At 62.4% G+C, this 128,305-nt stretch overlaps 2 protein-coding genes across 3 annotated transcripts in view; one reads left to right on the forward strand and one right to left on the reverse strand.

The window, feature by feature from the left end:
- The first annotated feature begins 53,519 nt into the window (after positions 1–53,519).
- Positions 53,520–103,808, forward strand: BAHCC1 (BAH domain and coiled-coil containing 1). 2 transcript variants are annotated; one of them, XM_087826407.1, is made up of 27 exons: positions 53,520–53,697; positions 72,331–72,510; positions 81,516–81,638; positions 83,273–85,024; positions 85,245–85,353; positions 85,687–85,895; positions 86,051–86,209; positions 86,454–86,677; positions 86,827–87,160; positions 88,114–88,935; positions 90,430–90,432; positions 91,336–91,529; positions 91,665–91,801; positions 92,149–92,277; positions 94,322–94,439; positions 95,134–95,411; positions 96,123–96,301; positions 96,392–96,693; positions 97,008–97,353; positions 97,448–97,562; positions 97,641–97,716; positions 97,802–97,910; positions 98,471–98,587; positions 98,732–98,911; positions 99,003–100,192; positions 100,991–101,227; positions 101,625–103,808. In XM_087826407.1, exons 1-27 carry the CDS (start codon positions 53,520–53,522, stop codon positions 101,829–101,831), a joined length of 8,007 nt encoding a protein of 2,668 aa, XP_087682533.1. In that variant the 3' UTR covers positions 101,832–103,808. The 2 variants fall into 2 exon arrangements, with proteins under 2 accessions (XP_087682533.1, XP_087682532.1); XM_087826406.1 differs by lacking the exon at positions 90,430–90,432 and having other exon boundaries at positions 97,005–97,353.
- Positions 103,809–127,637: 23,829 nt separating this feature from the next.
- Positions 127,638–128,305, reverse strand: part of ACTG1 (actin gamma 1) — a 2,740-nt gene continuing 2,072 nt past the window's right edge. The window contains exon 5 of the mRNA XM_087826410.1: positions 127,638–128,305. This exon is cut by the window's right edge and continues 193 nt beyond it. The gene's annotated coding sequence lies outside the window, so the exon portion shown is untranslated.

Below are 128,305 nucleotides of genomic sequence, written 5' to 3' on the forward strand. Positions count from 1 at the left end.
GGTACTTTCAGTCACTTATTCTCGCTGTTCTATGGAAATCTGCTGTTTAAAAAGCCCGGAATCGATGAGTCCATTCTCCTGCTGAGGGCACCTGAGCTGTTTCCAATTACATGCCATTATAAACAGTGATGCGGGGACATTACGATACTTGTCTCCTTGATATGTTAGAGTGTCTCCTGGGTAAATACCTAGGAGTGCAATTGCAGATTCAAGCCCGTGCATACCTTTGATCTCACTGGATATTACCAGACTGCTCTTCAAAGCAGTTCTAAGGGTTCTTGCTGGTTTACATCAGAGGCTGCAACACTTCTTCTGGAACGAGCCCGAGAGCCAGTATTTTCTGCTTTGCAAGACATACGGTACGCTGTAGCTCGAAAGCAGCCCTGGAGGACACGTAAACAAATGCGTGTGTGTGTTCCAATAAAACTTTATTCACAAAAGCGTCAGCTGGCCCAATCTGACCCGAGGGCCAAGGATTGTGGACCCCTGCTCTACGCCGACTGCAGCGTTTGGTATCATCAGTTCGGCCTCCTGGGGAATGAGACGGGGTGTCATCGTGACTTTAATTTCTGCTTCCTAGTTACGAGTGAGGTCAATCGTCTGCTCACACTTTTACTGTCCGTTCCCGTTTCTTGGGTGAAATGCGTGTTCACTATTGCCCATTGTGTTAATTCGCTGCTTGTCTCTGTTCTCATAAATTCTGAGTTCTTTCCATGCCGTGTCCCTCGGTCTGGGTTTGTCAGGTGTCTCCCCATGGGTCTAGTTCTCCACCCTGTCCTAACAAATCACTGCAAACTTCGCAGCCCCGCCAACACGCATCTATCTCCCACATGACCACCCCTAGCTGCAAGGGAGGCTGGGCAGTGTGTTCTTTGTTCTAGGTGGCCCACGTGCCAGCACAACTTGTTTTCTTGCCAGTTGTAACCCAACGGCCTTTCCCAGCTTCGAGAGGCTGCCGAGTTACCTGGCTCACAGCCCCCTTCCTGCAACTTCAAAGCCAGCAGCAGGGAGTGGAGGATGGGAGGTGGGGGGACGGGGGGCTCTCCCTGACCCAGCCGGGAAAAGATTTCCAATTTTAAGGATTTGTGTGATTAGACTGTGCTCATCCGGATAATCCAGGATCATCTCCCATCTCAAGGTCTGTAACCTTAATCACATCTGCAAAGTCCCTTTTGCCACGTGAGGTACCAGGTTCGCAGGTTCTGGGGATTAAGGGGGGGCACATCTTTGGGGTGCCCTTATTCTGCCTACCACACTCGTGATGAGATTCATATTATGTTTCTTTAGCAGAAGCATCCCAAAAATGATGCCACGTTCCCACCGTGTCCTGTCGGGTGCTGCTCGGTCTTAGATTGTCCCATGACCATGACGTGCCTCTTGTCACCTGATTAGACAGGCTCCCCCACGGGAAAGTTACGTCTTTGTGATGGATGAGTGGTTTGGGGGGATGTACTTTGAGGTGAAATATCCTAGTCCTTACCAAACTTGCAACTTATTAATTCATCTGAATCAGAACGGACTCATGGTTTCCTATTTCATTCAAGGGGTTATAACCCACCACTATCACTATTTATCCTGGTGCTGGAGTTGTCCCAGGTGTGGACCGTGAGAACCCCTTTGGCTGGCTCCTGCATCCTTTGATGTGTCCCTGGCATTCCCTGAGCACTTGCTTTCTTTCCTGATCCACGAATTGTTCCCGGCCCATCCTGTACTTTTCCTGGAATCACAGCAATGCCCCAAATGCCCGGGGAGGTCCAGGGCCGCAGTGTTCACCCTGGTGTCCACCCTTCCTATCTGTAACTCCAGGCCGACGCTCTCCCTCCTCCCTCGCTCCAGCCCCTACCCTGGGCTGCCCCACCTGGACTCCCTCCCACCCCCAACCCCCACTGCCACAGACACACCTTGCCCTGCCCCATCTTAAAGGTTTTGGTGTTTTTTCAAGTATGTTTTTATTGATTTCAGAGAGAGAAAGGGAGAGAGAGAGAGAGATAGAAACATCACTGATGAGAGAGAGCCATTGATCGGCTGCCTCCTGCACGCCCCCGACTGGGGATCGAGCCTGAAACCCAGGCCTGTGCCCTGACCAGGGATTGAACCGCGATCTCCTGGTTCATGGGTCAACATTCAACCACTGAGCCACACCGGCCAGGCCTACCTTAAGGTTTTAGTACTGAAGTGCCAGGCAGGAAAGGGAAGAAACAGAAGAAAGTGCCTCGGCCTTTCAGATCCTGAACCCCCTCCATACTCACTACCACACAGGAGTTCAATCACCAGAGCAGACAGGACGCCGCTGTCCCCCAGGGGGCTGTCTGTGTGACCCTAGCACCTTCATGAACGTCTCTGAGCCTCCTCTGAGGCACCCGCCACTGAAGGGGCAGCTCTCGGGACAGCAGCTTTTCACCAGGTCTCTGGAGACGACAGCCGTGGACACCGTCTGGGAAGGGAGGGGCCGGATCTCGGGCCCTGGCTCTGGGAGCCGGACATAATGACCACTATTAGTCCACTCCAGGGCAGCCTGCATTCAGGCGCTGGGGCCTCGTGTGGCCCCCTGCAGACCTGCCCCACCGGGGCATCCCCTGCCCCCGGTCTGAGTGGGGAGCCGGCAGCCAGGCCCTGTCCAGCAGCCATAATGGTCAGTCCTCCCAGACTGATCAGAGAGGAGGCAGGATGTGCTGGAGGGACAGGGTGACCTTTTTGATGTCCCCGAGCTGACAAAGCTGCAGATTATCATCTCGGCCGCCCGGAGGAAACTGCCCTCGTGTCTCATGATCCGCTTGTAATTAGAAGGGTGCCTGAGAACCCGACGAGATGAGAAACCTGCTTTCATCTACATTTTTTTCCCCTTTTTTGAAAATTCCAGACAGGAGGGGAGAGCTGCCCGGACACAGCCGCACGTCCAGACACAGGGCGCCGCGTGCACAGGCCGAGGCTCCCTCCCCACGGCCTCAGGGCCGTGGGGTCCCCACGGTGCGGCCCAGGACACTCGCAGGTGGATCGGGACACAGGGTCAGCACGGCCATCTCTTTGCACACGCTCTGTCAAGGTCAAGAGCTGGCATCGGGCCCCTGTGGCACTCAACCCCTGGCTATCAGGCCACATGGCTTCCCAGCCTCCTCCGGGCCTGTCCTCCCTCAGCCAGGACGCCAGGCAGTCCCAGGGCCTTCTGTCCAGCTCAGCCTGGCAGTTTGGGGTGAAGCCAGGGCTGAGACCCCAGCACGCACAGCCCGCCCTGCGCCCTGCCCCACGAACTGTCTGCAGGGCAGGCCAGCAAGGGGCACAGGGCCACGCTCCTGCTCCCAGGCCGGCCAGGGTGAGACGCCCCGAAGGCTTCGAGAGTAAGTGAACCGGCCACTTCACCTGCAGAGGGATGAGGGCGGCAACGGTGGCCCAGTGGGCAAACGTGGCCTGCAGGGGGGTTTCCTGGGGGTCTCCACCTGCCCTCCTCTCCAGCCCCCAAGCAGGCCCCAGTGGCAGGGAGACCTCCCTGGACAGGCTCTCCCACAGGGCAGCAGCCCAGGGCGCAGAGGTGGCACTTGTCTCCCCTAAGGGCTGTGCCCCAAACAGGGCTTGTCCAAGCACCACAATCCCCATGGGCCCTGCCCAGGCTCCACGAAACTCTGGGACCCACAGGGGATGGGGGCGACCCTGGCAAGTCAGATGGTCTCACCTCCCACGGGACAATCCCGGTCTTGGGAACCCTTTCCCTCACCCTCACTATCAGAAAACCGGAACTCCTCCAGGTGGCCTCAGCAGACCCCAGTGAGATGTTACTGACTTCTGTTTGCCAGGTTTGGGGACAGGGCTACGGGGGGGGGGGGGGCAGACACAGCTGGGAGTCCTGGGGCTCAGTTTGGCTGGATCAGGCTCCCCATCCAGCAGCTGCAGCCCTCAGGCTCCCGCACCCTGGCTGCCCTGCAGTGGGGCAGGAACGGTGGGCCTGGGGGAGGTATGCAGGAATGCGACATGCCCGGGCTGGGGCCCAGCTTCTGAGAGCTTCCCCAGCTGTGCAGAGGCCCCACGGATGGAGCCAGGGTAATTAGCGCCCGTGACAGGCCAGGCCGGGACGGAGACAGGGAGCACGGGTGGGAGTTAGGAACAGGCTCGCCCTGGGGACCCAGGGCCCTCTGCTCCCTGGGGAAGGGCTGCAGCTGGGCCTGCGGGAGGGCAACCTTCATGGAGGCCGGGGGTCCTCGACCCTGCTCGAGGCCACGGCAGTAAATTAAGTGAGGCCCCCCAAGGGCCCGGTACACGGCAGGAGCTTAACCCATGGGACCCCCTTCCTGCACCCAGAACCGCCCACCCCTTCCTTGGGAAGTGGCCACCTCGGTCCCTGCCCCTGCCTCTGCAGGCCATCACTGACCCTGGGGATGGAAGCGGGGTCACAGTGCCCGCTGAGAGGCACCACTGAAGGGAAGAGCGGGTGTTGTTATTGCTGTGGTTTGGGGCCCAGACACAGACGAAGTTTTCAGATAACTAGGGAACGGTCATGAAATTCCGGGCTGCTGAAAGCTGAGCCCCAGGCCCAGGCACCCATTGCACAGCCAAGGCCCGTCAGGGGCGGGGGCTAATGACAAGGGCCACCCAAACTTGGGTTCCCAGCCCAGGCTCCTCCAGCTGTCCCCACCCACTGTCTGTACCTGGCCTGGCTACAGACAGGGTGCCCGCCTCAGCGAGGAGCCCAGGATGGGCCTGAGGACAGGCTGAGCTTCCAGAGACCACAGTGCCCGACAGCAGGGTCACCAGGCAGGGAGGCTGGGCCACCCGACTCCTGGCTCAGGGTCCCGTCCAGCCTGCCACACAGCCTCAGGCCTGCCTGTGCCCAGATGCCTCCAGCTGGGGGACGTGGCCGGGAGAAAGAGGACCCCTTCCCCTCCCTCCATGCCAGCAGGAGTGGGGCAGCCACTGGCCAGGTACAGCAGGTAAAGGGTTCAAAGTGCACAGCAGCTGCTCCACACCCTCCTCAGGCCTCAGTCCAGTCTCAGGCCAACACCCAAAACACAGGCTTCCATGCCTCTCCCCTTCCCGCACGGCCTGTTCTGCAGCTCTGGGCCCCCCATTCTATGCTGCGGCCTCCTAGTGCCCGCTCCTTGAAGAAACCAGGCCTTTCCTGGCCCCCGGCCTGGCCCTGCCTCCCTACCCACACAGATCCTGTGGGGGATGCAGAGGAAGACCCCTCGGCCCCAGGTTCCCAGAATTCTCCCTGGGAGGGATGGGGGATCGCACCTGGCAGAGGTGGGACCATGCGACCTTGAGCGGTAGTCACGTGCAGCGTCCACTAAAAGTTTTCTAACTGGGCTCTAGACCACGTCCTAACAGATTGAGAGCGGGCCGATGGTGCACAGAGGTTTTTGTTATTTCAGGAGGCGCTGCTAAGGCCCCAGAGTCAGTGAGAGAGGCCCCCATCGCCCCTGTCCCCAGGTGCGCTAGGAGGGCTCAGCTAGAACATGGGGGGGAAACTGAAAACAAAAGCTGACTTAGCACATAAGGAAACAATTATTGTGGCTAAGGGACGCAGCCCTCCCCGCAGATGCCACTCCATGGTCCTCCCCGTGACCCCGGGAGGCCACTCCTCGCCTGTGCAGGTGGTAGGGAGGGTGTGGCCAGGGTGGCCTCTCCACCAGAAAATTCAAACTACCCCTAGACAAGCCCTTCCCAGGAAACACGGAGACATGACACGTCCTCATGGCCGGCCTCGTCCCCCATCAGAGGCGAGCGTGGCCCAGTGCCTGGAGGTGGCAGAGGGCGGGAATCCCTGGGGAGGAATGTCCTCCAGCAGGGTCTAGACACTGGGATGGATGGGGAACGGCCCTGCAGAGGCGGGCGGAGCGCAGGCTTGTGAACAAAGACCAGGTAAGGACATCAATCAGCCACCAGATCACATTTCCTGCTCTGAAAGGTCCTGTAAAACATGGAGAAAATTGACCTGTCAGGGGGATAGATGGGCAGTGATAGTGGCCGCCAGCCGAGGGCCAGGTTCCCATCTGCCCTCAGGGTCCCACCTGTGATGGAGCCCCCCGCCCATGCCTACCGGGGGCCGGGCTCTCACAGCCTGGGCAGCCCCAAGCGGAAGCCAGGCAGGGGGTGAGGTGGTGGGTGCACGAGGCTGCCCTGGGGGGCTGGTCCCTCACCCCCTCGCCCCCGCCGCCCCCAAGCCCCACAGGACGAGGCCCAGCTGCCTGAGCAGTCAGGCTATAAAACGGATGGAGACCAGAGATGGAGTCAGCAGACAGCTAGAGTACCTTTTAAAAATGTAATCTCTCTTTTATTTCCCTCCTCCCTCCACACCGTAACCTCCTGCTCACCCCTCTCCCTTCCTGCAGCAAGGGCTGGCGGTGACCTTGGGGCCTGGACTCAGTGTCAGGCGGCCGGAGCCTTCGAGGATGCCCTCCTGACCGCGAGGAGCTCCGTGCAGGGGTGGGCGAGGGTCGGAGCCCACGCCCGTCACAGCGACCCCACCACCTGCAAATCCCACAGCCCTGGGCTGAGATGGGACCAGCCCTGGGCGACCAGACACCGCACCCTGTGGCTGCTGCTGGAGGAAAAGGGCAGGGGACCATGTGGTCGCTCCTCAGGATGATGGGGGGCACCCACTACCCCACCTCTAGAAGAGCTTTATGGCTCCTGGGGACTTCAGTGCTCACCCAGCCTTGGGCTGCCCTGAGGGTCACCAGCTCCCCCGCTTTGGGGAGCAGGCCTCTGTTCTCTAAGGGGAAAAGCCAAGAGGAATGGAGGGAGGGACCTGGTCCTGAAGCCCGGCAGCCTCTCGCAGGACTCGATGGGAGAAGGCCCCGCAGAAGCACACGTCATCGTGAGACTGACCGGGAAAGGCGAGAGCAGCCCTGTCCCCTGGGAGCCAAGAGCCCACAGGGCCATAGGAGGGACAGGAGCCTGCGTAGTGCTCAGCCAGGGGCCTGGAGTCGGGAGGCCTAGGAGGTGAGGAAAAGCAGAGCACGGACACTGAGAAGCGGCCCACGGGTCACGGTGCTGCCCGGGGCCCGAGCATCGACGCCGCCACACGGGTGGAGAATCGGGCCTGGTAGCCCCGGGGCACTGTCAGCAGGCCATGGGCCTCTGGTCAGTCTCTCCCTCCAGCAGGCTGACCACCACGGAGGACAGGCTGTGGGGCAGGGTGAGAAGGGGTGCAGAGATGGGGGTACCCACAGACAGAGAGACAGGAGGGGGAGACCGAGAGACGAAGACCAGGCAGCAGAGGGCGGAGACCAAGCAGCTGTGCGCGGGTCAGGGCTGGGCAGCCGGGTCCCTGGACGGACAGTTCTCCGGGGCCTCAGCGCCTGCACACCAGCTGGTCACGTCCACCTCCCTGGGCGAAGAGATTGTGTCGCCCTGGCCCCTGGCCAGGTTCTCCCGGACCTGGGGGTGGGCAGAAACACGTTCTGGTTTCTGAGAGCAGGGCCCCAGGGAAGCCGGTCCCCAGGGCTCCTCCCCAAGGAGCCAAAGGAAGGCTACGGTCTGCCCTGGACCAGTACCTGGGCGGGGGCAATGCCACAGCAGCCAACTCTGGGGGCAGAGGCGGCTTCACCTCCTTCCTGCATCCCTCAGGCTGAGCCGGGGATGAAGGGCTGAGAACAGGGAGGTGGCCCTGAATTCAGGCCTTACTCCAGGCACTGCCTTGGGGCCGGCTGGCTGCCCCACACAGCTGGCCCTGGGGAGCCTGACCCTGACCTGTTGGCTGACTCGGTGATGGGTGTCCCTGCACTCTTCCTTCATGGAGCAATGGCTCTTTCAGCACACGGACTAGAGGCTACTCGCTGGCAGGGGCCGGCCGGCCAAGGAGCCGACAGTGAGCAGGAAGATGACCGATAAGGCTCCTGTCCCAAGGAGGTGGGTCCCCTACTCTTCCAGACCCCTTGGACGGTGGGCACCTAGGGATGCAGGGCAGCTAGGGAGGGCTGGGCTCAGCCCCATCCTCGGGGTCTGTGGGCTGGAGGGGATCCCTGGGGGTGGGGACAGGCGGGGAACGCAAGGGTCTGGTGCGGTTGGAAGGCCAGTCTGGGGAGCGTTGGGGCAGGTCTGGGCTGGCCTGGGCTGGGTGCTCTCACAACATCACAGAGTCCTCTTTGCACCGGGCAGTCTGTAACCCCCTTGCTCCCCTAGGCTGAGACTTCTGGACCCTGTACTGCCCAGATCTCCTCTGCCTGCCGGCCTCTGCCCCCCAGGTGCCTTTTCACACCTGGCCCATCCACCGAAGCCCTGTCTCCCTCTCCTGGGATCTCACAGGCCTTACTGGAGCCCTGGTCCTTGCACCCCCTCGCCTACCCTGGGGTCCTGTCTCCTTGTTTCCGAAGCCCCACGACCTCGCCCTAAATGGGGGAGGTAAGGCATTTCCAAACAGCCCCACCACTCACCTGCACGCACACACTTCTGCTCCGGGAGCACATGCTGTCCTGACTTTAGGCTCCGGAGGATCCAGCGCAGACACTGGGAGTTGGGGTGATCCTGTCCCTCATATGCACACACATGGTCCCCTCCCTCTCTCCCTTCAGGGTCACCCCACCCCCACTGCTCAGCCTGAGTCTCTGCCCATCCATGCGCCCACCGCTGGCTAGTTTTCTATCCTCTGGCCAGCGACCTGGCCCCGTGATCCTGCCATTCTGCCCAGCAACGCCCTGCCTGGCCGCCCCTCCGTGCCCAGCCCTGCCCCCTCCTCCTCTCCACCTGAAATCCTCAACATCCGAGAGGCTCTCGGGAGGCCCGCAGACTCCTTATATAGGGCAGGCCTCGGCTCCCGGTGCGCTGCCGAGGAAAGCAGGTTACAGCCACCGGGCCTCGGGGCCTCGGGGCCTGCGCGGTCTAAGAACGCGGCAGGAAACACAGGCCGGCAGGCACGAGCGTGCAAACCAGGAGGCCACCCACGGCCGAACAAATGCCCCGTGTCCTCTAGGACCCACCCATCCAGAACTCGGCCTGCACAGGGCACGTGATGAGCTGCATCCGTGCACCCCCATTGAGTCCCCAATCTTGGTGGTGGTATTTTTAATGCAACTTCATTTTCTCACTTCTCCAGAAAATTATTTTTTTCTAACTCCCAATGAGACAAAGAGGAAGCTCAGGAAGCCAGCAAGGTTAGGTGCCCACCTGTGGACTGGCACAGGCTCGGCCACCCACTGTGGGGTGTGCAGAGCAGTGAGTCATCTGGGAATAAAAGTGCAGGGGACCTGGGGACCACGGGACAACCGGGGCAAGAAGGGCTTGCACCCTGGCTGCTCTTGGTCCAGCCACATAGGGGAGGAGCTCTCCTTCCCCCGTCCCTCCCCTCACCCTAGGGTCCCCAGTGGGGCTGGACTGGCCCGAGGCTCCCTCTTCCCAAACACACCTCTCTCTCCCACAAAATAATTTAATGCAACTTAAAGGCTTGAAGTTGATGTAAAAATTACAGGCGTGTGGGGGTGGGGTGGAGTGGGGGCCACGTAAGAAATCCTTTTGAAAATATAATTGAGTTAATGGAGCCATAACTGTGTCTCATTTTGGGGGTAATTGGCCTGCTTTTTGTCACTCTGTCCATTTACATACTCCTGTTTTCTTTTCACTATTGATTTTTTCTTTATAAAGTGGGCCACTTTCCTGCAATTTTAAAAGCCCCCGTGATGAATAAAAACCTCATCTTCCCACTCATTAAGACGCAGGAATTAGCCGGCTAGGGCCCCACTAGTCAATTTGCGTAACAATCCCGGGCTGAGGTAGGAAAGGGGGGCTGCCCACTAATGGCGAGGGGTTCAGAAGCAGCCAGAGGGGTTCAGAGGCACCCAGAGGGGCCTGGGGCAGTTTCCAGAAGGCAGGTCCTGGGCGAGGGGCATCCTCAGACAGGTCCACCTCCAGGGAAGGAGGAAGAGGGCTGAAGGCCACCCAGAAGCCCACAGACGCACCTGTCCCAGGATCGACGGGGTCCCCTAGACCATGATCCTGAGATGCGCCTCCAGGTCCAGGTCCTCCTGCCCTGCGAGGGCCCCTCCACCCTGCACCTGCCTTCTTGTGGGTGTAACACACAGGCCCCACCCACCTGCCTTTGACTGCAGACCAAAATCACATTTCCTTTAGAAAAATATTTTTTTAATTGTAAAATCCAGGCACACACAAAGTAAAAGAATCCAATGGCACAAAGGAGTAGAAAGTCACAGTAGCGTCCCCTTACCATGCCCCATCCTCTAGAGGCAACATCTGCTCCCTGCCACTTGCACCTTGGCCTCGGGTCTCCCTCCCTCCAGGACGCCTTCCATGTTCACCACTTCTCATGACTTCCTAGCACTCCCTGGCATGTCTGTGCCATGTGTGTTTGGGACAACCGGTTATCCAGGTCTGTGGGGCTGGGGGAACCAGGACCCACCCAGATTTTCAGTGCTAGTTCCAGGACTGTCCCGGGCGAGCGGGGACAGTTTGTCAGTGGGCCTGTATCTAGCCAGCGTTCTACTGTTGGACATTTAGGCGGCTCCTAGTTTCTCAATCTCTGTGCCCTCTCACAAGTGTGTCTGAAAGATAAAGTTCCTAGAAGAGAAACTGCCAGGTAAGAAGGCACCGTATTTAAAATGTTGGTCGCTATTGCCACACTGCCTGGCAAGAGGTGTGCCCACACCTTCCCCCCACTGCCACGGGTAAGAGCGTCCGTTTCCCTGCGTCCTTGGCAAGGCTCGAGATTTGTCACTCATTTTGGCCTTTGTCATCTGATAACTGACCAACACTGTCGTGTAGGATTTTTATTTCAATCGGCTTTAAGACTTAGAGCCCTGGCCAAGTAGCTCAGTTGGTTAGAGTGTCGTCCTGTTGGGACAAGGTTGCGGGTTAGATCCCCTGTCCGGGCACCTACGAGAAACCACCAGCGAACGCACAGATAAGTGGGACAACAAATCGGTGTTTCTCTCTCTCTGAAATCAGTAAATATAAAATTAAATAAAAAATTTTTTAAAAGATATGACTTAGATGCGATAAAGCATCCACTTTGGGTGTGGAGTTCGATGAGTTTTGGCAAATGTATACAGCCCTGTAATCACCCCGCAATCAAGATACAGAACTCCCAGCACCCGGGAAAGTTCCCGCAGGCGCCTTCTGCGTCAGTCTCCCCCCTGATCTCAACCCCGGGCAACCACAGACCCGCTGACGGCAGACTAGCTTTGCCTTTTCTAGACGTTTACATACGTGGAGTCACACAGGACGTCCTGGCTTCTCTGCTCCGCACAGAGCTCTGAGACTCACCGGGGGCTGTGTATCGAGACTCCTTTCCCTTGGCAGCAGGGCGGCGCCCGCGGCCGGGCACCTGTGCGGGGCTGTTCCTGCCTGGGGCTGTTGTGAACATTCGAGTGTAGCCTGTACGTGAGCAGCGCCCAGGTGTGGCACAGCTGGGTCACGTGGCAGGTGCGTTTTCACGGCCTCTAGAGCCGCCAGGCCGCTTCCAGCCGGCCGCGCACTCCCCCCACCCGCGGGGTGTGCGCCAGCTGCTCACCCACACCTGGCACAGCTGGCCCTGCTCACTCAGTTGCACCGGAAGGTGTGTAGCGTAACTCTTTGTGGTTTTAACTTGCGTTTCCCTAATCAGTCTGCCGCCTGTTGACATTTGTTAATAACGACGTTTTTATCGTGAAGAAATTTCTGTTTATGGTTTTGGGGTTTCGTCACAGTTTCCTTTTATACGCTGATCGTGGAGTCTTTGGTCCCCAGAAATTGGCCCCTCGGGCTGATCACCACTTATTTTTTAGGTGTTTCTAAATTGACGGAGCCCACACAGGTCCTCCATGGCCCCTCCTCTCAGGCCACATATGAGAAAGCGATGCAGAGACCAACGTCTCTGCCCACCCGGGGCACCAGCACCCACATCAAGGGTCCTGTCCTGACATCTGGGCAACTTTGCCTGTTTCTGACCCTCATTGCTCTGACCACAGGGCTCACCCCCAGGCCCAGGAGCTTATAAGTTACAAAGGTAAGCTGCAGGTACCCCCGGGATGAGCCCAGAGAGAGGGTGCTGGAGTGAGGTCCCCGACCATGGGGACCAATGAGCCCCAAATCCACTCCCAGCACACGACTGTGCTTCCCAGCACCCCTTGTGGCCATGGTCGCCTTGTGCCAAACTATGGACAAGGGATGTAAGCGGAAGTGGAGGGGAAAGGAACAATGGGAGGCCACAGGGAGGTTCCCCGAGCCGCCAGCCTGGATACCCCGGGTGAGATGGGACCCACCCAGGCTGCTGGCTGAGGGGCTGGGCTGGGCTGCTGGACCCCACGCTGGGAGGGAAGGGGTGCTGGCCCAGAGGCCCTGCGGCCACTTCAGCTCAGAGGGCAGGTAGAGGGCCCTCGCTATCCAAGGAGAGGCCTCTAGGGCGACGCAGGGCAAGGACAGCACAAGGGGCGAAGGTTAGACGTGGGAAGTGAGCCCGTGTTAGCAAAGGAGGTTGGGGGGCTGTCTTACAGATCAGGAAACTGAGGCACGGAGAGGCTTCCTAACCTCACGCAGGGCACACCGGCAGTGGGGAGCCAGCACTCCACTACCCCAGGAGGCCGGGGGACCCCACTGTGGCCCCTCACACCCTGCCCTGGTTAGTCCTGCTGGTCACACCCCCACCTGCAACCCCAAGAACCAGGGTGGGGGGGCTCCGGCCGAGTCTTCAGCTGTTCTTTCTCTAACGCTTCAATTATGTTTCAGTGCCCCCAGCCCTGTGCTTCTGCTTTTACAAAAACAGATACTTTTCAGGGGTGGGGGGGCATCGGTAGGGGTCCCCAAGCGACTCTGGAGGGGACTTTCCCCGCCCGCTCCTTCCAGGGCTATCCCTCTGCTCTCACGCCTGAGCAAGGTGGGTCCCCCGCCCCACCCAGGCAGGCGGGGTTAGGCAGGCGGCGCGGCCCCACATTTGCATTTCTCACCCGCGTCGGCCTGGGGGCCACCCAGCTCCAGCAAGTCCTCCGGTGCTGTTCGCAGCCCTGCTCCCGCCCCCTGGGGGAAGGGGTCCCCTCTGGCGCACCCCCGTGCAGAAAGGGGACCCCTTGGCCTCGGGGCGGCCGGGGCTGGGGCGGGTCACGCCCGGGCCCGCGGGAGCGAGTCCCCCGCACGCGCGACCCACCCGCCGCGTCCTGCGCCCTCTGCTGGGGGCCCGGGGCCGCCTGCACGGCCCCGTCACGTGGCCAGACGTCGCCCGCTCTGATTGGCCAGCCTGGGCCCTGCGCCCGCCCCTGGCTGGAGCGGCGCCGTGATTGACAGCCGGCCGGGGGAGCGGCGCTTCTCGACCAGAAGGGGCCTCGCGCCTCCGCCGGTTCGCCCCGAGCCCGCGAGCTCCGCGCCTCCCGCGCCCCCTCCGTGCCCGCGATGGGCCCGGCCCCGGGAGGCCCTGCTGCGCGGCCGTGAGCAGGGCGCTGCCCCACCCAGGGCTGCCCAGGGTGCTCGGGCGGGGCTGTTGCCTGAAGTGTGACCCGAGCTCCTCTGCAGCGCCCCTAATGCTACCACCCCAGGGGGTGCTCCATCTGCACCCGCCCCGCCCCCCACAAGCCCCAGACTCAGCGAGGACTTGGGTCCCGCCTGGTTCGACAACCCCAATGCCTTCCCCGGGCTGCTGCTGGCCGTTGCTGGGGTGGGCGCAGGTCTTGGGTGCCATCCTGCACCCCCTTGTGCCCAGGCCTTGTCAGGGACCTCCTTCCTGACCTGGGTCTGCACCCAGGGACCCCTTTCAGCCCCCACCATTCGCAGGATGGGCCTTGAGCCCTCAGCATTTCCCGAGGGAGCAGGTAGGGAGCATGGACCCCACAGTGCAGGGAATGGCCTAGTACCCGGACCCCTCTGCCCACCACGCGGTGTGGGGGCTGAGGGGCAGGACAGAGGACCCTCTCCCCACCCAGCAGCCAGGAGGGACTGAACTTGGCTGTTTCCTCCCAGTCTGGGGTCACTGGGTTAGGCCCCTCTCCTAGGGCATGCAGTCTGGGGGTGCTGTGGGCTGGGGTGGGGTGGGGGTGCTTGGTGGACTCCTCTGCAGAGATGGGGGGAAGGGGTGGCCATCCAGCCTGACAGTCCCACTCTGGGCCCCCAGGAGCCCCTCCCCACCTGCCCCGGGATAGTCTCCCAGCAGCTGTTTTCTGGAACAGCTGGAGGCTGAGGTCAGCGGGAGGCCAGCGGGAGAGCCTGAGTGGGGGGTGAGGAGGGGAGGCACCCTCCAGAAGGAGGCCCCAACCCCTTGCCTTTCGGGCCCCAGGCCGAGGAGGGTGGGGGTGGCCGGCCAGCCTGGGAGCCGCAGAGGGCACTCAGAGTGCAGCTCTGCGGCGAGCCGCCAGCGGCCTCGAACAATGTGGTTTCAATCTAATTGTCCCAAAATATTGTTACAACACAAACCACGTGCCATCCACTCACCTGCAACTAATCAGCGGCAAAGCTACCGAATAAATCGGTTCCACACCCGTGGGGCCGGCAGGCCGGCAGCCCGGTGCTCGAACCCAGGCGCCCAGGCCAAGGCCACCACCGCCAGGCCTGTTTCCTGTTGGGGGTAAGACCCATCAGGACATGTAGGGGACATCGATGGCGGCTCCTCCTCTCTCTGCAACCCCACCCCACTCTGGGGCGCAGAGCTGGAAGGCGCCAGCTCCTCATGTCACAGTCCAGGCCCCAGAGGGTCAGCCAGGGCACTGGGACCACAGTGGGGCCAAAGCCAGGTCAGTAGAGGTCAGTAGAGGGAGTCCCCAGCATGCCCTCTCCTCCCCAACCATCCCGTCCCGAGACGGTGGCCCTGGGGGTCTTCTCTCCTTCAGGAAATATTTGCATGCCCACAATAGCCTTCGAAGCCACCAAGGCCTCGGGTGGTTCCTCCAACACTCAAGTGAGCTAAGGGTGTCCCCCATTTAGGCGACAGGGAGATGGATGCCCACAGAGTACCCCAGGTCTGCCAGGGCCCATTGCTAATGGGCTGGGACATCCGACACCTGGTTCATCCCGAGGTCACCTGGCTCATCCCGAGGCCCATGCTGCCTTGCTGGCACCTTGCACACTGCTGGCCGGTCAGACCAGACACGGGCCCTCTTGGAAGGGAGCCTGCAGCCCAAGCCCTGAGCTCCAGGGAGGGGACAAAACATTATGAGTGTGAGCTCGGGAGCAGTGGACAGCTCTGACCCCTTCCAGGTTCCAGGTGGACATATCTTTTTTCAGGGTTGAGGTACCATTCGACCTACTACATAGTGATAGCCTCGCCTGTAACCACCCTTTTTTTTTTTTTTAAAGATTTTTTTAAATTGATTTTTAGAGAGAGAGGAAGGGAGAGGGAGAGACAGAGAAACATCAATTTGAGAGCGAATCATTAATTAACTGCCTCCTGCACACACCCTACGGGGGATGGAGCCCGCAACCCGGGCATGTGCCCTGACCAGGAATCAAACTAGGAAACTTGGGGTGCACCGGATGACACCCAACCAACTGGGCCGCACTGGCCCGGGAACCAGGAACCGCCCTTGAGGGCATATTCTGCACCAGGCGCCAGCTAACGGGGCTTTCCCACCCTCCCGTTCACCTGTTTCTGGGATGCGAATGCTATGATCCTGCTCTGTACCTGAGGACAGTGAGACTCAGAGATGTTAAGCAGCCGCCCTGAGGCAGAACAGCTTGGAAACCGTGGGGAAGATTCAGACACGGGCTGTGCTCTTCCTCCAGGACTCAGCATTGTGCTCGGTGACAGAATAAGCCCGTCAGGTGACAGCAGAGGCCTCGGTACTGAGTGACAGGCATCGGAGAGCCCTGCGGGAGGAGCCCACGTTGACTCAGCAGCCCAGACGGGTTGTGGGTGTCCCCAGTGCCACCCAGCTGGCTGTGGGAAGATGAGGTTCTAACTCAGGCTCCCACACACTGCGGCAGCCCAAGGCCAAGGTGAGCCCCGGACAGGTTTTCCATGGGGGGGGGGAGAAGGTATCAGGCCCGAGAGAGGGGAGGGTGACATGGCCCCGGAAGTAGGCAGAGGGTGACACAGCCCCGGAACGAACCACCACCTGGCAGCTACTCATGTAAAACCCTGCAGGTGACCCCCAAACCTTATTTGTGCCGAGGGCCTCACCTCCTTTCCGCCCATCTTCAAACAAAAAGGGTGGACAGAATAGCTTTTTATCTCCTATTAAGCTGGGCCTGCCGGGCAGGGGAGCAGCCAAGGAGGTGGGCTGGGGTCTCACCCTCAGAGGGACTGGCGCTGAGGGGGCCATCCCAGGGGGCCCCTATGTGCCTCTCACAGGGCCCCTTCCATTTTTCAAGTCATTTATCACAGTAAAATATATATGACATAAAATTAGGTATTTTAACCATGTTTTAGTGTAAAATTCAGTAGCTTTACTACATTCACACTGTTGTGCAATCATCACCATCATCATTTCCAAAATTTTCATCACCCCGAACAGAAACTCTGTCCCCGTTACGCAATAACTCCCCACTGCCCTCCCGCCCCGGTGACCTCTAGTCTGCTTTCGGTCTCTATGAATTTGCCTGTTCTGGATATTTCATAAGAGTGAAAATAAATCATACACTAGTTGTCGTTGGTCTGGGTTTTTTCACTGAGCCTAGTGTCAGGATTTCCTTCCTTTTCATGGCTGAATAATATTCCACTGCGTGGACAGACCACAGTTTGTTTATCCGCCAACAACCTGGGTTGTTCCCACCTCTGGTGACTGTGAGCAATGCTGCTGTGAACACAGGTGTTTGAGTCCCGCTCTGGGTCCTTTTGGGTCTGTCTCCACAAGAGGATCACTTGGTCACGGGGTCATTCTGTGTTCGACTCTTTGAGGAACCGCCACGCTCCCCTTCGTCTTACAACCCACTTGAAATCTTTGCAGAGGAAGAGATTTTGTCTCCACTCACTCTCCTGAGCCAGAGCAGCTGCAGGTGGGTGAGGTGGCCTTGAAGGCCACAGGCCCAGGACTCCGGCCAGCAGCAGCGGGACCCCGAGCAGCCCGGGGCCCTGTAGGCAGTGGCATTCGGGCGTTTTGACCTGCTGGGCCACCTGGAGTCTGGGCCTGGCTGCAGCTCTGAGTCTCACCTCTGACCGTCCCCCCCACTCCGGAAGCTGTGGGGCCTGAGCAGGTGGCTCTGTCACCCTGTGCCTCGGTTTCCCCATTGGTCAAAGACAGACAGAACAGCAAATACCTCTCAGGAGGCTCTGGGTGTGCAGGCTGGCACGGCAGGGGGCCCAGCGGCACTGTCGAGAGCTGGGGCAGACAACATCACTCTGGGGCAGAGGGGCCAAGATGGGTCGGTCCCAGGCCACCCTGCACTAGCCCAGTTGGTGTCTCAGGGACTCTTGGTACTTTGTCAAGCTCATTTTCTCCCTCTAAACTGCTCCCAGGGCCCCCCAGGGGCAGGGCAGGGTGTGCCCGAGGACTGAGCTCACAGCCCCGTGAGAAGACGACGGGGGCAGGTGGAGCCGAGAAGGCCCAGGGCCTGTCCGCCCTCTCGGGCCTGAGCTTGCCTGCGGCTCACCTGTTTTGAGGACTGGGGGTTGGTCAGCATTCATGCTGGGCACCTGTGCAGGTAATGAGGGTTCTCTCCAGCAGGGGGCACCCTCTGTATTTCACCTCACCCTTGCTTTTCCTGAGGGGCTGCAATGGCCCTTTCTTGGTCCAGCCATGGTCAGAGGGCTTTGGCCAGGGGTCCACTGCCTTCACCTGCACCGAGAGGAGGAGCTGCTTGGAATGATGGGCTTGGAGATGGCGAGTGCAGCCGAGACGGGGTGAGTCCAGGGCAGGGGTGGGCAGGGGTGCTGGGGTGCCCTGGCCTGGCACCCTGTTCCCAGGCCAAGACCCCTGCGGAGGCTGCTTCTGGGAGTCCGGGCCTGTCACAGGTGGTCTGGGCTTTGGACTGGACTCAGGCTCTGGTCTCCTGCTCTGGGGCTGCCCTGGGGAGAGCCCCTCGGGGATGGTCCCAGCTGCAGCCGAGCTTCCTCAGGCCTCTGTGCCTGACACCATCCACAGACGGACTGAAGAACTTTTCAAAATGCACGATTTCTCTTAGCGTCTGTTAGAAAACTAAACCGACCCAGCAACCTGTGATTTCACAGGTGTTAACGCTTGGACAAGATCAGGGGAGAGGAGCCTGAGAACTGACAGAGCAGGGTTGCGTAAATGGTGGGACAGGGACTGGGGATGGTCAGGCCCCAACTGACTCCATTTTGGGCAGTGCCACCCCATCTGCTTCCCACCATGCAGGGCCTGGGGGGCCTGGGCCACTGACCCAGCTGGAGGAGGGAGGAGGGTGCTGAGTGGGTGGGAGCTGCAGCTGCCCCCAGGCCCAGCAGGGATGCTCCCAGCCTGGCCCCTTCCAGCCGGTTTTTCCTGTCTGTCTGGGAGCCTGGCAGGTCAGCTGGCAGGCCAGCAGTGATTCACACTGGCCGGGGCCCATTTGCCCTGCATCCTGCCCCGGGGTGAAGTGAGAAACCTGACCGGGCTCCAGCACAGATGGGAAACCCCACCCCAGGGCCCAGGGCGGGACAGGTGTGGCGGGCTGCGGGCTCCCTCTCACGCCCACACAGGCCTCGGGCCAGGGCGTCTGAGCCGCTTGGCTCTGTCCCCGCCTTGACACAGCAGCTGACTCTCCCCAGGCCTGGAACCCAGATCCGGGCATCCTCCATGGTGCTCAACCCGGGGGTTCTAAGCTGGGAGGGGAGCACTTGCTTTGAAGGCAAGGCTGAGAAACTGGGGTTCCCACCATGCTCCATCTCTCATTATCTATGGGGCCTCCAGCGAGTTGCTTCGGCCTCTCTGGGCTTCGGTGTCTGTCTCTGGAAGGGTGGTCTGTTCAACAGGCATTCACAGGCGACCTGTCGCTGCCCCTGGCCCCACACCTTGCTCTCACCTGGAGCAGAGGGGCTGGTATTCCAGGCCCCAGGGATAGAGATCAGGGTCATCACAGCTCTTCCAGGTCCTATCTGGTGGAAGGGCCAGGACCACTCAGGATAGGGAAGGGCTCCCTCCCAGGAGAGCCTCCCTGAGGGGGCTTCAGTCCCTGGGCAGGTGACCTGATTCAAATCCTGCTGTGTGACTTTGGGCAAGTTACTCAAGCTCTCTGTGCCTCTGTCTTCACCATGGGGACCCAGAGTGCTAACGCTGTGCATGTACCATGGACAAGGGTGACCAGAGCCAGCCCTCCCTTCCTTCTCTCCCTTCCTACCCTATGAACCTGTGGCCTTGGGGAAAAGTATTTTGCAGTCCCCGTTGGGTGCCCGGGGCTGGCAGTGTGGCCCAACACAAGCCCACCAAACCCAAGGAGGGGCCAGCACTGCTCCGGGTGCACAGAGGATGGCCAAGGTGCCAAGAGGGTGAACGGGCCGTGCCCAGCAGTGGCCATCACCCGGGAACCTATTCCCCCAGGACTCTTGGGCCTGCCGCCTCCTCTCACAGCCCCCCGTCTTCACCCACTCCCCTCGATCAGGTCCCAGCTCCCCAGCTTCATGTTGGTCACATTTCATCGCACAGAGAGGCAGGGGTGAGCTGGGTTGGGGGGTGAGCTGCGTCCCAGGACCCCCCTAGGTGCCCCTGCTCTGGTCAGGGGAGGGGTCTTTCTTACGTCCCTTGTGAGCTCAGCCACTGCAGGGAAGAGGCCAGGAAGCCCTCTCATCCCTCCCTTGTCTGTCTCCCTTGGAGTGGACCCTGATCTCTGGTTCTCCAAGGAAATTTCTGCGTGGAGCCAGCGAGATCAGCTGGGCCACCAGCAGGCAGCATGAGCCATCGAGGGGCCACGGAAACCATCTTTGCTCCTGGGAAAACCTCACCACTCATTCAACAAGCACGTCCTGTACGAAGGGCCCCCCTTTGCTTCTCCGGGCTGACCCTACAGCCCATCCAGGTCTCCTGGGTACTAGCTGGTCTGCCTGGGCCACAACCATCTAGGGGACCTGCTGGTCACCCCCACACCTCCCAGGCCACTCTCCAGGGTGGGTGTCGGGGTTTTCACCAGGCGCCCCGGAGAACCCTGCACAGCTGTGTCTTTCAGAAGGTGCTGAAGGCCCAGCTGAGGAGCCAGGAGCCGGCAGAGCAGCGGGCGGTGGTGAAATTCTGCCGGGACCCAGCTGCCGGGTGCTGTGCCTCCTCCTTGCTCAGGGAGCGCAGGGCTGAGCCCCAGGAGTGGGCCTCCACCAGCCCAATGGACCAGGCCTGTGACCCCAGACCCCAGAATGATGGGTGGGGCTGGGCCTCTACAGGACAGGAAAGCATGGGACAGGGTCCCTAAGTGCTAGGCACCCTCTGCCTGGGTGGACCACAAGACCATGGTCACTTGCCTCCTAAAGAAGAGCTCCAAAGGGAGCCAGGCCGCCCTGGTCCCCCACCTCGCGGCCCCCCCAGTCGTCCTCTCCGGCCTCCCCTTTCAAGCTCCCAAGGCCCCTTCCAGTACAGCCTGGAGGTCCCGGGGCATTCAGACAGGGCTCCCCCTCACCCCCCTTGTGAGGCGCTTTCCTGGTGGGAGACTGCAGCTGGAAGCACCCCATCGGGCCCAGGTCACACAGCAGGGGACCCAGGGCGGGGTGCAGGGGTGGCTGGAGCCCTTCCTGAGCACCCTCACCCCTGCCGCAGCTGCAGAGCTGCCCAGTTTCCGGAGGGACCAGCCCCTCCCCAAGACCTTGTTCATGCTAATGGCTTTGCAGGGGTCCTCCTGCCCCAGGCCCCCTCCTCCCAGCTGGTGTGATTAGTAAGGAGTGCAAGGCGGGGAAAATTATTAATTTCCATCCGTGGAGTTTACTTCTGGGAAAGTTTGCCAATTAACTCAGCAAGCAGAGGCACCCAGAATGGAAAGGAGAGGGAGGCGGAGGCTGGGAGGGGTGGGCGGTAGACCCCATGCTGCTCGGGAGCCTGGAGGGGGAGAACAGAGAAATGAGGAGCCCCCCCCCCCCGCGCCCCCCCCCCGCCGGGCGGCAGGTGAGTGGCAGGAGTGGGCAATGCTGCCCCAGCCCTGGCCTCCCTGGCCTGGCAGCATCTTCGTGTGTGCGTGTGTGTGTGCGTGTGTGTGCGTGCGTGTGCGTGTGCGTGTGTGTGCGTGCGTGTGCGCGTGTGTGTGCGTGTGTGTGCGTGTGCGTGTGTGTGCGCGTGTGTGCGCGTGTATGCGCGTGTGTGTGCGTGTGCGTGTGTGTGCGTGTGTGTGTGCGTGCGTGTGCGTGTGTGTGTGTGCGCGTGTGGAGGGTGACAGACTGGGAGCGTGGTTCTCAGGGTGTCCATGCGTGCACTTCGGAGCTGACTGTCTAGCACAGGCTCTGAACATCAGGAGCTGGTGGCGGAGGACCCAGAGGCCACCACGGAGAAGGGTTTTTTCCAGGTGTTCCGCCTCCCAGTCCCCAGCCCTGGTCCTTCGCCCACCTCTTCCCCCCTTTTGTGCAAAGCCAGGCCCCTCCCCGTCACGGCTGGGTTCACGGCTGGGTTCCCGGCTGTCCCCAGGCCGAGGGACTGACTGTCTCTGGGGGTGGACTGCTGCTGCCGTGACCCTCAGTTCAGCCCTCCCCCTGGCCTGTGGGGCTGGGGAGGGGGAGAGGGCAGAGGCCGCCTGGGCCCTGGGGCCCTGGGACTGCATTCGCTGTCCTGGTTAAGTGCAGGGCGTCCGGTTGGGACAGTGTGACTCTCCCGAGGCTGAAGCAGGAATCAGACCCACACGAGGCCAGGAGAAGGGGGCAGAGCCGCGGCAGGCCTCTTGACCCTGGGGATCCCCCAAAGGCAGCGGGCAGGCTGCTTATAGGCCTGAGGAACCGGCCCTGCCCCTGTGCAGTGGGCTGGGGGGAGCCATTGTGCCCAAGGTCCCGGAGTCCCGGGGGACAGTCCTGCCAAGCAGGCTTCCGGATGTCTGGCTCAGGGACGCTTCCCCAGGCCCCCTCTGCCGCAGCCAGGGACAGAGGGCGAGGCCTGGAATGACTTTTCACTGCTTGTTAAAAGGCAGCCCAGAATTTTCATCTGCTGCCAGCCCGGGGCCACGGCCTGCTCCTCCAGTTTCCTCCGCATTTCCTGCTGTCCAGGTCCGATTTCACGCCGGCCATTCCCCCGTCCCTCCAAACGGAGGGGCTGCCGCCTGGCCCCTTCCGACAATGCCCTAGCTGCCCCCCCATCAAGCCCCAGAAGTACTTAGAAACGTAAATTAAAATAAATTGCATTTTTAAATCGCAAATAGGGGCCATTTTATCGTTTTTATTGCATAACAACCATTAATGAAGTATAGTCCCAGCCGCCTTAATTGCCTGGAGACTAAAGTTCAATTCCTGTCGTCCATGCAGGCCGGGGACGCCGCGTGTCACATCCAAGTCACATCCCTGCACCTGGCATAACTTAGATGTAAATAAATTACAGGCAGGACGAGGGGCTTCGGGGAAGGTCCTCACGGCGGCATCATGGGGCCCCTGGCTCCTGAGTGAGGGATGGGTCAGGGTCCTTCTTCCTGCCTCCCTCCCCCCTGACCGAGGAGGGTGTAGTCAGGGAGGGCTGAGGCCCCTCCTGGGCACGGCCAGGGCCACTTTCCTGGGCTTCTGGGACCCCTGGGGGAAGGGGCCAGGAGGGACAGGGTGCCCTGGGCCTTCCAGGGTCTGCACCCAGAGTCTGCAGGAAGCCTGGTCAAGTCGCTGTTAGCAGCCCAACCTCCTCTCTGGCCAACAGGTGAGCCCACAGCTGCTGCCCCATTGAGCCCACTGTCCAGCCCTACGGGTGGGCCAGAAGGGACAACAGACCCAACCCAGAAAGTGCGCTGAGGCCATCAGAGGCCCTGGCCGCCGGGAAGGACCGAAAGCTGTCCGACACCACTTGTGCGGGGCTCCCTCCTGCTGGTCCTCCCAGCCCCGGGGGCCCAGGCCCCTGGCCCATTAATCTTTAACTGCCCCTGGGCTAGCGCTGACCCCAAAAGCAAACAGGGACAGAATTCCTAGGGAAGGGACGAGGTGGTGACGGGTCACCTGGAGTGGGCTTGGGGTGGAGGTGCTGCGGGAAGGCCTGATCCCCCCCTGATGCCCGAGGGGACTACTGACTTCTGTCCAGTCGGGAAAGCTGTGACCTCTCCCAGAGCTGACCGCGGGCAAGGCCCCCAAGGAGGAGGTAGACCTGCCGGGTGCGGGTGCTGCGGTCGGAGGTCCCCGCACATCCTGGGGGCAGAGGCTCCCTGGAGAAGCGGGGCGGGGGCAGTCCTGCAGGAATCCGCTGTGCTATTGTTACGCTTTCCCAGGCCAGGGAATTTTTCCAGGAGGTTGTGACAACCAAAAAAATAATAATAATTCCCCTCCCCCAGCAGCAGGAATTCTGGAAAAAACCGCTGCTGCGGCTTTCGGGCCGAGAAAGGAACAAGGTCGGGCGCTGGGGCGATGGAAGGCGCGCGCCCGCCGCGGCCCCGCACCCGCAGGCTCTGCACCCTCCCAGCGCCCGTCCCTTCGGGGGTGCGCGGCCCGCGGGCGCCCGGTCGCGGCCAAGGCCCTGCGCGGCGGGGCTGTCGCAGTGACTCGGGCTCCCTTCCTCCCCAGGGTCCTCTGGGAGGAGTTTGGGCTAAATCCGTCTTCGACAAACCACCAAATAATTGGGGGGTGGGGGTGGCGGGGGAAGGACGCCGCCGCCGTCCGAAGAATGGAGCGGGACCTTAATGAGAAGTGGCAGTGGAATGGGCCGCGGGCAGTGGCGGGCTAGGCCAGCGCTGGCCACCAAGACCTCCATCCCCACCTCTGCCCCCCAGGACGGGTCGGGCTGCGGGGGCTGCTCGGGGGCTGGGGCTGGAAAGCTCTGCGCCGGACGCCGGCTCCCCAGGAGCCGCGGGGCGCAGGAGACGGTGGTCCTGGGGCAGCTCCGGCCGCGCCCTGGGCGAGCCCCCGTCGTCCGGCCGCGCGCAGCAGGCCCTGCGGGGGCGCAAAGGTTTCGCACAAAGTAGTGCGGTCCAGCCGCTGGATGCCAGTGTCCCGCTGAGGCCTGCCCGGGCCCTGCGGCCGGGCGCCCTTCTCCAGACACGAGGGTGCCACGGGAGACTGCAGGGGCGACGGAGGCCGGCGGAGTCTTCTGCCCCTGTGGGTGTCTTGAGGGCCCTAAGACTCCAGAGCCTGTGTTGGGAGGACCTTCGACGTTTTAAGGATCCCAGGGAGCAGCCTCCCCGAGCCGTCGGGGGTAAGTGGCATCAGGGACAGGAGATGCGAGGCCCGCAGCTCCCTGGTGCCCAGCCCCAGCCACCAGCTGCGCTCCCCTGACCACCCCCCTCCTGGGTGTGAGTTCCTGTTTCTTGGACAGAAATCAACAAATAATTCTCTGTATTTCCCAAACCGAGGAACCAGGGGTGTGGAGGAGGGATGGAGAGAGGAGGGGAGGGGGGGGTGTCGAACCCGCTGGTTTTTTACTTTAAAAATTATATATTTTATGTCACAATCGCTTTTCGTTAAGACCACAAACATCCAATTTGGCTTGGCGTAATAAAATCAGCCGGAGCTCCCTTAAACGGAGCCATTCCGGTGAATTAAGTTGTGAAATCTAATCTATTATATCCATAAAGGAGAATGCTTTCATTGTAAATTCAGGTTATAAAGAAACTATACCTGGGCGCCAGCCTCCCTCCCGTTCGGATTTGCTACTTGGAGGGTTATCAAATCACTTCAAAATGTTGGGTACCCTCTCCGTAGCCAGAGCGCACGGCAACAACAGTTACATGTGGCAACATTTCGTTCACTGGAAGAAGAGGTCAGAAACAGTCGCAGCAACAAGGGGTATCATTAGAAAGGCTCCCCTCACCTCTTCTCTGCGTTCAAAAGCGCGGTTCTTATTTTCCCAATTAATTCGAGTTTTTGAAACAACCCGAACGGGCCAGGACTTCCTTCCCGTTCTCTCTGTCTCCACACGGGTCCCGGGTCGATCGCACGTGGGCCCCGGGTACCCCCAGCGCGCCGACCGCGGGTCGACAGTGCGGGGACCTCGTGGCCCAGGCCGGTCCGCATCCGAGGCCCGGGCGGCCGCACGCACACCTGGGCCGAGAAGGGCCCCGGACGCGCGGGGGCTCCGCGGGCAGGGCGGCCGGGCGCTCAGGCCCCAGCGCCCGCGCGCCTCGGCGGTGGCCCGGCCACAGACAAAGGAGTCGCCGGAGGAGGGGTTAACCCGCCCCCCACCCTCCTGGGTCCTCCCCGCCACACCCTCCTCGGGCAGCCTGGAGCGTGGGGTACGCAGCACCCCGATATTTATTTGGTTCGCAAGGGGGTAGGGGATATTTTTTGCCCTTCCTCGGACAGGGGTCTTGGGCCCTAGTCACTCACTGTCCTGACCCCCCCCCCCCCGACAATATCTATTTCTGAGAATTAGCTGATCCCAGGCTTGGACCCAGGGCATCGTGGTCTGGCCAGAAGTGGGGGCACCCCAAGACCGCTCTGCCTTCTCTCGGAAGAGGGTTGGTGGGGAGACGGGGCGGAGGTCAGAGAGTAGTTCCGAAATTCCCAGGTAACCCGAGGACGCGGCCTTTGTCAGGCCCCTAAGATTTACGAGGCGCTGGTGGAGTGTCGGCCAGGCCTCGCCGAGGCCGCCAGCGCACCCCGTTTTATCTTTGATTTCCATCTAATTATTTTTTTTTCCTGCCACTTTCAACTCCGTGTCCGGAGAGGCGAACAAAGGGAGGGCGGGTGGGGGGATGGGGCGGCCAGGCAGCCGCGAGGGGGCCGATGGGGGGGTTCCCCCAGTGCCGTGGGGGCCCCCTCGACGCTCCAGGCTCGTGACCAGCGCTGGCCCCCGGAGAGCGAGGGTTAGAAGGGTGATCAGACTAGGGCCGTGGGGGGCTCGCTCTCGGGCTCGGCACCCCACCGCTAGGCTAGGGTAGGGGCGTCGACCCCCGGGTGGGTTTTAGAGCCCCGCGTAGTACGCACGGCACCCAGCGCGCAGCACCGCAAGCCTTCCGTTAACGCCCTTGGGCGGCCTTAGAACAAAAAATTTATTTCCCCTAAATTGCAGTGAAGGGGGTCGAGGAGGGGGCTCCCCGGGCCGGAGGCGCCCGGGGGAGGCGGAGGGGGCCGGAGGGCTTTCTCGCCGCTGGGAAAAGGCCCTCCCAAGCGGGTCAGAGAGGAGCGAAGCCTGCCTTCCCCGTGTTTGTTTGTTTGTTTTAAAATCCAAAATGGAAAATTATTTTGGTGATCGCCACCCATAAGTCAACTAAAAACAAGCATGTAATTGGAGTGTAGGGAATTCGGGGGACCGTAAATCTTCGGCGCCGTTCGCACTGGAATCCAGAGCCTTTGTGGCTTGAGTTTATTTCGAGGGCAGTGCGCTCCCGGCCTTTGGTGGATGCGGGTCTGCGCCCGAGCGCCACGCGGGGTGAACGCGCGCGAGCCGCAAGGACGCCGCGCCCCCCTCGCCCAGTCCCCGGAAGGTGGAAACCGAAACTGCGCGCTTTGCCCCCGGGAGGGGCCCTGCGCTCCCCGCGGGTTAACGAAGACTTGGGCCGAGCGGGGCAGGGTCCCCGGGGCTGGGCACTGGGGCAGAACCCACGCTGGGCTCCTTCCTTTTGTAGCCCGAACTCCTCTGAGAACATCCGGGGGTGCGCGGGAACCCGGCGGTGAGGCACTTTTCTCGGGGCGCTGCGTTCGAGCCACCTCCCCCTTCTGCTCTTTCCGCCCGGCTCTTTGTTCCAACTTAAGGGGGGAGGGGAGAAAAGTACCCAAAATTACCCTCCCCACCTTCCCCAAACGGCAAGGGATATTCACTCCACGGGGGATTTCCCCCCCACCGCGTGGAGGCCGGATCTCCAACTTCCCACGTAAGGAAGACTTTTCTTTTTCTCAAAGTCTCCGAACGCACCCCCCCCCCCACGCCAAACGCTACCTAAGGCCCATTAATCAGGGGAGAAAGCGAGGGTGCATCCGCTTTCTTAAAGGGTCCCCAAATAAAAGCGCGCCCTTCCCTACCACCCTCTCCAGCGCTCCCCTTTGTTGTGAAGACTCAGTCCCAGCCTAAGAACGAGGGCGGGGGGCCTCCAGGTTCACACTCAGATTTCTCCCCCAAAATGATTCCCCAAGGACTTCTTTTGTTTGGAGTGGGCATGGGGGAGGGGAAGGAGCCCGCCTCAGGTCGACGGCCGGGCCTTCCCCTAACCCCCCCAAAAAACAAAGCCCGCGGGCCTCCCCTAAATCCTCAAGCCCCCTGCTCCTGGGGCTGGGAGGGACCACTCCAGGACAAGGGGAGCTGCAAGCCAGCATGGGGCCAAGGTGGGGGGGTCTCCCCATTCCGAGCTTCCTCCGACCCCCTTAAACTGAATCCGGTTTTCCAGGAGGGGAACAAAGCCCCATCGCCCCGGATCTGAGGCCGACGCAGGACGCGTGGTCTCTGCGGAGAATTAAAGGGAGCCGAGAGAAAAGGGACACGTTTTTCCAAGGGGCACTCCTTCCGAGCGTGACCCGAGGTGGAGTAGGACGGTTCCCCCGCCGGGGCTACCCCGCGCTTAGCGCTAAGCCTCCCCAGGACCCCGCAGAAAGACACGTTTGCAGCGAAAGGCTCTTACACACCAGCCGGGTTTTTATTCGTTCCCTACCCGCAGTGCGCTCTGGGCGCGCGTGAAACAAGGAAAACGCACGTACCTGGCGGCGCTCCGAGGGCGGCCTCGCGGGCCGGCCGCTGGCGTGGGGACCCCCAGAAGCCACTCCCCGCCCGGCCGGTCGCCCCACGCTCCGTCCCTCCCTCCCCGGCGATGCACCCCGCCGAGCCAGCTCTGCGGGAAGCTCGGGAAGCTCCCCGTCCCGGCGCCGCATCCCTCCTCCAGCGCCAAGGCCCTGGGGCCGCCTCCCCGAGCGAGGGAGCGCAGAGCGTCCCCGCGGTCGGCAGACCCGGAGGGGGGCTCCGACGCCCGGGAGCGGCGCGCCCCGACACCGGGCTGCTGCACGGCTGCAGGTCCGGGCCCGCAGCGCTCTTCTGGGCCCGCGTTCCCGCCTTCCCACGTCCCCGCCGAGCTGCGGAGACGGGCGCGGAGCCCTCGGCGAAAACAAGGCGGCGGAGGCGGCCGCGGTCCGGGCAGGAGCCCCGGGGCGGGAGGGGTGCTGGGCGTAGGGGCTGGCGGGCTCCCCGCGCCCCGCGGCCACCGCCCTCCAGGGGCGCCGGCCCCGCCCCCGCGGAGGCGCCCCGCCCCGGCTCCGCCCCGCGCCGGAGTCCCGCCGCAGCACACCCGGCGCCGCTCCCTCCCGGCCGTCACCCCGCGGCCTCTTCCCGCGCCCCGCGGTTCTTCCCCCGCCCGCGCCCCAGCCCCCGGTGCCGCTCTCGGTGCCCCGCGCTCCGCCCCGCCTCCCTCCGCCCCGCCCCGTCCCCGCCCGCGCCCCGCCCAATCACCGCCCGCCGCCGCCGCTCTCTTTGTCTGGACCGCTGGCGCGGGCCAATGGGGTTGCGCGGAGACGTGGGCGGTGCGCGTGTTGGCCAATGGGCGGGCGGGGCGGGCGGCGAGGGGCGGTGCCGTGCCCTGGGAGTCCGAGAGCCCGCCTCCTAGCGCCCCGGCCCGCAGACCCGACCGCGCACGTGGGTAATTGTGGTTTCAGCCGCGGGCCGTTGGGGTGTTTGTTAGGCGGCATCGCTAGGGCAACAGCTGACTAATACGCCCACCCCAACTGATACAGAAATGGGTGCCCAGGGCTGACAAAGCCCCGGAGTATGTGGCCTTGGCTTAGTGGAAACGGGGAAACGGATATGGTGAGCTAGAAATGAAAACATGCCTCCCCGGTTACGTCGTGGTGGAGCATTTGGGAAAAGTAGGGGTGACAGAGCCAGGATGTGAGCGCTTCCGGCCGATCCTCGCCGCTTCCCCGCAGCGTCCCCCAAGTGAGGGCCATGTACGGGCAGAGAAAGCCCAGGCATCTGGGATCGCAGGCTGGGGATCTGCCTTCTTTCTTTTGATTTTATGTATTATACAAAATTTTTGCAAGAATATATTATTTCTATATTGGGGGGAACAACAACAAAAATTAAATTTAAAAAGTCAAATTTTAAAATTCCAAAAGTCAACTAGATATCTTGGGACATAAAAAATTTGGACCCTGAAATAAAAACTACTCAGCAGGTGAGCTGAGGAGTAGCAGACACCGCTGAGCCCTGACTGAGAGAGCTGGATGGTCTTGCTGAAGAATTCTCTAAAACACAGAGCAAAAGACTTGAAAAGGCTATAATGCAGGCGGGAAAAGTAAAGAAACATGGAAGATAAGCCCGTAGTTTTCTGGATCCCGTTATTTAAAAGGAATTACCCAGGACCGAGACTGCACAGTAAAGGCGGGAGTAAAACCAGGGAAAACCACCACGGGTCTAACAAAGGCCCCTGGCAACATTTTATTTTATTATTTATTTTTTTAATGTTTTTTTTTTTCCAATTGATTTCAGAGAAAGAAATATCAATGATGAGAGTCACTGACCAGCCGCCTCCTACACGCCCTGTACTGGGGATTGAGCCCAAAACCAGGCATGTGCCCTGACCCGGAATCGAACCCTGACCTCCTGGTTCATAGGTTGATGCTAGATCCACGGCTCAACCAATGAACCAAGCTGGCCAGGCTTAATGATTTTTAATGTGTTTTGTTTTTTTAAAAAATTATTATTGATTTTAGAGAGAGGAAGGAAGAGAGAGAGAGAGAAACACCCTGACTGAACCCACTACCTGGGCTGGGGATGTAACCGGGGATCTTTTGGTGCATTGGATGTCACTCAGCCAAGTAGCCGCACCGGCCAGGGCTGGTGATGACACTTTAGAGCAGAACAGGAAAGGATCCAACGCAACCTAAGAACGGAGGAAAGGAGAGACAGAGTCAGACCGGCAGGACTGTGGATGCCCAGCAGCGGGGCGACCCACGGCTCCGAGGGAGGAGAGCTGGAACCAGTGACTCTCAGCCAGGCTCCAAGCCCTTCAGTTGGGAGGAAAACCAAACCCTTCTTTGGGTCATGCCAAGTGTTGGGAGAGTTTACTTCCAACAACTACTATCTGAAGTAATTACTAGATTATACACTGTAGCAAAGCGAGAAATGAATCCAGGAGGAGGCCTGGGTTCCAGGAGCCCTGAAACCCTTCCTCCCAGGGACGCGCCCTGGAAAATGCTCTCTGCCCGCGGCCTGCAGGAAAGGCCAGGTGACCTCATCCCGGGCCGGGCGGGCGGGGGACACCGACTGGGAAGCCCTGCGTCTCTGGGGTGGGAACCGTTTGGATACTGATTCCTTTTTGACCTGGGTAGAGAAAGATGAGTTCAGATGCTCACGTTAAAAGTGTAAAGTAACCACTAGGCGGATAGAAGGATGGTGTAAAAACCCCAAACCGTGAGCAGAAGGAAAATATTGGTACGAAGACCACTTGCTGCATCTCACAAAAGCAGGAAACAGGTGGGAGGGGCGCGGGGCCCCCCAGGACGAGGGCGACTGAGAACCAGAAGCTGGGTCACAGGGGCCAACTCGGTGCAGGGTCCTCAGGGCGGGTGCTGACCAACTAGAGCCTCGCATTAGCCGCCCGCACTCGGGATGCGTGAAAATTGCAACTCGGGACACCTGTGTCTCCCAGGCGGGGCCCCAGCAGGTGGCTGGTCCGGGCGGGAGGGAAGAGCCTGGGTCCAAGGGAAGAGCTCAGGGGGGACAGGCATGGGTAGCCGGGGGGCCCTGGAGCTTGGGTGGGACGTTACACCCCCTTTCATTGACCTCTGACTACAGTTCGGCGTTTCCTTCGGTTATGCATCTGCGACTTCGCTGAAAGGACAGTTATTTTCAAATCAGGCTGCAGTCCTTGCAGATCTCTCAAAAAATCATTTCTGGCCACTGATACTTTAAAAATGTAGGAGTTATGTAACGAAGCACAAATACCACAGTTTTTGTATATGTTTATATCTACACACGCACAACACATAAGTCATATATGACCTGGATGATTGCATTTCAATGTAATTGGTTTCCTTTCTAATGTGCTTTTTTTTTTTATGATTTTTTTTCCCCATTGCTTTTCCAAGAGAATGGAAGAGAGAGAGAGAGAGAAACATTGATTGGTTGCCTCCTGCACTCTCCCTGACCGTCCAGGGATGGAATCTGCCACCCAGGTACGCGTGCCCTTGACTGGGAATCGAACCCAAGACCTTTTGGTGTGCAGGCTGATGCTCTAACCACTGAACCACACCGGCCAGGGCATGAATATTCTTAATATCACTCAATTGTACACTTAAAAAAGGTCAACATGGTAAATGTTCTCATGTATATTTTGCCACAACAAATACAAAACAGAATTCATAGGGTTACATAAAACATGCTGTAGCAAATAAGTGCCAACAAAAAAGAGTAGATGTGGTAATATTAATGTAAGACAAAAAGAATTCAAGGCAAAAAGCATTTAAAGGAACACACCCCCCCCCCAAAGAAACACCCACTGTATTTCATCTATAGCCATCTGAGATATGCCCATTGTATCCGTTGTTTCTGTGACTGCTCAGCAGCAAATAACAGAAAACCGAACAGATCGTGGACGGGACAAGCAAAGGGTTGGTCTGTCTCGCGCAGCAGGAAGGGCGGAAGGTGCAGGATTGATACAGGGGCCTGAGGAACTCATCGGAAATACAGATTCTCTCGCATGGTGCCATCTGGCTTTTGTCCTCGTGGTGGCGAGATGGTTGCTGCACCTCCGGTCAGATCTGCCTTCCAAAAAAGCAGGGGTGGGGGGAGGCCCAAGGGGTAAAGCCTTATCTCCACAGAGCTTCCCCTTTATTTTTAGGAAGAGAAGTCCTTTGAGATTTCCGCTGACATCTCCTTGGCCAGGACTGGGTCACGTGGACACCCCTAGCTTCAAGGGAGACCAGAAATCTGGGCATTTTCTTTAGAGAAGAGAGGAGGCAAATGAGAAGGGGGTTGGGCGGGCGGTGAACCTCTTTCTACAGAGCCTGGCGCAGCAACTGTGATCTGCTGTGGACCAAGCAACTGCCTTCAAAACATATAGAGCAGCCCTGGCCCGTGTGGCTCTGTGGTTAGCGTGTTGGTCTGTGCACCAAAGGGTCTCAGATTTGATTCCCTGTGAAGGGCACATGCCCGGGTTGCGGGCTCGATCTCCAGTAGGGGCCGTGCAGGAGGCAGCGGATCCACGACACTCTCGTCATTGATGTTTCTCTCTCTCTCCCCCTCTCCCTTCCTCTCTCTGAAATCAATAAAGATATAGGTTTTTTAAAAAACATATAGAGCAAAAATTACAGAGTACATGTATTAACAAGTCCACAGTTTGTGGGGGAATCTTAACACACCAGTTGCAGAAACAGAGACTAGTGGGCAAAAAAATAGTCAAGGATAATGCGGGTTTGAGAAACTCAGTTATCAAACTTAATCGAACAGGTCTACGTAATAGAACTTGGTGATCAATGAGCAGAGACTGTGGTTTTCACAAATGTGGACCAGCCACAAAGAGTGGGCCCTTTATTGGGCCACCAAAGAAATCTAATAGATTCACAAAGCAGAAATCACACGGTCCCCGTTCCCTGACTGCAGTGAAGTCACTTGGAAGTTCAGAGGAAGGAGATAATATAAAAATCCGTCCCTTGGAGGTTTAGGGACAGCCTTCTAAATAACTCCTGGCTAAAGAAGGAAATCAAAACAGAAACTGCCAACTATTTATAAATGAAGAAACAATGAGAACACTATGTCTCAAAGCCCGTGGGATATCCCAAAGGAAAAGTTGAAACTGTATCCCCTTAAGAAAATTTATTGGCAAACAAGAGAGCTTGAAAAGAAACAAATTGAGGTTTTAACTGGAGACATTTAATGAAACAACAAGGAAGCCCCAACGCTTTAGTTAGTGTTTCCGGATCTGCGTCCACAAAGCCGGCTGAAGCATCACGTTGTTTGATTTTTCCCGCTTTGGGTTTGCGGGAGAGTCGGGAAGGGCCCTCTCTTCTGTGCTTTGGAGGCACAGATATATATGGTCATTATCTGTTCCTTGACATTTTGGTCAAAAAAAACCTGCCTTCAGACCACCTGGGCCTGGTGACATCTATTTGGATAGATTCCTGACCACCGTCCCACCTCCCGATGGTTATTTCTACTTTTTCTTAAGTAATTTTAGTGTTGTTGGTTTTTTTTATTTTCTAGAAAATCGCCTAATCTAGACTTTTTGTTTTGTTGGTGCAGAGGTGTACCTAGCATTCGCATAATTTAAAAACCCTCTGCACGGTCGGTCTTTTCCTACCCGGAGCGCGTGTTTCCACACTCTTGGTCTCTCTTCTTCCCGGCAGCCCAAGCGGTGACCTCACCCCTTGGACAACTATCTCCTCGGCCGTGTCCCGTCCTCTCTGTCTTTCTCTACCGGCTTCCTCTCCTCGGCATGTAAACACGCTCAAGTTACTCTCATCCTAAACATAAACAGCTTCATTCTCACCAACCACCAACCAACCTCCGGGGGCACAGGCCTCAGCCCGGCCGGCCCTCCAGCTCCGCTCCGTCCGTCCGTCCGTCTGCTCTCAGCTGCACCTATGGGAAGATTCGCCTCCGCCAGCGCTAATGTTTTGGGAGTTTTTCCTCCAACCCATTGTGGACTAATACTTTTGTAAATATGATAAAATATATTAGAAAAATGGAATTAAAACCCCAAATAGATCCTAAATGCAGGCCCTCATTGTGTATCATTGGATTCAACGACGCTGTCAGGTGGCCATAAAGGCACAAGTTCGCACTCCAGGCTTCTGGACTCGACTGGACGCAGGTGAGCAACAGCAGCTCTCCATGGCCTTGGCCTGTGGCCCCTGGGAGAGTGCACCCCACTGGGCACCAGCTCCTGCTGCCGTCTGGCTCCTTCCGCCATCGGTTGCCTGGGACTTCTCAGCCCTTACCCCCGGCACCTGGCGCCTCCCAGGACCATGCTGCTCCCTTCTTCAGGCCTGTGCCTCTCGCCTCCCTCCTGCGCCCCTCTTTCTCTTTCATCTCCTTCAGGGGCCCCTCTCTCTTCCCCCTGCAGCTCTTTCTGGTGCCCACTGTGGCTTGGATTGTCCACCACGTGCCCAGAGCTTCCAAGTGTGCACCCCGGCCACAGCTTCCGTCCACTTCCCCGTGCGCTGGTCAGCCCCGTCGCTACCCAAAGCTCCTCGGGTCAGCCCAGTGCATCGCTTGGATTCCTATCAGCTGGCTCCTCGCATGACTGCCCTCAGGAGGCCAGAGGCCAGGACACAGGGGAGTGTTTGGGGTCCAGGTGGTGGGAACCCTGGGCCCTCTGCCCGGGTGTCACCAGGGGTGCGTCCTCCGTGTTCCAGTGGCTGAGGCCACGTTTCATTGCACCCACACATGCTGAGGGTCCGGGGTCTGGACAAGGCGCAGGGGGCACAGCTTGTCTTTGCTCCACAAGGTCTGAGGCCAAGGTTGGAAGGGGAGCCAGCCGAGAGTTGAATGGTGAGGGGGCTGGAATCTTCTGGAAACACCTTCGCTGACATGTCTGGCTACGGAGACCGGCTGTTGGCTGGACCTCAGCTGGCTCGACCGTCACCCCCACCGTGGCGTCTCCTTGTGGCCTGGGCACCCTCCCCACGCGGTGGCCGCAGGGTGTCAGGCTTCTCACACTGCAGCTCGGGGTCCCCAGCTGGCGCCCCGGGAGACCCGGGAAGCTGAAGAGCCAGACCAGGCCCCGAGACCAGCTCTGGTTCCAGGGGGTGGGGTACATAGACCCCCCCCTTCTAATGGGCAGAGTACCAAAGAATCTGTGAACATGATTTTTTCCTCAAACCACCACATGAGGGAAATGTCCAAATTTCTGTCACTCTGCTCCCTAGAGAAACTCTAGGGAGGGGGCGTCTCGCTGCCGAGATTCCTGTCCACGTGCGCAGAACAGTCCCCGGGACGCTGGTTGAAGATTCGGATTCCTGGCCTGGAAATCAGGTCTCTTAACTGGGGGTGGGGGGGTCCCAGAAGCTTCCGTAATAATCTCCCTTAGTCATGCTGATGCGGGTTCCCCAGGGAACCCCACTTTGAGAGACATCGCAAATGTCTTACTGAAGATTTTTTTTTCCCGTTAAGTTTTTTATTTTGAAATAATTACAGATTCACATGCAGTTTCTGGAGGGAGGAGGGGGGAGAAACAACACAGAGAAATCCCACATACCCTTTACCCAGTTTCCTCCCTTGGTAACATCTTGCAAAATTAGGCTACAATGTCACAAGCAGGGCCTGGGCTCTCCGTGGCCGCAAGGACAGGGAACATTCGTCACCATGGGATCCCTCGTGCTGTGTTTTGACAGCCACACGCCGTCCCCCACCCCCGCCACCCTCATTCTGTGCCCCGCGTGTCTAATTCCGCCGTTTCAGGAGGCCTCAGACACAGGCCCCGCAGGCTGCGACCTCGGAAACGGGCTCCTTTCCTTCAGTGTGACTCGGGCGGGGCACCCAGGGTGTCGTGCGCAGCCACGGCGGCTTCTCTGTCCGGCTGACCGGTGTCCCTACGGCTTCTCTGTCCTGCTGACCGGTGTCCCTACGGCTTCTCTGTCCTGCTGGTCCCCCAGTGTCCCTACAACCTAGTACGGGCCGACCACAGTTTGCTTAACCACTCGCCCCCAGGGGTCTTGCTTCCCGATTTTCTCGGTGACGAATGACACGGCCGCGTACATTTGCGTTCAGGACTTGGGGTGAACACGAACCCTCACCTCCCTGGCGTGAATGCCCAGGGGCACAGGGCTCGGGGTAGTTCAGTTGCGTGTCCAGTTTTCAAAGAAACCGCCCTGCTGTTTCCCCGAGGGCCCAGTCCGTCGCCCCCTCCCACCGGCAACGCCCGCGTGGCTCGGTTTCCCCACACCCTCGCCGGCATTTGCTTTGGTGACGTTTTTTTATTTCGGCCACCCTGGGAGGCGTGTGCCAGTATCTCGCTGTGGTTTCCGTTGGCATTTCCCCGGCAAGCACTGGCGGGGACACCTCTCCGTGGGGTTGTCGGCACGGCCTGTCCCGTGTCTTTTGCCCATTTTCTGGTTCAAGGGTTTCCTTTCTCGCCGCCGGGCTGTCGGGGTTCTTCACCCATTTTAGACACGAGTCCTCGGTGGGGTCTGTGGAGTGCGGAGGCCTCCCCCGGTCTGCCACCGCCTTTCATCCTCTGAGCAGGGGGCGCTGGTCGCTTTCTGTGGTTGGACTTTTGGCTCTTGACTAATTCCCAGTCGCAGAACAGTCGTTAGAACAAAGGGTCCACCCGGATGCCCCAAGTGCTAACAATTTACCGTGTTTTCTTTTTTGTGAATCTTCACTTGAGGATATTGATTTCAGAGAGGGAGGGAGGGAGGGAGAGACATCGATTGGTTGCCTCCCGGACTCGCCCGGACCGGGCATCGAACCCACGACCTTTCGGTGTACAGTCGACACTCCGGCCAACGGAGCCGCCCAGCCAGGGCAGGACGGTGGTATTTCTGACCTGATATTTCTGATATTTGTAAATGTCCCTCCGTTTGGGTCTGCCTGACGTTTCCTCACGATGTGACTGCATCTCTGCATCTTGGCGGGAGTGTCTCCGAATCGATGTCTTTCTCGGGCATCGTACCAGGAGGCACAGGGAGGTGTCTGTGTGTCCCCATACCGGTGACATTAACACGTATCACCTGCTTAAGGCCACTGTCCACCGGCCTTGTCCGCTGTAAAGCTGATTCATGGGCATTTTGAACTCTCTAGTTCACGAGGAATGAATCGCAGCCACTTCGGGGGGAGATCAGCTGAATCTCTGTCAACACCCCGAGTCCACCGGCAGGTCTGAGCGTCCCTCGTCGGTTCTCCCCGAATCAAGGGCGGACGCGCCGTTTGCCAACTGGGAGTCTTCCAGCTCCATCATTCCTTCTACATTCAAGAGCCAGCTTTCTCTCCCATTTACGAACTCACTGGTGTACGTGTAGCATGAATTATTTACGTCGTAAATGCAGACGGCAGTCCATTACTATTGTTTGCTGCTCAGACTGTTCCCGATTTGGCCGGCGGGGGCCCCTGCGAGCCCTTTCCCCGGCCCCTCGATGTCTCCGTCGGCCTCTGAGGGCATCTTTAATTCCTGGTGCCTCCCGATGGACGGTCCAGGCTCCTCTGTGGCCCCGGCCCTGGGATCAGCCGCTTCTCCAAAAGCCCCTGCTCGTTGCCATGAGGAATGGGACTTAGAAGCCACAGTCCGGGCACTGAGTGTGGTCACCGCTGCAGGGGCTTCATGGTTTCCAGGCCCCTACGGCAGACAGAGCTAAGACTCGCACACGCACACCTGCATCTATTTCTACATAAAAAGCAGAAGTTCACACCAGTACCTCACTTGTAGGCCACTCCACAGACCATTCTAGCTGGTTTCCTTTTTTAAAAAAAAATAAATAAATTTATTCTTGTTAATTCTCACCAGAAGGTATTTTTTCCATTGATCTCTAGAGAGAGTGGAAGGGACAAGGGGGGTGGGAGAGAGGGAGAGACATCGATTGGTTGCCTCCTGCACCAGACCCGTTCGGGGCCGAGGATCCAACCTGCAACCCAGGTATGTGCCCTTGACCTGGAATCGAACCCGAGACCCTCGGGGGGGGCGACCCTCTAACCTCTGAGCCAGGCCGGCCAGGGCACCGTTTTCCTTTCCACATTGGAAACTCCCTTCTGCAGCCATGAGAAGCCTGGCTCTTATCCCAGGACACTTTCCAGCTGGGTGCCCTTGAGCAAGAGCCAGAACCTCTGCGGCTCAGGTTTCCACCTGTAAGAGAAGGTGGACCCGAGGCCCCCGGCCCGGACCTACCTGGATGGGTGCTGCAACCCCTCTGCCCACTGGTCAGTCTCTGCTGTGGCACCAGGGCCATTTCAAAACCCATCCTGGGCCTAAAACGTAAAAGCCAGCCCGGGCCCACTAAGCACAGGCCCTGAGCATCCAGGTGCCGGCGGCTCCGGCCTGCTCGGGACGAGGGGCCACGTGTCTGGGGGTCAGGCAGGTGGGGTGCTTCCCCGAGGCCCTGCGGAGCAGAGCTTGCTCTCACACGCAGGGGCGGGCGGGGATCCTGTTCAGGTGTTAGTGGCATCGGGCCAAGTCTGGCACCTGGAACTCAAGAGGGGGAGTCAGACGATGGGGAGCCTCTCACTAGAGAGACAGGGAAACTGAGGCCCAGAGACAGGTCACAGAACTGCAAGTATGGGCACTGGGACCAGGCTCTGCCCTGGCACGGTGTCTGGGGCCGGGCAGGAAGGATCGGAAAGGTCTGGGAAGCACCTCCGTCCCTCGAGTGGACCTCATCTCCCAGCTCGGGAGGCTGAGGAGACAGCACCACTCTCTGTGCTCACGGGGTCATTTGTTTGATGAATTTGTCATAATCTGAAAGGCCTGGTTTATGACGTTAGCTTCCTGCTACAGTCCAGTTGCCAACAGAACCACCTGCAGGTTAACTGCACGTCCATCACCTCCCTGGGGAGGCTGGAGCAGAGCCCCCTCCTGCCACATCCCAGCCTCGGTGTGGGGGCTGAGCAAGCAAGCACCCTCCTCAGCCCCTCCAACAGATCCCCTGCACTTCAAACAGCCCCCAAACTTTCCTGTGAAGTGGCCCAGACGGGGAGTGGAGGAGAGCCACCCTCAGTGTTTCCTAGAAAGAGTAACAATCAGGACAGACTCTTCTTAGAGTCATTTAGCAACATCCACCCCAACACGTAAATGCTCCCAACCCAGCAATTCTCCTGCTGGGGATTCTCCCCCAGTCCAGCCCATCGGGAGCCCCCATATGGGAAGCAAAGGGGTTCACTCAAAAAACGGAAGGCCCCAGGGGCACCCCATGGGGACAGGGTGTGGTCTGGCATCTCCTGGTGCCCTTGGCCTTGGCACGGCATGTGCAGGGCAGGGGTCTGACTGTGGGTGTTGAGAAAATAAGTGCTTGGTCACCAGCTACACCACAACTTTGGGGGTTAGGAAGGAGTTCTGGGGGCTGGCCTTCATTTCCCCTGAATCCTGTGGTGAGCCAGGCAGATAGCACCTCCCCGAATCCCCCTGGTGGCCTCCATTGGCCTGGGGGAAAGTGGTAGCAAACTGAGGCACCCCAGAGCCTATAAGCCCTCAAGGGGCCTGCAGGGTGGGACTGAGGGGCCCTGGAGAGCCAGGAGAACTGAGCCCGGCTGTGAACTCCCAGGGCTGCCAGGAAAGGGAAAAGTGTACCCCAGAGCCCCCCAACAGCATTGCTGGGGGACTGGGATCTCTAAGCCTGGAGATTTGTTTGGGGGTCATGTTTATTGTTATTTTTTTTTCTCTGATTACAAAATGAATACATTTCTAAAGGGAAATTTGAGAAATACAGAAAATTATAAAGAAAACTACCCAGGAGCATTTCCAGGCAGGCCTGGGCTCGGCCAGAGCCACTGCAGCCTGGGGGCTCCGGGGTCCCCATTGTCCTCACTGCTCCCTCTTCACCCTCACCTTTCTGAGAGGGAACACGGCTCACTCACAGGGAGGCCCCACTTCCTAGCCCAGACTCACTGCCCAGTTCCAGCCCTTGGGCCTGCAAATACACCTCACTGCCCCTCCCACCTCCATCCGCCCTTCCCGCCTCCAGGAAGCCCTCCCTGCCTGACCCCCACCCCAACCTGCTCTCGGTCCGCAGGCTCTGCTTCCTCTGCAGTTGGATGTCCTTGGCCTGCCCGTCGGGGCTGAGATCCGGGGCCCGCTGATGGGTGCCCAGTGTGGGGCCTCCTTCCCTGGATGACTAGGATCTCCCCAGAAGCCAGGTGCATGCAGGAGCCAGGCCAGGCCTGGGGCGCCTTCACGCTGGTCTTCTGTTCCCAGCTGGGCCTGGTGTGGGAAGGGGGCTCTGTGGGGAAGGCCCAGGATGTCTCAGAGTCACCTCCAACCGGACCACCTCCCCGGGGGCCACTCTCTCATTTCTCCCAATGGCTACAGCCATTTAAATCCAGAGAGACTGTGTTCTACAGCTGTTGCTTTGAACCGTGGGATTGACACTGATTTCCCCCCTTCCTCTGTATGTCCCCACCCCAGGCACAGAGCCCGGAAAAGACTGTGCATCCAACATCCACTCAAGGGTTAACTGGGGCCAAAAAGCAGCCGCTCTTGTTCTGAAGCCCCAGGCACTGATCCCTGGTCCCGTGGTCACCACGGGAGTGTGGGTGCAGACAAAGCTGTGTTCATCCGGCCCGGGTTTGATAGCGGCACAAGGACCCCATTCTCCGCTGTCCCCAGCTGCGTCCCCTCCCCCAGGAGCCTGACATCCCTCCCAGGAGGCCCCGGAGGGTGAGGGCGCAGGCTCAGCTGCTGGGGCGGGGGAGGCTCTCGAGGGGCCCCGCCGGGCGAGGTTCTGCCTGAACGGTGCAGACGGCTGCCTGTCAGCTTGTCACGTCTTCAGTGGGGAGCTGCCTGCATTTTTACAGCTGATTTTTGAACCCAGAAGTGGAGGTTCCCACCCAGCCCGTTAAGCGTAATCTTGTTGGTTTCAGTCCAATATGACCCTTTGGAATCTGGCTTCCAGATTCCTGCCGTATATTTGCAGTCCTCCCGAGCTGGAGAGAGGGCGACCTGCCTGGCGGGCGGCGCCTCCTTCAGACTCGGAGAAACAGGCCGGGCCGCCCAGCCAGGGGAGGCAGCCTCCCAGGGAGAGTGGGCCCTGCTGGGATCCTCTGTGGCTGTCGTGGCCCGAAGTGCCCGGCGGTGGTCAGGAGGCCCACGTCTCTGCTCTTGTGGAGGTTGGGACAGAGTCTGCCGCATCCACAAGAGTTGGGGCCGTCAAGGACTCAGAGGCCAGCCTACCCACGTCCTGGTTTTAGAGATGGATCCGGGGCCCAGGTACCTGGCCCCCAGGTTGAGAAGGCAGGCGAGTTATTGATCGTCTGGGTCTCAGTTTGCTCATCGCTAAAGTGGGCATGGCCATCATGGCCTCTGCGTCCCAGGCTGTCCAGGGGATTAAACGCGAGTCTAGGACATTGGCACCCCGATGCCCAAGTTGCCCTCCAGGCCAGAGAGGGGGACCCGTTGTCTCCCAAAGCCTTGCCTTTCGCACCCCAGGCTGGGTGGCCCTGTGGGGCTCCAGCGCGGCCAGGACGGTTGGTGAGGGTGTGTCCTCTTGTGAGCACCTGGGCCTTCCTTTTCCAAGCAGCTCCCTGGGGCTCCCACATAGGCTTTTCTCTCTGAGAAGCACCCCCCTCACCCCCACTTGTTGAAAGCGCGCTCCTAGGCCCCAGCTGTGTGTCCTGCACGACAGTGTATCTGCCCCAAGCCCGAGGTCTCAGGGAGCGCGTGGCCGGTGGCTGCTGGGCCAGGGCCTCCTCCAGACCGGCCGGCTGGGCAGGAGGAAGGCGCCCGGAATTTTGTCCCCGGGGTGAGGGGGGTGGAGGGGGGTGGAGGGGACAGAGCTCCCCGCGGCCGGGCCGCGGCCCTGGCGCCCCCGGGCGTGACCTTCCCCGGGCGCGGACAAAGGCCGGCAGGGCGGGCGGCGCCTTTTAGGACGCAGCGCGGCGGGGTCGGTGCCAGGAGGCGCCTCGCGCGCCCCGGGGATCCCCGCGCGGCCGGGCTCTGCGGGCAGCCTCGCCGGGCGCGGCCCGCGTGCTCGCTCGTTCCCTTTCCCACTCGCGCGTGGGGGCTGGGCGGCAGGGCCCTCCCTGCGTTCCGCGCGCGGCTCCACGCGGTGGGGGCGGGGAGCTCCGCGCTGCTGGGGACCCCGCGGCCGGGGAGCCGAGCGAGGGCCCGGGGCACGTCGGAGCCCCCAGGCGGGCGCTCGGAGCGCGCGGGGCCGGGGCGCTCGCCTCCTCGCTCCGCAGGGCCAGCGGGGAGTGAGTGCGTAAAGGAGCCCAGAGTCTGCCCGATTCTGCCCGAAATGCCGCAGAGGGCGGGACCCGGGGCGAGGGTCGCGGGCCCTCCCCCAGCCCGCGGGCCGGGGTCCCGAATTCGGGGGGAAGCGGGGGGCGCGGGGGCGGGAGCGCACCGGCTCGCGGCCGCCGCTCCGCGCGGGTCCCCCGGCCTCTCCCCGCAGACCGCGCGGAGCCCGCGTGGAGGAGAGACTCTCGAGTTCGCGCCTCTCTCATCAATTTTCTGTTTAATGTCACCGGGCCCCATTGTGGCAGAGGGAAGCGCGTCACCCGGGCCATAAATTTGCGACGATGGCGCCTCCGGCCGCCTCCCGGGTGTAGGGCGCGGGTGGGACGGCGGCTCCCGGACACGCGCCGCGGGGACCCGAGCGGAGCCGCGGGCGGTAGGTGCTGCGCGGCTTCTCCCGACGCGGGTCCCGGGGCGCGCCCGGCGGCTCCGTTTCCAAAAGGCTTTTGTTTCTGGCTCGGAGGTGGGGGCTTCGACCCCCCACCCTCCTCGGGAGGCTGTTTGCGAGGCAAATGCCCACCGTTGAAAACACGACTGCAAACCGAACAAAATCAGTTCTGGCGAAAGCGAAGCCCCCCGATGGCGTCCGCGCTGCCCGGGCGGGGGCGGGAGGGCAGCGGCCGGCTGGCCCGGCGTTTGGTGTGGAAACGCCCCGGCCCCGCGCGGTCGGCGACCTGGCCCAGTGCAACGTGCTCCAGGAGCCCCGGGGGGATGTCCGCGGGAGCCCGCCCCGGGTAGGTTCCTCCGCGTGGGCCTTTGGAAGAGGGAGTTTTCTGGGGAGCCTCCCTTTGGGACACTTTCCTGGAACCCCCACCGCTGGGGGATCACCGCCTGCAGCTGATTCTAATGCGTCGTGGGTGGAGGTGGGATATGTATTTGTGCAGGTCAGGAAAAAAATGGATCTATTGAATGATTTTTAATTAAACCATCGACTGTCCTATTAACAAAGGAAGTGGTGGCCTGGCCCAAGCGGTGGCCCCGGGCGGCGCCCGGCCATCCCCGCCGCCCGCCTCCCCAGGAGGGAAGGGCTTTGCCGCAGGCCCCGCCGCTCTGTGGGAATTTTGATGGGAATAATTTATTTTTGGGCTATATATGCCGCAGGTAACCAGGCCAAGGACTCACCCCACCCCCACCCCCAATAAGGGAGGTGAACAAGACTCATCTGGAGCCTTCCCAGCCAGATTGCCAGCCCTGGCTGCTTCCCTAGGGCAGGCTGGGGAGGGAGATCCAACCTTGGCCATCCCACAGAAAAGTTCTAGGGGCTGCAGGACAGGGCGGGTGTGGAGAGGCCGGAGGAGGTGGGTGGGCTGGGGTGGGGTGGGGAGAGCCGAGCCCTCGGGGTAAGTGGGGAGCTAGGCCAGCAACATCTTTACAGCTGGAACAGGAGGGTCAGGTGTGAGCGGCCCAGGCCTCCGGTTTTGTGTGTCAGAAGCAACTCTGAATGGGCATCGCCCTGCCCTCTGGGGCCCTCTGCTGGGGCAGAGGTGGGAGGGGCAGTCGGGCAGGGGCTGGGGCTCTTCCAAGTCTGGGAATGTGAGGAAATCCACAGGAAGCTGGCTGCCAGGTTCCTGCCCACCTCGGGGGCCTCGGGGGCCGGGTGCAAGGGGCAGGTGCAGGCCTCTCCTGCAGCTCAGGGCCCTGCCCCCTGCTGCCCAAGCTCTCTAACTGGTGCTCAGAGGGACCCCCTTGGGCCAGTGTGGTGGGGGTGGGGGCAGGGGCCTGCCAGGTCCCCGTGCCTGTCCTTTCAGCTCCTCTTGGCCTGGGCTGCCTGCTGCAGCTCGCCCTGGGCCCGCTGGTTTTCATCAGAGGAGACCCTGACATCCAGCCTGCACCCCTCTCCAAGGGCCCTCCCCCAGTATGAGAAGAGGCTGTGGAAGTCCGGCCCACAGAGGCCCGGTCCAGACATACCCTGACAGGGACACGTGTAAACACACCCAAACACGGCCGTTAGTGCAGCAGCCGGCAGGGACTGCTTACTCGGCACTTTCTCGGCCTGGCTGAGGCTGGTCTCCAGGGAGGCAGGTGTCCTTCCAGAGAGGACAGGCAGCCATGCTCAGGTTGGGGCTGGTGGTGCCTGGAAGCACCCAGTGACCGTCCCCTCATGAGGCCCTACCAGAGCTTTTGTCCCCAAGCAGGGCAATTTCAGCCAGGGGCTGGGCTCCAGCCATCCGTAGGGTCCTTCCTCACCCGCAGGAAGACAAGCGCCCAGTGTGGGTCACCCTCTGCAAGGAGACTCCCATAGTGCATCCCCACCCCCAATTTCTGCTTAGAGGGTGGGTATAGATCCCCAGAGAACCGCTTCCCTGCCTTCTCTCATCTACCCAGCCTGGGCAGGAGCCCGGCTGCATGGCTGACTCCTTCCCAGGCTTCCTTGGGGGCCCCCTGCCTTCCTCCAGCCAAGAGGGGAAATGGACCTGGAGGCTGGAGGGGACAGGACAGCCGGGAGGGCCATGGGAGGCTCCTCTCCCCGCTGGGGGAGGGGGGGTTCCAGGCATCTCCCCACCCCCATTATCCCATTTAACAGTCATAACAATCACACTGCCACTAATAAAAAGTCAGGGAGAAACCTGGATGGGACGCTCCTGCCTGGTTATGAAAATCTCATCAACTTAACCCAGATGGGTCTCTTGTTTGATAACCTCACACACCCAGCACCTGAATTATACTTTCCCTGTGAGCACACTGCGTTATATTTAGCCTCAAATTACCGCTCTGTATTTAACAAGCACCTTCCCTGAGCTGTGGGGGGCTGGGCAGCCTCCTGACCTGGTTGGACAAACCAGCAACAACAGAATTAAAGCCCCCTAGCAGGGAGGGGGCCGGAACACTGTTCATCCGACTTCAAAGTCTTTCTTTCTCTCCGGCTGATCTGGTTGCCTTTTAAAACTTACAGCCACATCCCCAAGTCTTCTTGGAGCCTGTCTGTGGCCTGCAGAGAGCAGCTGGGCCTCGGCCTGCAGGCCCCTGGCTCAAGCCTGAGCCGGGACCTCTGGATTCAGCCCGGTGCACAGGGCCTGGGGATGCTGGGGAGAGGTGACCAAGGACCTCTCCTGGCCTGGCCTAGCTCCTGACAACTCTTCTTCCTCTGTCGGCTGCTTCCCCCGACCCTGGGCCTCAGAGCGGCCCCCTCCCCTTCCACCTAAGCCCTCTGGGCCCAGTGGACCCTGCTAGATAATGGAAGGGCTATGACTGGAGGAGGCTGTTTTCGGTGGGCAGTCCCCTCCAAAATAGGCCTCCCTCCCAACAAAGCGTAAGCCCCAAAGACAGAGCCAGGGCAAAGAGAAGGCCACTCCCTAGGCTAGGCACAGTTTCTAGGTAGCACCTGGGGTGGGCTGGGGCTGGCAAATTCTGACCTCCCCAATGCCCCTGCCCCTCTGGTGCATCAGCCCAATGCCCTGATGAAATGAGCCGCCCCCACCTCTGGGGGCGGAAGACCTGGTTCAGAGGGATGCCCTGGGGGCCCAGCCCTGCTTCCCTAAGGCTGGAGTGGTGCTGAGGCCCAGCCCCTCCCAGGTACTTCTGGGGACATTTGGTTCTTTTATTTTAACCTTACTGGAGAGGAAGGATGCAAACGCCTAACCCCTGCTCTGTCCTTGGAAACAGAGCTGGCAGTGGGCAGCCACATTCCTGGTGGAGGTGGGGTAAGGTGCCCTCCTGCTGAGGGGGGCGGGGGGGGGGTGCTGTGAACTACGTAAGCCCCCTCCCTGGGCCTCAGGCCACCCTCCTTCCCCCTCCTACACACACTCTGCCAGCTAGGCAAGTGCAAACCCCAGGTGCAGAGCCCCCTCCAGACGGCCTGCACTGGGCCTGGCCTCTGGCCCTGGTCCCCTGCACCTCCAGTGGGAAGAATCAAGAGTCAGTTTTTGTTAAGAAATTGTTTCTAATTTTCCCTTTGACTAATGAATGGCCTAGGGAGCAATGGAGAGACACCGGCGCACAATTGCCCGGGCACAGCTCGGGGCTGCTTTCTGGCCCAAGCAGGCATTCGCTTGGAGCAGTGACTAATTCAGGATTTTATGTAACTTGCCTGACACCCCCACCCCCTTGTGTTAAAAAATGATTATTTATTTCAGGATTTCAGACAGCAGGAGCAGGGACACCTAGACCTGCTGCCACTTCAGGGTACAGTGTGTGGGTGAGGGCTGGGGGCTCCAGGCTGGGGAGAGGTCCAGGGGTGGCGAGGGCCCCTAGGCTGTGCATGGAAAGGCAGGCTCTCTGGAGTGCTGGTGCGTGGTTGGAAGGGTGCACATGTATGTGTCGTGCAAGTGTTTATGTGTGTGGATGCATGTGTGGTGTATGCACGCAAATGAGACTGCACATGAGTGTCATATGTGTGCATGAGCACAGTGTGTGTGCCCAGGTGTCCTGGCACAGCTGGCTGCATGGGGCACTGGTTATCTTTCCCCCAGACCAGGGGGCAAGGCCCAGGTGGGGTGCGTGAGGCTCTGCAAGGCCTGTGCTCCTGCAGGGCAGGGCAGGGCAGGGCAGGGCGGTCGGGAGTGGAGGATGCCCTGGCCGCATTCCAGGCTGGGGCCGAGCCTGTGGGCTGGCTGCAGGCGAGCGCAGAGACCTGGACAGCCCTGACCCACGTTAATGTCCCCTCTCCTGTCTCCTCTCTGCCTCTCCCTTTCCAGTGGAAGGGGAGTCTGCAGATTCCCCACACCACGTTTCTCAAAAATTAAAAACATTTGTTAGCTCTGGACAGCAGGGAGAGTAAAATAGGAAACGGGGAGGTTTCCTCGGGGCCGACAGTGTGCTCAGCCAAACATGCCCGGCGCTGGAGCCTGGTTCCCGTCTTTCCAGGGGAACACGGGAGCTTATTTTGGTACCAGGGGAGCTGCTGAGCGGCCCGGCGCCCGCCCTGGGCAGCTGCCAGCCCCTGCCGCATCCAGCAGGCCCGTCTGCAGCTATGGCTGTAACAACTGTTTTGAAACAGTATTAAAAAAAAAAAAAAAGCCCACTAGATTTGTTTTAAGTGACGCTGAGGGGAGAGGGGGAGCGAGGCGGGCAGGGAGCTGCTAGTGGCCCAGGCGCGGCCGAGGCCGCCAGGCCCACCCCAGGCAGCGGCGCGGACGCGGGGCAGGGGCGCAGGGGCGGCATTCGGGGTTTCTGAAAGCCGGGCTCAAGCCCTAACTTAGGAATCGGGCGATGGGCGGTAGCGGCGAGAAGCAGAGCCAGGCCGCGGGGGGGAGGAAGGCCCCCGACCCGTCTCCAGCCGCTGGGTGGGGCCCATCGGCCAGGCTGCGGGGCCCTCAATCTTCTGCGGGTGTGTGTGCGTGTGTGAGGATTTGGGGTCCTGGGGTGGGGCTCCCCAGGCGGCGCCACCCCTCCCCCCACCAGTGGAGAGTGGGGGCTGGAGGACCCCGCCCCTCCCCCACCGGGAGGGCCGGACCGGGACCAGCCGGGCAGCCCCGAGGCGCGAAAGGGTTGCTCGGAGCAACTCCAGGGACACTGCGGGTCGCTAAGGCGGTCTCTCTCCTGGACGGAGAGCTTTTATATATCTTTTCTTATATTTTTAAAATTTTCAAATGGAACTTTAAAACTTAAAAAAAAAAAAAAAAGGTTCCTGGGTCGGAAAACAAGCTCGTTGGAGAACTCGGCTTCCAAAGGAGAGTAGGAAGCGTGGCGTCGGCCAGAGCACCCCGCGGAGGGCCGGGGCTCCAGGCGCTGCGGGAAGCTGGCGGGCCCCGGGGCGGGGCGCGCGGACCGGGCAGCCTCGGGAGCCGGGGAGGCTGCGGGAGCCGCGCGCTCCGGGCCCGGGATCCCTGCGCCCCGGCGCTGCGCGCGCACGGGAGCCGAGGCCCGGCCTGCGCCGCGCACCCCTCCGCGGGCGCCGTTTCTCCGGAGCCGGGCTCAGGCGCGTCGCTCGCCGTGCGCGGGAAGCGGGCCAGCTCCTCCGTGACCGCGGGGTCGGGACCCGGAAGAATCGCGTCCCCGCCACCCTCACACGCCGTCCCGCCGCTGCGACTTCACCCCCTGGGAGCCACGGCCCGGGCCGGGTGGTCCGCGCCCAGCCCGCGCAGCCGCCCCCCTCCCCGGGCCCGCACCCCGGAGCTAATTCAATCGCCCCGGGCCTAATGAATAGCCGCACGCTAATCGGATCTCCGGGCGCTTTATGGATTTATGTGAGTGCCGCCTCTCCGCCCGGGGCCGCTGCGGAGGCGCCGCGCTCGGGACGGGACAGGCCGGGGGCTCTGACCGCGCGCGGGGGGCGGGGAGCTGTCCCCGCCGCCGGAGCCAGGACTCCGGCCAGCGCCCCCAGTCCTGCGCCCGCGCGGCTCCGGCGCTTACCTGCCAGCCCGGGGCTCTCCCGGAGTTGCCCCGCTGGCCGCACCGCCCCCATCGGGCCTCCAATCCCGGAGTCCCCACCCGCTGCCCGAGCCCCCACCCCAAGGCAGAGATGCCCGCGGGCGAAGGCCGCCCCGGGCCGAGCGCCCGCTTCCCCTTTCTCTCCGGATTCCTTTGATCCGCGGGCTCTCGGCCGCACCTCGGCTCCTGGGCTGCCGGGGTCGGCCCGCGGGGGTCCTGGAAACGGTCCCTAGCTTATCTCCTTTCATCAAGCGGCCTTGGGCCGCCTTGAAACCGCGGAGCCAGTAATTGCTTTTTTCAGGAGGCCTTGTGCCGACTGGACAACAGCCAATCAGCGCCTTGTTTACACTCGGTGATTGACAGCCCGCTGGCGGAGTGCCAACCAATCCGCGCGGTCCCCGGGGAGCGGGCGGGGGAGCGGGGATTGGAAGGAGACAACAGAGGACCTCTGGCTTAACCCCTTCGCGTCCCCGCCGGAGCGAGTCGGTGCAGAATTTCTAACGCGAGCGCCCGTGCCGGTTGGCATTTAAGTTAAAAATCCCGTTTTTGTCCCTCAGAGGGGGAGGCAGAGATTCACGTGGAGAAAGAGTCAAAACAGTCGCCACGCAGACACCACCTTGACTCCCAAGCATAACTAGTATTTTGTTGGAGAATATTTTTTGAAAGCGGTTTGCATCTGATGACGATGAAGACAAGTTGTCCAGAGGCTCTTTTTAACTGGGGCGAGAATTTAGCGGAATTTCAGGAGAGTGGCATTGAGAAATACCACGAATGGTTTTCATTCCGTGCACATCAAGGTGGACACATATCTTTTTAAAATCTAGTTGCAGAAGAAAAAAGGGCAATCTTTGCCTGGGCCCTAGATCCTCGATTTGCATTTTGATCGGTGCCCAGTTGCAAAGTGCAGCCGAGAGGGATAAGATCTGAGGGTCCGCGGATAGAGGACCAGAGACGCAGGACACTTCCCTCTGGGGTCTGATTCCCTGTGCTCCCCAGGCTCAGCTCCGCCCGAGCAGGCAGAGGCCTCAGAGTGGTGGGAGGGCCGGACCCCCTGAGGAATCCTCTGTGCTCGGAGCTGGGGCCTACCTGCTCCCTGATTTAGCCACCTGCCAAAACAGATCCCAGGTATTAAAAAAAAAAAAAAAAAAAAATCTGCTTTAAAGGATGTGCACTAGAAGCCCTGGACCCTGTGCACTAGAAGCCCCAAACGTTAGACCTACTGGATTACATTAAAAAAAAAAAAAAAAAAGAGCCTCCCCTCGGCGCGGACACGCGCCCCGCGCGCCGCCGCGCGCCCCCGCCCCGCGCCACCACATTCCCATTCAGCAGCAACGATCTGCGCAGAGGAGCTGCGCAGTCGCCCGTCTTGAATTAAGCGCCAACGGGCTCGGTAGTAGCCCTGCTGCTCCCTGATTGGCAGCTCCCTGGCCCCGCGCCAGCCTATTGGGAGGCCTGTTTACGCGGAATGAGTGGCACGAGCTCCCGGCCGCGGAGGGCCGCGCGGCCAATCAGCGCGCGGCCTGCCCGTCGCCGAGTGGCACGAGCTGATTAGTATGCAGGGCCCGCGGCGGGCCGCGCCGGCTGCAGGTTTGAGAGCCGCTCCGGATGGGCTCGCTCGAGTCGTTGTGGAAGCGCTGCGTTTACAGCGCAACAGTCAGCACACTGCAAATACCAATAGGAGCACAAAACAAAGTCACATTTACTGGTTTAATTGTATTGCATTCAGTTGTATCCAGGAAACAGCCTCCAGTAAGTAACTGAAATTGCTTTCATTTTTTTTTTTTGTTTTTGTATTTTTATTATGATTTTATTTTTCTTATTTTGGCTTTGGGGATTTACATTTTTAAGCAAGAGAGAATCAGGGTTGTGTTGTTAAGAAATAGATCTCCTCCCTTTAAAAAATCCGTTATAATGTCGAGCAGGGTTTTTTTTTTTTTAAGATGGACAATATATAAGAGCGATTTTTTTTTTTCCTCTGAAAAATCTTATCGATCGGTTTTTAAATTCTCCCCCCCCCCCCCGTAATGCGTCCTTGCTTTGCTCTGAGCGCTTGTTGTCTCGATCGACACCCAGCATTAAAAATAAATAATCGCGACAGGACAGGGACCGTCGGGCTGCGTCCCACGCGAACCGCGCAGGCGGCTGCGGGCTGACGGTCGCCGGGGTCCCGGACGCCGCCGCCGCGCTCCGGCTCCGGCGGCACCGCGAACGAGCCCCGATTGTTTGCCCCCCCACCCAGCTGCCCTCCCCGGAGCAGTCCCGGTGGGCCCCGCCCGGTCGCTCCGCGGCGCAGGGCACCGGTGGCTCGCGGTGGCCCTGACGGCCCAGGCCGCTGACCAGAGGGGCTTTAGGGCTCGGTGCGGGGCGCGGGGCCAGGGCGGGGATAGGTAATGGCGAGTTTTTCGGGTTTCGCTTTCCAGAGCCTAATTCATTTTTTTCCGGGGGGGGGTGAGCGCGGAGGAGGGGGCCAAGCGAGGCCACAGAGCGGGGCGTTTTCGCCTTGCGCGCTTCGGGCAGCGAGGGGGCTCAGGCCACGGCCTGCGAGGCGGGGTCTGCGGGCGGTGCGCCCCGGGGCGGTGGTACGGAGCGGGCCCCTCTCGGGAAACGGGTGGGCGGCAGCGTTTCGCAGGGAGCGGGTTCTCCCGCGGCGCCCGCGCAGCCGGCCTCCGCTGTGCGCCGCGCGCCTGGCCCCGGCCCAGCCTGCAGGCCCCGCGGCGCCCGCGCGCCCGGAGGTGGCGCGGAGGGAGCCGGAGGGAAGGGGGTCCCCGTACCCTGCGGGAGGCTGAAGCGAGGCCGTGTTTTGGGGTGCGTAAGTTAAAATCAAAGCAAACCTACGGGATCCCACATCCCGGAGGGCGCGAGCGCGCAGAGAAGGGACGGTCGGCTCGGGGGACCTCGTCCCCCACCCCGAGGAGGAGCCCGGGTTCCGAGATTCGGTTCTTTACAAAATGCCCTTGTCAGCGATTCTCTGGCCGGCGCGGGCCCCACGTCTGCCGTCCCCCGCGCTCCGTTTCCTCCCTTGGATCGGCCCAAGTTGCCGGGGCTGAGCCGCTGTTCTCTGCGGCGGCCTCTCGGGGTGGAAGGGGGAGGGGACTCGGACCCTGGGACCCGCGGGTGGCGGCGCCTGGACTCGGGATCTCCGGGCCCAGGCCTCCGCGGCCGCGCGCCTTGCCCGGCTCGGGTTCCGCAGGCCTCGGGAGCCGCGCGCTGGCCGATTGGGAGGCGCGGCGCGGCCTCGCCCCCGGAGCAAAGAACACAAAGAAAAGCTCCCTCCAACCTAGTAGGAACCGGAGCCGCACAACGGGCCACAGCAGTTCTCCCCGTTTGCGTAAAAACTCCAGCGGTCTGGCGAGGAAGGAGGGGTGCAGCCGACGATCCGCCCGCAGGAGGTGGGAGTTAAAACTGCCGCTGGCGGCGGAGCCCGCGTCCCGAGAACCGGAGCAGCTCGCGCTCTCTGGGCAATTTTGAAATTTCTTATTGGAGACGAGAAACCTCACCAAACAAAAGCGTGGCGCACACGACCCCCACGCGCGCAGCCCCCGGCCCTCGGCGCCTTTGAAGCCCCGGGTTCCCGGCCTCCCTCCCGCTTTCTGCCCCTTTGTCCCGCCCCGCGCCCCCGGCGCCCGCCTCGCCGCGGCCCTGGCGGCCTGGCGCTCGCGGTGCAGGCCCGGGAGGCGGCGAGCCGAGCGATTTGTTAGACCCGGGGAGAGAGCCCGCGACCCCAGAGGAGAGGGAGCCCCGAACCCCTTTGTATGAAGTCGAGAGACAAAGGGAAGTCTTTGTGTCGGGCTCTTTTATTTACCATGCGAATGCTCTCCGGATAAATATTAAAAAAGCTTATCGGCTGAGCAAATATGTATTCGCTTCATACACGATGTTTTCGGTTATAGATTTAAGTCAAACACAAAACAGTCCGCAAATAGGACGTAGTGGAGCCCGCAGCCTTCAGTACTGCGGTTTAAGACGGTATTGGCGAGGCGGAAAGCATCGTGATCGCTTTATTGTCACGGTGGGGCGGCAGGAAAGAATAAAAATTAAATAAAAATGAAAGGTTTTCTGCAAAGTTCACAATTCGGGCGATTACCCCTTCCCGCCTCCCTTTTGTTGGAGGTGATGCGGGACATAAACACACTGCAGGTTTAGAAGGCGAGGCGTGTGCAGAATGGAGGAAGCCCACGCGGGCGCCCTGCGCTCGGCGCCCGAAACTGTCCCGGGTTTAGACTCGGATGGACTCTCCGCTCTGGGCGGGGGTGAAGGACGAGGGAGGTGGGGGCATTTACCGGGGGGACGGAGGTGAACGGCGGAAGCCCGGGGTCTGAAGGTTGCGCTGAGCCCGGCCCGAGTCTCCGCGGGCCGAGCCGGGTTCTGCTGACCCCGCGTCCACGGGCCGCGCGGCCGCGTGGAGACCGGCGCCAGCGCGGCGACCCCGGGCGGCGCGGAAGGGAGGAACCCCGGGGCTGACCCGGGGCGTGGAGAAAGGGAGCGATTGCGGATGCCCTCGGCGTCCCCTCCACCCAAAGCCCCCGACGCGCGCAGGAAGACCCTGGGCGAGTTTGCCTGGGGGGCGGGGTGATTGTTCCGGCGGCGCCGCGGACTCGGGGCTCGGGCGCCGCGGCCCAGGGGACCCCGGCGGGGACGCCGACGCCCGGAGCTCCAGGGAGCTGGCCCCGGGTCCTGGCTCCGAGCTGCGGCTGGGGGCCGGGTCCCGTCGGAGATGGGGGGGTGGGGGGTGGGGGGCTGCTGTTCAAAAGAATGAACTGAAAAAAAGCATGGGGGGATGGGAGAGGGGAGAAACGGAAGGTTATAAAAAAAAAAAAACTCTTGAGTTACAATCAATAAAATTACTCGCTTAATTAGCATGGTTACTCGGTTAAGCGGAATGCAGTAAAGGCTGGACCTCGCAGCGCGGGGAGAGGGAAGGAGCGAGCGCGGACACCTCCGGGCGGCGGGGGAGGGGAGAGGGTGTGCGTGTGAGTGTGTGTGTGTGTGTGTGCGCGCGCGTGATGGCTTCGCAGATTTGGGATTTTATCACCCCGCGGAGCCAGCAGCCTTTCGCCACGGCGCCCTCGCCGCAGGGACCCGCGGGGACGCGAAGGGGAAGCGGCGAGCCGTGCGCTGGGCTCCCCCGGGCTCCTGCGGGCCGAGCGTGGCCGGGCCGGTGCGTGTGCACGCGGGGACCTGGGAGGCGGGTGGCCCAGCTCGCGGCCTGGCCGTGGCGCGGGCCGCCGGGGGTGGGGTGGGGTGGGGTGGGGTGGGGTGCGGTGGGGGGGTCGGGGACCGGGAGGGGCAGGACCCCCGGCGAGCCGGGCCCGGAGTCACCGAGTGTCCTCTGCTTGCCTCCGCAGACTATGGATCCGCACGGCGGCCGCCGGCTGGGCGCGCGGCCGCCCGCCGAGGAGCCCTGTCCGCCGGCGTGCTGACCGGCCCCGCCGCCGCCGGTAACCCGGACGCCGCCTCCCCCGCGCCGCCCGCGCGTCCCCCGCGCGCCGAGTCGCCCCCGGGCCCCGGCCGCGCTGCTCCGGAGAGGCGGCGGGCTGGGGCCGGGGCCGGGGCCGGGGCCCGGCATGGATGGCCGCGACTTCGCGCCGCCGCCGCATCTGCTCTCGGAGCGCGGGAGCCTGGGCCACCGCAGCGCCGCGGCCGCCGCTCGCCTGGCCCCCGCCGGGCCCGCCGCGCAGCCCGGGGCGCACTTCCAGCCCGGAAAGTACTTCCCGTCGCCGCTGCCCATGGCTTCGCACACAGGTCAGTGCCGGCCGGGCCGGGCCGGGCCGGGCGCGGGGCCCGCGGGGTGGGCACGCTCCGGGGTCGCCCTCCTCTCCTCCGAGCGTTGGCCGAGAAGCCTTCGCTTTCATTTCCCTGGCTGCCCGCGGCCCTGCAGACGGGCGGTCGCGGGGCCGAGCGGCCTTCCCGGGGGTCCCCTCTCGCGGCGCAGCCCCGGGCCCGCTGAAAGGGGCAGGCTCCCCCCTCCCGCCGCCCTCCCCCACCGCTCTCTGCAGAACTCAGTTCCGCGGAAACCTCCCTTCTGCATTCACATCCTTAAGACATTCCTGGGCTGGGACAACGGGGCACTTTCTGCGGGGAACAAACGGCTGTTGTGACTGGGGGGGGGGCGCGGGGCGCGCGGCGGCCTCGCGGATTAGGGCGGTGCGCGCGGGGCGAGCGTTAATAGGGACTGCCGGTGTCAGACGAGCAAATCCTGTTTCTATATAAAGCCTTGAAGTGTCAGGGCGAGAATGGGTTTGCAGGGGATGCTTTTGCTTTAACAAGTGCCTCTGGTATCCAGCTGAAGCCGGGCCCGGCGCGGCCGGGGGGAGCGCGGCGGGATTTCGGTGCAGCCGAGTGCGCCCCGGCGGCCGCGGGAGGAGCGCGCGGCGCGGCCCTCGCTCCGGTTCTCTCCGGACCCCTCCCCGGGGACGGGGCTGAGCCGGGCCCCCAGCGCCGTCCCTCCCGGGGGTGGCGGTGACTTTACGGTGGAGCCAGGTCAGGGGAGCAGGGCGGCCAGGCGCAGGGTGGCCAGGGGGCAGCCGCCTCCCCGAGATCCCGGGGGTCACTGGCCAGCCCCGCCGCGTTCGCAGGAAGCGCGTGGGGACCCCATGGTCACCCGGGAAGGTTGGCTTGTTTTCGGTTACAGTTTGTTCTTAAACGTCAGAAATGTTTGCCTCTTTTTTGTTGTTGTTAATTTGGCGGTAACAGTTATTACTGCTAGCTTGATGAACTGTGAATGCTAATAAAATTATATCTGCTTTAATGGGATTACAATTAGTGTGTGGATTAAAACGGATGGCAGAGCCGGGCGAGAAGGGGAACCGTCAGAAGGAAGGGCAGTCAGAAAGAAAAACGTACATTTCCTAAAAAGAAAGAAGAAAAGAAAAAAAAAGCGAGACATTGCTTAATGACCAGCGGGCTTTTAGCATCTATAGCCTGAGGAGATTCAAAAAGTTAGGGGGGAGCCGAGGGGCCGGCCTGGCCTCAGGCCCTGGGACCAGCTCCGTCGGGCCAGGCCGGGGTTCCTGTCCCCGGCCAGGGAGCGTCCCCGAGGCTGCCCCGTCTTTTCTTCGGTGCTGTTCCTCGTGCTCTCTCCCAGGTTTATAACTCAAAAGGGGAAAAGTACTTGCCTGGGCAATTGGTGACTTAAAAATGTGTGTCCGGGCTGTCCCCGTGGTGGAGTCTCCCCGGCCCCTGCCTGTGAGGTGCCGCCCACCCCGAGGGGCCGGGGCTGGGGGTCCCTGGGGGCTGCAGGGACAATGCCACAGCTTCCCTACCGGCCCCTCCTGCTGGAGGCCAGAGCCGGAGGCCCGAGGGTGAGCCTTCGGGCTGGGGGCTGGGGAGGGAGTGACTGCATCTCCCCCGCCCGCCCCCCAGCCCTGCCCTCTAGCCTGGCAGGTACCAGCACCAGGAAAACAAGGGGCTGGAAGGCCCTCCACACCCGGGTTTTCCGGGCAGTGCGCAGGCAAACTGGGGCCATCCCCTGGGGTTAGGCATGGCCAGGCCGGGCTCCCCCTCCCAGTACACCGCCCCCGTGGCCTGGCCTGGCCTGGCAGGTTCGCGGCCATTTCCCCTCTGGGCCCCTGTTTCCACAGGCAGGCACCACCGAGTCAGGTGGGAACCCGGTCCAGTGGCCCAAACCATTGTCTTGCTCTTTGCAAGTTTGACCACGTGGTTCTTGGAGCATAGGCGGTGGAGGGTTTGGAGAAATTGGGTGGGTGCTGCTGGCCTGGGCAGTGTCCTCGCCCCTACGGCCTTCCCCACAGGCAGGGTGCTCTAGAGGGCGCTGGAGGTCCCCAGGGCACTCTCGGAGGGGGGCTGGGGGGCCACGTGTCCCCTGCTCCTGGAGGCCCATTTCCACCCCCTGGGGGACCTGAGAGACCTATTGTGCTTGGAGACGGTCAACCCATTTGTGACGGGAAGGCTTCCACGGAGAAACATCTGCCACTGAAAAAGCCTTTCAGAATTCGTGAAAGCCAGAATATCGTATTGGTTTCTAAAATTTAGCTACATCATTTTTTTTAAAAAAAAAGAATTATACCCTCGATCACTTTGCCTTGGTTTGTATTTATATGTGATCTAGTTTAGAAAGAAAAAAAGTATGATTAAGTTAAAAATTGTTCTTACATCTCCTGTGCAGATTTCCAAATGGCCAGTTAGGGGGACTTTCTTCCCCTTTCTACGATGGGATGGCCTCGGGTTTGCAGGCCACGGCAGCAGCCGCCCAGCCCCTCCCTCCACCGACTGCTCCCCGCATGGAAAATTGCTCCAAGCTTCCTCCCATTTGCTTGGCTGGAGCAGGGGAGTGGGATCCAGCCCCGGAGACGGAGCCCCTGGCTTCCAAGGACTGCTGGTCCCTGGCAGGGCCACCTGGGCTGGGCCTAGGGTCTCTGTCCCTGCCCACCGCCACCGGCCCTCTGTCCTCCGCCATCCCCACCCAGTGCTTACAAAATGTCAGCTTGAGTGGGACCCTGATGGGACGTTGGGCTCTGGGGCCGCTGCTGTTGTGTCTCTAAAAATGAAAGTGCCCGTAGCTTTACCATCGGGCTGTAGGGTTTTATGGTAAAGGGCTGTTCCAGTAACCTTGTCACCAAAAGGTGCAATTAAAATGTTTGGAGTCATTATTTTTAGTGCAGCGTTAGATTTTGTTTCTAATACAGATGGTCTGGAGGCAAAGCTGTGAAATCTAAGGGGGGGGGGGAATCAACAACCACCAGCCCAAGGTTTTCCATCAGCCCTGCTGCCTGGAGCGACTGGGGATCACGCCTCTCCCCGAGCACGTTTAGCGAGGAGGCAGCCGGGCCTGGGGGGCAGCCCGCAGCCCCCTCTCTCCCGGTCGTTCCCATCCCCCACCCTTCTCGGATACTCTCCAAGGGGGGCGAGTCTTTGAGAGTCACTGGGTCTCCCCGGAGGGAGGCACCGGGAAGGTGGAGGCGCCATTCCAGCCTGGCTTCTGAAGTTGGGTTCTCTCCGCCTCTTCTCCCACATCCTTTGGGGTGTAAATGGCCCTGTCTTAAGCCAGGCGCCCTGGGCCGGGGGCGTCGCAGTAAACAGGGTGGCTAGTCCCTGCTGGTGGGTAACTGCCGGCTTCTTCCTGCTCCCCGATCGCCAATCTCAGAAAGAAAAAAACTCAGTAGAGGGGAAAAAAGAGAATTTCCTAGTGTGAAGAGACCCCATCAAAGGTTTCCCCTCCCTCCCATGCGAGATATATATATATATATATATTTTTTTTTTGTAAAGGAAAAAAGATACATTTTCGTAAATACCTCATTAACTCAGTGACACCATAGAGTGTTTCTGCAACAGTTACCAACATTAAGTAGGTGTGAGAAGAGTTACTTTCCGACGCCTCTACCCATCCTGCTCTGTAAGTGACAGAACCAGACTTCAAAGCCGCGCCAGCGCCCAGCCCGGGAATCCAGCTCGGGCCCGGCTCCGGCTCCCGGACCTGCCAGGCTGCGGCTGGCTCGCCTGCCCCGCCAAAGCCGTTTTGGGAATGTGGGTTGTTTTTTCTCTCGGTGGGGCTTGTGCTGCCCCCATGTCTGATTATTCCTGTAAGGATTTTCCTATAGGGATATCCAGGTCACGTGAGACGCAGGGCAAGTTAGCCAGGGAAGCAGGGAGTGGCCGGCGGCTCGCACCTCACCCCTGGAAAACACCGCACCCCCCACGCTCCCCGGTTATTCTTAGAAATCTCCCTGCGCTGCTGCGAGACAGGGTTCAACACCCCGCACAGACAGGACACAACACATAGGAGGCTGTTAGCATAACATGGATGAAGCTAAAAATACCCCTCAGAAACACACATAAAAAAGCCAAATCCAACAACGGAACGAGCTAAAAATATTCCAGGCTTTGGCAAAGAGCTCGGAGTTAAATAAATTATACAAGAGCCATTCATGGGAGCGAGTTGACTTTCTCTCTTACGGGAACTTGGTTCAAGCTAATAAAAATAATAATTTACTAGCCACGGAGCTTTGCATGAGTTTAAATTTAATTGGTGGGGCTTCTGGCGTTTGTCACTTCTTGGCAATTAGCGGGCTTTGCCCTGGCCTGGGGCGGGGTGGGGAGGTGGCACCTGAGCCGAGGGTCCCTAGAAGCGGGGACAGTGTCTGCTTCCGCGGTACCAGGGCCTGGGTGCCGGGGCAGGATGCACAGGAGGTGGAGGTGCAGGAGGGAGGCTGCAGGGGGGTGGGCAAGGACAGGCAGAGCGCGGCTATTTTAATTTGATAAATGACGGTGCACCTTTAAGAGTGTGTTTTAACAATCAAGATACACTCCAGCAAGTTGATAGGATGTTCACTGTCAACTTACATATGTCATCAGAGTGGGCTGTGAGCATAAATAACGCGGAGCCCTGGACGTGTTGCAGCCTCTCTAGAGCCCGCAGGTTACGCCCCTGCCCCTGGTGGGTGCTTCTGTCTCCTGGTGTCCGGGGGCAGCAGACAGAGGAGGCCAGGAGTGGGGGCACATTAGCCTGGGTCTTTCCTCTCTGGGCCTTTCCTCCCAGGTCTCCCCACCAAAATAAGAGCCCCAGAAAAGCCACTGCGGGTGTGATCTGAAGCTGGAATCTCAGTGTCTGGCTGCCTGGTGGCCTTTCAGGCAGCACATGCCTAAGTTCAGCCGTTCCCAGGAATGTAAAACTTCCACCCTGGGGTTAGGGTCGGGGTTAGCCCCTCGCTCTCAAAGGCCCTTTCCAAAGGCCCCCCGGAAATCCCGGCAGGCCCTCCTAACTCCCAGAGGACTACACTTCCCAGCATGCCCCTGGTCTGGCTCCAGGACCTGAGCCTGGGACCAGCCCCGAGCTGGGAATTCCCAAGCCCAGGCGGAGGTCAGCCAGTGCCACTGGGAATGAGTGCTTTCCAGGCAGGCGGAAGGGGCCTGGTGGCCACCCCCAGCACCCCCTTGCCCTTCCTCCTGGAAGAGGCCCCGGCCCCCCCTTGCTTCCTCCCTACCATAAATATCTGAATACGGGCCCCAACAGATGGGAGCTGCCCCTTTACCCGCTGGACCCTGTGGCAGCTGCCGTGACTGGTGTGGCTAGAGTCCCGGGGGATTCCCGCCAGAGCCCCTGATCTCAGCCCATCGCAATGCCCTCCTTCAGAGTGGCCTTGTCAGAGGGGCCCTGGGCACCCCCTCCTGAGCCTGTGTGGAGGGGATGCAGGGGCTCTGCCTGGGTGGCATCAGGGCTGGTGTCTGCCTGGGGAGTCCCATGAGAAAATCCTGCATGGCCTTCAGGGTGCCCCCCTCCCTGGCCTCACATCCCCAGAGGGCAGTACCTCCCTCTTATTGATGGGTGGGGACCAGCACCCATCCTGAGTGACTTCCTAAAAGAAATGAGGCCCCAGGACAGAGGCCCCTCTGAAGGAAGGCCAGGCTCACCCTCCCTGGTCCAGAGACTGGTCTCACTCCTCCGCGGCCCCCAGCCTCCCCGGGCTGCCCTCGGAGATGCCCCCCGGAAGGCCTGCCTTAGGCCTCTGTCACTTTACCCGAGCCACACGCTGTAACTTCAGGGCCCCTGGACGCAAAGCTCGCACCCTGGGTGTTTGGCAAATGGGTGACTTGTTTCCTGGGGTTCCCTGGTCCCCACTGACCTCTGGGGCTACTTTCCTCCCACCCGACACGGTATCACAGGCAAAGAAAAACATCAAAGCAGCCCCGATGCCGAGGAGATGCCCAGCAGCCGGGGCTGCACGGTGGAAGGTCCGGGCCTGGAAGCCCGCGGGCGTGGGGCCGCCTCGGCTCCACCGCTCTGCCCGCTGACGTTTTTATGGGATAATATACCATTTAGATCACACAGGCCTATTTGTCAGTGGGCCGCCCTGTTTGCTGTAATGTCTAACATTACCGCCTCCCGTGGCCCCGCGAGCAGCTGCCTCCGAGGACGGGGACGGGTGGGGACTGGGCGTGGGCTCCAGGCTGGGGGTGCTGGGGGCTCCGGCCCTGCTCTGAGGTTGGCGAAGGGTTTGCAGCGGGTGGGCCTGGCGGGAGGCGTCCAGTGCCCAGGCCAGGAGCCAGCCGGGCGGCAGTCGAAGCCACGGCAGCTGTCTAGATGCTCAGGTTCCAGATCGGATCAGCCAGGAAACGTTTTTTCTGTTTTGTTTTCATCATGACCCGGGTGGGGGAGGAGTAGGGAACAAACAGGTGGGCTGGGTTCCCCGCCCCCAATCCCCTCCCCCAGGCCCCCCAACAAAGAGTCTAGTGTCTTTAGATGCAAAGACTTGAGGCTGGGAAGGGGAACCACCATGTGCCTGGAGCCAGAGGCCAGGTGAGGCAGCCCCTCCCGGGTGTAGGGTCTTGGCTTTCCACTGGAAGTTTCCAGAAATGATGGGGAGGGGACGGCAGAGAACTGGTACACTGCCCATAGAGGCCTCTGAGCAGCAGGCTCGGGTCCCCAAGGGTGGCCTGCGGGCAGCACCTTCCCGGGGCGCCCCCACCAGGAAGAGAGCCTCCTCTCGGGAAGGAGCAGGTCCCCCCAACTCCCTTTGCCTGTCCTTCAGGGGTTTGCTTTCCTGAACTTCCACCAGCAGCCCCAGGGTGGAGAAGGCATCACAGCCCCCATCACATCACAGACCAGGCCAGGCCGGGTAGGGGTGAGAAGGAAGACTGGGCACAGCTGGGGCTCAGGGTGGGATGGAGAAGGGGCTGTGTGGTCAGGCGATGCCCAGGATCTCACGGCAGCCTTCGTGGCAGCCCCTTTTGTGGCAGGGGCTGAGGTCCACCCTGGAGACCTCACCCTCCCCACGGGCCAGCGGTAGGCCCACCGGCCAAGCTCACACATGCCCAGAGGACACACGTCCTGCCCTGCTCACTTGTGCTCACACTGCGGGGCAGGTCTTCAGTCACGCACGCTCCTGCTGACACTGGCCTTCAAGGAACCACACTGCAGCCACCCTCGGGAGAGCCCGCCTGCCCAGCACTCCCAATGTGTGTTCTGGCCTATGACACTTCCTGCCACCTGCTCCGGCCTTCAGCGCCTGGCCACCTGTTGGAGTGGGGCCCGCAGGTCCCCTGTGACCCTCGGTGGCGCACCCAGGGCGCCCACGGGCAGGGCTTGGCGCTGCTGAGCTGCCCACCCTGGCTCTCCAGTGTCATTATGTGACCCATTCTCTGGCTCCTGTAACTCCAGCTGACCTTTTCCCAGCACCCACCCCAGGTTCCTGTGTCCTGTCCCCATGTGGACAGGGAGAGAGACACTGGGAACTTTGTGGGCCGCAGCTCACAGGTCACAGTCCCTCGGCCCCTCTCTGTGCTGTGTGTCTTGAAGTCCTGTGGTCTTGAGGCTCAGCCTGACCAAAGCACTAGAAACCTGGGCCCTGGATCCTGCCCCGGGTGCTGGAGTCCAGCTACACCTGGCCCACCCTTTCTTACCCTCTGCCTGTGTGCGCTGTGGCTGCCGGGGGCCTAGGTGTGGAGGTAGGGGTTCCTGGGGGTGCTACGGTTTCTGGGGGGGTTGACATCATGGGGGTGGGGGTGGGGACCAGCCCTGCTCTGAGGCTCTGGGTGAGCCAGGGGCCTAGCTGGGCTGGGCTCTGGGGACCACAGGGAGCCTCAGTGTCAGAGGCAGAACTAGAGGACAGCTTGGGGCAGGACCCCGGCGAGAGGTGCAGGGCTGCTCCCTGCCTGGGGGGGGGAGGTGCCTGGGTCCTCCTGGGATCCTCTCCCTGGGGGTGCTGCTGGGTCCTGGGGTGGTGCTGCCTGTAAGCACACACTGAGATGAACCGGGGCGGTCTCGGCACCAGCAGGCCTGACTCCTCGGGAAGGAATGCCTTTGTGAACATCCCTTTCATCTTTAATTTATCTGTGTGAGTGTGAAGATCCGGCTTTGAGCAGCCAGTGCACCTGGGGTTTCTCCTCTCCCCGCCCATCCGCCCGGATGGCTCCTCCTAGTGCTCAGCCCCCAGCCTTCCCCTGTGTGGGTGTGCCCTACGGGGCCTGAGCAGAGCCCTCCCTGCTCCCCCTTTCCCACACCCCCAGATGCTGACCCCAGACAGGCACCAGCGCCCAGGCCTGTGGTCAGTCCAGGCCAATGAGAGTGAGGCTCAGTGAGGATGGGTGGGCTGGGGAGGCCCAGGGAGGGGTCACTGTGACCCCTCCCCCACTGGCTCTGTCTTCCGCGCTCAGATTCTGACCGAACACCGGCGGCGAGGTCAGCGCTGGCCTGCCTGCCTCTCCCCTCCCCTCCCCTCCCTTTCCCCCACCCGCAGCCCTGGAGCCACGCCTGTCTGCTGACCTAACCCACACAGATCTGCTGGGAGGCCCCAGGTGGTGGTGGGCTGGAGGCCGTGTCCCCCTCAGGCCTCTCAGATTTCAGGCCCTTCCACCCGCCTGTCCCCAGGGTGAGCCCTCACCGCCATGCCCAGAGCTTCAGATGGTCGCTTGGCCTCCGCACACCCTCAGCCTTGCAGACCCTTCTCCCAGCCTGCACGTCTCATTGAGGTCCTTCCCCACCAGTCCCCTTGCGACCCCTGCCCCTGCCTCTCCACCCCGGTCACTCCTCTCTACCCCCACAGCACTCACATCCCTGCCCCTGCCCCGCGTGGCCTTCTGGTGGCCTCTGTGTGTGCTCAGGAGGGCACTTTGCATGCAGGGTGGCACTGGCCCACGGGCCTCCTCCCCATCACTCCCCATAGGGCCCGGCAGGTGGTGGAGCCAGAACCCGGTTGTGGACCTAGATGTGGTAAAGGCAAGACCAGGGCTTCCGCCCGCCCCCTGACCTCAGTGGGAGGGTGATGGCAGACCCCTTTTGTCCCTGAAGGGGGAGGAGCCGGACTCCGGTGTCTCCCAGTGGGGCCACTGACCTGTCCTGTCAGCCTGCCATGGGCCACAGCCACCCCAGATAGCAGGTCACTCATGGGCAGTTTGCTTGAAGCCAGTCCCCCTTTTTGAGACTTTCTGCATCCCTTTGGGTCTCCTAAAAATAAGCTTTTAATTTATTTTAAATTAATATTAAAATTAAATCTAAATTAAATTGGTGGTGCATCTTTACCCCGAGTCTTGAAACCCTAACCTGTGAGGATACAGATAAAACTGAGAAAAGTTAGGGAGGTGCACACAAGGCCACTCCCGTCCTTTATCACCCACTGTAGGTCTGATGATAAATGCTCAGTAAAATCCAATACCATGAAGTCCAAAGGGCCCTTGGGTGAGCGAAGGGTGGACAACCCTGTAATGCCAAACAAAAGGTGGGGGGCAGAGCGCAGGGACCTTGCAGGGACCTTCCTGTCTGCTTATCCCTGCAGTGGTCAAGGGCTGAGGTCACCCTGGGCCTGGCTTGAAGGGGAAGCTGGTTTTAGGGGAGGGGCCGGGGTGCATCTGTGTGTCTGTGCCCCGGGGGTCAGGAGGCTGCGGTCCGGCCGAGCTGGGTGGAGGTCGTCACACACACACCCGGCTTTCTGACCTGTCTGCAAAGGCAGGTCTGCTCCCTGAGTTGCTGACTCCCCGCTGGTCCTCCCTGTATCTCCTGGAAGACCCCTGGTCTGCTCTGGGATCCACTGTAAGTGCTACAACACCCCCCTCACACACACTGCCTCGGCTTCCGTTGTGTGTCTCCGTTAGCTGCTGCTGGGTAACAGGTACCCCAGGTTCAGCAGCTTAAGGCGGCAGACAGGCGTTTATTATCTCACAGTCCCTGCGGGCAGGAATCGAGGGCAAGGTGTCGTGGGGCTGCGTGCACCTCCAGGCTCAGCTGTGGGGGACCCTGTCCAAGCTCACCCACGCCCAGGCCCTTGCTGGCTGGAGACGCAGGCTCCTCCCTCTGGGGCCCTTCCATGGGGTGGCGAGGAAGGCGGCAATGCCGTCATTTTATAACCCAATTTCCGAAGGGAGGGCCCCTCACCTTTGCTGTTTTCTGTTCACAGAGGCAAGTCTGGGTGGGGTCTCACCTTATATACAGGCATGAATCTGGGGTTTAGGGGTAGTGGGGGGGCCAGGATGCCTGCTGACCCCACTTGGGCTCCTCCTGAGACTGTAACTGCCCCCATATGCCAGCCACGCCCAGGTCCCCTCTGTAGCCTCCTGTCCACTCCCTGCTAGCTGCTTGGAGGCCTCTGGGGCCTCTCTCCTCCCCACACCCTCGCCTCCCTCCTGTGGCCCAGCAACGCCCCTGATGAGAAACTCCCTCCCTCTCAGCCTCTGTCCCCTCGTGTCCAGCTTGGTCTCCCTCCTCTTTCCTGACTCCCGTCATCGCTTCCTCACTGGTGACACCACTCTGACCCACCCCCTCTGAAAGCCCTACCGCCTGACAGACAAATGTGTACCTGCCTCCGCTGCTCCCCACCCCCATCAGCCAGGCAGTGCTGTCCACAGGGTCACCTTACCACCCGGGGGTGTCCACTAGGAGACGTGCCACCAGCAGGCCAGGGAGTTGGCCCAGAACAGCTGCGAGGCCAGAGGTCCACAAAGAGATCCGAGGGCCACTGTTGGAGGCCAGGGTGCCGCGGCCTGCGGCTTCCTTGGACTCCAGGCCGGGCCAGGGCAAGGGTGGGTGACCCTGCACGCTGCAGACACTCGGTGACTGTCTGTCTAATGAATGAGCCCGGTTAGAGTTTCCGTCTGGACGGAGCTCAGGGCTCAGTCTGCGGCTTGGGTGTCAGGGATGTTTGTGTCGTCTGGTCTGGGCAGCACTTCCTCCCTCCGTTTCCTCGCCAGCCGCCTGCCCAGTGAGGGCAGCAGGTGCCCAGGCTCACCTGGGCTTCCCCCCTGGAGCTCGTGCAGGTCCAGGGCAGCCCCTGGGAAGCCCCGCCGGGCCCTGGTCCCCATGAGGAGTGGGGAGCTGGCCCAGGGCCTGGCCCCTGGACCAGGACGCTGGGGGTCATGGTGCATCTTCCTGTCTCTAGGCTCCCCGGGGCCCTCTGCCTAGCTTCCCCTGCCTGGCTGTGCAGTCTGAGGAATAAACAGCATTTTCCATTCATCAGCCCCCTTGTCCTTCCTGTCACAGCTCATGTCCCGTGAAGTGTTTGCCGCCTTTTACATGCTCCCACGGTTTACCTTCCTCTCCATGCCCTGGGCCCTCCCATGCGGATGGTACCCCAGCTTTTCTCTGTCCTTCCCACTGGTCTCTCCGCTCCCAGGGCAAACCCCTGAGGATGGGAGGTGGTCGTGAGCCAGCCCCTTGCCAGGGCCAGGCCCGGGGCCCCGGCTTCCAAGGGGCTTTGGGGTGAAGGCCATGTCCTTGGTGTCTCCCTGACTGCCGTACCCCAGTTTCTCCTGCTCTGCTGCCCACAGTACCAGGCCTGCCTGTGAACTGGTTGCGTTGGGTCCATCCTGGGCTGGCATGGCCAGGCCAGATCAAACCCTGTGAGCATCCAGCCTGGCATGGGGTCCCTGTGTCCCTGTCTGAGCTGCCCACTTCCTGTCTGCCCACCACAGAGACAGGGGCTCGTCCAGGGTCAGCTTGAGAGCATGGGGACCTGGGTGCAGGGGATGGGGTGCCTGAGAGCACGGGGACCTGGGTGCAGGGGATGGGGTGCCTGAGAGCACGGGGACCTGGGTGCAGGGGATGAGTGCCAGAGAGCAGGGTGGGTGCCTCCGGAGGACTCTCCCTCTGAGGGGACCAGGGGGACTGGGCAGGCCTATGTGTGTGTGCCTATGTTCATATGTGTGCATGTTTGTGTGTGCCTGCATTCGCGTGCATGTCTGTGTTCATGTATGTGCTCGTGTGCCTGAGTTCACGTGCACGCGCCCGTATGTGAGTGCATTCGTGTGAGAGTGTGTGTGCAGGTGCACCTGTGTGGGTGTCCGGGTCCAGGCCAGGGCGTCTCCTGCAGCAGGCTTATTTCGAGGTGGTGGGAAGGGAGGCCCCTTGCTTCAGGGGAGGGTCCTCCTCCAGCTGGGGGGTTAGACGGGATGCAGCTGACCATCCCTGGTCACCTCCCCCCCCCAGAGCCCACCCCCAGGAGTGTCCTGGAGGGGAAGGTGCTGGCTGCCAGCCAGCCGGCCGGCCGGGACAGTGAGAGAGGGAAGGGGTGAAGAGGGGGTGGCGGGAGGGGAAGCCGCCCCCCCAGCTGGCTCAGGGCCCCTCTGAGTCACTCTCCCGAGGGCGGCCCCACTGGGGAGCCTTGGCCGCCCCCACCCCCGGCCAAAGGGCTAAATTTACCCTTTTAATAAGAACCAGACTTATATCCGATTTTCCTTTTCTTTTATTAGTTCTGGGCTGTTGGTGGTTGGGCCGTCCCCTGTCATCATTGCCTCCCTGTTCCAGGGCCGGTGGCTCAGCAGCCACAGTTTTCCTATTATGGCCTGAGAGACGCTGCCCTTGGGCCGGCCAGGGCTTCTGGAAGGTTCTCCCGGGATGCCAGGAGGGGCTTCCTGTGGGACCTGCTCGCGTTTCTGGGCGGGCGCCCCGCAGGGTCCCCAGGCTGGGCGGGGCTGGGCGGGGCTGGGCGGGGCTGGCAGGGGCTCACCGGCCGACCCCCACCCCCACCCCCACCCCCACCCCCACGTCGTGGTTCCCCTCCCTTCTCTCCTGTCCGTCCCCTTGTTGTCCAGCCCCCTTCATGGAGCTGTGGACGGCGGCTGGAGTCATCGGGTGGCGTCTCAGGGACTCCTCGGCCGTTACAGCAGAGCAGTGGCTCTAAGCAGGGTGGGCCCCGTGTCCAGGGGGACTGAGGGGTGCTGGACGGGCCGACATTGAGGGCTGCCCAGACCTGGGTGGTTCATGGGCCCCAGGAGCCTGCCGGGCAAGGCTGGAGATTAGAGAGGGAGTTGTGTCCATCTCAGTGGCTTCTCCACCCCAGAGGTGGGGCTGCTGTGGGGGGAACCTGGGCAGGTCGGGGGAGGGGAGCTGGGAAGGGGCAACTCCCCGGCTGCAGGGGCTCCGTCAGGGCCTCAGAGCTGTAGTTTGGTGCACACTGGAGGGCAGGGGTCCCTTCCACCGTGGGTGAGCCTGGACGTGCCTCCACCCCTAGGGTGGAGAAGGTGGGCAGGACCCGGGACAGCCCCTCCCAGGCCACCAGGGGGTCAGACAGAACCCAGGCCAGGAGCCTTGCCCAGGGTCCAGGCCAGTGAGGGGACTCAGAGCCTGCGCCCCAGACGTGTGCACCTCTATACCCCGTGTGCAAGCCCACTGCCCACGGTACACCCATATCCGCCTGTTCCCCAGGCGCACCCCATGAGCACCCATGCACAGCCCTCCCGCACCTGCACGCTCTTGCCTCCACTCCCATGGGCTCCAGCCTGGCGGGAACGTCCCTGGGTGGCATCTGGGAACCGAGCCTCCAAACTTCTGCACACCCACAGTGGGGCTGCAGATGCTGTGGTTTCCTGGGGGGTCCCAGAGCAGTCTCTCCCTCCTGGGCTTGTTCTCCGATTCCCCCTGGGCAGTCAGACAGCTGGATGCCCACCTGCCTCCACGCAGGCTAGACGGAGGCCTCTCCACCTCCGTCCACTCAGGGTGTGTGGCAGGGACATTCTTTCTCCCTCCCTCTCCTGGAGGTGGAGGGATGTGGGCCAGGTCAACGTGCTGGGCTATTGATCCTGCCCCCCCCCGAGTCCCCCCCAGCTCCCTCCAGGGCCTGACTCAGCCTGAGAAGGGCACTCGGAGGCCACCTGCCCTTCCAATGTCTCAGCTGCCCCTGTTGTGGGGGAGACCCAGGGATGCCTCCGGGGGACCCAGGTGTCCCCAGCGCCCGGGCAGGCTGTGCAGGGGGCTGTGGGAGGGAGATGCGATGCTGCTGAGAGTGGGGAGCCTGAGCAGGTGTGAGCGGGAGGGTGGGAGCTGGCATGAGCGGGGGGTGCAACCGCCAGGCACAGAGCGGGGAGCCGGGTGCCAGCAGCCCGTCAGCTGGGCTCCGGAAACGAGAGGCAGGAGCGAGAGGCTGGGAAGGGGCTGCTTCTCGGGAGTGGCCGCCAGCCATCTAGGCGAGGCCTTTTTTTTTTTTTTTTTTTTTTTTTACAAACCATTTCAGTTTCCAGAGAAGGAGGATTCCGCCTCGGTGGCTCACTTAAGTCAAAACAAATGCTCGCTCTGAGGCCGCCCGGCCGCCCACTCACTCACTCTCGCCGCACTGCAGAGCCTCTGTCCCTCCGTCCCTCCGCGTCCACTCCTCCCTCTGCCGTGGGCCTGGGGTCGCGGGGGCTGGGGGAGCGGCCTCAGCTGGGCTCCGGGGAGGGCCCGGTCAGACCTGCGGGCCGGCCTGGTGGCTGTGGGACCGGAGGCCCCTGGGCTGCGGCGGAGCATCCTCAGCGCTCCTCCAGGCGGCCCAGCACCTGTTGCCCTCCCTGCAGAGGCCGGCGGGCCTGGCCACAGGCTGCCGAGGAGGACCCCACGCCCCTCGGCTCTGCCTGACCACGTAGGGCCGCCTCTGCCACCTGCTTGTTGCCATACTCTGCTCAGTGACCCTGTGGGCAAAGGCTGGGCTCAGAGGTCACTTGAGATTCGAGGGCTGTCAGGGCATCTAGCCGGGGCAGCCAGGAGGGAAGTGGCTGCCACAGCCAGGGTCCTGTCTCCCGGTTGAGGTTTTCCGGGCCTTGGGGCGTGGGGACAGACAGGCCTCCAAAGCGGGGGCCGTGCCTGAGAAGCTAGGCTGCCAGGGGGTGTCCAGCAGGCCTCCCGGGCGGGCTGGCTTCCGGAGCGGTTTTCTCAGCCAGCCCGGGGCCCGGGCCAGGCCTCCGCGGTGCACTGGGCAGAGCCCAGGCGGTGCTGGAGCTGCGGCCGGAGCCCTGTGTCTGAGGCTGCAAACCCGACTGGGCTGGCCAGGCGGTGGCGGGGGGCCGGTGCTCAGCGCAGAATGGGCCGCCTCGGGCCTGCCAGCACCTCACACAGCGTTCAGGCCCCTTTCCGAGATCACCCTAAGTGTGTGCCGTGTCCCTGTGACGAGAACGGGTAGACGAGCCACAGGGAGCAGCCACCCTAACCGCGCACACGGGAGGGGACCGGTGGCCTTGCAGTGGACAGACCTCCTTCAAACCCCAGCCCGGGCACTTGGGGCTGTGGGGCCCAGACTAACGAGGGCCCATTCCTTTGTCAGCCGAGTGGCGGCCCACCACCTGGGGTGATGGTGCCGCAAACTGGTATGAGGTGTGTAAAGCCCCCAGTGCAGACAGTGCCGGGATCCAGGGTCCAGCCGGAGAGCCCCTGTCCCTCCCGACTGTGTGGGGCTCCCAGCGTCCCCTCCCAGGCTGGTAACCACAGCGCTCCATGGGCAAGGACCCTGCCAAGAGGAAAGAAGCCTGCAGCCCAGTTCCCAGCCAGACTTGGCCATGTGGCTCCGGCCCTGGCCTGGGCCCAGGCCGCCTCTGCTCAGGCTCTGTCTGGGGCTGGCTACTGGTCGGCGGGCGGGGGCTGGGGAGGTGGCAGCCAGGTCTGCTATGGCTCTGCTGGCTGGGCACAGTGCCATCACCAAACTCCTCAACAGTGGAGGTGACAGTGGGAACCAGGACGCTCTGTCCAGGGGTCAGGAGCCAGCAGTCTCCTCCCTCACACCCCCCACAGCAGTGCCTGCCTGGCGAGGCCTGTAGGGCCTTCTCCGCTTCCAAACGCCAGCCCAGGACGGTTGAGAACCCTGCAGAGCAAGGGTGATGGGCCAAGCTGTGCAGGCCTAGGCTGGAGGGTGGGGAAGCCTCAGAGGGCCGGCTTCCTGCCAGCCCAGTGCCCAAACCCTCAGGGCTGGCCTGCTGGTTGGGGAGTGAGAGCCCCTGGCAGGACCAGCACCGAGGGCTGGGGTTCATGAGGGGGAGGCTACCTGGGTACCCACACAAGTCTCCCATGGTGGACTCCATGAGCGTTTTGTAATGAACATATAGGGACGTAATACTTGCGTGACAAGGCTCAACGTTTCAATGTAGGATGCGGAGACCCCCAGGTGATGGCCCAGGCTGAGATGGGACCCCTGGGGACCCCTGAAGGTCACCCTCACAGTCAGGAGAGGCCTAGTGGCAGCGGAGGCTGGGTCTGGGGAGCCCAGGACTGAGGCCAGAGGGCTGGGGGGGGCTGGGCTGCAACCCTGTTCTACCCCCTCATTCCCCACATTCCGGAGCCGAGGTCCCTTCCCTATGGACTCAGAAGCCAGCTGTAAGGAAGCACCCCAAGGGGGTCGCCTAAGCCAGGGGACAGGCTGGTGTGGGGTCTCCGGCCACAGCAAGAAGCACAGCCTGTTTCTGGGGTGTCCCCTGCTTCATGGAGCCAGGGCTGAGGCTGGCTGAGCTCTCCCTCCCTCCCATGCCCCGAAGCCCCCATGCAGCGGGAGCCCCTCATAGGATGGTGTCAGAACAGGGCACCCAATTCCCCACCCAGAGTCCCCACCCAAGGTCAGAATCAGTCTCCATATTCCAGTTTAGGGCTTCAGTCGGGTCAGACTCCCCACTCGGCCTCAGGCCTGCTCCCCGCCTGCCCTCGCCCTAGGTGGTGGCCCTTGGGGCCTGGGTGATGGGTCTTCAGAGGTTGCTGTGCAAGACCCTGTGAGGGAGCCGTCTCTGAGCCCCGGTTTTCCTGGATCCAAGGACCAGGGGGCCCTATGGGACCAGCCTGGGGCCAGGCCAGGCCCCCTGCCCCGGTCCCCGTGGTATGGAAGCGCCCACGGTGTGGGGTTCTCAGGCTGAGTTCCGGAGAAATCTTCTATCCAGACCCGGCTTTGGACTCAGTTGCTTCCCACTGTCCCCTGGAGCCGGGTATGAGGGACTTTCCTAGGAGGGTGTGGGGGCGGGCAGGCCTGGGGGACCTGGGGGATTTGGGGCGGGCCTGGGCGAGGCAGGAAGAGGCCTCACTCATCCCACAGGCATGCCCCCCCCAGGGTCCCTGGAACCCAGCAGGGGCCGCCCTCCTCTCTACCCTGCTCCACCCACCGGCCCCGGAGGCCAACACTTCCCTGCCCAGCCCAGCACCCCCTCCCCTGGCTGGACGTGCCTGTGGTCTGGCCTCGGCCCATGGTAGTCCCAGCCCTCCGGTCCGGGAAGTCCCTGGCTCCTGGGCCTCTTTGCCCCCTGCCCCTGGGTCCTCTCAGGGTCTGCCTGTGGCCTGACACCCACCACAGAGGTCACCCCATACCTTCAGCCCTGGCCCCATCCTCAGCCAGTACCAACAGACCCTTCCTCCGTGGTGTGCCCGGGAGAGGCCCCTGACATCCGCATGGCCTGTTCACGCAGCCCAGGGGGAGGGAAGCTGCTGGGGTCCCCAGCGGGGCAGCCCCTCCCTCTCCCCGCTCTGGGCTCCTGCCTCTCTGCTGAGTCACCGTGTGTCTGGGAAGCTCCCAGGGCCACGCCAGGCTGCATGAGGCATCACAAATTCACAGATTCTCCTGCCTCCCAGGCTGGGAAACAGCTGCCCTGACTCACCTTGGGCAGTGCCTGCAGCCTCCCGGGCCCCAAAACCCACATACCCTGGCAGGCCCTACACTCAGCCCCACAGGCAGCAAGCCCCCAAGTCTCTGCTCCTCAGTCCCTGGGATGGTCCCAAGCCAGGCTCGCCGGGGGTGGGGAGGTGGCGAGGGGGCGAGCATGCAGGCCGGGACCACCCACCAGGCACTGGGCCGCTCTTCTCGCTGGGTGTATGGGTATGTTCTGTGCGAGTCGCCAGTCTCCATGGAAACCCAGGCAGGCTCACTCAGCGTGGCCTTGGCCACTGGCCTTGGGCAGAGAAGGGACACAGTGCTGAAGGGCGCAGGTGGGCATGGAGAGCTGGGGTGGGCGGGCACAGAGGCTGTCTGCTGGGGAAGCGACAAGCGTCCTGGGACAAGCGCCTGTCAGCAGCTCCATGCCAGCCTGGTCAGGGTGGGACCCTGAGCACCCCCCGGGCTGTAAAAGCAGATCGGAGACCTCTGCCCTCAGGCTTCTCCCCTCCTCCGGGCCCTCCCATCCTCTCTCTTCCCCTGCCTCAGTTTCTCCTCTTGCTCACCTGGGACCTGCACCCCAGCCTGATGAGTCAGTTAACAGGACGTGGGGAGAAGGTTGAACGCCCCACTGTGAGGGAAGCCCAGACCCCAAGTGCCATCCAGGCGGTGGCTGAGATTGCTGGGCCCGCAGGGCAGGGCAGGGCCGGGCCTCTGGGGGCCGCTGCTGACCCCTGGCCCTTTCCTGGAGTTGTGGGCAGAGCATCCTAGCAGGTCGCTGGGCCAAGGAGCCTGGGAGAGTCAGGGACTCTGCCTCCCAGAAGGCTGCCCATGGAACAGGCTGTCCCCATGGGCCCTGAACAGTACCTGGCACAGATGGGTGGGGGTGGGTGACAGGCTAGTGACAGATGTGCCATTCCTGAGGCTTTTGCAGCAACAGGAGGGCACTGAAGCCTCCAGACCCTAAGCATGACTGTCAGGTGTCTGAGTGAACAGCTTCTGTCCTGGCTTCTTGGAAATTTGCAGATAAAACCCACGGGAGCTTGGGGCCTGAGAGTCACGCGCTGAGGGCTCCTTGGAGGGGTGCTGTCCCTGCCCAGACTGACTCTTGCCCCTGTGTCCACAGCCAGCAGCCGCCTGATGGGCAGCTCTCCGGCCTCCTCCTTCATGGGCAGTTTCCTCACTGGCAGCCTGGGCTCCCCGGCCTCCACGCACCCCAGCGGCCCCACAGCTTCCCCCTCGGAGCAGGCCTACCGCGGCTCCCACCCCGCCACCTCCCAGCTCTGGTTCTCCCACTCCCATGAAGGTAAGTCAGGGGGCTGGGCTCCTGGCAGGCCCAGCAGCCGGAGTGACCCGCCACGGTGCCCCGGCCAGGGGTGAGCAACAGGTGCCCCTGCTGTGCCAAGGGCTCCGATGAGGGGCTGCCTCCCTGCCGGGGAAGCCCCCGTGGGAGAGGTAATTATTGGTTGGAGACGGGGTGGGCCCGCCAGGCAGTGGTCCTGGCCAGATGTGCACCGCAGATGGGTAGAGATGGAGAGGAGGGGCGGGGCCGGGAGGGCTCCAGGGAGCTGAGGAAATGTGGAACACAGCTGGGCCGGGCAGGCCGGGCTGCGCCCTCCACCCCGGGCTGCGCCCACCCCCAGACTCAGGGAGGCATGGGCTCCAGATGTGCCAGCTGGGAGGGAGGGCTGGGGAGGAGAGAACTGTCATCATTCTGAGGCTGCCACCCTGAGGGCCTGGCCTGGAACAGAGTCCCTCGCAGCCGCCCAGGCTCCCGGTGGGACGCAGGCCTGCGCACAAAGTAGGTGCCTCGCAAATACACGTGGCTGGAGGCGGAAGAGCCCCTGGAGGCCATTCGAGGACTCGGGCACCCCCCAGCTCCCCCACTGTCTGCTCAGTCCCTTGGCGCTGTGATATGGGCAGTGGCCCTGGGCCCATGGTCGCTGGTGTCTGCCGGCCACCCAGTCCCCGTGGCATGGGAAGGGTTAAGCTCAGCGGCGGCTGGCACGCGGAGAGGTAATTGTAGTTGGCAGCGGGCACAGAGGGCTCTCCGCTCCTGGCACCGGCACCTCTGTAACTCAATGACTGCCGCTCGGCGGGCGGCGTGTTTGCAGAGCACGGACCTACACACCGCTCCGCCGCGGCCGCCGTGCTCCAGGCAGGAGATTAGCGCCCAGCACTGCTGGGGAGCGAAAGAAACCTCTCTTTGTGCAACAAGAAAGGGGCTGTTTTCCAAACAGGACAGGTGACGAGTGAGGGACAGTTGTTAAAATAATCTGGGCTTTAAGCGCCCTGCGCTCGGAGCACACATGTTGGGCAGGCGATAAGGAGCGGCTCCCTTCCCCTGTGGAGGGGAGGCCGCCGGCCCTGAGACCCAGGTGGGCAGTGCAGGGGTCCTCACCCAGACCTGCCTGGCCGCCCACTTCCCGAGCCGGCGCTCCCCAGGGGAGACCGTGCAGCGGGCCGCCTCCCGCGTCCAGCCCCTCTGCCCCTGTCTGTCTGCGTCACTCTCACCCTCCCGCTGGCTGGGCCGCGGCATCTGGCTCCCAGGATGTCTGCGGGAGGGAGGAGGTGGCCGAGTGTCAGAGGAGGAGCTGGCAGGGGAGGCCTGCAGCAGCCTTGTGGGGCCACCTCAACTGAAATAACGGCCTCTGCCCCTCTGGCCCGGCTGCAGGTGCGCAGGCACACCAGGCTGGCTGACTTGGTTTCCCCTCCTTGCAGCCGTGGTCCCTGGTAGGGGCCTGGGAGTGGGAGCCACTCTCTCCCCCCTTGGGGACCTCATTGGCAAGGATGGCGGTTTGTGGGCAGCACCACCTGCCCTGGGGCCCTGGAAAAAGGTCCTGCCTGCCCTTCTGGGGGCTGCTGAGAGGGTGGGGTGGGAGGCGGTCTGCAGACAGTGCCCTCGACAGTCTCCAGCCACTCACTTCCCCTGAGCCAACGGCCGCCTTGGCGGAGTCGTTTGCAGGCTTGGGGCAACCCACCGCCCTCAGCCGCAGCCCTAAGGGGGTCCGCCTGGCTGGGTGGGAGGCCAGCGTGGGGGTGGCACCCTGGCCTGCGCCCTGTTTTGCCCCCACCGGTCCTGCATCCTCTGTCAAGGCAGAGGCGGCCTGAGCAGGAAGAAGGGTAGGTGCTGGGCCACACCGAGTTCCTCCCCCAAACCGGCCATGAGGGCTAGTGGTCACCTCTCCGTCTGCCCGGCGGCTCCTGGATTATGCCCACAGTAAAGTGGGGGAGAGCACGCATGTGGGGTGGTGGGCTTGGTGGGTGAGCTCAGGTGGACGCAAGACAGGGAGCTGCCCACCCAGGCTCCGGAACAGGGGTTTGAAGGTGCGTGTGGGATCCCACCCGAGGTCAGCCAGTGTGCATCTGTCCTGGGGACCATACAGCCACATACACCTTCCAGCTGCGCCTCAGTTTACCCGCTACCATCCCCTTTTCTGCGCCTTCATTACAGCTGCCCTGCCCCGGAATCCCCTTCCTGTGGGGGTTCCCCTGCCCTGCACCCTGCCGTCTGGTCTGCCTGCTGCATCCTTGCTCCGACAGGCCACGTGGTGCCGGCTGCCTCGCTGAGAGCTTGGAGCGTCAAGGCCAGCGAGCCTCGGGCGGGGCGGCGAGTGGCAGTGCTGGCTGGCTGGCTGCCCTGGCAGCATGCCTGGCTGCTAGTTTGACTGGGTGCCAGCTGGATCCCCGCATGCCGGGGCCTGTTTCTCTGCCGTGTGTCTTGGGGGGAGGGGGGCACGCGACACGGCTGGAGAGTGGGGGCCAGCAGGCACGGTGGGCTGCCCGGGAGGGCTGCTCAGAGCCTGGCTCTCCCTCATCCATCCATTCCTTTCACCAGCCCCAGGAGGGGCAGGAGGCAGGTGCCCCAGAGCCTGGCCGGGGCTGGGCCTCTGAAGGGGTTCTTAACTGTGGGGCAAGGAGGCCAGGATGGGGCAACAAGTGGGGGCCAGGGGTGGGGGGTGGGGAGGCCACCGCCTCTCTATTGACGGATCCAGCCTTCCCTGGTGTGCAGGGGAGTGGCCCAGAGCTGGGGGAGCTTCCCAAACATCTGGCCAGGGGCAGAACCTATGTGTCCCTGGCCCCCCAGGCTTACCCAAGTGAGGGGTCCTTCCAGAGGCTATACGTTCCCCTCTGGGGCTTAGGAAGGGGGTGGGAGGCGGAACTGGCCAGGTGGGGGTGAGCCAATGTCCAGCCCGCCTGCCCCCTGGGTCGGATTGGGGGCGGGGGCGGAGCACAGCTGGTCCTATTGTCAGGGAGCTGGCCCCCTCCCTCTCCACTGCACCCCACCCCCCAGCTGTCTGGCTAGGACCACCCACAGGATTGATGAAAGGGGATTCTGTTCCTGGGGGCTCAGCTGGAGAGGGGTGGGGACCGAGCGCTGGGCTGCACAGCCCCAGCTACTCCTGGTCTCTTGTGCCACCTGGAGGGAGAGCCGTGGCCTGGCCGGCTCTCTGTGGGAGCCACACCCTCCCCCCCACCGCTTCTCCATTAGGGCCCCGCTGGGTTCCAGTGGGGACAGGGGCTTCACCAAAGAGCTATCAGCACCCCTGCTGTTTCCAGCCCCCCAACTTCCCCGAGTCCCACCAGCTGCCCCTCTGTCTCTCCTGAGACCTCAGGGCTTCTGAGAGCAAGTGGGTGGCAGGACCGTGTCTGTGTGAGGGATCGGGGTCCCACCCAGCAGCCAGCACTTGTGTGTGGCCTCAGAGCTCTCCGGGCCCCAACAGCTCATGTTCCAGGACTGTCCAGAGCTCTTCACCCCACCAGCCCTCGCCCAGTCCCCTTACCCCAGACCCTGTCAGCCAGTCCCCGCGTCTCCTGGTCTGTTTCCTCAGTGTCCACCCACAGGACAACTTACCATCAGCCCCCAGTCTCCCCCCGCCAGCCTGAGGAAGGTGCTCAGTGTCTGGGTGCCCCCTAGCTCTGCCTGCCTGTCCCCTTCCCATGGGCTGGGGGGGCGAGCGGGCTGCTCTGAAATGCGGGGACAGCGTAGGGGGAAGGGCCCATGCTCCCTGGAACTCAGCACAGTGGGCACAGACCCCCCGGCTACTTTCACCACAGCTAAAGGGAGGACCCTCCTGGCTGGACCTCTGATCCCTCCAGAGCCTTCTCAGGCCTCTGCACCGACAGCCTCCTCACCCCTGCCTGTGCCCTTGGCACCCTGCCCGCCTCCTCTTCAGGGTCCCAGCTTCCTGCCACCCCTCTGGGCCCCCGCCCTCCTCCCCTGCTAGGGTCCCATCCTGCTTACCCCGGGCCAGCGCCCACCAGAGGGCACTGTGCCAGGCCCGCCTACCCGGCCTGGGTCCTGCAGCTGCAGGTGGCCCTGAGGCAGGGGCCCCAGGTCCAGTCCTTGGCTCCAGGTCAGGCCAGTGGCACACCTGTGGCACTCAGGGTGACGTCATTTTATCCCATTCCTGGCCCTGGGGTGGCCCTTGCTTGCTAACTGCTCCCAGCAACACTGTTATGTGGGTAACAGGGCATCAGGACTGCTGGACAAGGCCCCAGGCCTCTGCCCCTTGCAAGGGGCTTCCTCACAGCCAGAGGGCTGCATTGGCCTCAAGTCCACAGCGCCCCACACGCAGGTCCACGATGCTTCACCCTGGGGGGCCTGGAGCCCACAGGAGGGCCAGGACCAGAGGTCTGGGTGGGGTGGGGTGGGGCAGGGCGGAGCTCCCTGGCAGTCGGGGCTGCTGTGTGAGATGTTAGCAAAGCTTTGGGGGGTCACGCCAGCTTGCTCCTGGCTCCAGACTCTGAAATTTCGGGATTTCCCCAGTTGAGGCCCGCAGCACAGGGTCCCAGCCTTCCCCGGCCTTGATTCTCACGGCTCGGCGTTTCTGCTCTGTGCCCAGGCCTTGCTCCTCCCTGCGGAGCGCGTGCCAAGAGCCTGGGACTGTCCACGGGCCGTCCGGATCCTGGGCAGGCTGCCCAGGGCTCTTGTTCCAGAGGCGCCCGCGGGAGCCTGGCACCGTCCCCGGCTCTTAGCTGCTCCTCTCGGCCAGGACAGACTGCCAGGCCCTGCACCTGGGGCAGGGGAATGGGTGCGTGCCCGGGCGCCTGGACCAGGACCCCGCAGGTGGGCTGACCTCTGTGGATGGAATGAGACCAGAGTCAACGTGAGCACACACTTCAGCCCAAGCCCCCAGCTTCGAAAGGCGACCGTGGGACCTCCTGAGGGGCTGAGGTTCCAAGCCCACTCCAGCTGGAGAAGGGGTCTCCCTTGGCTCTCCCCACACTTTTTTTTTTTTTTTTTTAATATATCTTTATTAATTTCAGAGAGAGGAAGGGAGAGGGGGAGAGAGAGAGAGAAACATCAGTGAGAGGTTCATTGATCAGCTGCCTCCTGCACTCCCCCTACTGGGGATCGAGCCCTGAACCCAGGCATGTGCCCTGACCCGGAATCGAACTCTCTCTCCTGGATCATAGATCGATGCTCAGCTGCTGGGCCACGCTGGCCGGGCATCCCCCCCATACTTTGAAAGCACAGCCCGGCTACCCAGGGGGTCACCCTCCAGGGAGGGGCCAATGCTGATTGTCCAGGTGGCATGGGGGGGACAGGGTGCACCCACTGCAGAGGGCCTTGCCCTCATGGTGTGGAGGCAGCTGGCAGCTAGCAGGGCAGGACCCTGGGGTTTGGTTAGAGCCTCATGCATCATGCCCCGAAAGGCTTTGCTAAGCCTGCAGTGTGTGGAGCTGTGGGCCTGGGGGGGGGGGCTTCCGGGTGACCCTGCAATGGGAGGTGCCAGTGCATCCTGGTCCTCTGGTTGGCTAGCCATGCACCCGTCCCCCCAGACCTGGCCAGGAGCACCCGAAGTGTCCAGTCTTCAGAGAGACCCAAGAGCATCCCCCAGCCTCTCCCAGGAGGGTGGTCCCTGGAAGTCGGGTGGGGGGCTTATTGCCCCTCCAGCCTTCTGAGAGGTTCTGGGGGGGTGGAGGGCTGGAGGGGTCTCCGACACAGGGCAGATGTGAGGGTGCCAGCCCCTTCCCCCTCTCCTGCTGAGTGGCTTGCAGCAGGCCTCTCCCGGGTACCCTCCCTTCTGGGGGGGGTGGCAGGATGAGCCCCCTCATCTCTTTCCTCTTTGTTCCTGCCCAGCCTCCTGCCCTCTCTGTCCTTCAGACCCTGTCCGCTGACCCTGTCTTTCTGCCCACTTCCCCAGCACCCCTGGCCTTCGCCCCTAGAGGCCAGGGAGGGGAGAGGGGTCAGCAGCGTGGTCTGGAGCCCAGGGACCTGGCCTGAAGGCCGGGGTCTGGCCCTCACTTCATTGCTCCCCACTGGGCACCGACAGTATTGAGTCTTGTACTCGTCATGCAACTGGGTTCAGTCTCCTGGCAGCTCAGCAGTGGGGGCGGAATGGGGGGGCGTCCTTGGAGACATCCACGCAGGCCTGGGACCCTCTTTGAGCTCTCCGGGTTCTCTAGGACTTCGGGGTGGGGTGGGGTGGGGTGGGGGGCCTGGGACTGCAGGTCTGGGGCCTGGCCCCCGGTAGGGCAGGTGCTTGGCTGCAGGTGCCACCTATCAGTGAGGCCTGGGAAGGGGTTCTGGCCCCTGCTGCCCCAGAAGCCGTGTAGTTTAAGGAGCTCTGGGTCCCAGGGTGTCCAGCCCCCACCATGTCCGTAGCCTCCTGCTCCTGTGTACTCTCCCTGCCCTGAGCCCTCCCCAGGAATGCGCCCCATTCTCTGAAAGAGCCCCTTTAAGGACCTAGCGGCCCTGCCTGCTGGCTCCTGATCTCAGAACAGCTGCTCTGATTCATAAAAGTCGTTTTCTATTTTTCCCTCAATTCAGAAAGCGCGGTCTTGTCGGCAAAAGAAAGGGCCTCCCTGTGGCTGGGCTGGAGGACTTCTCCCCTCTTCTCCTGTCCCGCCCCAAGTCCCCCCTGCCCCACACCCCTCCGTCTCTTTTTCCATCTCCCAACCCTAACCCCCTCCCGGGGTCCCCGAGGTGGGGCCTCTGCAGATGATGGAGGAAGAGGGGTGGCCCCTGGTGGATTTCTCCCCCGCTCCTGGCGGACATCACCGCTCGGGGTCAGAAGTGGAAACGCGAGCAGGGCCAGCGCCCTCACTCTGCCCCCAAAGGGCGCTGGCAGGAAGGAGCCCACCCCTGGGCCAGCTGAACCTCCTGCTCCCCCAGAGGGCGAGTGGGCGGGAGGCCCGGACCTCCCGAGGGGTCACAGGGGGGTCCGTGCCTGGGAAATGGAGTCTGGGAAGGAGGAATTTACAGACTTCTGTTTACCAAACGAGGCCCTGTAAAACATTTAACAGCAGCCAATTAAAGGGGGACAGCTGCGTGGCCTAACCGCTCCCCATGCGGCGCACACAGGCCTCTGCCCCGCCCCCACCACTCCCACCCCGGCCACTTTCCTCAAGTCTTCCAGGAGCTGAGTTTAATCTAGGAAACATCTGCTCCAGATGTGTCTCCGCACACAAACCAGGCCAGTTGGCCAGGCTCTCCGGACTCAGCCCGCGCCGGGCAGGGACGGGGCTGTGGGGGGACGGGCCAGGGTGGCACTGCCAAGGTGGCACTTCTTGATGCCTGTGCTCCTCACAAGCCCCCACGGGTGGTGTTCCTCCAGCTTGTGGGACCCGGGATGCTTGGGGATGGACGCGATCCACAGCCGCACCTCAGACCCCGAGCCAGAGGACATCAAGCCTCGGCACTAGGGGCTGAGGGGTGGCCGGTCACTGTGGAAGGGCCTTCTGGGATCGGGGTTCAGGATACCCCGTTTGTAATGGCGGAACCCGAGTGTCCCCTTTAGAGTCTGACCATTTCTTACTCTGAGTTCTGCCCCTGCGGCACCGCGTCTATCCTTACCTCTGAGCTGGGTCCCACAGCCCCACCCTGCCAAGGGGCCTCCCGGTGGGCTCTAGGGCTGTGCCCCGTGCACCCCTAGCCACCCCCTGGCACCGAGATAGTGTCCATGCCATACCAGCCTCCACCCTCCGTCTGACAGCTTTGGCATCCCCCGGGCCAGCCTTAGGCCACCCTCGAGTGCTCAGCCACGAGTTGTCTCAAGGACTTACACTGAAACAGCAATTGTGGCTACAGCTCCCTTTGATCAAGGCGAGGCTCTCCCTCCCCTCCCAGGACCTGCCTGCGGGGCCTGGCACCAGCTCTGCCCTCTCCCAGCCCCTGAGGACTCGGCCCCAGGGGAAGCCCCGGGATTCCCGCTCCCATGTCACAGCAGAGGCAGCCCAGAAGTTAGACTCCCGGCCCAGGAAGCCATTCCTGTAGCCAGTGCCATCGTGGGGTCTCGGGACAGCTATGAGGTGCCCAAAAGAAACTCCTCTGGGGCTGTTTCCCACGGGGAAATGTTCAGAGCATTATCTCAAAACATGAGTTTGGGAATAAGACCGGGTTCTGCCTGCACCAATCCAGTGGGCAACTCGGCCACCCCCACCCCGGCCTTCTGGGCCTGATGGGGAAGGACCAGCAGTGAGGAGCCACGTTCCAGGTGGCTACTGGCTGGTGGCTAGTGGCTCTGGGCATCCATCAGACAGGTCACACACACCCCCAGGCCTGGCCTCCCAGGCCCGTATTAGTTTTGTCTGTCCTATTCCCTTCTGGGGGGCAGAATGTGTGTCCCAGGTGGCCAGAGCCCCCCAAGGTCCAAGGCCAACAGGTTGGGCCGGGTTCTAGGGTGTGGCTGGCATTCCTGTGCTGGGCAGAGCTGGGTGGGGCAGGCCATCTAGACCCTTCAGAGTGACAGGGAGGGGCCTGCTGGCTTGACCCACAGGTGCCAGGGAGGGTCTCAGGGCTGGGAAGCAACACCGGGAACTCTTGGGGGGGGGCTACCATTGCTGGGGACCAGCTCCCTTCACAGACCTCAGAGTGCAGAGGAGACCCGGCTGGTGGAGAGCCCAGTGCCGGTGTCCCCAGCAAGGTGGATGCCCAGGGTCGGTTGGAAGGTGCAGGCCCAGGCGGCGCTGGCCTGGGCCCCTCTGGCCGAGAGCTCGGCCCATGCTGGGAAGGCCTCTGTGCAGGCCTGTGTCCGCTGCGCTCCCTTCCTCCCAGCGCCCCTTTGGTTGCCTGCCCCGAGCTCCGCGCTGCTGAGTATCTCTGGGAGAGAAACGGGGCCCCTGCGCCATCCTCTCCTCACTCCCAGCCCATCAGCAATTCCGTTTGAGCCGCACGGAGGGGGCACCAGTGGAGTCAGAGTTAATGTGATGTATTGATGGGTTGGTTTCCCCAGGGCAGGCTGCTCCCGGCTCCGGGGGCTGTCGCTCCTGGGCTGCCCGCTGGCTTCTGGCCTCCCTGGGGTCAGGGTGGGGGTGAGCTGAGGCCCGGAGGTGCCTCTGCAGCCTGCCCCCTTGCTTCTTTAGCTCCAGGGTACCCCAGATTTTCGGGGAGTCTGGCATCCACCTTCCTACCCATGAGCCACTTGGATCACCATGGAAACAGCAATGTTCTCTATGGACAACACCGTTTCTATGGAACCCAAAAAGGCAAGTGCTGGCATAGGGGCTGGAGGGGTGGTGTGGGGCCTAGATAACCCTCCATTCATGACCCTGGCTGTGGGAGGAGGTGCACCTGCAGAGAAGCAGATCGGAGGGGAGGGGCGTGCTCAGCTTCCATGCAGAGGGACTAGGGGACCTTCCCAGAGGCGTCCTGGCACCTTGGGGCCTGGCCAGGCAGCAGAAGGCCTTGGCCTCAGCCCAGCCCAGGGCTGGCCAGCTGGGATTGGTGCAGAGGAGACCCTTCCAGCAGACGGGGCTAGTAAAGCTCCCCACCCGGGGAATGGACAGATGCTGGACACTGCTGCCCAGAGGACAACCCCCCACAGGCAGCAGGCTGGGTCCCCCAAACTCCCACATCAGCCCAGCGTGGGCAGCTATTTTGACAGTGTTTGTTGGGGGCGAGCAGGTGGTTGCAGACCCAGAAAACCAGCTGGTGAACCGAACCAGGGACCCTCTGGACAGTGGGCCTGGCACCATTTCAGTTACCAAAGTGCTGGGTGGAACCCCCTCCAGGAACACTCTGATTTTGGAAACTGAGCTAATTAGGTTTTGCCCAGGCCAGCCTTGTTTTAATTAGCAGGAAATTTACACAACAGGACAGTTTTACAAGTTCCAAATGTTTCTTTGGCCCCCCCCTTGTCTGTTCTCTCTCGGGGCTCCAGGCAGTCCGCCACCTCAGCTGGGTACGAAGGGGGCCAGGCCCCGAAGGTCCCCAGAGACAGTAACCTGGCTCCAGCTTGGGGAGGCACTGGGTGTCCCCAGGGCTGGCCAGGGGCCCACGTAGAGAGCAAGGCCCAGGCAGGAAGGCTTTGCCCCAGGCTGAGGGTCCAGGCTGGACAGCAGGCCATGCCCAGCATGGGGAGCCAAGAGTACACCCACCTCCCACCACCTCCCAGAGTGGATGGTCCCAGAGCTGCAGGCATATTGAAACCCGATAGCAGGCTACGATGGGGACAGCCAAGCGGGACCATTTCCCTGTTTCCCTTCTTTAAACGGTCACCCTAGCCCCCCCAAGCCTGAGATACCTGAAATGAAGGGGGGCTGGGGGCCTCACGTGGCATTCAGGAGGGAGGTGAGCGGGGTCTTCACACCAAGTTCATCTTCAGACACGTGTCTCCCCTGGGCCCCGCTTCCTCCAGGGTATCAGCACCACAGGGGCTGGTAAGGGCCAGGCGTTTGGCTGTCCCCGGGGCACGGCTCTGTCCCCAGCGGGCTCTCGCACAGCTCTCCAGGCGGCTGGGCATCCTGGCACAGTGCAGTATCCAGGGGCCGTGTCGTGCCACACATATCATGTGCACTACTGTGCCCTGCGCCCCCAAGCGAAGCAGCCTCCTTAGCTTTAGGGTCCTGGTGGCCGTCTATAAAGACTGGACCAGTTTACACGCCCCAGCACCGTGGGGGCTGTGGGGAGATGCCTGCTGGCCCAGACCTCACCTGCTGGCTCCACCTGCTCCCGCCCTCCCTCCGCTGACCCCCCTTGGCGCTGGGCCAGGCAGGGGAGCCCAGCATTTTCAGTGCCCATCTCCTAGGGGCCTGCACGTAAGTCAGACCTTGGCCGGGGGACCTGAGCTCTGAGCTTTCCAGCCCCGGCTTCCCGTTGACCTTGGCTCCCTCTCGCGCAGATAACTTCTACCTGCGCAATCTGCCCCCCCAGCCCACCCTGCTGCCCGCCAACCACAGCTTCCCCGGCGTGGCCCGGGCGGCCCCCGCCCATCCCATCGGCTCCTGCAGCCGCGACCGGGGCGAGGCCGCCACCCTGCAGAAGGGCACCAAGGAGTTCGACCGCTTCCTCGTGGGCAAAGAGCTGGGCAAGGAGAAGGCCAGCAAGGCGGTGGAGGGCAAGGAGCGGCCGGCGGCCGAGGAGGACGGCAGCAAGGAGCGGCACAAGCTGGTGCTGCCCCTGCCGGCCGAGGGCCCCTGCAAGGAGAGCCCCGCGCCCAGGGGCCCCTGCGAGGGCCGCCCCAAGCACCTCGCCTCCTGCCTCCTCAACACCAAGGTGCTCAACGGCGAGATGGGCAAGGCCGCGCTGGCCAGCTGCGCCGGCGGTGTGCTGGTGCGGCCCGGCCTGGCCGCCTCGGGACGCTGCACCAAGGAGGCGGCAGGGCCCGCGGAGCCCGGGCAGGCCTTCGGCGAGTGCCTGGAGCGGCGGCAGGTGCTGCACCACGCCGCGTCCTACACGGTGCCCTCTGGCCTGCCCGCCGGGCCGCCCCCGCCCCTCAGCACGGCTGCCGGCTCCTTCCCCTGCCTGCCGCTGCACCCGGGCCCCGACGGGCTCTGCCCGCTGCAGGACAAAGTCCCCCGGGACCTGAAGGCCAGCGGGCCCACCTTCGTGCCTTCTGTGGGGCACCTGGCCGACAAGAGCCGCTCCTTCCAGGCGGCCGAGGCCTGTGCCGTGGCGGGTGAGGGCAAGGACCGCCACCTGGATGGGGCCTTGGGGCCTGACCATGCCGCGCCCTACGGGGTCTCCTATGCCCACCTGAAGGCAGAGGGCAAGGGCGAGCGGCGGCCGGGGGGCTTCGAGGCGGCCCTCAACCCCCGGCTCAAGGGCCTGGAGTATCTCCGGGGCACAGGCCCTGAAGCCCCCTTCCCCGGGCTCCCCACAGGGGGACTGGACAAAAGCAACTACTTTGAATTACCCGCCCCCTCCCAGGACTGTGTCCGGCCTGGTCACCAGGAACCTCTGGCCGGGAAGGTTACCCAGGCCTGCTGCACTTTAGATAAGACCGCCAGCAAGGAGGCCCCGGCAGGTCCCCCTGGGGCCCAGAAGGTGGCCCGGATCCGGCATCAGCAGCACTTGGGGGCCCCCGAGATGGAGCCAGGGGGCGGCGCAGCCGAGGCCAAGCGTAAGTCCCTGGAGCTGGCATCCCTGGGCTACAGTGGGCCCCAGCTGCCCCCGTGGAGCGTCCAGTCGGGCCAGGGCACCACCATGGCCATTGGCGAGGAACGCAAGGCTGGCGCCTACCTGGACCCCTTCAGCGGCAGCCTCCAGCAGGCGGCCCTCCTGCCCCAGGACCTGCCCGCCCCGCCCGACGAGGTCTCGGCCATGAAGAACCTGCTCAAGTACAGTAACCAGGCGCTGGTCGTCGGCCAGAAGGCACCCTTCGTGGGCCTGGGCGGCCTCAAGGCCAGCTGTGCTCAGCAGGACGTGAAGTTCCCAACCACCAAGGGCCCGGGCCAGGCCCCCAGCGAGGTGGAGAGGCCTGACTGTGCCCGGAGCCGGGAGCACGAGGCTCCACATGGCGATGGAGAGGTGCGGCAGCCACCTGTGGGCATCGCGGTGGCCTTGGCGCGGCAGAAAGACACAGTGAGCCGGCCAGAGACGGCCTATGGCACCAACACCGGGCGGCAGGGCCGAGCAGCTCCCACCTTCAAAGGTAGGGCACCGTCTCAAGGAGGGAGGCGTGGGGTGTGCTGCTGACTGGCCCTTGTCCACCCTCCCAAGGCTCCGGGGGCCCTGGGCTCTCCCACGTCTGCAGCCTCGATGGGCCCCACCTTGCCCCGTGAGCCGAAGCCCCAGCCTCACCCTCGCAGAACCCGAAGGCCCCGGGTTCCTGGTCAGTCCCTCATCCCTTCTGCCATCTCTGACCCACGCAGCTGGCGGTGGGCCCCGCCCCACCCACGCACTGGACCTGGAGGCGGAGGAGGAGAGGGCGCGGCTGTGTGAGGACCGCCTGGGGCTGGCCAGCCGGGAGCTGCTGCTACAGTAAGAACTGGGCCGCGGCCTCCGCGGGGTCCAGGCCACGCCTCTGGGCTATCGTGGCCGGGTGTCAGGTTTGGTGGCCCATCGGTGGCAGGGCTATGCACTCGCCCCAGACCTTGCCGGCTGGGGTTTCTGCCCATGTTGAGGGGAGCATCCCAACTCCCCTGTGCCAGTAGTGCCTCCCCGAGGACGGAGGCCTCTGACCCTGAGCCTGGGCTCCCCCGACCGAGACCCACTCCCCACTCCCTCCAAGGCTGACGGCCACTGGGTTGGGCGGGGGAGCAGGACAGGTGGCCGGAACATGTGCTGAGCCCTCACCCACCCCGTGACATGCAGGGACAACAAGGACCTCGTGGAATTCACCCGGATCCATCCATCCAGTGGCTGCCCCAGGGACCTGCCCCCCCACCTCATGATCGCAGGTGGCTCCTCCCTGCAGAGCGGCCAGCTGGGCGGGGACCCAGCCCCGCACCCCCACCCCGCCCACCCACCCTGGCTGCCCCGCACCCGCAGCCCCTCCTTGTGGATGGGGGGACATTCCTACGGTCAGTGTTCCGAGGGCAGCGAGGGGGCACGGAGCTTTGGTGGGCAGGGCCGGCCTGGGGCTCACGCCCTCGGCCTGGTGTGGGAGGCCTGGGGGCAACGTGGCCCCACCAGAGCTGCTGTTCCTCTGGCCGACCCTTGTGCCCTGTCTCCCCAGGCCTTGGGCACCCTGCCCTGCACCAGAACCTGCCCCCCGGCTTCCCTGCCTCTGTGCCCGGCTCCATGCCCTCGGTCTTCCCCCTCTCCCAGGACGCCCCCGCACAGCTAGTCATCCTGCCCTCAGAGCCCACGCCCCACACCGCCCCCCACGCGCTTGGTAAGGGCACCCTGGGCTGGGCTGTGTGCATGTGGGGGGGTGGGAAGCAGGCCTGAGGAAAGGCGCAGCCCACGTGGAGGTGAGGGCTGCGAGGCAGGCACCCGACCACCTGACCGGGGCGGGAGGCAGGTGCGGGGTGGGTGAGCTGGAGGTGAGGGGTGGAAAAGGCCAGCTCTGGTGGCTGGGATGCAGCCCAGTGCCCTGTCCCTGCTGGGGCTGACGGCTGCTCTGGCTCTGCCCGCAGCTGACGTCATGGACCAGGCCTCGCTGTGGCCCCCCATGTACGGGGGCCGGGGCCCCGCTTCCCACATGCAGCACCCGGGCCAGCTCCCCATGTATTCGCGGTCCCAGTTCCTGCGGCAACAGGAGCTCTACGCCCTGCAGCACCAACCTCAGCACCAACAGCACCAGCCGCAGCCACCCCAGCCGCCACCACAGCCACCTCCCCAGCGGGCCGCCCAGTTCCAGGTATCACCCCCGAGGCCACCCCGCGGGACTTAGGGCTCTGCTCCCTGCCTGCTGCAGGCTGGCCCGGCCTGGGGTCCCCACAGCACCCCCCAACCCCAATACCCTGAGCAGGGGACCGAGCCGGGCTAAGCTCTTCCCCCACCCCACAGCGGAAGCCTGAGGATCACCACCTGGAGCTGGAGGAGCCCACCCACGAGAAGGCCCTGAAGTCCACCCACAAGCCAGTTGCCTTAACCCCCACGGCCAAGGGCGCCCCCTCGCCCACCACCGCAGGCCCCGCCAAGCTGTCCACCTGCTGCCACTCTCCCGCCCCGAAGCCCCCAGCCAGCTGCCCCACACCACTGCCCCCACATCCCGGAGCCCAGTGCACTTTATCCGTCCGCCCCACTGGCAGCCCTGGGCCTGGCTCCCAGCTGCCCAGCGCCGAGGACAGGAGTGGGGAGGGCCGGCGGGCCGGAGCCAACCTCAGCACGTTGGAACCAGGTGAGACTGCCCCCCCACTCCGCTCTGAGGCCTCTCGCCCCTCCTGGGTGGGCAGAGCTGAAGGAGGGTGCTGGCTGGCTTGGGGTGCAGGGGTGTCCTCACCCACCGGGCCCCTGGTGGGGCCTGGGGCAATGCTGACCCTCCCCTGCTCTCTTTCTCCCTTTCCACAGTCCTTCTGGGTGACCCGCGGAAGGAGCACTCGGGGGTCCCCACCGTTTCCTTACAGCCCCTGGCGGATGGGGTGGGACAGGGTCAGACCCAACCAGCGGGTGCCGGGGCCCTGGGGATGGTATAAGCGCCTGGCCCTGGGGATGGTGGCAGGCAGAGGGCCTGCCCGCAGCCTCGGTCGCTGGGCCCAGGAGCCCACCCTCGGCCGCGGGGCGAGATGCAGCGGCCGGCCGGAGGCCCAGCATCCGCCGTGCAGCCCCCGCCGCCTGCCAGCGCCCAGGGCTGTTTCTCTCTCTCTGAATTAGGCTGCGAGTTTACACTGGAAACTCGTGTGGCGAACATAAAAGCCGTCCCAATTCCACAATCAGGAGACTGAGCCAACAGAGGTGGTCGGTTTTTTAGGCTTTTTTTAAATTTTTTTTATTGCAGTTAATGGGGCGTAAGGCCTCTGACAGGCTGCCGCGCGTCCCGGTTCAGGGAAAGCCCTGATTCGAGCCCCTTGTTCTGAGCCTCCCCGCTTTTCCCGGTCAGCCACACCACACCGCGTGGAGACGGCGCCCTGGGGACCCCCTCCCGCACCCGGGGCTCCCCTGCTGCCTCCTCCCAGCGGAACGTGTCCCCGTTTCTGTCTCACCTGTTCCGCAGGCAGAGGGCTGCCTGGGGGCCTGGGGACCCCCTCCCTCCCTCCCTTCCAGATGTGGGTCTGAGGCCACACTCGCTCCACCTGCGATGAGGCCATTCCCTCACCCCAGCGGCTCTCTCCTGACAACACCCCTGTTTTGCAGACCTGCCTCCTGGACACATGTGCCCCGCGGCCGGCTTGGGCTTCTCCCTGACCCCCAGCGTGCACTCATCTGACCTCTCAGACCCCAAAACTATGCAAAGCCCTGCCCCCCGGGCTCATCCGGAGCCCGTGAGGACACCTGCACCCGGGGAGCCATCCTGCCGAAGCCCCCAGAGCCTGGAGGAGCCTGGGCTGCCCTCGGGGGCCACCCAAGACCTTGCTGCCATCCCCCACCCTGCCGAGCGGGGCCCCCCGGGGAAGGCAGTGGACCCCAGCCCACTGGAGGGGCTGCAGGAACTGCGATGTGGGGCCCTCCTCCAGGGAGGGGGCCTCGAAGCCACTGGCCCGGCTAATTCTACTCAGGGAGGGGCCCGAGAGGAGAGGACCACGGGGGAGGGGCGGGAGGAGGGGGAACACGGGCCCTCACCGGGGGCCATGCCCCAGGCTCTGGAGCAACAGGCAGGGAGCCCCCTAGCCCTGGCCCAGGACGAGAGGGGCGAATGGCAGGCCCTCGGGGAGGCAGGGCCAGAGGAGGCCAAACTCGAGGAAGACAACCTGGAGGAAGAAGATGAAGAGGCTTGGGGGCCGACTCCCGACTGCAGCCACCTGCCCAGGGTGCTGCTGGGCCTGGACGCCCTGGTGGCAGCCACCATCGACCTGGGGGACTGGCCTGGAGTCAGCCCGGACCCTCAGCCCCCCACTGTCCCTGTGCCGCCCGGCGCAGCGCCCCCGCCCCATAGCTCAGGGATCCACGGCATCACCCTGCTCAGCGAGCTGGCCGACCTGGACGCCCAGCCACAGAGGAGCGAGCCCGCCCTGCAAGGTGAGCACCGCCGGCTGCCCCCTCCTCTGGGGCCCCCGGAGCTGGGCCTTCAGGGACGGGCTCGGGGTCAGCTGGCCAGACAGCAGGCCCCACGGTGTGGCCCCGACACTGCCCCTCCGCCCACCGGAAACCAGAGGCAGGTGTGCCCACCTGTGTCACCCCCAGCCCTGGCTTCGATTGGCCCATGGGAGCTGGGTCCACGGCGGCTGGAAAGGGGAGAAAGCTGTGTCCCCCACAGGCTTCCAGCCTCAACCTTCTACCACCTCAGGCTCCATGGCTCCCTCTCGGGACCTGCACAGGCGTGAGCTCAGGACACGTGCCCTTGGCTCCCAGGCCCAGGGAGGTGGCCCAAGACTCACCAGAGGGCCCCTAGGCCTCAGCAGGGCTGGGGGCTGGGGGCTGGGGGCTGGGGGCTGGGGGCTGGGGGCTGGGGGCTGGTGCAGAGGTGCTACCTGACCTGCAGGATGAGATGCTCCTGGGTTCCCCTTACCCCCCCACAAAGGCCCCAGGGTGCAGGCAGGGGGCTGGTGCTGCCCTGGAGTGAGTCACGGAGCCTGGGGGCCAGGTCCCTGCTTAGTCCAAGGGGACCCCAGACGGCCCTCCCTGCTGCCCAAGTGCTATACCAGGAGGAGCCCTCCTCCCGCCCCCAACGGGCCCAGCCAGGTGCACTGATAGTTATGGAAAGAGCCCAGCCAAGGCCTTGGTTGGCCGATTTGTTTCCCTGGCATGTGAAGCTCCCGCTGCCCCGACGAGTATCCCAGCCTTTTGTGCTGTGTAGAGAGAAAGCAAATGACCCTATAATTTCCCCGAAGGCCACTGTGTCGCTCCTGCACGGGACCCACCACGGTGCGCAGGGGAGTAAGCCGGGGCGCCCCTGCCAGCTGGACCCCCAGGAGGGCCCAGCTTGGGGCGTGGGGCTGTAGGGTGAGGCAGGGTGCCCTGGGCTGGCCCCGGTGCTGGACCCGCCGGGTGAGTGTGGCTGGCGCGAGGGTGTGCGGAGCAGATGCCGGGCGCCGTGTGTGGCCATCCGGTCCGTGCGTGTGAAAGCCTGCTGGACCGGCGCCCACTCCGTGAATGAATGCTCACGTGTGGACCACGTGTCCTGGTGTGGGCGGTGCAGCTGCCGGCCCAGGCAGGCGAAGCGGTCGCAGGGCGTTTGGACCCAGCGAGCTGCCACCACCGGGTCCCCACCCCCTTCCTCCCCCCCTGCAGCCCCCAGACCCCCACCTTCCCATCCTGCCGCTCGGGGCGCTCACCCTCCCTCTGTCCCAGTTACGTGGCTGCTCCGCACAGCCTGGGCCTCACAGCTGTCCCCTGCAAGTGCAGTGACCGCTTTCCCTGAAATTAGGAGATGAGTTCCATTCTCCAAGGGAACAGCAGGGCTCCCAGAGGGAAAGCGTGGGTGGGGAGGGCCAAGGGGACCCCCTGAAGTCCCCCAGGCCGGCCAGAGCAATGGGTGAAAGGCCAGAGGGGGCCCTGGGATGTGGGGGTGAGGAGGTGACCAGGTTTGGAAAGGCAAGGTGGCCCCTGCTCCTGGGCTGAGGCCAGCCCCGCCCTCACTGCCCCCACCCTCAGGCCTCCATGCAGGACCCTTAGCTTGCCCCCTGCCTGGGCCCAAGTCCAGGGGGCTCCGTGCCCCCTTTGAATTGCCCTGCTCACCCGCCCTCCCTGCCAACCGAACCCCCTCCGTCCCCCTGCCCCACCAGCCATGATCATTCGTCATTGGTGTCTGTGGAGCCCAAATAAGACTCCCTCCCCCAGGTTCACCCAAGTAACTGGTGTCAGCAGGTGTGGGGTGCTCGGGGAGAAGAGGGGCTTCCTATCGATGACAGTGACCCCAAGAGGAGGGGAGACCCTGCAGAGCCTTTAGCCGAAATGGGGCTTGCAGAGAGCCCTGCCCCCGCTGCTGGGGGAAGGGCAGCCCCCTAAGCGCCCCATTCCCTGTCCAGAGGTTTGCGCTTCCGCTTTGTTCCACTGCTGAGGGGGTCACGGCTATGGGGTCACGGCTATGGGGTCACAGCTATGGGGTCACGGCTACGGGCCAGCACAGTGTGGCTGGGCAGCATCTCCTGAGAGGGTCTGAGAAGGCGTGGGGCAAACACAGTTTCTGTAGGAGGTGTGACCCACACCTGGCTCTCCTAATGGTCTGGTCCGCACCCCAAGGGCTCGTGCCACCCCACTGGGGGGACTCCCCCACCCCTGGGGGCTCCACTGAGGTGAGTGCCGGGTGCACAGCCTGCTGCCCCGGCCACCTTGCCTCGTCCTGATCCCCACGTCTCGGAACCGGCAGCCTTGGGGGTACTGGGCCGGGCCGAGAGACAGGCTGCCATCAGGAGCCTCTCTGAGGGGCGGCGTGTGCCCGCCGCCCACGCCCACGCTCACCCCCCGTGTCCCCCACAGAGGAGGACATGCTGACCTTCAACCTGCAGCGCCTGGCCACGCTGGCCTCAGCCTGGTCCCTGGTGGAGGCCGCTGGCCTGGACCTCCCTGCCTCAGCCCCGCCCCCTGCTGCCAACCCCTGCGGGGTTCCCACGCTCACCCCCCGGATGCAGATCCTTCAGCGCAAGGACACCTGGACACCCAAGACCAAGCCTGTGAGCGGGGGACCCCGTTCACCCCACTGCCCACTGCCGTGACCCTGGGGGACCTCTGAGCGTGCAGCCTGGCCGCCCACCTGCCCCACCACGGGGTCCCCCGCGGCTCACAGCCCCTGTGCCCCCGACCACCAGGTCTGCCCACTGAAGGCTGCCATCGACCGGCTGGACACGCAGGAGGTGGAGATGCGCGTGCAGCTGGCGGAGCTTCAGAGGCGATACAAGGAGAAGCAGCGGGAGCTGGCCCGCCTGCAGCGCCGGAATGACCATGAGTAGGCCCAGGCCGATGGTGGGGCGGGTGTGGATTCCATACAGCCCAGCCTAGGGCCCCTGCCTCGGGGGCGGGGGCGGCCCAGGTGTGCCCGGCGGGGCTGGGCTGGAGGCTGGGGCCTGGGAGCCTCCGCCCCACAGAGAAACCAGGCCAGGGGTGGAGGGGTAGAGGTCCTGGTGGGGAATGGCCAGGAGACGATGCGGGCGGGGGGGGGGGGCTTTCTTGCCCTCCATGTGAGAGCCAGGCTCCCAAGGCCAAGTCTTAGGAGGGCCTGCCCGCCCCCCGCTGGGCCTCATCTGGGTGCCGGTGTGGGTGTAAGCCTCTGACCACCCCTCCCGTGGCCACCAGGAGAGATGAGAGCTCACGGAGCCCAGCGAGGCGAGGGCCGGGCCGACCGAGGAAGCGAAAATACTCCAGCTTGCTGCCTGCCCTGCGTCCCGGGGGCCAGCTGGCCAGGGGCGAGGTTAAGAAAGTCAAGTGAGTCCTGGGTGCGTGGGGCACCATGGGGCACCTCGGGCTGGTGGGCACATGGTGGAGCCTGGGCTGTCTGGATCCCCGGGCTGCTGGCTCCCGTCTCTAACTCCTGCACACACAGCATTTCCCTCCTAAGCCTGGGAGCCACAGGGGGGGCCATGGGGCGTGTCCAGCGGGGGCCCCCTCCCTCTGCCCACTGTCAGCCCTCAGCCCACCTTGGGCTCCTCCCTCCGGGAGCCTCAGTGGGCCTGGGGGCAGCCACGCGGGCTCCGCACACCTGGCCGCGGCCTCGCCCCTGCTGGCACCCCTGCCCGCCAGCCCCCCGAGTGCGAGCGCGGGCGGCCTTGCGTAAAAGCCTCTTTATCGGCGCTGTATAAAGCCGTTGGTCACGCTGCGGTGCCGCTCGCGGCGGCCGCGAGATGTTATTATCCATTACCCGCCCGACGCGGTCGTTGCCGCACTCCCCGGCCTGGTATAATTGTCCTTCTCGGCTACAAATTGCCTCTCCCGGCAGGCCCATTTGCATAAATCCTCCGCGCTCCTCCTGACGCGATTGGCGCGAGGGCTCGCGCACTGCATCACTCCTGATGATTTGGTAATAATAGTCAAATCGGCACTAAATGGTTCCTTCAATTAAGACAGAGGCAAAAAATTAATCTCAGGGCTTTATGTCACAAAACATTAGCAAATGCAGAGAAGGTTACAAGCAGGGGGAGTCCGCGTGGCTGTGGGCCGTAGCGAGGACGCGCCATATGGTTGGGGGGCCTCCCGGAGCTGTCCCTCCGCCCTGCCCAGGTGTCGCCCAGCGGGGGGCTCCAGGGGGTCTTCCTTTGAGAACCAGCCAGTGCCGTGGGGGCTACTGGCCAGGGGCCCTGTCGGGGAGTCCTGGCGAGGCTGCCCCACACTGCGCTCCAGCCCACCTGGCATCCAGCCCCCAGCCCTGGCAGCCCTGGCCTGGGGCATGCATTGCGGCCGCCTCCTCCCTTGACCGGAGAAGCCAGGCCTGGCTGGAGGGCAGTGGCTCAGCACAGGGAAGAAAACCAAGCCCAGGGCCCTCCCTTCCCAAGAATCGGGGCTCCCTCCTGCCCACTCTCGGCCCCACTGTGGGGCCCTGCCCTGGGCGGCTGCTGCAGTTGGGGCCAGGCGGGAAGTGGGAGGGCTGGGGTCCCGGGCCAAGCATGGCTGCTGGGCGGCTTCCTATCTGACCACCCTCTGGGCGGAAAGGTCTGGCCACACAAGGCCAGGGTCCTGCCAGGACCCTCAGCCCCCGTCTGTGACTCATTTCAGTTACCACCATGTGGGTGGGGGAGAGGACAGGTGAGTGGCCCAGCCCCCATCTGGCAGTGGGACAGGCGGCCAAGCTCTCAGCCTCACACCTGTGGGGTTTGGGGAAACCGAGGCTTGATGTCAGCAGCTTCCCAGGACCCATCTGGAAGATGGACAGTGAGGGGCAGGGTCCCCTCCCTCAAGACCCAGTGTTGAGAACAGAGGACGAAGCTCTCAGGGGTCTGAGCCCAGCAGGGCCAGGGAGGCAGAGCCCAGGCATGAGTTTCTCTGGCTTCTGCCCACCACCCTCACGGCAGCAGCAGAGCCTCGCCCGAGTGCCTGTGGTCCCAGCAGCTGGGCTGTGCTCACCATGGGGCTCAGCCTTGCTGAGAGGCACAGTGGCCACGGTCCCATTGTCCAGGTGGAAAGACTGAGGTCACGACCTTACACAGTGGCCCCGCTGACCACAGTCCTGACTTCTGAGCACAGAGCTGCCCCTCCCTAGTCAGCAGGCAGAGGGGACTGGTGGGGAGGCAGGTGTCTGGGGGTCTCAGCACAGGCTCAGCCCTGGCCCCCCAGCAGCTTTGTGTGCCCCAAGGATCCTTGACTGGTGCGAAAGTGAAGCCCCCCCAAGGACAAGAGGGCCTCCCAGACACAGCTGCACCAAGGGACCCACCATGGTGCCCCGGATGCCACCACAGGGACTGTGAGGGGGACAAGGCCCAAGTGGCCAGGTGGGCCTGCACCTGGCCTGTGCCCACCTGCTCCCCCCTGTCCCCAGGGCAGTGCGGTCCAGCCTGAGCCTGCTGTGCGCCGAGCTGCGGGGCAGCGAGGAGCCCACCAAGAAGCGGAGCCGACTGGAAAAGGGCGTCTACGTGGGCCTGCAGCCCAGCTCTACAGTGAGTGCCCACCAGCCTCTCCTTGGGCTCGGGGGGCGGGATGTCAGGTGACAGGCAGCAGGTGACGGACTGGCCCCCAGCCAGCACCCAGCTGGGCCCCTGAGATGAGCACACCAAGGCCCGGCCAGTGTCCGGTGCCTCCAGCAGAGGTGGCCCCAGGACTTGCAGGTAACTCGGGCCAGTTATGCTGATGACACCTCCCCTCCCCCACAGCTCCCTCCGGCAGGTTACAGAGTTTCTGGGAGGGACTCGCAGGGCCACAGTGTCAAGTGCATACACCTGGTGTGGGGTGGGAGGCCAGGTGGGAGGCCAGGTGGGAGCAATAGCCCCTCCCTCCCGTGGCTCTCGGCCCCTCCCTGTTCCAGGGTCCTGGGAGGCACAGGTGAGAGGAGCATCTGTCACTTTGCGCCCCCCTCACCCCCCACCCCCCTGCCGCTCCCAGAGCAGGAGGCTGGTCCCTCTGCCCAGGACACACACGGACTCCTGTGTCCTTGGCCTCCCTCCCCTCAGCCCAAGTAGGGGAGGCAGTTGGCAGGAGCAGTGGAGTGGGAGATGGGACAGGCCCTGTGCCCTGGGCAAGATGCCCTCTTGGCATCCCGGGGACGTGCCACCTTCTGAGCCAAGAATGTCAGGGGAGGCCAGGGCAGTGGCTTGGGTGGCGCCGGTGAGTGGAGCTGCCACCTGCCATTCTCAGGAGAAGGTCCGGTGCAAGAAGAGCCGTGGGCAAGGAGAGCTGGCACCCACAGTGGCCCACAAGGTCACCCAGCTGAAGCCAAAGGTTAAGAGCAAGGGCCTGCCTGCTGGCCTCAGCCCGTTCCCAGGGGGGCGCGTCCGGAAGAAGCTGTCCCGACCCAAGGGTGCCAAGGTGTCTGGGGCAGCCAGGCACCCACAGCCTGACGGCCACGACGGCGACAGGGAGACACCCAAGTTCCCGGCCCAGCCAGCCATGACCACCGCACACGAGGCAGGCAAGTCGTAGATCTGATCGCCACAGCCAGGCCCCCTGGGCTGCGGTCACTCGTGGGCAGGGGCTGGGTTAGCGGCCAGCTCCCAGGGAGGACCCCTCTCGGGGCGGAGCCGGCAGCCCGCGGTGCCCCCCCACATGGAGGGCCCGGAGGAGGAAGAGGTGCCTGCCGGATGCATCCTGGAAAGGGGCTAAAAATAGCCCTTCTGCGGGCTCCAGCCTCCCTCCCTGCCACGTCCGGCAGGCTGACCTGGAAGGGTTATCTGGCCCCCAGCAAACACATCCAGAAACAGGAGCCTGGAAAAACAGACACTTCCTCCCGTGGCCCTGCCCCCCCAGCCTGAGGGAGAACAAAGGGAGAGGGCAGGAAGCTGGGGCTGGGGCAGAAAGGGGAAGGGCGGCCCCGGGGAGGGGACCCCTGCCCTGCAAGGTATGTGCCCCCCACTGCCCAAAGCATAGGAAAAGGAAACGGAGGCAGGGAAAGGAAGGTCAGAGAGGCATCGGCATCACCCCTCCCCATGCCTGTCCTGACACCCTCCCCTGGACATCCCCCTGGCCCAGGCGCCTCTTCCCCAGAGCAACCACAGGGATGACAGTAACAGGGCTCCACTCACAGCCCCCCAATACACCCCCACACACGAACGATCCGCTCCCTGACCCCACCCCGAAATGGTGCCACTATGACGCCCATCACCTGGACCCCTGCCTCCCCCAGGCAGCGGCTACGACAGCGAGAGCTGCGAGGGCCTCCTGGGGACGGAAGTGCCGCCCAAGGAGCCGGGGCTGGTCCTGCCTGCTGGGGCCAGCGTGGCCATGCTGGGGCCCTCGCCCTCCTCAGTGGTCAAGATGGAAGCCAACCAGAAGGCCAAGAAGAAGAAGGAGCGGCAGGGCTTGCTAGGTAACCGGGCGGCGAGGGCAGGCTAGGGGAGCCTGGCGGTCGGGGCCCCGGCAGCTGGGACCCCTGCCACGGCCCCCGCTCCTCCCATAGGCGCCTGCCGCCTGTCCAGCCCCGAGAGCGAGGTCAAGATCAAAAGGCGGACGGCGAAGGCCAAGGTGGGCACCAAGCTAGAGCGGGCCCCGGGGCGCCGGCCCCCAGGAGCACCAGGCAAGAAGAAAGCCAAGGGCAAGGCCAGAGTCGGCCTGCGAGCAGAGCCCAGGGCCTCCCCCAGCAGGGATGCCCTCTTCAGCCCCGCCCGGGCCTTCACCTGCCGGGAGGAGGGCAGCCAGCTGGCCAGCGAGCGCCTCAAGAGGGCCACACGCAAGAGCACGATGCTCCAGCCAGGACTGCGGGTGAGCACCCGAGGGCCAGTGGGCACCCGAGGGTCAGCAGGCACCCAAGGGCCAGAGGACACCCAAGCGTCAGCAGCCACCCAAGGGCCAGAGGGCACCCAAGGGTTGGCAGCCACCCAACCAGTGGGCACCCAAGAGCCAGAGGGCACCCAAGGGTCAGCAGGCAACCGGGGGCCAGCAGGCACCCAAGGGTCCTGGCCCGGTGGGGTGGGTGCTGCTCACTACCCCCAGGGCAGCCCGAGTCACACCCTGGGCTGCCTGAGGGCGGGAGGCTGGCGCCCCCGTCACCACGGTCTCTCCCCACCACCCAGCAGCGCAAGAACGGGGCCCTGTCCATCGCCCTGTCCCCCCGCAATGCCAAGGCCATCCTGGGGAAGGGCAGGAAGGCCGGCAGGATGACCAGCAAAGCTGTCAGCAAGCAGGTAGCACCCCCACCCCGCCCCTGGTGCCCACGGGGGCGCCCAGACCTCTCCCAGCCCCACCCCCCCCAGGGAGCTGACGTCTCCGGCCCCCAGGGCAAGGGCCGGGCGGTGAGCCGGCTGCTGGAGAGCTTCGCGGTGGAGGAAGACTTCGAGTTTGACGACAGCAGCAGCTTCTCCGAGGAGGACGAGGAGGCGGCGGCCGGCGCGGCCCTGACCTCGGAGCAGAGCGCCGCCCTGGGTCAGCCGCTGGGAGGGGTCCCGAGCACCTGGGGGCGGCGGGCGGGCGCCCCGGGCAGGCGGGCGGGCGGGCTCTGACGCCCCTGTGCCCGCAGCGCGCTCCTGCACCATCCACAAGGAGGACCTGCAGGACGGGCTGCCGGTGCTCATCCCCAAGGAGGACAGCCTCATGTACGCCGGCAGCGTCAGGACCCTGCAGCCCCCCGACATGTGAGGCCAGGGTGTGGGCGGGAGGGACCCATCACGGCCGGCCCGCGGGCCCGTCCAACCCCCTCCCCTGTGCCTCAGCTACAGCATCGTCATCGAGGGCGAGAGGGGCAACCGGCAGAGGATCTACTCGCTGGAGCAGCTGCTGCAGGAGGCGGTGAGGGGCACCCGCGCGGCCCGGGAGGTGGGCCTGGCCCCCCGCAGCCCCCCGCTCACGCTCCGGGGCCGGGCTGTCCCTGCAGGTTCTCGATGTCCGGCCGCAGTCCAGCCAGTACCTCCCACCCGGCACCAGGGTCTGCGCCTACTGGAGCCAGAAGTCCCGGTGCCTGTACCCGGGCAACGTGGTCCGAGGTGAGCCGCAGCCAGGGCCCCCGGACATTCCCCAGGCAAAGCTGCGGGCAGGAGGCACGTAGGCTCTGCCCCCCAGGCCTACGCGGGGCCCAAAGAGCTCCCCGGTCAGCGGGCAAAGGTGAGGGGCTGCTGTGGGGGAGACAGGTGGGGGACTCCAGCTGTCCGAAGGCCCGCAGAGGAGGGGAGCCAGAGGCCGTGAGCTGGTCGCATGGTCACAGCTCCCCTGGCGTGAATCCTGACCCCCAGGTAGGGACGTGGGGCCCTAGGGCCTGACGGGCGGGGGGGCGGGGGCAGGCAGGCTTCGGTCAGGCGTGTATTTGCACACGTGCATGGGGAGAAGGTGGCCCGGGCGCGGAGGTGATGGATGGAGAGAACATCGACGCCGCAGGAGGCAGAGGGGTGCTGCCGGCTGTCCTGGCAGCTCCAAGGTCGGATGTGATCAGGGAGCAGAATGGTCCCAGTGTCGTTTGTCAGGCGCCCAGGAGCCCCTCCTGGCATCCTCCCGGCCGACCGGGAGCCGCGGGCCCCGGGCTGCGCGCTCAGGCGGGCCTTGTCCTCAGGCAACTCCAGCGACGACGAGGACCTGGACTCCGTGGTGGTGGAATTTGACGACGGAGACACGGGCCACATCGCCGTCTCCAACATCAGGCTGCTGCCTCCAGACTTCAAGATCCAGTGTGAGCCGGGGTGGGCCCTGCCCACCTGGGTCAGCCCCACGGCTGGAGCTGGGCTGGGCTGGGCCTCCCCTGGGGCCACACAGGCTCGGGGGGGGGGCGGTCACCCCAGCGGCACAGCGCTGAGGTCGCACGTCCACTCTGCAGGCACAGAGCCCTCGCCCGCCCTGCTGGTGTCCAGTGGCTGCCGAAGGACCAAGAAAGCTTCCTGCGAGGCCCCGCCACCCAACGAGCCCACCGCCCCCAGCCTGTCCCCCACCGCGGTGCACGAGGGCCCCGAAGCCTCAAAGACGTCCGGGAAAAAAACCATCAGCAAAGACAAAGCTGGTACTCAGGACCGCCGGGGACGGGGTGGGGAGGCTCCCCGGGGTGCAGGCTCCCGGTGCCGCCTCTGACCCTCCCTGCCCCCCGCCCCCAGGCAAGGCGGAGCTCCTGACTTCAGGTGCCAAGCCGCCCGCAGGGGCCGCCGACCACTTCCTGGGCCGCAGGGGCAGCCCGCTGCTGAGCTGGTCGGCCGTGGCGCAGAGCAAGCGGAAGGCGGGCGCCGCGGCGGGAGGCAAGGGGCCCGGCCTGCTGCAGAACCTCTTCCAGATCAACGGCAGCGCCAAGAAGCTGCGGGCCCGCGAGGCCCTGTTCCCCGTGCACAGCGTGGCCGCCCCCGTGTTCGGCAACGGCTTCCGCGCCGACTCCTTCAGCAGCCTGGCCAGCTCCTACGCGCCTTTCGTCGGCGGGGCCGGGCCGGGCCTGCCCGGGGGAGCCCACAAGCTGCTGCGGGCCAAGAAGGCCGAGCGGGCCGAGGCGGAGAAGGGCGGGCGGAGGCGGGCGGGCGGCGAGTTCCTGGTCAAGCTGGACCACGAGGGCGTGACCTCCCCCAAGAACAAGAACTGCAAAGCGCTGCTGCTGGGCGACAAGGACCTGGGGCCCAAGCTGGGGCGCCCCCTGCCCGGCGCCGGCTACGCGCACCCGGCCCTCTTGGGCAAGGACAGGAAGGGACGGGCGCCCGTCCACCCGCTGCCCATGGGGCTGGCGCTGCGCAAGTTCGCGGGCCCGGCCGAGTACCCGCTGCCCTGCGACAGCGACTGCCACAGCTCCTACTCCGAGGAGGACGAGGCGGGCCCGGGGCTGGCCCCCAGCGCGCCCCCCCGCTTCCTCGCCCGCCTGCCGGTGTCCTCCACGTCCTCGGGCTCCTCCTCCTCCTCCTCCTCGGGCTCCCTGTCCACCTCCAGCCTCTGCTCCTCGGACGACGAGGGCTCCTCCTGCAGCTCCGACGAGGAGGACCGGGCCCTGCTGCTGCAGACCTGCCTCACCCACCCCGTGCCCGCCCTCCTGGCCCAGCCCGAGGCCCTGCGCGCCAAGGGGGGCGGCCCCCACGGGCACACCCAGCGCTGCTTCCTGTCCAGGGCCGCGGTGGCCGGCGGGGGCGCGGGCGCGGGCCCCAGCGGCGGGGGGGGCGGCAAACCCAAGCTCAAGCGCAAGGAGGCCCTGAGCTTCTCCAAAGCCAAAGAGGGACCGCGGAGGCAGCGGCTGCCGTCCGTGGAGAACCGGCCAAAGATCTCCGCCTTCCTGCCCGCCCGGCAGCTCTGGAAGTGGTCGGGGAGCCCCACGCAGGTAGGTGGCCCCGTGCGCCCCGGCTCCCCCTTTCCCTCCCCTTGGAGTGAATCGGTTTCGACTGAAAACCGGGAAACCCGAGAGAACGCAGCGCCCGCCGCGGTCCCGGGAGACCAGGGCCCCCCGTGGCGGCGCCTCTCCCAGGCCTCGCCTGTGCCTGCTCCGGGGCAGACGCCCCGTCTTCGTGCGGGGGCCGCCCGAGCGCTGTCTGCGTCACCCGACTACCTGGCCAGCCCGGGGAGGCGGCCAGAGCGCCCCTGCGTGGACACGCGGGCGGACGCCTTGTTCTCGGTTTTGCCCGCGGGCACCGCGCCTACCGAACAGCCCGCGGCGCTCGGCCTCCCTGCGCTCAGAGCCCGCGTCTCTCTCTCTCTCGTTGCTGTTGACGTTTTTTCCCGTTTTCTATGGAGAGTGGGAGGGAGGGCGGGAGGGAAGCGTCCACACAGAGACACGACGGGTTGCCTCCCGCACCGGCCCGGCCGAGGGCGGGGAACACACGCGCCACCCAGGCAGTGCCCTTGGCCGGGCATCGAACCCGAGAGCCTTCGGCGTGAGGCCTGACGCTCTGACTGCTGAGCCGCGCCAGCCCGGGCGCCAGTGGCCGCGCGGAGTCGCTGAGGCCCGACGCCGTGGCCGCGTGACCCCATCCTGGGCCGGGCTCGCCAGCGGGGCTGCCCTGCAGCCCTCGAAGGTGCCCGCGCCCGCCGCCTTCCCCCGGCTCTCCCCACTGTCTGTCCCTCCTGCGGCCACCTGCCCGAGACCCCGCCCTCACGGCGCCCGGCCCGGTGTCGCCCGCAGAGGCGCGGCATGAAGGGCAAGGCCCGGAAGCTGTTCTACAAGGCCATCGTCCGGGGCAAGGAGACCCTGCGCGTCGGGGACTGCGCGGTCTTCCTGTCCGCCGGCCGCCCCAACCTGCCCTACGTCGGCCGCATCGAGAGCCTGTGGGAGTCGTGGGGCAGCAACATGGTGGTGCGGGTCAAGTGGTTCTACCACCCCGAAGAGACCAAGCTGGGCAAGCGGCACAGTGATGGGAAGGTGGGCCCGGGCGCTGGCGCCTGGGAGGGGCTCGAGGGCGGTGTGGGGAGCCCCCAAGCCGGGGTCACCTGCAAACACCTGACACCCAGGCCCCACACCCTGAGACCTCCCGGCCCGGGGTGCCCAGGCCCCGGGGGCAACAGCGCGGGCTCCTCCCTGGGCACCCACGCGGCTCCCTGCGAAGGGGTGATGGTTTCACCCTGCGGGGAGCTGTGACCCACCGCGGCAGGTGGCACAAGGCAGGCCCGACCCTGCAGCCCCCGCGAGGCCTCTGCTGCCCTGAGCCCGTGTCTGCGGGCAGCACAGAGGCCCGTCCAGACCGCGGCCGGGACGCGCCCGGTCGGTGGGCCTACCGGCCTCCTGGCCTCTGACGCAGGCCTCCCGCCCTTGCCCGCAGAATGCCTTGTACCAGTCCTGCCACGAGGACGAAAATGACGTGCAGACCATCTCCCACAAGTGCCAGGTCGTGGGCCGCGAGCAGTACGAGCAGATGGCGCGGAGCCGCAAGTGCCAGGACCGGCGGGACCTCTACTACCTGGCGGGCACCTACGACCCCGCCACGGGGCGCCTGGTGACGGCCGAGGGCGTGCCCATCCTGTGCTGAGCCTGCGCCCGCCCTGTGGCGCCCGCGGTGCCCGGTGCGCGGAGGTGGGGGGGGACTCGGACGGATGACGCCGGCCCCACCCCACCGAGCGGGAGGCGGGGCAAGTAAACAAATATGCAAACCCACCGGGGCAAGACCCAGGCTTTTTTATTAATTTCCCTGGAAAGAGGGAGCTCCTGGGCCTCGGCACCCAGTCCCGCCACCGCTGCCCACAGCGGGGTCACGGTGCCACCCGCCCCCCGGCCCCCAGGACCCCGGGCGCTCTGCTTTCCCATCGGCAGTTCACGAGAGATTAGAAACCAAGCCATATTTTCCCTAGTACCTCCGACTGTCTCCCACCAGGGAAAGCAGAAATCAGGTGTGTTGTCTATTTATTTCTCTCTGTAAATATTGTATTTCTTTGGGGAAGTTTTATGGGGGGGGGGAGGCGGGAAAGGGTTCCTTTTCCCCACGAGGGTGTGTGTGCACGCGTGTGTGTGCGTGCGCACGCGTGTGTGTGCGTGTGTGTGTGCGCGCGTTTGCGGGGTTTTGTTCTGGGGAGTTTTCTTTGAAAATGCACTGTTTCCTCAGCCTCGCTGAGTCCCGCCTGGGGCATCTGTGACTACAGGGGCCGCCGGGGGGCCGGGCCGGACCCCGGGTCACCCCACCGACCCCTCGGGGGACTGGGTCACGTGGAAGTCACGCTCGAGTTTATTTCCTTTTAACCCGTCTCCTGGGGGAAAAGTGTTAGGGGGAGGGTGCGCCCGTGAGGGCCCCCCAGGGAGAGGGGGTCCCAGAAGCTGAAATAAACAGCAGCCCCCCGCCGAGCGCAACGGCAGCCACACGTCTCTTACCTCTGTTCAGACGGAACAAAAATGAACAAATGTTTGAAAGTGTTGATATGAAAAAGCGATGTTTTGATTTCATTTCCTGAATATCCCACGTTCTTTCTGATGTCCGTTTGTCCGGCCGCTGCGGAGAGCAGGGGCCTCTGGGCCTTTTCTGAAGCCTCTTGGCAGGGCCGGCGGCCTGGCGGGTGGCGCTTGGGGCAAGAACAGGGGTGCCCCAGCCCACACCCCAGCCCCGAGAGGGGGGCTGTTCCCCCTCTGCCCAGCGCCCTGGGTACCACAGTGCCAGGCGGGCATCCCAGACCCTCAGAACTTGTCACTTCTTCACTTCTCCTGAGGCCAAAAGGGACAGACGGGGCCAGCTGCTCAGAGGCTCCTCTGGCCCCCCCCCGGGAGCCCCAGGAAAGCCCCCCAAGTTAGCCATTGCTCCTTAGGATGAGCTCTCGTGTGACCTACAGACACAGCCTAGGTTCCCTGGAAACAAGGGGTGTTGGCGGGTGCCTGGCACCCCAACCCCGGCCCCTCTCGCCCCTCTTTCTTTCTGACCAGGAAACCCTCCGGCTGCCTGGAAGCCCCTCCTACTACTCCTGGCAGTTCTGCGGGAAGCGCAGGGACCAGGAGGGGGGTCCCCTGCGCCCCGGCTTACCTCCTCCACCCCGCCTCCCCTTTCGTCTCCCCACGAGTGCAATATTTCATTCCTGGCGGCCGTCTGCGTAGACGGCAGCCGAGGCCCTGCCTGCGGCTGGGGGCGCGGAAAGATGCTGATGGAGAAAGTCAGGCCAGGAGCCCAGGGCCGTGGGGACAGCCCCAGCCCGCAGCTAGAGCCCGAGGCTGTTTGCAACCCAGGCAGCAGGCGGGGTGGGGGGCCCCCTCTCCTCGCTGACCCTTCCCTCTGCAGGAGCCCTGTCCTTCGCTGTCTCTCCCCGTCCCTCCGGCGGCCTGCGTGTGACGCCCCCGCACCCGGCAGAAGCCCGGCTGTTGTAAATGTGTAAACTAAGGGGGGAGGGGGGGTTTTTTTTCAATGTAAACACTAAAAACAAACAAAAACACAAAGGTTTTATGAACAGCAAACTCTATGTAAATGCATTTTAGTATTAAATTTTTTATTGATAACTTGCTTAACAATAAATATATGAACTATTGTACAGGTTTTCGGTGGTCCCGAGTCCTAACTGTGCCTCAGTGTCCGTGTGCACGTCACACGGCGATGCCCTGGAGGCCCCGGGTGTCCACGCCGTGCCAGGCCCGCCCCGGGTCAGCCGTTGGCTGGAGCGAAACCCCTCAGGGCGCTGCGCCCCAGCCTATGAGGGGAACGAGTGACCAGAACAGGTCTGCGGTGGCCTTGGCCTTGGCGACCCCCCCAGGACGAGGGTCCCCTGCCTTGTAGATCTCACCGAGTGAGACAGGTGTCCCCCCTGAATATTGCACGTGGCCAGGGCAGGCGTCCCTGGAGTGCAGGACGGGAGGGCCCCCCGCAGGGCACAGGCACAAGGGGAAGGGAGGTCTCCAAAGAGCTGTGGCCCTTGGAAACCGGTCAGCAGAGGGGTTGGCAGTCAGGCTGAGACCGCTCACTCTGCAGCCCCAAGGTTGGACTGAGAGGGGCCGGGGCCCCTGGGGGAGGAGCTGGCACCCGGAGAAAGGTCCTAAGGGCCTAGGATGGGGAGCACCGGCCTAGGGCTGGGCCAGGGGTGAGGGGGCCGAGTGTGGCCAATAGGCCCAGGAACGTGGGCAGGTGGCGGTGAGCCAGGAGGCTGGTGACTAGAGACACAGCCAGTGGGGCTACAGCAGGCCTGGCTGAGGCCCCAAGGGTCCCTTCCCACCAGCCCCACCCCCTCCTCCCCCCATCCAGCCGCCTCCCTGCCCCCTGCCCTGTTCCCCCGTAACTCAGACAGGGTGCCCCCACCCCCCAGAGCAGAGCTTGGGCCTGGGCGGGGTGGGTGCGTGAGGCTGCGGAGCCCCGAGGGTTAAACTGGGGCCCACACTTTGATCAAGACAAACGAGCCATTACGTGAAATGCTGAAGCAAGACAAACTGTGGCACCGGGCGAGCGAATCGATACGAGTGATGTTTTATCAGGTAGAAATGACAACCCGGCCGATCGCAATTCGTTTTTAATACCACAAACCGATTGGGGACAAGGGGCTTTAATTGTCCAGGCCCCTGGCCTGGGGGAGGTGGCTGGGCGGGGTGGGGAGCAGGCTCAGACCCAGGCTAGGGCCGGGAGGGGTCATCTGGGCACTCGATGGCCGGTCCGCGCCCTGGTGGCCTCCTGAGTCTGAGCAGCGGCCGGTGGCTACTCTGGGAGAGGAGGGACCTGCCTCTGGGGACCCTGGGTGGCAGGGCAGGAAGAAGACACCAAGGACAGCAACACCGGAAAGCTCCCTCACCTCCTGCCCGGAGCCTGGGGGTCAGAACCTCCCTACTCCCCTCTCCCCGACCCCGGCTGCTACCCACCCCAGTCCCTAGGGTCCCCGTGACAAGCCAGCGCCCCTCAGAGCTGCTTTTCCTCTAGAAGTGAGGCCTCCTGCGCCATTCCCAGGCACCTGCCTCGGGCTCTGCCGGGAGCCGGAGGGCTGCTGGGACAAGCACCCCGAGTCGGAGGAGCAGAGAAGGGGGGCTGTGAGGCTGCAGGGGGTGGGGGCAGAGCTCTGCAATCCCACCCTCAGGCTGTATCGCCCCCTGACTCTTGACACCCTCAGGCCCTCAGGGGCCCCGGGAGGGCCCAGCTCGGCAGAAAGGACAGGCCGGACTCCAGGCCGCCCCCCACCTGCTGCCACACTGAGGGCCTCGAGTCTGCGGGCCGAGCTCTCCTGGCGGCGGGGAGAAGCCCCCCCAAAGCTGGAGGCAGCAGCCGGTCCGAAGGGCACCCAGAGAACCTCCCTGTCGCCGCCCTGCGGGTGAGCAGCCCGGGGGCGCCCTGGGCACACGGGGCGGCTTGCAGGGAGCCTGGGAAAGGGTTTGTTTCCTCGGACTCTGCGTCTCCCTGACGACGTCCTTCGCCCCTTCTTTGGCTCAGGTCGAGTTTCGGGTGCTCGGCCTCACGCTGCCCAGCCTCAGGGTCAGCGGGGCCCGCTCGCAGGGGCGCTTCCTGCCCGCGGGGCAGACTGTGACCCTCCACAGGAAGAAAAGGGGAGGGGCCGGCCCAGCCAACACCTGTGGTTCGGGGAGAACCCTCCCCAGTCCTGTGTCCCCAACGCAGGGTGACAGCAGGACACCTGGGGCAGCCGGGAGAGCCGCCGAGGCCTCCAGCCGATTGCAAACACCCTGAACCAGCCACACTGCCCTTCAGAAAAGGGCACGGCCTTCCATCCATCCGTCCGTCTGTCCGTCCGTCCGTCATTGCAATGTGCTGAAGACCTACTGTGTGCCAGGCCCTCTGCCAGGCACCCGCATGTGGGACCTAGGGGGTCTCACGAAGTCCCTGTCCGCTGGGAGGCGAGAGCCCTGCAGGGAAACAGCGGCACAGAAGCCCCGGGGTGCAGCCCACCCGGCTCCAGGTCTGAGGCCCGGGGAGCAGCCCTGCTCTTCCAGGAGACTCAGCCTCGGACAGAAACACTCCTGGGGGCGCCGGCAGCTGCTCCCGTCCCCTGGCTCAATCCCAGGAGGCAGCTCTCGGAGGAAGGCAGGAGGTGGGGTGTGGGGGTGGGAGCCATCTCCCAGCCCCCCAAACTCCAGTCAGACACAGACCACAGAGGCCTGGGTCCCCCGCCCTGGGGCGCCGCTGAGGAAAAGCCCCCACCCAGATGGCGTGGGTGGGGGCTACACCCGGGGCCTCCCACAGCCCCTGCCCCTAAGGTGTCCAGCAGCCGGAGCCGGGGCACCCACACCCTCCCACAGCCGTGGGACGTCTAGGGGCCTCCTCACAGTCTGGTCTGTGGGGAGGGGAAAGTTGAAACCATCCTTTCTGTTTGGGAGCCTTTGAACAAGTTTAAGATCTTGCCCCTTGTCAGGAAATCTGTTTTCACTTATAAGAAACAGACTCGGGGGCCAGGCGGTGAGCAGGGCGAGTGTCAGGAGACTCCGCACTGACAGGGTGATTATATTTTTCACCCCCGGGCCCTTCAGCCACCCGCTCTGATCCTGGGCAGCACCCCGGGCCTGGGGCTCCCCGAGGTTCCGCAGTGGCTCCCCTCTTGGGATGCCCACTGCATGTGGCTACTCAGGCCAATTCCAGGGGGGCCCAGAAGCCCCTCCAGCAACCCAGAGACTCCTATGCACCCAGACAGACACCCAGACAGACACCCTGACACCCCCAACACACACACACACACACACACACACCATCACCTGACCCTGGCAGGGCCAATCAGGGTGCCTCTGCCTTCTCCCCCAAGATGACTGCCTTGGGGTGGGCACGTGACCCAAGCTGAGCCAATCAGGGCCAACCTCTGGGTTCTCCAGGTGGCTGAGATGACCACAGCCCCACCTGAGTAGCCAGGTGAGGCTCATGTGCCCAAGGACCCACCCCCCACGCCCGTGGGCGCCTCCTGTGGTGTCCCTGGGAAGCCGTCTCTCCTGGCTTGGTGCTGGGCTCCGGCAGGACCCAACCCCTGACCTCAGTGAGGACCCAGATAAAACAGGACGCCCCGCTGAATTCGACTTCTCAAATAAACAGCAAATAACTTTTGTGTAAGTGTGGCCCGTGCACTGCTAGGGGTACACTTATACTAAAAATTGTTGCTCCTCTGAAATTTATATTTAACCCGACATATACATTTTTGCTACTATGGGACAATGAGCTGACCTTGAAACCCAACTGTCCGGCGTAAACTGGGTGCTCTCGCCCACCTGTCCGTAAGCAGGAGCACCCAGCAACTGTCCATCATGGGGCAGGAAGGCTGCACCCAGAGGAGGCCCAGAAGGCCACTGGAGCCCACACCTGCCACAACCCACGGCCTCCGAGGCTCTGTGATCTCGCTAAGGAAGCAGCAGCTGGGGTCACAGACGGCTCTCGCAGGTCCAGCCCCAGCCTCAAGTGAGCCACAGGGCAGTACCAGCAGTCTGGACAGCCAAGGCCGAGGTCCATACAGAGTCCTGGGCAGTGCCCGGCCATCTGGCCAGACATGAGGGACTTGGAAGGAGCAAGTGACAGACAAGCTGGGGAAGTGGTTTGAGTAGGAGGGGAGTGGACAGACACTGTGGACGGTGTGCCCAGAGGCTGAGCATCCGCCTGCCCATGTGAATGTCACAAGAGTTCACCGCAGTAAATAGTCAGTGGGCACGTGGCCCCCCCCCGGCTGCCCACCATCTCCCCCCCCCCCAGCCAGCCCGGGGCTCATGCATGGAGCACAGGGGGCAGGCAGGAGGAACGTGCCCGAGGGTCCCACCGGGAACCTTCCTCGCAGTAGCCGACCCGGACCCCCACTGACGGATGCTCCCTTGTCAGCAACCACAGATCTCACATCACGGCTGTGATTCCGGGCCCCAGGGGAGCCAGGCAGCGTGCAGTGGCTGCTTGACGGCTGCGGGCTGGGACCCTTCAGCTGTAACCAGGAGGACCTGGGTGCTCCAGCTCCGACGGTCAGGCGGTCTGACACCCGCATTTCAGGAAGCAGCCACAGGCCCGCTGAAGCCACTCGTGACAGTCCACACCCCAGCATCCCCAGGCTACAGGGTCCTGCAGACACTTGGGGGGGACGATGAGGTATGACAAGGGAGAAAGGGTGATGGAGTTTCTGGGGAGGGAGGGACAGAGGCCCAACCTGCTGGTCATTTCCTGCCTTCAATATCATCTCCTCCTTTCCAGTTACCAGGAGGGGCAGACTCTGTGTTGCCCAAAAACTCTTCCTCCTTTTCCTTCAGTAATAGAACCCCAACTCGTAACTGGTCAAGGTGACATTTCCCAGCTTCCCTTGCAGCTAGATGCAGCCTTGGGACCGAGTTCTGGCCAGGAAGGGTCAACAGCAACACTGTGTGCAGCGGGAAGTGTCCTTAAACAAGGAGCTGTGTTCTTCGCCCCTTCTCCTTTCCTGCTGGTTGGAATGTACATGTGATAGCCGGTGCTTCAGCAGCTGTCGTGGGTCATGAGGAAGAAGCCACATTTGAGGATCAGAGAGCAACAGGCAAAAGGAGCCTGGGTTCCTGATGACCGTGGAACCTCCCAAGCTGCCCCGGAGGCTTTATGTGAAAGAGAAAGAAAGGTCTCCCTTAAGTCACTGTTGTTTTGGAGTTTCCATGGAGACTAAGTCTAATCCTGAGTGTTGGATATGATTCAGTCCACCCTCCTCTCTATGGCTCTCCTTTGGTTGCTACTTGTGTGTCCAAGCCGAGGACTTCCACCCCTCACCACTCCCTCCCAGGCCCCCACCCCCGTTCTTCTGGTGCACCTCCATTAAGTCCTGGGGCAGCCCTGGTCAGCGTGGATCAATTAGTTGGAATGCTGTCCCATGCACCAAAAGGTGGCGGGTTTGATTCCCGGTCACGGTACATGCCTGGATTGTGGGTTTGATCCTCAGTCGGGACACATGTGGGAGGCAACCAATCAATGTTTCTCTCTCTCTCTCTCTAAAAATCAATCTTTAAAAAAGAAGAGTCCTGGGGCACTGTGATCTCTGAGGCCAGTTCATTCTTAGTCCTGATGTCACTGCCAGGTCAGGCCCTCGCACAGCACAGAGCGCTTATCACAGCCTATAATTATGTATTTATTGTGGATTTCCTTGATTGCCTGCTTCCCAGGACTGTCATTAACCGGAGGGCAGGGCCCCTGTCTGTGTGTGGTCACCATTATGTCCCTGTGCCTAGCTCGGGGCCTGGGCACAAGTGTGCACCCAGCTCACCCCTGCCAAGTGGGTACTGACCCTGCTGGCCCTCCCCACTGCCCCTCCTCTGCTCCCCCAGCTCCACCCCCCTCCCCGTGTCCTCTCAGCTCTCTTTGCTGCCTGACCTCACTCTGGAGCTCCAAGCCCCAGGGCCTTCCAGCTCTCCACACTGGCCACATTGCATTTTCTGAACTCTGGTTTCAGTCATGAGGAAAGAATTGAGACTGAATTCCAGAAGCTGGCCTGTGGCTTCGCTTCCCAGACACCCCCTTTCTGTCCTGAAAATGGTGCTAATACTACCCCCCCCCCCGTAAGCATTCTATTCACAGGGGCATCAGGAGGATGGCGCACGTTCCCCCAGCCCCAGTGCCTAACCGGACAGGACAAGCAGCCCCAAGCGCTGGCACCAGGCTGCCGGGGAGGTGGCAGTCAAGGCCGCCATCTGGGGACAGGTCATACCTACTTAAGCAGAAGCTTTGCCTCACCAGCGACCCACGGCCAGGCACAAACCCAGCACATGCACTGGAATGCTCAAGGCCTCACTGCCGGTGCACTGTGGGGACAGCCCTCATGTTCCTTGGCAAGAGGCTAGGCAAGTATTCCGTGGAGCATCCACGCGATGCACCACCCGAGAGCAGTTCCGCAGAAAACAGAGCTGCGTGCCGTTGAGCAGGAGGGGCCAGCCTCCAGGACAGGCACCTCCACACTTGCTCCCCTGGCCCTGGATCGTGGCTGTTTCAACAGAGCCAAGGTGCCCCCACGGTCTGACCCCCACGCCCGCTGTGGCGCAAGGACACACCCTCCCTACTCCTAAGCACCTCACCTGCCTGCCCAGGCTTCCTTCCCCGTGGGAAATGGGCTGGGGGGAGGGGGAGAAGGGTGCTTAGGTTCAGAGAGACCAGGTCTGGAATTGGCACTTCCGAATGCAGGCCGTCAATTCCCAGCCTCCAATGCCACCAGCTGAGTTCTCCCTCCCAGGGTCACCAGAGTGCTGGGGGGCTGCCTGCAGTGTGCTGAGGACAACGCTGAGGCCACCTCTGGGCTCTGCAGGGAAGAGTGGCTGATGGGTGAGTGACAACTGCCACACGTGATGGAGGAAGCAGAGGCCACCTGGCTGTCCCCAAGAGCCATCTCACTCTGCACCCCTCCACAGGCCCCACGAGGCTCCTCGAGACCCGCCCGAACCCATCACCACCTCTCGACGACGAATGCTTATAGTGACAGCTCACACGCACTTACTGAGCCCGTAATTACCAAGTGCGAGACCGCACCAAGCACATCCCTACATTCCCTTTCACCTGCTCGACGATCCTATTATTACCTCCGTATGACAGGTGGGGAATCCAGGGAGGAGGCCTGCGCAGATCCCCCGACTCCACAGTGACAGTGTGGGGTGTGCATACAGCCAGACCCCCCGGGTGCCACAGCCTTGCACTGCGCAGTTTCACCTGGGTGCCCCTTGCCTTTCCTCACCTTTTCCACCGCTCCAGCCCCTGACCTGCCCTCCCAAAGCCGCTCAAGTGCCACCTCCTTCCCTCATCCCCATTCTGCAAGGAGTCCTCTGCCCCCTGAACCGCTCAGGCGTCCTGGCTCCGGCTGCCTCCCCCTGAACTTCTGAATGGCTGTGCTGTTGCACCATGAACTTCACGTCTGGGACACATCCTTTCCTCCTTAGGGCTCCCCAGGGCTGAGCCCTGGCCGGGTGGAGAAAGCCCCCCCCACACACACTGAAAAGGTTTGTTGAGTAAATAAATGCAACTTTCCACAGAGGAAAAGCCCTCTCCCCGACCTCACCCAGGCAGAACACATGGTCTGCTCAGCCGTCCGTGTACTGGGTGCCTGTGTCTGGCAGGCAGTGCCCTGTGACAACTGTGTCATGAAAATGGAGCAATCAGGAGGGCCTCCTGGAGGAGAAGGCACCTGAACTTTATGGGCCACATGCACTGACAGGCAGGCTACTGACCCACTGCTCTGCCTCAGGCTGAAGTCATCATCTGCAGGGCGTTTCCTGGCTCCCAGAGGGGCTCTGCAGGGTTCTGCAGGAGTGAGGGGCCCGGCTGGGCCCTGCCCCAACCATTCCCAGGCTGCCCCTGGGCTCCGCTTACACTGTACGTCCCTGCCCAGACAGCGACGCCTCTGAGATGCGTTTATTCACACTTCAGAACAGGTGCCGGACACCTCACGGGGCCCTGCCCAGCTCCCTGCCCTGTGGCCCTAGGCTGACCCCTAAGCTCAGGACCAGTGGGGACTTCTTTGCCCGGCTGGGGCTAGATGGAGCCCATGAGGAGCCCACAGATGGGATGAGCAGGCGGGGGCCTATCAATCACCGGGCTCCCCCCTGCCGGTCGCTGTGGCCCTCTCCCCAAGGTCACAGCTCCTGCTGGCTGGGTCTCTCCTGTGGCTACAGCCCCCCTTCGGGTCTGGGGTGGTACCAGCTCCCCTTTGTTGCTGGCCCTGGGCACTGTACCATCGCCCCTTAATTCACTCGCTGTCCATTCAGTCAGCTCTCCTCCAACACCCTGTCTGAGGGTGTCCCAGGGGCGTGAGACCAGGCGTTACCCACACCAAAGAACAGTCTTGTAGGTTCCGGCCGGAGGAGCTTGGAGGGGAGGCTGATGGAAACTAGGGGGCTAAGCCCCAAGCCTCCCCTGTGGCCGCGGCTGTCTGTACCCCCAGGACTTTATAGCAGGAGGCGTCAATAACTAGCCCAACCCGCGGGTGACTGCTCTCGCGTGGCCCCTGCAGCACCCCACGGTAGACCGGCTGGCTCTTCCTTCCTTGCACCCGACCTGCCGCAGCCTCCCCGGCCAGGCCCAGGAGATCCTCCCCGGTTCCCGGGGTGCGGGGTGCGGGGGTGCGGAGGTGCGGGGTGCGTGCAGAAGACCTGCGCCCGGACCCCGGGGGAGGCGGGAACCCGCGCCGAGCCCCGGGGTCAGAGGCCTCGGTCCCCAGCGGCCTCCCCCCTAAGCGGCTGGGGACGTGGGGGTGTCGCTTCCCCCCCGCGCGCGCAGTGGAGGCGGCCGCGACCCAGGCCCGGCACAGCCTAAGGCGAGATGAGGCAGCGCCGCGGGGGCAGAGGGCTCTCGGGGACCCTCAGGGCCGGGGGTCCCCGGCGCCGGGGTCGTGGGAGCGGCGCGGGGGTCGTGGGAGCGGCGCGGGGGACGCGGGGGACGCGGGGAGCCACCTGGTCTCCGGGGCGCGACCGGCATCCACGCGCCCTACCCGCGGCCGCCAGCGAACCGCCCCACGTGGGGCCGCACCGACCGGCGGCGCGGGCGCCCCATTGGCAGCCGTGTAGCCAATCAGAGGGCGCCGTCGGCAGCGGCAGCGCTGATTGGCCGCAGCAGGCCGGCCCCGGGAGGGGGCGGGGCTCCCTTTTGTTCTTTCCTCCGCGGCGCCCGGGGCGCCCCCACCCCGGAGCCCAGAGCCCCGAGCGGGGAGCCCGGCTCCGGGCCGCCGGGGAGCCGGTGGGGGGCTGCTGGCTGCGCCGACGCCCCTCGCGGGTGGCCGCCCCCGGCTCACACCGGGGACAGAAGCGCCGCCCGACGCGCGGCCTGCGCGGGGGCTGAGCCCGGACCAGCCCGTCGGGGGCCCGCTCCCGGTGCCGTCCCCGTCCCCGTCCCCCGGCCTCCCCGCCGCCTCCCCGCCGCCGTGCAGACGGGCCCCTGGCGACGAGCGCGGGCCTCCTGCACTGTGGCCAAGCGGGACGGGCGGCTCCTTCCCGAGGGAGCGCGAGGGACACCGCCGAGGGGGGACGGGGGACGCGGGGCCCGCATTTTGCTGGCCCGAGCCGCCTGCAGGAGGACAGGCCTTTTCTAGTCCCGGCTGGGGGGGGGGGGTTTCGCGTCCCGGGTGGGGCAGGGCGGCAGGTGGGGCAGAAGCCCCAGCCTCAGCCCGGCCAGCTGGGCACCCCCCTAAGTACCCCTCCCTCTGCAACCGCTCTTCTCAGCGGCCTCCGCTGGGGTGGAACCAGGGCCCCTCAGAAGAACAGGGCTCGGGGCTGGGCCAGGAGGTCAGGTCTGGTCTCCCTTCCTCCCAGCCCACCACCTTCCCCCTGAAGCACTGCCCAGTGGGGTGTGGCCGCACACGCCTGAAGGCAGCCAGGCTGCAGCGCTGACCAGGCTGTGGACACTAGACTGGGGCCCGAGGTCCCCACCCAGCTGGTGCCCCAGGCTCTGCTCCTTTCTTTCCACCAGGTGGCCACCAAGGAGACCACAAGACAAAGCCACCAAGACAGGGGGTTAAGCCCCAGGGAATCCTCAGCACCCCTCACATACCCCAATGACCTAGAACCACCAAGCTAGTGTCCACGGAGAGGATGTCTATGGGGAAGACCGAGCCTTGACAGTGGCTGGAGGATAGCAGCTTGACCAACGTGGGGGTCATCTCCAAGGTCACCAGCCCAGACCTGGAAGTCTGTAAAAAAAGCAATTCCCTGAGGGAGACAGATTCTAATCTGACCAGCATTCCAGGTGTCTCTCCACCTTGGGTGGCTCCCCGGCTCCCGCACACCAGGCCACCCGCTCCAGCTCCCAACAAGCAGCATGGGGGTCAGAGGCCTCCCCTGCAGCCTGCAGTGGCCCCTGGAAGGACTCCCAGCCGCAGGTCCTTGGCAGGTGTCTGCTGGCTCCCTGGGGGTGGGGAGCCGGGAGGCTGACATCTGCGGAGTGTTTTTACTGTTGGACAAATTGAATCAATTAAACAGGCCCCATCGGGGTGGCTGGGAGCCCAGAGAACAGGAAGAGGAGGGGAGGAGAGCCAGGGGTGTCTCCCCAGCGAGGGTGCAGGGTGAAGAGGTAAGCAGGACGTGCCCCTTTCCTGCTGTTTGGGGGCAGGGACCCTCTGCACCGACCACCACGAGGGAGGGAGGGAGGGGCGGGCACGGGGCAAAAGCAAATGGGCCAGCCCAGGGGGAGCTAGGGCAAGTTACTGGGGTTGCCTGTGCCCCCCTCTGCCACACTGAAACCCCTTTTTCCATCCAAGATGCAGGCACGCTGGGCTTCTCAGCCACCAGCCCTACAGCCCTTTGGGGCCAGAGCTCCCTGACACCGCAGCCTCCTTTCAAAGGCACTTTGTTGCTCCCACATGGAGGCCTCCGGAAGCTGGGAGGCTCCACCCAAGAGAGGAGGCTGCCCAGGGAGGCCGGGAGAGGGGGGAGGAAAGAGGAAACACACTGCGGAGGTGATAGCGAGGGCACCGGTCATCCACCTGGAGCGGAAGCCTCCCCTTTGGACCAACCCAGAGTGATTTAGGGGCTGGCTGCTCCGTGACCCAGCTGACCCAGGGCTGGCCGCTGCTCGGGAGCCCCGCAGCTGCAGGAGCACCTCTCTGCCCCAGTTGTGCCCAGTTCCCCGACTCTGGCAAGGATGGTAGGGCCACCCCGACAAATGCCCCTCCCCAGAGGCCTGGGGCCTGGTGGCACTGCCTGAGGCTGCTGCAGGGTTTTGACAAGTCAGGCTTGGCTCCCGGCCCAGCTGCCACCCTGGCCACGGGCGCTCACTGAAGTGCCTTTGCTCGTCCTGTGCCATAGCGGTGATCTCACTGACAGCCTGGACAGCCAGACCATGTCTGTCCCTTGATGTCAACTGACTGCTACTAGGCCACCTGAGGCAGGCAGACATCTCATCAGCAAAGGCCCATGGAGGACAGAGTGGTCAGCAGGAGACCTTCCTCTGCCAGCTCTCAGGACCATGGGGGGGAGGGCAGAGGCTGAGAAAGGGCACAGACCTGGGGCAGGGTTGGCCGAGGGTCCCCCTCTCAGAAATTAGCCTGGGACCAGGGCTACTTCACTGGGAGATGTTGCCCCTTCCTGGCCAGGCCACCTGAACCCCAGGCCCAGCTGCTTGGGGGTGGGGCAGGAAGGGGCAGGGAGAGTGACATGCGCTCCCCTGGTTCTCGCTTGCAGGTCACCTGTTCAGGACCCCCACCTGCCCCTTGGGTAGAGTTCTGAGGCGCTATGGTGTTGGGGACGCGCTGGAGGGACCGGATGCAGGGTCGTGGGTCACCTAGTGCTGGTGTTGAGCGACGCGGGTGCTCAGGCCGCGTCTCTGGCTGACGCTGGGGAGGGTGGGATTGGTCCAGGTGGCCGAGCGCCCAGACGGGTGGCAGGAGGCGCAGGGCCCTCGGAGGAACGGCGGCTACCCCCTCCCCTGAGCTGCTGCTGCATCTTCGCCCCGACGTCATGAGCGGCGGTGCAGCCCCGGGGACCAGGTGTAAAGCCGACTCCGCAGCCTCCCGCGCCCATCCCGGGTCTACCACGGGGCGAGAACCAGGAGATCAACCTTTGGCGCCGCCGCCGGCCCTCCGCGGCGAGCCGGCCGGGCGGCAGAAGCGGTGTAGGGGCGCCCTCCAGCGGCCACGGCCGGGAAGGACCCGAAGCGGGGGCGGCGCGGGGGGCGCCCCCGCGGGGCTGCTAGGCGGGCGGCTCACCTCCGCCCCAGGGACAGCGCCCCCGCCCCTCCCGGAGCCCCGTGTTCCTGATTGGATCGCAGGTAACTTAGGAACCAAAAAGGGAGTTGCCCGGTGAGCGTAAAAGGCGAGACGCCTCCCAGGGTGGCTTCTGGGCTCCAGCTGGGACGGGGCGGTAGCGCACGCACCTAGTAAAGCAGGGTGTCCTGCCCGCCCGGAAGCAACCGACGCCTCCCTCTGGACCAAATCCCGCCACACCCGGCCCAGAGCACGAGAGGAGCAGAGAGGGCCGGCGGACGTGATTCCCAGTCTTTTGGCTTTAAATGTTTGAACAGCTTTGCTGAGACAGGCTTCACATACCATACAGTTAACCCATTTAGAGTGTGTAATTCCGTGGTTTTGGTATATTACAGCATTAATTTTTTTAATTGTGGCAAAAGATAACAAAATTTGTCATTTTTTGAAAGTCCGCACCTGAGGATATTTGCATTGATTGATTTTTTTAAAAAATTTGAGAGAGGGGAAGGGGTAGAGAGAGAAACATCGATGTGAAGGAGAAACACTGCCTCCTGCAAGGGCCCCAACCTGGGGCCAGTAATCAAACCTGTAACCTAGCAATGTGCCCTGACCGGTGTTAGATGGGAGCAGAGCAAGGATGACGGACCAGGTACAGAAACTCACCAGGGCAGGAAGCCCGGGATGCCTACCAAGGGGTGAAACTGGGACAAGAACCTTGTCCCCAGGGTCACCTATCCTCTCCCAGCATATTGCTGGTCATGGAGTTTATACCCCCTCAGAGTTTCCTCCCTAAAGATAAAAATCTAGGCCTCAGTTGTATTCAGCTCCAGGCCCAGAAAAGCAGCAAAACCAGACAAGTGAGGCAGGGGCTGCCTCGGGACCAGCTGCATGGACTCATGACCCCCTGCCCTGGCACTGACCAATCAGCAGAGACCACGACCCTGACAGAGCGCACCTGGAAAGCTGGTGAATATTCTATTAGACCCTCCCCTGAGACCTCCCCAAAGAGTTCCCCCTGCGAGAAACACTCTCAGGACAAAGGACCAGCCTGGCCCCCACCAGGGAAGCAGGCCAGCGCCATCTCCTTCTCCCTTCTTTCTCTCGGAGGGGACCCCACAGACTTGCAACCAGGGGAGCAATGGGCAGCGGCAGCTCACCCCAGGCCCGCCCCCTGAGCCTGTCTCCAAGGCCCCTTCGCTCTGGCCTCTCCGTGAGCCAGAGCAGCCCAGCCCAGGCTCCCCTGCAGCCTCTTCTGCGCTCTTCCCGTCTCACTGTCCCAAGTGTCATGGACCCAAGACCCTTCGGCTCAGTGCCGTGTGGTCCTTCCCTTCGGATATTCCCATCCCCCACCCCCTTTTCCTTACATAAATTCAACTTGTCTTTATCCGAGCACCACCCACCGACTTTAACCTTTCAACTGGGAGTCGAACCTGCCACCTTTCCATGTGCAGATAACGCTGCTACCAACTGAGCCACACCGGCCGGGGCAAAAATTCCCCATTTTAAAATCATTTTAAATGTACAGTTCAGTGGCATTAAGTACATTCCCAATGCTCGGCCCTCATCACCATCCATTTCCAGAACTTTTCCACCCCAGAAGAAACCTTGTATTCATTAAGCAATAATGTTGCATTCCTCTACCCCCAGCTCCTAGTAACCTCCAGTCTTTCTGTCTCTATTCTAAATATTTCACCTAAGTGGAATCGTACAATACTAGTCCTCTTGTGTCTGGCTTAGGTCCCTCCCCTGATGTCTTAAGGGCCATCTACCTTGCCGCCGATAGTCCATGGTGCGCAGGGACCACGTTGTGAGCATCCGTCATCTGTTGACGGACATTTGGGTTGTTTCCACCTGCTCCCTAGTGAATGTTACAATGAACCTTGGCTCTGGAGCCCCCGCACTCCTTCCTTTGGGCCTATTCCTGGGAGGGGAAGGTAATTCTAGCTCTAGCTCTGAGAGCAGACAGACTGCTGTCCGCAGTGGCTGCGCGGGCATCGTTCGAGGGGTGCGATTCCTGCACCCCCACCAACGCGCGTCACTCTCATTACTACTGTTTAGTGTAGCGCTGACTTTTTTTACAGTAGTGGTTTCATTAGGAACTACACAGTCGTTGAGCACAGTTGAACTACAGAGGAGACAAGCGTCTCTCCATCTCTAGGCGACCGCCGCTAACTTTGGGGGGTGGGGATGGTTTTCACAAATGCGGGCTTGTCGGCTTCCTGGGCCTGGGTTTCTGCAATGGCGGGGGGCAGGGCGGAGGGCGGGGGCCGCTGCGACACCCCGGAGGGCGCGGGGGCCCCCAGCCCGGTGACTCCGGGGGTGCGCACGGGCCCGTTACCGGGGGCTCCCGGGCTCGCTCGCGCCCCACCCCCCTCGCTGAACGGCGGCGGGCAGGTCGGGGGAGGGACCGGGGGACTTCAGGCGGGGCCGCCCCCACCGGCCCAACCCGGGTCCCCGACGCCATGGGCGGCCCGCGGCCGGGCTCTCAGGAGCCGCGCACCCATTGGCCGAGAGGGCGGCCGCCCGAGCCAATCACGGAGGGCGGAGGCTCAGTGCCCAATGGGAGCGCGGCAGGCGTGCGCGTGCGTCCCGGTCCCTGCGCGCGGCCGCGCCCCCCCGCCCGCCCCGAGGGTGGCTGCCGGCTGCCCCGGACCTGGCGCGGGGGGCGACCCGGGCGCGCCCTTGAAGTCCGGCCCCCGTCCCGCCCCCGGCGCCCCGAACCGCTCGGGGGGGCGGGGACCCTGCTGCCGCGGGGCTGTCGTGGCGGCGGGAGAACGGACGCGCCGCACAAAAGGGAGACGCGGGACGCGGAGCCGGCCCGGGAGCCCGCGGGCGACACCTGGCTGCGGGGCCCGGATCCAGACAAAGGCGTCCTCGGGCCCGCAGCGGGGGGCTCTGGGCTCTGGGCTCCGGGCGGGACGGAGCCCCTCCCCCCTTTCTCCCCTCGTGCCCCCCGTTCTCCCCCCCGCCCCGCCGCCGAGCTGCCAGGTTTAGAGCACAGGCTTCGGGAGGGTTTCGCCGCGTCAGCTCTGCTTCGAGGAGTAACTAGTAGAGCCAGGGCGCCTGCGACCCCGCGCGCTCCGCGGAGATGTGTCCGCCTTCCGAGGGGCCCGCGGGGACCGGGGTCTTCCCGGGGGAGGCCGGTCTCCAGCGGCCCGGCTGTCCTCAGGCCCACGCCCCGCATTTGTCCGACCCGCAGCCGGGCGGGGCTCCGCACCGAGGCCGCAGGGACCCGCAGCCCCTCGCATGTGACCGAGAGTCGGGCCCCGGGGCAGCCCACGGGCCCCCGGGCAGAGATGCCGGCCGAGTGGGCCCGCAGGCAGGTGCTGTTCCCCCGCTGCCTCCAGCCCGGGAGTCCAGCTTGGTGCTGGGATCGTTTGGAGAGGGACAGCGGTGGCGGGGCCCTCACAGCGGAGGCCGAGCTTTGGGGACAAGTGACCACGAGAACAGGGGGACCTATCACGCCCATCTGTCTCCCTCCTCCCCCACCCTGTTGCCGGGCTGCCTGGGTGTGGATCAGAAATCCCCAACCCTACCGAGGGGACTGTCGCGGGGGGTGGGGGGGGACACATCAGGAGGTCCTGGGGGGTTGCCTCTAGCCCCATAGGTAAACCCCTCTAAGTCACTCTGCTCCCAGCCTCAGTGCCGCCTACTCGAATGTGCAGACTCTGCACCTGGACAGCTGACACCTGCCCACCCGCCCAGCCCTCAGAGAAGCCAAAGTCCTCCGGAAACCCTTAGGCCCCACCTAACCTGACCTCCCTGCTCCAGGCGGCACCATCTCATGGCCCCAGACACAGGGCCTCCTTGCAGTTCCTGGAACTCACCCAGCCCAGCTGTCACCCCAGGGCCTTTGCACTTTTCTTTTTTAAACCCTCACCCGAGGATATGTTTTCCATTGCTTCTCAGAGACAGAAGAGAGAAACGTTGATGTGAGAGAGAGACATTGATTGGTTGTGTCCCTAACGCACCTGCACCCTGACCAGGGCTGGGGACTGAGTCTGCAACCTCCGGCTGACGCTCCGACCAGTGAGCACACCAGCCTGGGCAGAGTCTTATGCACTTTCAGTCCCTCGGGGGACTGCCTTCGCCCCGTACAGCTCGCTGCCCCACATCCGCCTTCAAATCTTTGCTCAAATGCTGTTTGTCTCCTCTAGCCCCCTATTTAAGCGTTTGACTCCCCCCAGCCCCCCCAGCTGTGTTTCTCCACAGCCTGAACACGCTGCAGCTTCCTTGTTTTTCAGTCCGTTTCCCTCAACTAGGATGTGAGTTCTTTCTGCCGGCTTCCCAGCTGTGTCCTGCCTGGTCCCAGGAGGCCCTTTCTATGTACTTGTTGACAATGGTGCCTATAAATCCATGTAAATCTGTGGGCCCCCCTTTCAGATTGCCAACCCCCCACGCCAGAGCCAGCACTAGTGCTGGGGGCAAGGAGCCACCATATATAAGGCGCATAATGATCGATAACACTCCCAGCCAATCAGAGGGTCCCGACTAATCATGGAGAATGAGTAGCACCTGGTGAGAGAGGGGCCTAGGGAGCAAACACCCCGCATGGCCAGCCCTCCCCAGGTCAGACATGTGCCTTCAAGCCAACAGGTGCTGGTTCTCACCTAGCAGATCTGCAGACATCACAGGTGTTGGTGGGATGCGGGGGAAAGGTGCCCACGGTGGGAGGGCAGGGACCCCCAGGCGCTTGCAGGTTCATGTGGAGGGCTTAAGTTGGGGGGCCCTCTGCTCCAGCTCAGCTTCTGGAACCCAGATTCCAGCTCTGAAGGGCACTTGCTGTAACTACACCGGAGAGCCACACAATAGGGTGCAGGTGGGGCCTTCCCAGCCAGCATGGCCTTCTCCTGCCTGCCCCTTGCTCCTTCCTGGTCTCTTTCCCAGTGCAGTTTGCATCTCATACTTCCTCCAAAGCACCAGCTGGCCTGGCCAGTGGGTGCCAGGTTGGGGGCAGGCCCACTCACGACCCCAATGGAGGGGCCCACGGGCACCATACGGTTGGTGGGAGGCAGCCAGCACAGCCCTAGAAATGCCTATTAAAGAGCCAATAAACCACAGCTTCATCCCCTCCCCCACCCTCATCACTGCCTCCCGTTTTTGATATCGATGTATTTATCTTTAAAAATGGTTAAGACTGTGGTTTCCACGGGAGCCCTGTAGAGCAGAGAGCTTAGGAAGTACCCCTGACTCTGGGTGGCTGATGCAATGGGTCCCCAGCACTGGAGGCCCTGTCCTTTCTCCCAGACACTCCTCAGTTTGGCTAAGGGCCACTCCCCATGCGATGACATCAGAGTTAGTGCTGTCCTTGGCAGCTGGCTTATTGGCCCATAGCCGGGGACACCCAGCGGTCCGGGAGGCCCTGTCAGGTGGCAGGCCCTGGCCCCTGGCCTCTCATCCATGCCTCCCAGAGAACAGGAGGTCTGGGCCAGGGTGGGGTGGGCTCTGGGCCAGCAAGGCTGTGAGGACAGCCTTGGGCTGTTCCTATCCCTCAGTTGCTCATACAGACCAGATCTGTGAGCCTCCTGCAAAGGGATTTTTGCGCATTAAGGGACTGTTCTCAGCAAAAAGAATGGGAGAAAGTAGCCAAGGGATTGTGTGTCTACCCTGGACAGGCTGAGACCACTAAGCCCACAGGACCCTGGAGGAGGGATTCCAGAAGAATCCCAGCCAGCAAAACAGCCATTTCATACTTTCCAGGTGTGGCCCTCAACCTGCTTCAGACGGACCCGAGGCATCTTAGTAACAAACTGGCCAATCAGTTTCTAAAGCTAACACAGCTGGGGAGACACACAGGCCACCTATGATGGGCACCTCCACGATGGCCAATGCTTTCCCCTGGTCCTGTGCCCTGGGGTCCCCTCCCACAGTGTACTAGGTAGTGTGACCAATGAAATAGGGCAGGAGCAAGGGCACTTCTGAGATGAGCTTGTAAGACCCTGTGGCGCTCCCTTCCTCACCCGGCCAGAAACCCCATGAACCAAGGCCTCCTGCCAGCAGCCACATGCGCCCGTTCTGTAAAGTCTTCAGAGACCACAAACCCAGGCCACAACTTAACCACAGCCTGGTTGGAGACCCTGAGCCAGGACCACCCAGGCAAGCTGTGCAAACAACCAAGACCCTGAAAGAAAAGAGCAAGTGGAGTAGATGCAGTCGGGTACCTACAGGAGCCAGTTATGAAAATAAGAGGAGGGCACCCCATGGCAAAGCACAACAGGGGGAGCCTAGGTTGGGGTCAGAGCACTGGGGTGGAGCCTCAAGGCCCCTCTGTCCAGTCCGGGCCCAGGCCCAGCAGGCTCCCATCCCTGGGCACTGCTTGCCAGCTTTCCAGTCAGCTCTCTGCATTCACTGCACATGGTCCTTCTGCCCAAAGTTCTTGGCCCCCCTGTGCACTGGAAAGTAGTATGGCCTGAGAAATGCATCATTGCATGATTTCATCTTTTAAACACCACAGAGTCGCGTAACACCTCGGCAGTGTCACCTGCTGCAGGCCCAGGCTCCATAATACAGCCTGTGCTCAGCAGGGGAGGAAAAGTCATTCCTTCCCTCTACCCTTCCAGGTTCTTCGCCAAGACCGCTGTAGTGAAAGACGGATTAACAGGAGACAAGCCAAAGTTAAGTAACATGCACACCTCCTGTGAAGCTAGGAGAGACCCAGGAAAGCTGAGTAACTGGCTCAGATGGCTGAAGCCAGTGCCTTAAATACCACCTTCTGCCGAAGACAGAAGAAGGTCTTGGACATGGGGAGTCAGTTATAGGGAGTGGGAGGCAGCCAATAAAGGCACAGTCAACCGGGCAAGGTCCTCAGGCAGATTTAAATCTTTGCCTTCCACACTGATAAGTTTCTAGAGATGAGGTCTTTTTGCTTCTTCCTGCTATAGGGTGGGGACACCCTCACAGATGGAGATTCCCTCACAGGCATAATGTCCTTGCAAAGGGTAATTTTACTTGGTTTTCAGAGCTCTGCTGTTTCTTAAAATTGACCAGCCTAAAGTAACTATTATGCCAAAGAGGTGTGTTTTGGGTGACAAATTCTGTTCCCCTTCGCCTCCTGGGCTACAAACCTGTACAGCCTGTTACCGTGCTGAATACTGTGGAAGGATAAGTATTAGTGTAATGCATTTGCTACTATTATATGTAACTACGATGTTACAATAACTACGACATTATGATAGCTGTGATGTCACTGGGTGATGAGTTTTTCAGCTTCATCGTAACCTTATGGACCCACCGTCATGTCGATGCAGTGTATCGATGTCTAAAATATTGTTTTGTGGCATGTGATTGTACTCACGTAAAAGATGTCACTAACATGTTGATAAAAGAAAAATCATATCCTGTATGTGTAAAAATATGTCAACATATGCACTACATAGTATAGAAGGGACTTCTGCTTCTGGCCACCATGGGATAACTGACCAGGGATTTGCCCACCTGCCATAAACAACTAGAAAAGGGGAAGAAAAAACACAAAGTGACTTTTTAGACACTGAACAGGCAACCCAGGACTGTCACCCCTGGGAGAAGGAACCTCAGACATGAGCCCTACAATTACCTTTCTTTATGCCAGGAAGCCCTTTCTGGATAGAGGCACAGAACACAGAGGTCTCCTGAAATGACACACCGAGATGAGAGTTTGGAGGCTGAAGTGGTTGGAATTTGCAAGGCAGGGTGCCTAGGTGGAGGTAGCTATGCAGAGATCAAGTCCAGAAGTCTACAGTGATGTCCCCTTAAGGCTTTCAGGAAATTTTAAACTGTGCATGTGTATAAGGAAGCCTCATGAAACTAACCAAGGAATGGCTCCTGGAGAGCTGCAAAGCCACACAATTCCCAGGGCTCACATGGGACTGAGAGAAATCCGGGCTCCCCATAGAACTCATTAAGTGCTGAGAGCATTTAGTGGAGATTCCAAAAGAGGTATACAAGTAGCTGGACTAGACTATCCCAGGATAAAAGGCCAGTCTAGACTCATTCAAACAAAGCTCTAAAATCACCTCAAAGAGCCCGGTTGGTGAGGCTCAGTGGGTTGGGCATCGTCCTGTGCACCAAAAGATCACCAGTTCCATTCCCAGTTAGGGAACATGCCCAGGTTTTGGGTTCAGTTCCTGGTCAGGGTTCATACAAGAGGCAACCGATCAATGTTTCTTACATTGATGTTTCTCTCTCACTCCCTTTCCCTTCCTCTCTCTCTAAAATCAATAAAAACATTTTTAAAAAAAAGTAGCCAGAGAAAAAAACAAGTTTTATTTAGGGAAAAAAAAGAATAAGAATTACTGCTGACTCATTGTAAGAAGCATTGCAAAGCAGAAGACAATGGAATTGCTAAAGGGAAAAAAAATCTGTCAGCTTCATTTTATATCAAAAAAAAATTTGCTCTTCAAAAATGAAGGCAAAAATCAAACTTTTCAGACAAACAAAGCTGAAATGATTTGTGGCCAGCAGACATACACTACAAGAAATGTTAAAGGAAGTCTGCAAACTGAAGGAGACTGATACCAAATGGAAATAAAGAGTGCCAAATGTAGGAAATATGTGGGTCAGGTTTTAACATACAGAAGTACCATATGGCAAAACTAGCACCAAGATAAGAAAAATGAAACAAGTGTATTGTAAGTAAGGTTCTTACATTATATGTAGACTGATAGAATAATGTTTGAAAGTAGACTATAATATGTTGTAGCAATTGTTATGGCTGGTGTGGCTCGGTTGACTGTCGTCTTATGCACCGAAAGGCTGCCAGTTCAATTGCTGGTCAGGGCACATGCCCAGGTTATGGGCTCAATTCCCCGCAGGAAGGTTTCTCTCTCTCCCTCCCCCCTCCTCTCTCTCTAAAAATTGAGAAAAAAAGAATAAATGGAAAAACACACATGATCTTCTCAATGAGGCAGAAAACTCATGTGACAAAACTTAACACCCATTTATGATTTTTTTAAAAATTCTCGGCAAAATAAAAATAGAAGGAAACTCCCTGAACCTGATCAAGAGTCTCTAAAAACTCTGCAGCTAAACCCTGTTAAATGAGACTGAAGGCACCCAGGAGGTAAGGAACAAGATCTTGCCCACCGCTCAGTTTTTCCAGATCGCACTGCAGATGCCAGTACAAGACAAAAATAATAAAGTAAATTATTTACTATTCACAGGATATGATTGTGTATATAAAACACCTGCTTCTAGAAACTACAGTGGAGACACCTGGGAAACACACCTCAGCCAGGTGACCAAGGTCACGTCACCATGACTCACGTTGAGGGCACGACCCTTGATGTGACGGATGAGAAGGGCACTTTGCCTCCGTCGTCTTCCTCCCCCAACCCCGGGAGGCCAGACTAATAACGAAAGAAACATCATACAAACCCCAACAGAGGGACGGTCTGCAAAATCCCTGCCCAGCACTCAGCACCCAAAACGAGGAACATCTGAGAGGCAGCCACAGCCCAGAGGAGCCTGCAGAGTCCGCTAAATGTCCTGTTAATTCTGGAGCAGTTTAAAAACTAAGGAAATAAAGTGTGGGATTTGGTTAATAACAATGTATCCATACTGGCTCAGGAACTGTAACAAACGCACCGCACTCTGTAAGATGTCAGTGAGGCCCTGGAGCCGGTTTACCGGGACTCTGTGCACTGCCTTTGCAACTTTTCCCCACATGGAAAACTGTTCTAAGAGAAGATCAAAAAGAGAAAAAAGGAAGGGGGGGGGGGAGGAGAAGAAAGAAAAATATAGAAAGATATGTTACTTGAGAGAACACAGAATATTCAATATGATGTGTCTTTTCTTTCTGAAACAAGGGAAATGAAGGCTGTGACCACAGGCCCACAGGCTTTACCTGAGTGGCCAAATGTCCTACCTTTGCCATCAGACATAATGTGTTGTTTTTGTTCTGAAATACGTTATTGATTTTAGAGAGAGAGGAAGGGAGAGGGAGAGATAAAAACATTGATCAGCCGCCCCCCCACACACACACAGGCCCCCTACTGGGATCTCTAACCAGGAGAGGGACCTGGAAGCCACAGTCTCTGTCACCGGACACCAGCCTCTCCAGGGTGAATCCTTGAACTCCCTCCTTGAAATGGTCTGTGCTCTACAAAAACACAGGCCACTCGGGATGAGGGGGCCTTGAACTTGAAACTGCATCAAATAAACACGATGTCCACCTCTTTCCTGGGCACGTGGACTGAGTATTGCAGGGGTTACCGGCTGTCCCCTGGGCGGGTGGACAGGCTCCTGCCACGCTGAACCTGTCCTTCCCTCATTCCCACCATCAGGACAGCCAGTGGCCCTGGGGGAGGGGAGCCTTTCAGAGGTACACTGAGACCCCAGAATCCAAGACACTTCCCTGCAGAGGCACCACTTCCAGAAGCTTCCACGGACTAAGCTGAGCGGTATTTGCAACACTGTCAGCCTTTGAGATTTCATCTTCTGTAAGTTGTCTGCTTTTCTGTCACTTGGCCAGTTTCCTGTTTCTTGATATCTGGCTCTTCGCCCAGTCTGGGGACTCGTCCCCTCTCCCACTGTGAGGATGTCCGCCCCAAGTGAGTCCGGTCTGCGGACTGTCGGTGCCGCACTTCCTTGCAGGGAGCCCTTTTCTCTTCCCAGGAGTGGACAAAACAAGTCACGTCTTGCTTTGGCTTGAGCTAGTTGTTTCAAAATCATGGCTGCTCTGGTTGGTCTTTTTTATCTTAAGTCCCATCTCCTTTGTCAAAGCTCAGCATTTCTGAGTGCTCAGTGCTGAGCTGCTGGGACAGGCGAGGTTTCCAGCAGGGCCTGTGGCCAGGTTCACGTCACACCCTCCAGGGGTCACTGCAGGGGCCTCCCTCTGGCAGCAAAGCCTCTTTGGCCGCCTGCAGGCCCAGCAAGGTGCCGCGCCCTGGAGCAGTGCCCACTTCCGCACCACATTCCTTCACTGTGTGGGCAGTGATTAGGTTTGACATCAGCTTACTGTCCCAAGAGTGTCACACAAAAGGCCAGTGTCTTCTTACTACCCATGGGAGTGGGGGAGGCTTGATGTGTGACCCCTACCGTGTGTGAGCAGGGTGCAAGGGCCTTGCTGAATCCCAAGGTCCCTGTGGACACATTGCTGTCCCATTTGCAGTAGGGACACACCCGCCAGCCCAACCACCAGGAAGGGTGGAGTGGGACAGGATCCCTCAGCCAGCTGCCACACCAGCCACCTCCCTCCCCTAGCAAAACATCCACCAGTCCAGTCTCCCGTCTCTTGCACCCGCTCTGCTGCTAGTGATTTTCAGAGCGGAAAGCTGTCCAAGGAAAAAGGGAACTGCAGGGTCAGTTCCTGTGAGGTGACAGGAAGAGCAGGGTGGGGGCCTGGGCTCAGCAGGGTACCCTTTCTGCTGAAAGGACTCCACATACCACCTTCAGCCACATGCTCCTGTGCTCCTTGCTCCAACTCCAAAGCCCCCTCAACCAGGTACAGGTGCAGCTATAAACCACCAACCCTACTGGTGACATGTCCCCCCAACCATGGCCACCTCAGTATGAAATCCCCATTTATTCTTCCAAATCCTAAAGCTTTTCAACCTAGGGAAGTGATCTTACCTCCCTGACCCAACCTGCAAACTGTTTGAAAACTCAAAATAGCTGTAACTCCAGAGCCTGTAGCCACACCCACAGTGACATTCAATTGTCATCCCTTTTGACACACTCCCAAAGACCCGGCCCCACACTGGACCTGACGGCAGAACCTGTGCATTCCCCACGTTGATGTTCCCAAGGTAGCAACAGACTTAATTGTGCCAAACTGTCCCCCAACCCACCTCTCCCCCAAAAACAGCAGCCAGGTGTTTACTGCAGCACTTTTATTTTCCTTACAATGACGTGTTGCTGGGGCCTAATGTTCTCACATGACAGTAGAAAACCAAAATTTGTCATCTCTTAAAAGAATTGAGAATCGCGTACAAAAACCTTACATAAATTAAAAGGATGAATAAATTTACAGGTGGAAATGCAAACCGTTTTCCAACTCAAGGCAAGTAACAACCCAGGTGTTCTGGCAGGAAACATCAGCTAAGAAAGGAACAGGGGTCCCAACGCGCGGATCCTCCCAACCCCGTCAGACTGGCAGGACAGAGATGACAACGGTTCAGGGCTCGTGCCAGCCTCTAGAGAAATCCTGGAATAGGCGGTTCCCGCACGTTAATACCCTGCACACATCAGGGACCCATGGTCTCGTTGACTCATCAGGCCACTGGATTTCTCTTGCAGAAGTATGTTCCCGTGTCAGCCACCAAGCGACCGGCAGCACGTACAGGGGTTTAAATCAAAGATATGCACAGGGTATTAAAGGTGTACCAAGGAACAGGTAACTCGAATACAAGGTCAGAGTCAGCAACCAGGCCTGCAATCCAGTGCTGACATCAGATACAAGCTTCAAGGACAATTTCTTTTCGAAGGCTTATTCCAGTTTCACGAGGCCAGCATGAGGTGTGTACATTTGCCAGGGCAAACTTAA

This window comes from Miniopterus natalensis, chromosome 17 (genome assembly GCF_054644295.1).
Source record: "Miniopterus natalensis isolate mMinNat1 chromosome 17, mMinNat1.hap1, whole genome shotgun sequence".
NCBI classification, from domain to species: domain Eukaryota; kingdom Metazoa; phylum Chordata; class Mammalia; order Chiroptera; family Miniopteridae; genus Miniopterus; species Miniopterus natalensis.

Coding starts and splice junctions, on each gene's coding strand:
- BAHCC1 (XM_087826407.1), top strand. CDS start 53,520: ATGGATGGCCGCGACTTCGCGCCGCCGCCGCATCTGCTCTCGGAGCGC. Junction 85,896..86,050: donor GATGGGGGGACATTCCTACG/GTCAGTGTTCCG, acceptor CTGTCTCCCCAG/GCCTTGGGCACCCTGCCCTG. Junction 97,563..97,640: donor ACCCTGCAGCCCCCCGACAT/GTGAGGCCAGGG, acceptor CCTGTGCCTCAG/CTACAGCATCGTCATCGAGG.